A 144,179-nucleotide genomic window follows, 5' to 3' on the forward strand; every position below is an offset into this window, starting at 1 on the left:
CGGGATCCGAACCAGCGAACCCCGGGCCGCCTCAGCGGAGCACGCGCACCCAACCGCTTGCGCCACCGGGCTGGCCCCTAAATCAGGCTTTTTTATTTTATGTTTTGTTTTGCTTTGCTTTTTGAAAAGCAATTTGTTAAACACTTCCCAGTACACCACTGATTCTAGGTTTCAGCAAATAAATATACCAAGGATATTGGGAGCCAGGTTTCTCATGGCTGAAGAATGGATTTATAAAATAGGGAAAAGGAAGAATAACATATATCCTGTGATATTGGATTTGAATCGAAGGTATAAGAATAAACTCATGCTTTTAAATATATAGATACAGATAGAATTAAGAATGTGTGTGTGTGTGTGGTTTTCCAAGCTATGTCACTTAGTGGCCCTAGAAGTGATGGCACACCAGTAACAATAGCACACATTGTCCCCATATCTTGGTTTCTAAATATTATCCTTACTATGAACTAAAGACTTCTTAGAGAAATGATGATCCCAGGACTAATGTAGGGAAAGTACAAAGCCTGTAGTACCTCACTGGGCCAGAAATTTAAGAAAACACTCAAAGACACATGAAGACATATCAAAAGATCACAGGTACAGCTAGAAGGATTCTCCACTGATCAAATCTGGGACAATTTGAGTATCAAAATAAATAATGATGATAATATATTATAATCCACTAATAAAATAGAAAAATCCATGAGTTTACCAACACAAAAACAGGGGAACAAGGAAAGTATTTTCCCATATAGTAGAATCCAACTAATTAATATAGGGAGACTGACGGAGTTAGAAAATCTCATTGGATGCTAAAACTGGTAGGTAAAAGTGTGATGACTGCTATATATGCATATATTTTTAAAATATTTCACCAAAGTTACTTATTAATTACAAAGGGGAAATTTTTTAAGTAGAGAAACTTAGAAAACACCATTTATCCAAGTCATCAAAGGTAACACAGCCTATTTGGGAGCAAACTGACTTTATGTACCTCCTAATAAGATTCACTGAGGAGAACACACTATCGCTTCTGTAGTATTCTTGCCAAATAGGCATATCCTGAATCTAATCATAATGAAACATCAGACAAATCAAAACTGAGAGACATTCTACAAAGCAGATGTCTTAAAAAAATATCAAGGTCAAGAAGCACAAAGACTGAAGAACTGTTTCAAATTAGACACTAAAGAGATGTGACAACTAAATGTAATGCAAGATCCTGGATTTGATCCTGGACTGGGAATAATCAATCGCTTTTCAGGGCATTATTGGGATAATTGATAAAAAGGATGAGATGACAATATTGTATTAATATCAAATTTCCTGGTTTTTATACCTCTCATCTGGTTATGTAAGAGAATGTCCTTGTGCTTAGTATATGCACACTGATACATTTAACTATAAAGGGACATAATGTCTTGATCATACTCTCCAAAGTTTGTTCCAGGAAAAAAAAATATACAGAGAAAGAGAGCAAGAAAATGGGTAAAATATAAATAATTGGTGGAAATGAGTAAAAGGTATAAGAGAATACCTTATAATATTTTTGAAACTTCTCTGTATATTTGAAATTACATCAAAATATACTTTCATTTGAGCAAACATGAAGAAACAGAGACTGGATTCACTCTATCACCTGAAACAACTACAATAATGCACAAAATATATAAAACAATGGTTTTCAAGGCATAGGATATCAGGCAGTAGACGACAATTATCCATGAGAAAAGGGAAACAAATGAGGGGAGAACTACAGTTGTTCCACCTTACTGTCTGAAGAGAGCTTCCAAGATGCAGGGCAAGGGGGTGGGGGGACTAAGACCAAGCCCAGTAATTTCCTTGAGTTGAAGAGATACGGATGGGATACTGGGAAGGTCAATGTGACCAGAGTTCAAATGGCAATGGGATGGAGAGGAGAAATCTTCACTGAAAGAGAACTGCAGAGGGTCTGCCTCAAGTCTTCAGTTGAGTACTAATCAGAGTATACATGTAAAGAAATCACCCAAGACTGGGGAAAGAAATACCCAAAAGGAAAAAAGAGAAACATTAGACCTCACACATGGTCAGAAATAGTTCACGCTCCCACCACTAGAATAGAAAAACTCCATAATTCACAAGGGTATTGCTGTAGTAGTGGGGGAAAGTCACTCCTAGATAAAGGCTTCTCTGGTGCCACCTAACAAAGCTTAAAGGTATTCCTAAAAAAGACCAAATGGTTTTCAAGTAAGTTCACTGTGTCCTAGAACACAGCTCAAGGATACTTACAGAAATACAAAAATATCCAGCATTCCAACAAAGTAAAATGTAAATTGACTGTCATAATTTTATCTAACCAAAAATTATAAGACACGCAAAGAAGCTTAAAAAATAAAGCCCATAACGAGGATAAAAATCAATCAATGGAAAGAGATAAATAAATGACATGAAGATAGAATTAGTAGGCAAGGACATTAACAGTTATTACAACTATATTCCATTTGTTCAAGAAGGTAGAAGAAAGATTAGAAATGTTAAATAGAGGCCAGGAAGACATTAAAAAGACTCAAATTGTACTTCTAAGATAAAATTAAATGTGTGAGATGAAAAGCATACTGGATGGGATTGAAAGTTGATTAGATTCTACAGAAGAAAAGATTAGTAAAACTGAAGACATAGCAACAAAAACTAATCAAAGTTAAACACAGAAAGACAGAAGAAAAAGAAACAGCATTTATGACCTTCAATCATCTAGTTTACACGTAATTGGAGTTCCTGAAGAAGTGACACATGGTACAGAAAAAAATATCTGAACAACAGCCAAATTTTTTTTACATATTTAATGAGAAATATAAATTCACAGAGCCAAGAAGTTCAATAAACCTTAAGAAAGAAAAATTTATCAACAGAGAATTCTATACCCAGTGAAATTACCTGTCAAACTGAAGGCAAAACACTTTTCAGATATACAGAAGCTGAAATAATTCATTACAAGCAGACTTGCACTACAGAAACTGTTAATAATAGCCCTTAAGTGAGAAATAAAATACCAGATAGAAATCAGCATCCATACAAAGGAAAGAAGATCTCTGGAAATAGTAAATATATGAATAAGTATATAGGACTTTTTCTTAATTTTAAAATCTCCTTAAAAGATAATGGACTATTTAAAAGGCAAAAGTAAGAGTAGTGTGTTGTGGAGTTTATAACATAGGTAGAACTAAAATATTTGACAATAATAGCATAAAGGATGGCAGAGGGGAAATGGAAGTATAATATTGTAAAATTCTCATACTATACGAGAAGTGGAACAATATTATTTGACAGTAGAATATAGTCATTTAAAAATGCATACTCTAGGAGCTGGTCCGGTGGCGTAGTGGTTAAGTTCACGCAATCCACTTCAGCGGCCCGGGGTTTGAGGGTTCAGATCCCAGGTACAGACGTACATACCACTCATCAAGCCACGCTGTGGTGGCATCCCACATATAAAATAGATGAAGATTGGTATGGACGTTAGTTAGCTCAGGGACAATCTTCCTCGAGCAAAAAGAGGAAGATTGGCAACAGTGTTAGCCCAGGGCCAATCTTCCTCAACAACAACAACAAAACATGCATACTATAAACCCTAAAGCAACTACTATAAAAGAAAAGAGTTATATAGCTAATAAACCAAAAAAAGGAGATAAAATGGAATTGTAAATATTACTGAATCAATCTAAAAGAAAGCAGTAAGAGAAGAAAAAAGGAACAAGGAACAGATGGAACAAACAAATAGCAACACAGTAATTTAAACCCAATTGTATCAATTTTCATTAAATGTAAATTGTATAAACACTATAACTGTCAAATTGGATAAAAAAGCAAGACCCAATTATATGCTATCTACAAGAATTCCACTTTAAATATAAGGGTTCAAATAGGTTAAATATAAAAGGATGGCAAATTTATATCATGATAACACAAATCAAAATTATATCAAAATTTAAAATCACTAGACATGTAAATAAGCATGAAAACACGACTCTAATCTAGAAACAAAGCAGTCAATAAAAACAGATGCTAGAATTTATATACAAAGACCTTAAAACAGCTGTTGACATTATGCTCAATGATATTAAGAAAGAGATGGAAATAACATGTGAACCAACGGGGAAATCTCAGTATAGAAATAAAGACTAAAATAAAAACCAAATACAAAGTCTATAGTATAATGGAACAGTATAATATCTGAAACAAAAAAATTCATTGGGTGGGTGGCTGCCACATAAACTATAAAATCAAAATTGAAGTCACAAAAAAATAATAAACTAAAATCCAAAAAGTTACAAGTCCCTCAGAAAAGAAAAGGGACCCAGAGTTGCTTGCATTCTTGTTGAAGCAGCAGCAGGAGGAGGAAGCTGCTGTAGAAAGGGTAAGAAGAAAATGGTTGAACTTTCAACATATTTGTAAAGCTCAAGTGTGGGCTGGCATGGCAACTGATGATCCCTAGAAACCTCAGACCCAAGGGGAGTCTGTCACCCTCAACTCCTTCCTATGGGCCTCTCCTGAGTACTTTTGAAAAAGACTAGGGTCAGAGCAGGAGATAAGTCACCCTCTCAGGCACTGGTAAGAAGGGCCTGCTGAAGTCTCAGGGTACAGCAGAAGAATTGACGGAAACTTGATGATAGTTCCAAACCTTACATTGAATTCCAGGCAGTGACTATCTACAATGGGGATGCAGAAGGAAAGCTGAGAGACAACACCCGAGGTGCAGGCTTAAGGAGCTGCTGAAGTCTGAAGAAAATGCCAGAGAACTGAAAGAAATGTCATGAGCATTTTAGGCCTTACACTGAGAACAGGAAGTGGTCATCAGTTGCTAGGGCAAGGGCAGAAAATAATAAATAATAAACAAAAAAAAGGGAGATAAAATGGAATTATAAATATTACTGAATTAATCTAAAAGAAAGGAGTAAAAGAAGAAAAAAGGAACAAAGAACAGATGGAACAAACAAACAATAGCAATATAGTATATTTAAACTCCTGCGCAACAGTAGCTTGGGTCCCACAGAAGTCTGAAGACAGAGCATGAAAACTAAGAGGAACAAGACATGCCTTCCAGGCCATACACTGAGTACAAAGCAGTAGGCTTGCACTTGAAGGAGGGGCAAGCGACCTGAAAAAGAATCACTGAGGCACAGGTGAGCATGGCCTATTGAAGTCTAGTTGCAGGCAATAGAACAGATACAAACCCTCAGACCCAAAGTTTTGCTAAGGGAAAGATTCAGTGCCTGCCTTCAAATAATCTGAGGCCTTGATGAACTGAATCTAACAAAAGCAAAAACAGCCTAAACCAAGACCAACTCCAGACCAGAATGACTCCAACCTCTAAAAGCACTTTGACAGAAAAAGCAGTATGTCATTTTTTAGTATCAATGTTCCTTACTTTGTCTCTACTATTATTTTACACGTGATATCCAGCACACATGAAGAAGTAAGAATATATGGCCCACCATCAAGAGAAGAAACAAGCAATAGAAACAGACTCAGAGAAGACCCAGGTGAAATAATATATGTATACATTTCTAATGAAAAAGGTAAAAAAAAAAAAAATGTGTGCACTGATGGAGAATTTCAGCAAAGAGATGGGAACTATAAAAAATAAAGAACCAAGGAGTTGAGCTCAACCTCTTTTCCCTACTATAAACCACATTGTAGTAGTTTCCCTAAATAAATCTGCCTTACTACTGTCTTGAAAAAATAAAGAACCATATGGATGCCATATGTGAAAAATATAATATTTTAAACAAAAATTTTTTTCAATAGGATTATCATTGTAAACTGAATAAACTATATTCAGCAGATGAAAACATCAGTAAATGCTAACACAGGTCAATACATATTATCGGAAATGAAACAAAAATAGAAATTAAATAGAAATGACACAGAGCATCTAAGATAAGGAAATGCAGGGATATCAAATAATCTAACATATATGTAATTGCAGTTCTGGAAGAAAAAGAGAAAAAGAGAAGCAGAATAAATATTTTAACATATAATGACCAAGAATCTTCCAAAATTGAACAAAGACATCCCTCCACAGATCACAGAATCTCAGCAAAACCTACACAAGATAAATATCAAAAAAATTACAATTAGGCACATTATGGTCAACTTTGAAAAACCAAAGAGAATGTCTTGAAAGCAGATGGAAAAAAAAACTACCAAAAGGTCACAGCAATAACAATATTCACTGACTTGTCATTAAAAACACTGGAGCCAAAAAGACAACGGAACAACATGCTTAAAGTGTTGAAAGAACAATTCCTTTGATCTATAATTCTACATCCAGTGAAAATATCTTTCAAAAGGAAGAAAAATAGATAGATTCAGACATACAAATGCTGAAAGAATTGTTTTCCAACAGACATTCACTTTTAAAAACACTGAAAACTTTCCTTAGGTGGAAGAAAAATGATGCCAGAAATAAATCTGATTCGGCAGGAAAGAATGGACACCTAAAAGAGTAAAAATGCCAGCGAATAGTAAATATAAAAGATTATACACACACAAACACACACATGCAAAGCATAGGAGGTGGCAAATGGAAGCATATTATTGTAAGGTTTTTAAGTTGATCACAAAGTAATAAAATATATTTTAAAGCAGACTGTGATAAGTTAAAGACGCACATTGGAATCCCTAGGGTAATAACATACAGAAAACACAAACATAACTAAAATGTCAACAGAGGAGATAAAATAGAATACTGAAAAATACTTGAATGACCCCCCTCCAAAAAAAAGGAGTATAGAAAGATCACAGGAACACATAATACATGGGATACATATAAAACAAACACCAAGATGGTGATCTAATCCAAATATAGAAATAAATACATTAAATGTAAGTGGCTTCAACATGCCAACTAAAAAGCAAAGATTTTCATACGTGATAAGGAACACTTTCAATATGAAGGAAAAAAGGATAGAAAGTAAAAGGATAAAAAGAAAAACATGCTATGCAAACACTTAGCATAAGAAAGCTTATGAGACTTTTTAATATCAGACAAACTGAAGGAAAGACAGAGTATTACAAAAATTAAGAGGGGAATTTGAGAATGAGAAAAGGGATCATTCACCAAGACAAAATGATCTTAAATATATGGGCAGCTAATAACAAAGCTCTCAAATATGTGATGGAAAATGAGAAACAATGAAAAAAACAAATCCACATAGTTAAAGATGTTAACACCTTTCTCTAAGCAATAACACAAGAAGACAGATCAGTAAGAATATTTGAATAACACTGTCACAACTTGGGTAATTTAACATTTGGAAAACATTACACTATATGCAGCAGAATTTTTTCTTAACAGCACATGGAACATTCACCAAGATAGACTACGTACTGGGCTATAATGCAAGTTTCAATAAATTTAAAAGGATTGATACAATATTCTCAGACTAAAATAGAATTGCATTACAACTCAATAACAAAAAAATTTGGAAAATCTCTAAATGTTTGTAAATTAAAAAAAAATACGCTTCCATATAATTTCTGGGTCAATAAAGAAATCAAAATAAATTAGAATACAGCTTGAACTAAAGGAAAATGACAATGCAACTTATCAATATTTGTGCAATGCAGCTAAACCAAACCTTAGAGGGAAATTTATAATTTTAAATACTTATGGCTTCTTTTAAAAAAAAGGTGTAAAATCAATAATCACTGCTTCTATCTTAAATTAGAAAAAAAGGAGCAAAATAAACTCAAAATAAATACAAAAACAGGAACAATAAATTCAAGAGCAGAACTCAATGAAATAGAAGACTGACTACCAATAGAGAAAATCAACAAAGTCAAAATTTGGTCCTCTGAAAAATAAGAATAAAAATTGATAAACTCCTTAGAAGACTGATTCAGATTTAAAAATTAAAAAAAAAACAATATCCAGAATGAAAGATGAAATATCACTTCAGATCCTATAAACATTAAAAATAATAACACAGATATAATGTGAACAAAGCTATGTCAATGCATCCAACAAGTAAAAAGGAAAAATTTTATTTTAAAATGCACTTACCAAAACTGATACAACAGGGAATTGGAATATCTGAAAATGAATTCATTAAAGAAATTCAATTCATAATTTTAAAACTTTCCACAAGAGACCCATATAACTTCACTAGTGAAGTTTATCAAACATTTAGGGGAAAAAAATAATGCCAATATTGTCAATGTTTTCAGGAAACAGATAAGGAGAGAACATTTCCCAACTTATTTTATCAGACCAGAATCATCCTGATATCAAAACTTGGCCAAGAAATTACAGACCAATAAACCTTATGATCATAAACTCAAAAATATTCAACAAAATTTCATTAGATCAAATCCAGCAATACATACAAAGAATGAGACATCAAAACTATGATTCATCTAAAGAATATCATATTAGTTTATAATGCAAAAATGAATACACGTAATTCACAAAATCAAAATATTAAAGGAGGAAAATCAGATGGTAATTTCAATTGATGAAGAAAAAGAATCAGATAACATTCAATACTGATTTTTTTTAAAAGCACACAGCAAATTAGAAATAGAAACCCAAATTAATAAAGGGTATCTATTAAAAAAATGACAGCTAATATCATACTTAATGGTGATATAGTGAATTCTTTTCCCCTAAAATCAAGAAAAAGGCAAAAATGTGTTCTTGCACCATTCATATTTAACTTCAATGTCCAGTGCAATAAAGCAAGAAAAAGAAATAAAAGTGGCAATAAAGAATTAAAATTGTCTTTTTTGCAAATGACATGATTACATATTAAGAAAATCAATGAATCATTAAAAATGAATAGAATTAATAAGTGAATTTAACAATGTCATAAGATATAAAGTCTTTTTACAAAAATCAATTTATATATACTAGGAATGAACAATAGGAAAATAAATTTTAAAAAGCAATACCATTAGCAGTAGCATCCAAAAATATAAAATACTTAGGGAAAAATATAACAAAAGAGGTATAAGACCTCTACATTGAAAAACTAAAAAACATTGCTGAAAAAAAGACAACCCAAATAAAATAAAAGATACAGTGTGTTCATGAATTGAAAAACTTTATCTTTTTAAGAAGTCAATTCTCCCAAAGTTAATCTATATAGTCAATAAAGTTCAAAGAAAATATCTGCAAGTATTCTCATAGAAATTGGTAATTACTTCTTAAATTTTATATAAAAATGCAAAGGACATAGAATTGCCAAGACAATATTGAAAATGAAAAACTAAGTTTCATGATTTATTCTAGCTGACTCCAAGACTCACTACAAAGATACCACAATCAAGACTGTGGTGGTAATGTCAAAAGTATAACCAAATAGTTGAATGAAGCAGATAGTCAAGAAGTAGTCCCACACATAAACAATCAAATGATTTTCAACAAGGGTTCCAACGAGATTCAATTTTTAAAAGTGTTGAATATCCACTTGGAAAAATAAAGCAAACCCCTACCTCACACCATGCTCCCAAATTAACCTGAGATGAATACTATACTTAAATGTAAGAGCTAAAGCTATAAAGCTTCTAGAATAAAACATATGAGAATATTATAATGACTTTGTGGTAGGAAAAGATGTTTTTCCAGACTGGACACAGAAAAACCTAATCATAAAAGTAAGCAATTGAAAAATGAATTGGTAAGAAATACTACTTACAATAGCATTAAAATATCCTTGATATTACTCTGATACCAAAGTCAAAGACACCACAGAACACAAAACTACAGACCAGTATGCCTCAAAAACATAGATATAAAACTCCTCAACAAAAAAGTAGCAACATGAATTCAGCACACTTACAAAGGATTATATACCTTGACCAAGTGGATTTATTCCAAGAATGAAAGGTTGGTTTAACACCCAAAAATCATTTAATGTAATATACCACATATTAGCAATATTAATAGAATATACAATAAAAAGAATAGTGACAAATCATACAATACCATATTCATAGAATAAAGGATACAAAACCACATTATCACGTGCAGATAGGTCCAGAGAAAGCATTTGAGACATTCCAACTCTCATGTATGATAAAAACTCTCAAACTAGGAAAAAAAACTTTCTCAATTTGATTGTATTATATCTCTACTGCTGCCATAACAAATCACCACAAATTTAGTAGCTTAAAACAACACAAATTTATTATCTTACAGTTCTATAGATTAGAAGTTTGACATGGGTCTCACCAGGTGAACAAGGTGTCGGTATGTCTGCATTCCTTTTTGGGGGCTCTAGGGGAGAATTCATTCCAATGCCTTTTGCAGCTTCTAGAAGCTGCCATACTCCTTGACTCACAACTCCCTTCTTCCAACTTCAAAGCCACCTTTTTCCATCATCACATCTCTTTCTCAGACCATGGCCAAGAAACATTCTCTGCTTTTAAGGACAATTGTGATTAGAGCGGACCCTCCTCGATAATCCAGGATAATCTCACCATCTCTAGGTCCATAACATTAATCACTTCTGCAAAATTCCTTTTGATAGATAAGGTAACATATTTACAAGTTCTGAGGATTAGGATGTGGACATCTTTAAGGGGCCATTGTTCTGCCTATCACACTAATGAAAGGCATCTGAAAAACGCACAACCAACATCATAATTAATGGCTAAAGACTGAATGACTTTTCCCTCTAAAGTCAGGAACAAGCCAGGGATGTCTGCTTTGATACTCATATTCAGCATTGTACTGGAGGTTCTACCCAGAGCAAGCACTCAACTAAAAGAAATAAAAGACATCCAGAAGGGAAAGAAAGAATTAAATCTCTCTATTGTCAGATGATATGATCCTATATTCAAGGATTTCCCTGCTCCAACATGCATACAGACATACACAAACTGCTCGAGTTAATAAACAAGTTTATCAAGGTTGCAGGATACAAGATCGATCAACATATAAAAATCAACTGCATTTCTATATAGTAAGCAATCAACAAGTGGAAATTGAAATCAAGAAAATTTCATTACCAAAAAGAATAAAATTTTTAAAAGTAAAATTATCAAAAGTAATGCAAGTCCTATACACTGAAAACTACAAAATATTACTGTGAGAAAGCAAAGAAGATCTAAATAAATGGAAAAATATTTCTTGTTCATAGATTAGAAGACTAGAAACTAAAAAGGTGGCCCCTGTCTTCAAATTGACCTATAGAATCAGTGCAATCCCTACCAAAATCCCAGCAGGTTTTTTGCAGTAATTAACAAGCTGATGCTTGTATATGAACCTAGAATTCAAACGACATAGAAAAGCCAAAAACATTTTTAAAACAAAAAACAAAGTTAGAGGACTTATTCTACCTGATTTCAAAACTTACTATAAAGCCAAACTAATAAAAACAACATGATATTGGTTCAAGAATAAGCATATCAATCAATAGAACAGGATTGGGAGTCCAGAAATAAATCCTTATATTTATGGTCATTTGATTTCAAACAAAATTGCCAAAATAACTCCATGGAAGAAAGAACAGTCTTTCTAGAAAAATGGTTTGGGGGATAACTGGAAATCTAATTGCAAAATACAATAAACTTAAACCCTTACCTCACAATAAACACAGAAAATTAACTCAAATGGATCACAGACATGAATGTAAGAATTAAAACTATAGAACTTTTAGAAAAAAACAAAAGAGAAAAATTTTGTAACCAACGGTTGGGCAAAGTTGTTAGATATGACACTAAAGGTACAAGCCACAAAAGAAACAAGATAAATTAGACATCATCATAATTTAAAACTTTACCCTTCAAAAGACATCATTAAGAAAGTGAAAAAACAAGCTACAAACTGGGAAAAATATTTGGAAATCATCTATCTGACAAAGATCTTGTATTCAGAACATGTAAAGAACACATAGAACTCAAAAATAAGAAGACAAAAACCTAACGTTTAAAAATGGGCAAAAAAGAGCCAGGCCCAGTGGCATAGCAGTTAAGTTCGCGTGCTCCACTTCGGCAGCCTGGGATTCCTGGGTTCAGATCCCAGGCCCGGACCTACACACTGCTCATCAAGCCATGCTGTGGCAGCATCCCACATACAAAATAGAGGAAGAGGGGCACAGATGTTAGCTCAGGGCCAATCTTCCTCACCAAAAAAAAAAAAAAGACAAAAGATTTGAATAGACATTTCACCAAAGATATATGAATGGTTAATAAGCACGAAAAAGGCACTCAGCATCACTAGTCATTAGGGAAATGCAAATGAAATACCACTTACACTCCTGGTAGAAAGGCTATAATCAAAGACAGACAATACCATGTTATGGCAAGTATGTGAAGCAACCAGAACCTTGTATACTGCTGATGAAAAAGCAAAGAGTTCAACCACTTTGGAGAACAGTTGCAAGTTTCTCAAAAAGCTAAACACAAACTTACCATAGAACCCAGCAATTCAATTGCTGGGAATCTACCCCAAATGAAATGAAAATGTATGTCTACACAAAGACTTGTACACAAATGTTTATAGCAGCTTTATATATAATACCCAAAAACTGGAAAAGAAAATGTCCATCAACTAGTGAATGAATGAACAAATTGTGGTATATCTATACAATGGAATTCTATCCAGCAACTGAAAGGAACAAACCACCGATACTACAAGGATGAACCTCAGAAACATTACACTAATGGAAAAAGCCAGCTGCAAAAGATTACCTCGTATATGATTCATTTATATTAAATGTCTAGAAAAACAAATTTATAGAGATATAAAGTACATCAGCAGTTGCCTAGGGCTGGGAGGGTGAATGGGGATTAACTGTAAATAAATATGAGGGAAATTTTCTGAGTGATGGAAATGTTCTAAAACTGAACTGAGATGATGTTTACATCATCTATACATTTATCAAAAGCAGTGAATTGTACACTTGCAATGGACAACTTTCATATTATGTAAGTTACACCTCACTAAAGCTATTAAAAATATCTTTGGGGGAGCCGGGCTGGTGGTGTAGTGGTTAAGTTTGCACGCTCCGCTTGGGTTGCCCAGGGTTTGCGGGTTCGGATCCCAGGCATGGACCTACACACCACTTATCAAGCCATGCTGTGGCAGGCGTCCCACATATAAAATGGAGAAATATGGGCACGGGTGTTAGCCCAGGACCAATCTTCCTCAGCACAAAAAGGAAGATTGTCAACAGATGTTAGCTCAGGGCTAATCTTCCTCACCAAAAAAAAAAGAAAGAAAAATCTTTGGGAATAAATTTAACAAAAGTGGGCAAGATTTCCATACTGAAATCTACATAACATTGGTAAGAGACATTAAAGAAGACTAATGCAAGATCCAATACTGTTAAGACGTCAGATTTAGCATCATCCCAAACGACGTTTCAAACAGTCTCTCTTTGTAGGAAATGCCAAAATAACGCCAAAATGTTTCTGTAAATGCAAAGGGCCTAGATATACCAAGCAATCTGGAAAACGTAAAACAAAGTTTTACTGATTTTACAACAATTTATAAAGCTGTAGTAATCAAGACCGTGTGGTTTGGGGTTAAGAATAGACTTGAAAAAGATTTCAGACATATACCTAGATGATATTGGATCAATTGATTTTGACAAAGGTGCCAAGATAATTCGATAGGGAAAAGAAAAGTCTTTTCAGCAAACATGGCTGGACCAACTGAATAACATAAGGAAAACTAAAATTTCAACTCTGACCTCACACTATACACAAAAATATAATTCAACAAGGATTATATATATATAAATATAAAAGCTAAAAACCTTCTGAAGATAGGAGAATGTCTTCACAAACTTGGGGTTGCCAAAGATTTCTGAGAGAGGACAAAATAAAGCAGTAGGACTGGTAAGAATCACAAATAACAACTGTTTAGAAAATAAAAAGGCATGTCACAATCTAATAGAAAATATTTGCAATACATATATCTGACAAAGAATTTGTATCCAGAATATATAAAGAATCCTATAAACTAAAATAAAAAGACAAACAACCCACTTACATAGTAGACTGCAGACTTGAACAGCCATTTCACAAAAAAGATATGAGCACATACTATAACACATAAATAGCACCTAAGTACATAAATAGTTCAAAACCATTATTTACCAGGAAATTGAAAGTTAAAAGGACAATGAAATACCACTTATTATTTCAAACCAACTGAAAGAGCTAAAACTAAAAAGATAACACCAAATGTTGCTGAGCATGTGGAGCAACTGGAATTCTCATCCATCATTGCTGGTAGAAGACCAAAACAGTCAATCGCTTTAGAAAAGTGTTTGGCAGTTACTTACAAATTTAAATATACACCTAACGCATGTCCAATAATTCCATTCCTATATATGTAACCAAAGTAGATGAAAACACATGCCCACAAAAAGACTTGTACAAGAATGTCTATAGCAGTTTTATTCATAATAACCAAAAATTAGAAAAAATCTAAATATCCATAAGAAAATAAATACACGCATTGTAATTTATTCATATAATGGAATACTACTCATTAATAAAATAAAAAACTACTGAAATACACAATAACATGGATAAATCTTAAAACACTGCCTTGTGTAAAAAAAGACAGGCAGAAAAAAGTGCCCCTAGTGTATGATTTTCATTTTTTATATGATATTCAAGAGTGGGCAAGACTAAGCTATTGTATAGAAAGCAGATCACTGCTTGCCAGTTGGATGTGGGAATTGACTAGAATTGGCATCAGAGAACTTTCTGGGTGATGGAAACGTTCTACATCTTGATTGTGGTGTTGTATATATTTGTCAAAATTCAGTAAAATGAAGGCTTAAAATTTCTAAATCTTGCATTATGTAAATTTTGCTTCCCAAAAAGAGAGTGAAGCTATAGCTAGAAAAATTTTACACAGCAAATAATTCTTAAAAATTAACATTTCCTTGGAACAAGTTTTCATCCTAATATTTGTGTATCAGTGAATCATCTGAAAAATCATCATATACTTTGAATGAAATAATGAAGCCAGCCTTCCAAAAGAAAAAAACCGTATTGTGCTGAAACTGTACTGTACTGACAACCCCCTGCATCCAAAGGCATCCATACCACCAGATTATGCAGAAGTACAGTGTCTTTCTATTTCTATCCTCTTCTATTTCTACTTTTACCTCTTAATTGCTACTGCACAGATATTTGCAATGCAGGCTAACAGGTCATGTGACTGTGCCTGTATAATTCATCAAATGCCTGCTCCTGCTCCACAAGAGAGTAGTTTTGTTTTGTTTTGCTTTAAGTCTTACATGATTCTAAATGAGAAATAAATATTTTCTGGATTGCCTGGAAGACCTTCTCTCATTACTCAATAATGCCTAATTGTCTGTGGCTATTCCTGCCAAACATAGTAAATGTCCTCAGCTAAAGATTGAAGTTAAAAGTTGTTATGTGTGATAAAATTCAGTCTTATTTCACTTTATCGATGAATAACTAGGGCTTTGCTTTTTAACTCTTTAATGCCTATATACATGTATCACCCTTGGGCCTAATGGATGTCACCTCTCTCAGCAGAAAACACAGAAAGTGTAGCAATTACAAGGGTGGGAATCATTCCGTTTCTTTTCTTTTCTCTGACTTCACACCACAAAGAGTGAACCCCGACTTTCAATTAATGAAGCAAATAGAACTGGCACCACTCATTCTTCATTCAGCAACTTTTTAAGTTCTCCTTAAGTGTTTAGTAAATAAACTATTAAGATATTTCCACCAGAAGTTGTTTTCACCCTATAATTTGCCTGGATTTAAAATCGAGTGATCACAGGCTATTATCTAGAGTTATAGCTCCTTTGAATGTAGCGCCCACCACTGTGTGACCACAGATTCTGTGTGTCACTGTGTAGCATCAATCCCACCCAGCTCTCATGTCCTGCATCTGAGAGGCAGCCACACAAGCACTGAAGAAAACACAGGTGCGAGAGCTTGAACCCATGATGGAGGTGGGTGGCTATTTGGAATGACATACATTCTAGGAACAACTCTAACATTAAGAAAGGATAAAAATGAGAACAAGACTTGATGAATAAAAAGTAGGAAGACAGGAAGAGACTTAAGAAAATCTAGGCAGGGTTTATGAACAGGAAGGTGAATAAAAGAGGAACAGCCCCAGAAGGTGCAAGCAGAAACCAGAAATACGCTGATGTCAGTGCATAACGCAGGAAAGGTCTCAAAAAAAGCAATGTTACTAATGGACTTTCAAAAGAGCTAAAAATACTAGGGGTTACTGACTTCTGGCAAAAGAAAGTGACATGCAGATTAAATGTCCTCCTCCATTCAGGGAGGGAGGGACGAGTAAATAGCATTTTTTTTTTTTTCTGAACAAGATGAGAGGTAATATCACTCATTAGAATTGTATCTATCCGTGTCACAGTAAATCCCATTGAGTCAATTTCACTTGGAGAGGAAGATTTGAGTTATGTCAAGTTAATTTTATGAATCCAAAATGGAAACTCCTTGGGAAAATTTAGAAAATCTAATAATATTCCCATGTATTTCTTGGTTCTACAACTTAAGGTCAGAGGAAAACTTTTAAGAATATGCCATCACCAATGCTCACAGTTCTGACTTCACAATATTAGTCACCATCTACAGTGACAAGCCATGATCTCTCTGACATAGGGAGATGAGTCCCTTTCTCAAACCCAGTATGTAGCATTATTTCAGAACGTTTGATGTTCTTGATTTTGTCAACTAAAGAAAAACAAAGCATATGCTAGATAAATAAGTGGTTAAAAGGGGGTGAAAATTTCCTTCTCATTATGGAATTCATAAATTTCCTTAGTCACCTAATCTTCTAGGACCTGTCTCCCACGTATGGCGAGCACTTTCTCTTGAACATTGTCTTTATTCATATTTACTTTATGCAAACCCCAACAGTTTTGCTCTCCTTCTCCATCCCCATGTAACATCCTGTATGGGCAAAACCATGCCATATGGGATAGTTTTGATCCCCCATCAATAGGACAAACAACACTGAGAGTAGATTCACAAATAAATACTACTGTAATTGTCTCTCTGCTTTCAACCTTGCCTATCAATCCTCCACATTCCTAAATTCATCCACATTCCAAAATTGTAGATGTTTATGTCACTCTCCCATTTAAAACCTTCAGAGCATTTTAATATCTTCAAGATAAATTCAGACTTTGTACCATGGCACAGAGGACACTCATGATCTACTTCTTGCCCACCTTCCCAGCCTTATCTGTTGACTCTCCCTACAGTCACCCAGGTCACTCCATTCATGGTAAACTTGCTGCTCCCTGCTGTCACATACGTTACACTCCTCCTGTTGATCCCTCTACCTAGAGTACCAAGCCCAGCCCCACCTCCAACACCCCAGCCAGCCTGATATCTTCTCTGATTTAAGAATGCTCAAGCATCTCTTCTCCTTTGAAGAGCTTCCTAACGCTCTCTCCTCAATAATATGCCATGTCCCACTCCTTTCCCACCTCTTCCTCTTTGCCCCACACCACGAAGGTTATATTTACAAAGGTTTATATTTCTCCTCTGTACTTTTATAGCACGTCACACATGACTCTCTTATGGCACTCTCACACCACACTGGCATCTTTTATTTCTCACTTCTCTTTCCCCACTAGACCTCTTTGAAGCAAGGCCTATGTTACTTTATTTTTGGACCAACAGTGCCTAACAGTATAGTTTGTCCATATAAGATATTCAATAAATGTGGGTTAAATGGAAAAAAAAAAAAAAAGATTGAACTAAGTGCTATAAACTGAATGTTTGTGTCCCCCAAAATTCAACATGTTGAAGCCCTAACCCCAATGTGATGGGATTTGGAGATGCGGCCTTGGAGATAATTAAGGTCAGATGAGGTCATGAGGGTGGGGGCCTCCACGATGGGACCAGGCCCTTAGAAAAAAAGACATAGAGAGCTTGCTCTCTCTTGTCTCCACACGCACTGAAGAAAGGCCGTGCAAGCACACAGCAAGAAGGCAGCCGTCTGCGAGCCAGGAAGAGAATCCTCACCAGGAACTGAATCGGCCTGCACCCTGATCTTGGCCTTCCAGCCTCCAGAACTGTGAGAAAATAAATGTCTGTTGTTTAAGCCACCCAATTTATGGTATTTTGTTATGGAAGCCTGAGCTGACTAACACAGAAGGAGGGAATAAACAAATAAATGAATGAATGAATCAAAAAATAATGAGTGAGTGAACTAGTGGCTATGCCCCTTGTACACTTTGTAACCAGCGGCTCACTCCGCAGATGATTAGCCACATATAGAAATTCTGTTTGTTGTTCTTCTCTCTGTAGGAGTAATTGGCTCCCCTGGGGAGTCACATTATTGACCTTGCACTCATTAGTAACCCCACAATCTAATCAGAACTAACAGCACAGACAAAAGAGAGCCATTAAGCAGGTAATTGTCTTGGGTGAAGACCACAAAGATCTCTTCCATCCTTTACTTGAAAATGTCAACATCTCCTTTAGGAGACATAGGTGGGGACATTAGAAACATATGTGGGGTCTGTAATATTCATGAAATCCTAAATTATGAAGAATAATCATACTAAGAAAAACTCCTCAAAATTGAATTAAACAAAAAAAGGAAATACCACATTACAGAGTGGTATCTCAGCTTCCTTACTTGCTTCCCATCCTGCCTCCCCTTTCCTCAAAACTCCATTCTACCATTATTGAAGAGATTTTTCTAAAACTATCCTTCTTAAATATTTCAGTGACTCTTCACTGCCTTCCTGATTCAATCCAAACTTCCTGGAACCCATGGCTCATAAACTCGCCTTTACCATCTTAGCCAAAAAGAACACCAAGCCCTCTCTCACTCTTCACCTTTGTATACGCTTCTCTTTCTACCCAGCACACCTCTCCACCCCCACACCTATCCCGGAGTCATCCTCCAGATCTTAGCTTATATATCATTTTGCCCAGGAAGCTTTGTCTGACCTCCCAAAGCTAGGTCCTTACAATACACTCTCTATTTCCCTCCAGAAAATTGTAATCACGTGTAATTTATTTGCTCATTTCCCCTATAGCCAAGAAGTCTGCAGGGCAGGAACTATTGTATTATCTATGTCAGCCATGTGACTGGCAAATAGTAGGTGCTCATTAAATAATTTTTGTTAAATGAAGAAATTAATAGTAAGGATCTGGAACTCGTCAACAGTCATAAGTCTAATGACAACACTACACTTTTATGCTATTTTATGGTTGACTGAGTGCATTCACACCTTATTATCTCATTTAACTCCTATAACAACCCAGTGAAGCAGGGCAGGTACTAATCAAACACTGTTGATTGTCCACTCTATAGCCCTGTCATCTCTCTGCCATAGTGGCAGAGCCCTAGTTTTCTTCTGAAGTCCACTCCTCCCCCAAGTAACTAGACATAATCCTGATTGGTTTGAGGTAATTGTGGTGGTTGTGTCAGCCTGCTTCCCTAGAAAACAAGGTCTGAGGCAAAGCTTAAGTGTGAATGCTATTGAGAGGTGTGAGGACAGGGAGTAAAGAGTAAAGGAAGAAAGAAGTGAGGCAAGGGAGAATGGGAAGTAACTAAAAGTTGATGCATTTCCAAGTTGGCCACTGTTTCACAAAGAGACACAAAGTTATTGAGCCACTCAAGATATCTCCAGACAAGCTACAACAAAAACCTGTGTTTCAGAACAGGCCATCACACAGGAGAATAGAGAAGCAATTTATCTACAAGTCCCTTCCCATCTCTGTCTTCCATTGGTAAGAGTTTGCGCCCTAAGGAGTAACTGCTGGATGGGGCTTCACCTAAGTGCAGAGGTGGTGGCAGAAGCCAGAGACTTAACAATGGAGTGGGCTTGCATGGAACTGGCCCACAGTGCTGCAGCAGTAGCTGCAAAGATCCAAGGGCCCAGGAGACAAGAGAATAGGAAGACATACACAAGATAAGGCAGACAACAGTGGTACTTCAGGGATTGGTTTAAGGGCTGGCATGTGGGAAGTCTGCTGACAGAGAGGGAATGGTATGGTAAAAGTTTTTAGAGACATTCTTATTAAAGACACTAGGAAACTATATTGCATATTGCATTTCATTGATTAGATAACTCAGGATGCATTTGACAATAAATAGTTTGTCATTATTGGGAGTGCCATTTCTTTTGTGGTGGTATATAAAATAATGGTGCATCTTATAGCCAATGACATCTTAGAATCTGTAAAATACAGTAGGCCTCGTTTTTGCCTTTAGACACTGGTGCACAATTATGGGATGCTAGGAGCTGCAGCAGCCCTCTTGTAACCATGAGAGGAGCTAATCTGACAGTCTGAGGATAGCAGAGCAGAAATATGGAAAGAGCCTGAGTCTTTTTAGTGAGGTCTTCTCCCCATCTGACAGATTAACAAACTGAGAATAGAGAGCTGATGTGACTTTTTGAAGTCACGTGGGTGGCTAAACAATGGAGCTGAGACTAACCCATGTCCTTGGTGTTCTTTTCCATACAACTACAGCACAATATTCAATGTCCTTCACAACTGGCCTGTTTCAGCCCCATCTGCTAATCTCTTCCCACATCTTTCCTAGTCTCTAGTTGTCTGAAACTTGGGGTTTCCTAAAAGCAGCCTGTTTTTTCATGCTCCTCTAACTTCTAACATTTTAGAAAAGTTGGCAAAAAAACCTTTTTTTATCATGGAAATTTATTACGGAGAAAGTACAGAGATCTGGGTCTTTATCTCCAGCCCTTTTGTTAAAAAAAAATAAAAATTGTACATATTTAAGGTTTATATCTCCAGCCTCTTAAGTTTCAGTATATGGAGAGCAACATCATCTTTCCTTCAAAACACCTTGGTGCCACTGTCAAAACCAGAGCACTGAGCCACATGCAGATGTGACATTCAAGCAATGAAACAACCAGTTCATCGGGTAACTACCATCAGAAGAGGTTCAGTAGGGCCACGTCAGCCAGTGTGCGTCAGCTAAACACCATCCTCGACCCAGCTGCATATCCCCGGTCAGCCCCAAAGCTCACATCCTCAGCTACCCAGTGACCTTCCCCAAGTCCCTTTAAGATGTTTACATTGTCTGGTTGTGGCTCATATTACTTGCACTTGCAAGTATTTCAGCTCAGGTAAATTACTAAATGTTGGTAGAAGTTTGAAGAATCAGAAAGCAATGTCTCTATAACAATTCAGGCCCTGATTGTTCTGAGATGGGGAAAAGGATTTATCCCCAATTTTGCCAATATAGCCAAACATCAGAAAAAAAATCCAAATGATCCAGAGAAATCTACTGATGAAGCAATGTAATGACTTAGTAGATTACTGCCCAAAAGAAAGGATTTTAAAAAAAAACAAACCACTAGGGTCTAAAAATACTATACAGAAACAAAGCAGCTGGTTTCTGCATGTGGTGCCTCTAGCATTTGAGAATCTGCAGCTGGCTGTGGATATTCTGGTTGCCATTTCCCATCTTCACCAGAGGAGCCACATGGCTTGAGGTTCCCAAGTCACGGGAGTACCCTGTGGCAGCAAGTGCAATAAGACAATATGCCCAACGTGGCAGTCATCCCATATCAAGTTAGCGACCACTGTCTTTTTTTCTCTTTTCACCTAGCATCATTGACACTCCTCTGGTACTTGCCCTGATAGGAAGAGGAAAACTGCATATATGTAGGGATCCCCTTCCAATAAACAGCTCAGGATGGAAATTAAGCCAATGACTTTTTGTCTGAATAGTCCAAGAATGTAGAGAACTGATGTAGAGAACGTAGACCCTTCAACAGTTTTCTCTTTTCCTGTTGTCTCTCTCTCTTAATCAGAGACCTCGAGACAGGAGGTGGGAGAGGCACTCCCTCTATCTTACCTTCCTCCCAGCTCTCCAATGGCAGAGAATTAAGTAAATATTTGTGCATGTGTGCAAGGGGTGCTGTTGCAAGCCACCTGCTGGAAGGTTCATGAAATCTGGTCTTCTTAGAAGATAAATTGCAAGTGTTTAGTTCATTATGTTCTGAGCAGAACTGAGGGGGAAAGAGTGGGAATATGATAGTGATTCTAAGTGCACTTAGGGTCCTTTGCTGTGTGGGAGCTGCCAAGTAAAGAAATATATTAGTCTTGCTTTTCTACTAGCCTCTTCATGAAGTAATCATTTAAATGGGTTCTCAGAGATCTGGGGAATTGGGAGACCAGCAGTAATAAGAGAAATACCTTGAATTTTCTTCCACGGCACTCCAAGGGCTTCATGGACATTATTACATTTATCAGCCCTCCCAGGTCCCCACATTTCCACCCAAAAATGATGTCAGCCTCATGAGGGAGGAAATTTTCCCTTACAAACATGAAAAAAAGGAAAGCAGAGGATTTGAGATTTGCCAGATGTGGTTCCCGCAACTTCCGGAGCCCAGGATTCTGAAATCCCAGTCCATCCGTGAACATTTCAGTATTTTAGAGGACTCTTGTTAGGAATGTGAAAGGGAGACTGCAGTGTTGACCCCCAAACTCCCTCTCTGAAAGGAAGACATTTGGAGGTCAACCTAAACGCCAGCCTCCTCTTTTCCCATGCCTGCTCCCCACAGCTCTGCACACACACACATCCTTAGGTAGCTCAGAGCTATTTCAGGCTTCAACCTCATCTGCCTTTCACATTAGGCTCTGCGTTAATTATGACGCTTCAGTGAAAATGAGCCTTCTGACGGTCTCGGGCTTGGAGAATGGAAGGAGGAATAAAGGCAACTCCGATTACAGGCCGTTAGCCCTAATTAATGCCCACCTCCTGTGCTTGGTATTCTAGACACAATCACCCTACTACTGGGGGGAAGAACTCAATTCACTCCGTGGCACAGGCACCAACAATATTAAGTCAGTCACTTGTTGGTCCCCACAGAACACAATCTTTCAGGCAAAGAAGCAATTTATATGCAATAACCAGAAGGAACGCATAATCCTGTGTTTCTCCTTTTAAACTGTCTTTTGACATTCTTGTAGCACATCTTCTTTTAGGGGACAGAGAGTACAGAATTTTAGAAACCAAAAATCCTTTTCTTTCTTTGGTTCTAGACCACAAGCCAATCAAAAAATCCAAATACATATATTTATATACATATATATTAAGCACTCTAATAGGCTCTCTGAGAAATATCAAGGATATAAAATGGTTCCTCCTCTCAGAAATATGTCATAAGCACAAACCTCACTAAATCAGAATGTCTTCCGGGCAAGTGATACTTTCCTGCTGCTTTCTGAAGGACTTCAGCAATTAATTCTGCAGGGAGTCAATTCAAATGAAGAACAAAGCCGCCTTCCAGCCCCTGACCAGAGCCCTAGTTAAAGCATTAAGCTGCTCAAGTTTGCAGCAACTTCTGCCTCTCTGCCTGTCCTCCTGCTTTCTCTTTCCTATACGCAGCTCCATTCCACACATTCCACTCAGTGCAGTTCCACAGGTGGTCACTGAAGGCCGACCGACCACAAAGCAGCCCTGGGCCAGGAGCTGAGTAGAGACAAAGTGAGCCATAATCTGGCGTCCTTCATTCTGCTGTTCATTGGAATCCACTGTAATTTGACATCTCCATGTCACTCTCCACCACTAGATTGTAAATTCCTCAAGGGCAGGATTATGCCGTAATCATCTCTGGATCCTCAGAGCCAAGTTCAGAACCCCACACTCATGGGCTCAAGAAATGATAAGGAATTATTAAATGAATGAATAAATAAATTAGATAAAGCAATATTATTAGCAGGCTAAATGATTTCAGCCTCAGAAGCATCCTCCCAGACCACCTGTAGATAATGCCCAAGCCTTCTCCAGGTTGGAGAGATGATGACTCTCTTTTAAGTAGCCTCCTTCCCCCACTGGCCCTTCACTCATAATTTACCCATCAGTGCTTACCGTGATCAGAGGTTATCCTGCCTATTCACATGCTTATTTGATTATTGTCTGTCCTGTTAGAAGATAAGTTCCAAGAGGGCACAGACTCTTCTGGTTTGTCTCTGTATCCTTGGCACTTAGCATAGTGCTTAGTATAATGCAAAAACTTGTATTTGATGAATGAATGAATGAGTGAATAAGTGAATGGAGAATTAAATGTCTAATTAATGTGTAAAAATATCAGAGCTATGAGAAAAGTTAACACAGCTTAATATTTAACCAATCAACATTTGTTGATGTGGAGGACAGGGTACTGCTAAGAACCGTGGATACAAAGTATCCACATTGTCTTGAAGACATGGAAGAGTAAGACATTGTCTTGAACCTCAAAGAGTTTACAATTTAGTAGGAACAAAAAGACATGCACAAGCACGCACACAACACACACACACACAATTCCATTTTAAGGGTTCTTACAATAATGAAAATCAAGACACTGTAACAGTCACCGGGAGATATAAAATGGTCTAAATCTCAAGGGACTTATTACCTAGGAGAGAGATGGATCGCACACATGAAAAGATACCTAATAATATCGAATGCCATGTGAATCATAACCTCGTGGACCACAGAAGGGAATGGTTATCATCACCCCTTTAAATGGCTCAAAGACTTCCTTCTTCCTTCCCCACTGTTAAAGGGGCAGACTCAGCCTAGAACCAGGCAGAAGGCATCCTGATGACAGCTCTGTAAGATCAATGTGCAGGTAATCTCAGGAGTGGGGAAATCATTCATCCCACTCACCTATTCAAAGAAATCGTTTTTTACCTTTATGTTCTTCAGAGCACTTAACACATCACCAATTTGCAATAAATTACAATTAGTAATAACAGCATTGTTATTCTGGGTTTTATTATTAGAGACATTAATTTTTAACGTTTGCTGTACTCAGATATGTGTGGAAGACTTGAAATGTATTTAATAATGATAATTTCCACCTTCCGAGCTCTAGTGATGGTCTAGTGGGATATAACCAAACTGAAGCACATTTAATGCTCTCAGCAGAATAAGGCAGAGAGAAAGAACAGGAAAGTGAGGGGCAAGCTTTGAGCTGAGAAAGAATGTATGCTCTGTAGGACCTGAAGCCCATCAGGCCTTCGCCGCAGGTCAGTGGTGTGCTCTGCAGTGTAGAAGGTCTCTCTCTGACCCAGCCTGGGAAGGCAGACCCTAAGAATCCCCAAGGTAAACAGGCTCAGGAAGACTTACTCTACATTTGGAAATGGACCTTCTTAAAGGGAGCTGAGGAAGAAACTTTCTCAAGTGAGGAAGTAGGAGACAAAAAGAGCTCCCTTTTTATCACACCACATTCCTCCTCACAGCTCCAGGCTACTGTCCTTCTTGGGGCTCTGAAGGCTGGTGATTCCAACCAGTTCCATCTTAGGCTGCCAGATCAACACCCTCTGCTTTCTTCCCCAGGCCAGACTAGGCTAGATAGAGAGGCTTTCCCTTGCCCATACGGCAAGATGTTGGTGGGGGTCAGCAGCTTGTGTCCAGGTTCCACCTGACTCCCTGTGTGGTCTTGGATATCAGTTCCCTCAGTTTGAATTATGCTTTCTCAACCCTGCCCAAAGACGCTGGCCCTCAACTCTTGATGATAGTAATTCAACCTGGGCAAAAGCTGCAGTTGCATTTTTATAGATGAGATTGGGATGCAACAAAATTGGCCTTCAGCCTTGGTGCTTGGCCAAAATCTGCTATTCTGTTTGAACTGTGGCCACTGAAAGGCCAAATAACCAAAGACCCACTTCAACATTGTTCCTGGGACCCCTGATGTATGTGTGATCAATGATTATGTAATCGTCTAAGTCACTAGCTTTTGTAGTCAAGGTAATCCCATCAGTAAAAAAAAAAAAAAAAAAAGCCATGTCATCTGAATTTATTGTTAACATCTGAATATACTTTCAAATATAGGAAAGCACTGCACACAGATCTTGGAGTGAAAATGTCCTTATGTGCTTTATGCATTGAAATTCTACCACTTATGGTTTAAATATACATTTATTATTGCAAGAGTAAAATGCTACAAAAATTAATAGTGATTGTGAAAGCTGTTAATTTTAAGAACAGAACCAACTATTTAGAACTTTCAAATTGCTAAATAAATGGGAAAATTAGTGGGGAGTTAATATGAGTGTGTTTTCTAGACAACTTTAGAAAGAGCTCTGCATCTTTCTGCAAGCATCAATGTTTATTACAATGTAAATAACCATTCAAGGCAGAGTAACAGAGATTAGATAAAATCATATTTCTAATCTCTGCTGTTTTTTTAAAAGCTGGCATTTATAATGTTAAACCAAATAATCTTGAAGAAATGTATTGGCTACTTATTGACTTTCTTTTAGGCCATGCTTCCTACTCCTCCGCCCACTGGAGCAGAGCACGGGCATGGCTTTTGGATGGTAGTTGTATAACCCAGTGATCTCACAGCCAGTGGCTGGCAGAGCTGAGAGACTGTTGCTCCTGCACCATAATGTCCAACTTAAAATATGACTCCTAAAATTTCCCACAATAAAATTTTGGAAATAACTAAATTTTTAAAATAAAATGTGTTATTTACACTGGTAACCCAGAAGTTCATTCTCTAATGGTAATATCTGGCTTTAGCCAAATGTTGATTGTAACACATGACTATTCAACATTAGGCCACAATGTGTATTCCATGCACCCCTGAGGCTTCTCTCCCTGACCTCTCTTCTCAGCAAGAACAAGTAACCACTTCCCAAGGAAGTCTGTACAGAGAGCCTAAAACAATTACTAAAGATCTCCCCAGGGTCAGGTTCCCTAGGCTGCTTTCCTCCCTCAATAATAAGTTTCTGCCATCTTCTTAAGCTACACAGTTAGTTGTCTGCCCCCATCACGTCCTGCACACCCAGCCTATGTTTAGCCTTTGCAACATAGAGTGGGGGCCACACCCTGTGACATCAGAAACAGAAGGGATAGTGCCTTCTTCCTCAGGCTTCTGTCCAGAGGCTTCCAGGCCCTCCCTCCTTGCTCCCACCCAGTTCAGATGTCCAGGCTTCGCCCCACTGTTCTCTTCTCATCCCTCATGCAGGTCTCCTGCCCACACAACAGAGAGACTCACCCTTGTGGGGTGGCCTGAGGGGAAGATCCACAAACCTGTATTTGCCTTGGCTGTGACATGTTTTACATTTTCCCTGACCTCTAGGACTGAAAAAACTTTGAACTTGGAGAGCTCGGTGTCTTCGTTTCATTGAGTCAACATTAAAAGAAAAGCCACTTCTTCTACATCCTGAATCCACAGACCACCAGGAGGAAAAGCAGCAGGCCTTGACTCTGGCTCCCTCTGACAGGCTGTGGGGCTCCACAGAAACGCTAATGTGCCCCAACCCACCCGTGCCTCCCATGACGGCTATCTACTTCGACATGTTACAACTTGCCATAGCAAAGCATCGCCTGTGCAACCTAGAGCAGTAAACATGCCAGTGTAATTAATGTCTTAACAACTTATTACAATCCTCAGATAATTAATCACAAAAGCTAAACACGCTGTCTCACCCTCCTAATGTGCTAATGCTCTAATTATTATGCCTCAATTAAGAGGAAGTCAATGCTCCTTGCTTAGAAGTGCATGCTTAATAAGGGCTCACACGTGGCTCCAGCAAACAGTAGTATGTGGCAGGAAGGAGGAGGAGAGACCCTTTTAATGAAGCTTTATAGGCAGCTTCAGGCAAGAAACCTGACAGCCTTCTCTTCTTGAATTTCACCCTTGGATGAATGCTGAGTTCTGAGAATCTACTGGGGCTGAGGGATGTCTCCCGGAAGAGGGGAAACTGTTGCAAGTGAGGGTGTGCACATGCGCTGGTACATGTGTTTGTATTATCTGAGGTTGTAAGCTAGGGAGCTGTCATTCCTTTGAAGACATTCATGTCTGAGTGGGGCCCAGTGGCTGGCTACCTCCTGGAAACCCAGGACTCAGTGAGCTTGGCATTTGGGTAGGGGGCTCACGGAGAGAAGTGTCTCTCTCTAAATTAGATCTTACACTTGCCTCCAAATTATCTTGAATAGTGGTTTCTCTTTTGCGAAATATATTTTAAACTTATTTGAAATAGATTTTACATTGTTACCTAGGACATACACATCCATATTCATAAATACACACCTCTGAAACAATGTTTCCCAAAACAAAACCATCATTCATGAAGGCATTTTTGATATTTTCTAGTCTATTTTATTCCACTTTTTTAAAACGCAGGTTGCAACCCACTAAATTGATCTCATAACCTACTAATATATCTCAATCCAGAGGTTGAAAAACACTGGTCTAGAAGCTGAATAGCCCACAAGAAGGTTCACCTTTTTCTAAGTCTCTCAACTGACTTTGAGACTAGGATCTGACTTCCTAGTCTTGAGGGTCATTTATCAACTAATCAACGAATACTTAAGGAGCAGTCACAAGTCCTTCACCTCCTGGAACTTCATCCATCTGCCTCGTTATCTGGCTGTTTCGAACTGGTAGCAGGTCAAGAATGACCCATCAGTCTTGAAGCCTAACTACACACACACATACACACACAGGTCCCATAAGGTTTCAGCATAATAAATAGGAACCTCCCCACCCCCTCAAAAAATGGTTTGGGACCCAAAGTTTTAAGGGATCCTTTTAAGGAAAATAACTTTTGAACCACTCAGCATTAAAACTAAGACAAACTAAAAATCACTCCAGCCCTTGCTTGGAGCCATTTTGTGTTGTTTTATTTTTATATTTTTCCCTTCATTGACCATCGTTGGAAAGTTCTCTCTTTAATACCATGTGTACCACACCAGAGTGCATTCTGGTAGGAAGAGGCCTGGCCTCTCTGGGAAGCACACCTCCTCCTGTGAGAGACTGGTCTGGCCGTTATGCCTATACTACCCCAAGTCTACTCCACTAGTGTCTGGTCCCTGCATTCTTCACACACACACAGACACTCCCACCCTTGTGGCTGTGACAAGCCTCTGGGGTAGGACTACTAAGACTCCACAATCCTACACAAATTCCTAATTAGATGACCACTTTTATTCCTTTTGTGCTAGACACTATTTCTTGAACATTGGGAGATGCTGAGGAGTACCAGACACAGGTTCAGCTCTTGAACAGTTCACAGACTTCTTGGGAAGATGAAACATGGAAGCACTAAGAAGGAAAAGCTCTCAGTTCAGGGCAGTTTTTGAAAATGGCCCTTAAATGACATTCGTTTAGAAGAGAGACAGAGAGATTTCTGGAGCACTCAACAATGTCTTCCTAGAGCAGCTGGTCCTGGAGCCGGCCCTTGAAAGAGGACAGGTACCACTCTGCAGGTCTATAAATATTGGAGTTATCCCTGACTCTTTACTCTTCCACACTTCCATCCAAATCCTGTCAGCTCTACCTTCAAAATATACAGAGAATGTGACTACTTCTCCCTACCTCCTCCATCACTATTGCCTTGTCCAAATCCCCGTCATCTCCCACCTGGACCATTGCAGCTGCCTCTTAGTCTCTCTACTTTTCAGCTTGCCCCCCTACAGACTATGGTCCACACAGCAGTCAGGAAGGTCCAATTAGAACTTAAGTCAGATCATGTCATTCTTCTGGCTTCTCATCTCACTCCTTATAGTGCCCTACAAGGCTCAGACGATCTGGCCTTCCATTAATTCTCTGCCTTCATCTACTACGACTTTCCTCCAACCTCTCATTCACTGTTTCAACCACATCCTGAGCCTCTTAATATTCTCCAAACATACCTGGTACACTCTTGGAGTGTACCAGATATCTGCCTGGCTCATCCTTACCTCCTTCAGGTCATTGCTCAAAAGGCATCTTCTCCGTGAGGCCTTCCATACTACCTAATTAACACCTCAACCCCCCCGGGCCCAAGACTCTCTAATACTCGTCTGTATTATCTTTCTCTGTTAACTCTTATCACCATCTGATGCCATTGGTATATTACTTGTTTATAATCAGTCTCTATTCACTTAAATGCAAGCTGCATCAAGGGAGGAATTTTTGTCTATTTTATTTTTGCACAGTACCTAGAACAGTGCCTGGCATACAGTAGTAGGTACTCATTAATTGGGGTGGCTGGGAAAGGACACTGGGGCAGGAGAATGATGTGAAGAAAACCACAAAGGTGGGGAAAGCACTAGGTGTGGTGGGAGGGGCGGCAGTGAGGAGGTGCACCTGGCAGGAGCGGCAGTTTTGCCTCAGAGGAAAGTGGGAATTGAGGCTGAAAAGGTGAGGATGAGGGTGCTGTGCCTTCCAGGCTATGGAGATGCCCCCCCTCATCTAGCACCCTCTGCCATAGCCCCAGAGAGCTGACATCTAACTGTTAACATCTATTAAAAACGCCAGCGTTTTTGTGGAGGAACTACATTTTGTCTGAAGTCTTGGACAGATCACATTTTGTGAGCACAAATGAAAACAAGGGCTGCCCTGGACAACATGTGAGCCACTTCTTCCTTGGCAGGAAATTCAAAGATGGCTTTAATTTTCAGAGATGGAGGATCATGAAGTGGACAAACCAATGCGCCTTTCGCATCAGTTTCTTCCTGGAATTCAGCGTGCTCCCAAGGAGAGCTGTTTTGGGAAACAGATCTCTTTGGACTTTGATACGAGGTCTGTGGGATGGGTAACAGCAAAGGCCATGGAAGCTGAGAGAAAGCTTTCAATCAAGAATAAGGTGGGCTCTTCCTTGAGGTTGAGGCTGAGATGCCTTCTCCATCCCATCATTACCCCGACAGATTCATCTAAGCCGTAAGAGAAGAATAGGTTTTAGATCATCTATTGCGTGTGAGTGTGTGTGTGTGTGTGTGCGCGTGTGTGTGCATGTGTGTGTGCAGGTGTGGATTTACCAAGAGCCAATAAAATACATCAAGAATTAGTAATATAAATCAAGAGCTCTAGATTGACAAGGAAGATGCGGCTTCTGGGATCTCGTGAGAGCAAACTGTCTTCCCAAATGGCTGTCTCCGAGCTCTCTGACTGGCAAAGAAGGCAAAGTAGTAGACTCAAGAGAGCAGGAGACGTCATCAGAAGCTGATCCTTGCTGGCATTCTTGCTCTCCCATTTACTAGCTACATACCTTAGGGCAAGTCAGGAGACTTCTCTGAGCCTCTGTTTCCCTGAGAGGTAATAATTTCTATCTCACAAAATTGCTATGAGATTCACGTGAGGCAATGTCCACACAAGTGCTTTGTAAGATGCTACATCAGTTAGCTGTTGCCAAAAAAATATGCTGTATAACAAACCACCTCAAAACTCAGTGGCTTAAAGCGTTAGTTTATTCTCACTGATGTGTGGGTTGGCTGATCCAGGCTGGGCTCAATAGGGCTCGGCTGAACAACTTTCCTGATCTCAGCTGGCTTTACCCACGTCTGGTGGTCAGAGTGGAGTCAACTGATCAAGGCCGGGCTCAGTGAGGCAGATCATCTCTAGTCCACATGTTTCTCATCCTCCTGCTGAAATCAGCAGGTTAGCCCAGGCATGTTCTCATGACAATGGAAGAGGCATAAGACAGCAAGCCCAGCTGCACAAGAGCTCCTCAAGACTTTGCTCACATCATGCCTGCTAGCATTCCATTGGCCAAAACAAGTCACACTGGTGAACCTGAAGTAAAGGGATGAAGGATAAGATCTGCCTCTGTGGTGAGTAAAACTGGCAAATGGCACAGATGCAGAGAGGGGTAAACAGTGTTGTTAATACAATCTACTATAAGTATTTTAAAACTTCAAGACATAATTGCCAATGTGTTCTGGAGAACTGGGGAAGGAGCAGGAGTCTTTTCGGCTTCTCAATGTTGGACTCTTCCAGATTCTAATGCATCATCCTTTTCTGCCATTAGTCCCTATTCTCCAGTCAGTCAAGTCTAGGAAACCTATTCACTATCAGCCATCAAAGAATATAGGATACTCGACTGGTGAAGGGCACAAGCTTGGTGGTCAGATGGACCAGGATTTGAGTCCTTGATCTACCATTGCTATATAATCTTGGGTAAGTTATTGAACTGCCCTAAGTCCTAGTTCTCTTATTATTTATTACTTCTATTATTATTATTACTATTTCCTTTGTTATCTTATCCAGGCTCAGGCTTTAAACACCATCCGTATGCTGATGATGCTCAAGTTTATATTTCTAACGTGAACTTCTTCCCTGAACTCTATGTACATCTCCTATTCCACATCTATACTCGCATATCTCATCAGCATCTAAAACTGAACATGTCTAGAATGCAGCTCCTAATATTTTCCTCTAAATATGCTCCTTCCATCTCTTTCTGATCTCATTAACTGTTGTCTTCATTCTTCCAACTGATCAAACCCAAAGCCTTATCATCATCTTTCTGTTATAACCCATATCCAATGTGCAGGGAAATCCTGTTGGCTCTATCTTTAAAATATATCCTAAACTCAGCTTCTTTTCACCAAGTCCACTTCTAGAACCCTTGTCCAAGCCACCATCATCTCTTATGCAGACTATTGCATTAGTTTCCTAATTGTCTCTCTGCCCAGCACACCTTCAGTCAAGCCATTAAGCAGTGAGTCAGATTATGTCTTCTTTCTACTCAAACCCTCCAAGGGTTTCCCGTCTCACTGTAAATGCCGGAATCCTTACAGGAGCTTGCCTCCCAGTACTCTGCTCTCTGCTCTTTCCACTACTGCCACAGGGATCTCCATGCTGTTCTCCAGAGCTTTGTACTTTTAGCTTCCTCTCTCTGCAATATTCTTTTCCCCAAATACTTACATGGCCTACTACCTTCTCTCCTCCAGGTCTTTACTCAAAGTTCCCCTCTCTCTGAGGCCTTCTCGGCCATCCTGTCCTCCTTTCCTGCCCTATTTTTTTCCTTAAACCTATCACCATCTAACACACTGATTATTTTACTTATTTATTTTGCTTATTATCTATTTCAGCTATCAGAATATATGGTCCATATGAGATGAAATTTTTGTCCATAATATACATTGTTCTACTTCCTGGGCCTAGAACACGGCCAGGTACACAGTAAGTGCTCAATACATATTTGTTGAATGAATGAATGAGAAGAAAAGGAATATCACAGAGATTAAATGAGACAATACGTGTAAAAATTTAGCATAGTATCTGACGCATAGTAATTGCTCAAGAAACGATAGCTCAATAGAAACAGCAAATAGCTCCCAAAGCCCTGGGATTCTGAGGTTTAGCTCTGACTCTGAACATTGGAATCTTACTAATGCTCCCTGATGTGCCTTTTCAGTAAGGCCAAATTAGCTCTCTTTCCCTGGTACCTAGCACACAGCAGATGCTCAATATACTTTTATTCAATCAAAGTAAAAGCAGATGAGTCTGAAGTTGCAGGTGACAGGTCAGGTTGTTCCCTCTGGTGTTGATCAGAGTCTAAACACAGCTGCTGCTACAACAAGTAAGTGATCATCGAGATTGCACTGGGCCCTGACACAGAGTCAGCTGCAGGATTTAAAACCCAGTGGTCACTGAAGACACTGGCTGTAAGGCAGGTAGAGGGATGCCTGCCTACCCTACAAGCTCCCTCTTTCTCCAATCTCCAGTTGTCTCCAGAAAATCTTATTTCCCATGAGAGTGCAGACGTATTTATATTCATAGTTATCCCAAGAACAATTATAACAACCACCACAGAAAAAACTATGCCTGTAGAGTTCATTTCCTCTTAAACTCACAAAGTACACGAGTATGATTCATTCTCCCAAGAGGAGATGGACAACTGGGTGTTTCTAGATGTATCTGATGAGGCTCCAGCTTAATTCCCTGCCACTTCACTTACGAAAAAAAAAAAAAAAGAGTGCATCTGCGAACAGCACCACTCCTCTCAATGATGCAGACAAGTACCAACAGAGATCACTCCAACACCACATCCCAAATCTAAACTCTTACAAAGACAAGTGTGTTTTGAGGCATGTTTTCATTTCTTGCTACATAATTCAGCCTTTACCCCTAACTTGTCTGGCACACGTTCATCAATATAATATGCATTTATGGAGCATCTACTGTGTGCTTTGTACTAGGCCTCAGGTTGCAGAGCCCAGACATGACCACAGTAGAAGCTCAATAACAACCCTAGAATTAAACAACAGGAAACAAACCAAGAAATGTTACAATGTGGTGTGTGATTAAATGTCTGGTAATGCCATGTGGACATTAGCTCATTAGCAATAGACCATGTAGGCAGAAATCCCCAGGGAAGACTTCATGGAAGAGGTAGTACTTGAGTTAGAAGCTTAAGAAAGAAAGGATTTGAATAGACAGAGTATAAGAAGGAGAATCAGCGTAAACACATAGATAGGAGTGAGCAAAGCTTATGAGTTTGAGGCCCAAATTTTCCATGCATTTTACACAAAAAATTGTATCATTAATAAAATGTCAAATATAAAGTCTAGGTCCTATCACCAGTAATATCTCAAATGTAAATGTTATTGGTAGTAAAAATAAAAATTGTAAAAGATAGTTGGGCCTACATAATTTTTTAAAAGGTACATAACAATTAAAACTTTTTTCTAAGTTAAAGTCTCCTCCCAGGTTTTATAAGAACTACTTCTTGAGATTTTACTCCTAGTCCTGACTTTGAGGTTGCCTCGCCATTATAGCCGCACCCCCAACAAGGTGAGCCGACAGCTTCCCTTCCTTTAACTCCCATGATGACCCCAGATCATTGACACATCTTTTTTCCTCTTAATCTCCAAGGATCTTCTGGGCTTTCACCTGCTAAAGCCCAAAGCAGCTTTACATCACTGCTCTTCCCGCCAGATCCCTGCAGCCAAACAACTGCTCACCACATGTTCCCCATTCTCCAGGCCGATAACCTTCACTCTTTCTTCTACTGCTGCTTGTCCTGGGGCAGGGGCGCAAAGAGCTCAAGCCTCAGCTCCCTTTAAGCTGTACCTTTCATGGTAGACTAGAACATGCTTGATCCTCTCCAAGGGCTGGGGGATTTACAAACCAGGGTCCTGACATACTGTAATATACAAAATTAGGAAACCTATCAAATATACAAAAGAAGCATTTTATCAATCCATTTTCTTAGGATCAGTGAGTCTTATACCTGCTATATGTAGCAGAGATATATCATTTTTATTTTCTTGAGGACATATGAAAACTAAATTTTCCAGCCTCTCTTGCAACTGGGTCAGAGGCCATGTGACTAAGTTTGGCCAAGAAAGGCATATGGAAGAGATGTAGGGCCAATTCCAATCCTGGCCCTTAAAAGCATCCTGCCAGCACCTTCCGTCCCTTGCTTCTCTTTCCATTGACCATGAGTCCCAGCTGGCATAACTACATGATGGAAGAATCCCAGATCCCTGAGTCCCCTCCTGAAGGAGAGCCATGAAATCCATGTCAGAATATGACATGGGCAACGAGTAAATCTTTCTCATGTCAAGCCACACATATTTTGGAATTTGTTACTTTTACATAGTGTATCCTATACTGATTAATATACCCTAGGGAAAAGACGGCAAGGTGAAGTCAGATTATTGTTTTCGTTAATAATAACTGCTATTAAAGACCTTCTCTACGCCAGGCACTGTGCTCAGCACTATATATATATGAAAGCACTAAAAAAATATATACACATACACACACAACAACCTTGGCATTTTACATCCATTTTACAAATGGGAAAATTGACACAGAGAGGTTTACAAAAAGCTGCTCCAGGTCAGTTAGTGATGAAGATTTTCTGATGCCAGAGTTCATGCTATTTCAATGGCTTTATAATGTCTCTCTCATGGTCAAGATTCCCTCTTCCCACTTTTGGTAGGAAGAGATTATTCATTTTTCTTTATTAAAAGCCTGCTATTATTTCTACCAAATTCAAATTTTTCTGTATACTGCCTTATTACTTGGTCTACAGAGTCACTGAACACAATAGAATTTCCAGCACATTCTGTATTGTTAATCATTATAGAAGCCCAATGGGAATTGTCTATCACTTAGTCCTTATTCTGAACGTGAGAACCTGTCCTCTGATCCAATCAGAATTAAGGTGTTATAGGAAAAGTCACCTAGGTGTTTTGGTCTATTTCATTGCAGTTATTAAAATGTTAATTATACCCAAACCAATCTAGATAAATCTAGTCCACAAAAATGGATTGAGCCCCCTCTGTGTATAGAACTCATACAGGCAAAATGGTTTCATGATTTACATCTGAGCTCTGGGTCCTAGTGAGCCCCATCAGACATAGCCTCAGGCAACAAGCTTGGCTTCCAAATTATATACATTTTTCACATTAAAGGAAAAAAAAACATTTAGCCTTCATTTCTACTAATAAGATAAAATACATTGAGATCTTATTTTGATAGTGGATAACATGTATGTATACCCCAGTGCTTTCATATCTATAATTAAATTTTATAGTCATAGCCATCTTGTGAAACAGCTAAAATGGTTATAATTATCCCCATTTGCCTATGGTAATATTGAGGCTCAATGACTTGGTAAAACTCTCACAGTGGTAGAACTGAGAATGGAGCTAGATCTCTAGAACCTTCATGCTAAGCAATCTTATGCATTTCTTACAAAAGAGCACTTGGTATCGGGTATAATTTCAAAACCTTCCATTCTATCCTAATCATGCAGATCAGTAGAAGCAACCCTTTATCAGGAACCAATATATATGTAGGACAAGCTTCTAGTGTTTTTCAATGTTCCATCTACTCCACCTTTTCTTTTCTCACTTAAAAATAAGTCTGCTGAATCACATGAAGCTGATCCGCTATGTCTCTTCCTCTGATCTTTTTTTCATCAGTGAACACATTACTCATATCAAAACTTCATTATCTTATGTGCTCCCATAAGCTATGCATATAAAACCTACAATATATTGTGTCTCCATTCAAAGTAGAATATTCTGGCCCCATTTTTTTTTTTCAGAAGTAAGCTTCAATTTTCTATAATTAATTACTTCTGATGATATTTCCAGAGTGGGCCCCTTGATTGCCATGAAAGTATGGTCCAGGCAGGTTATAGACAAGGTGAACAGGTAGCTCATTTGCCAAATAATTTATTTGGAAACTGCAATATCTGGTGTTTCCATCAGAATCCCAATTGCAAATGCAATATGCCCTAAATGCATTGAAAATCAAATGAAGAGACCTGTGTGAAGGGATTAGCTACAGAGCAATCAACGAGAATACTGAGGTGCCCAGGGACTGGCAACTGATGAAAGCTGTTACACTTCCAGGACAGAAGAGACACGGGGAAGAATTGGTGTAACCAGAACCCGATGAAGGCTATAGGCACAGCAGGTACAGCCACTGCAGCAACACCACACAAAGGCAGGGAGAGAGCAAGAAAGAAATACCATAACCCCTCTCCCTCCCATACTCTGCTGGTGCCTCCCACTGCAAACCCAATCAGGGGCCAGTGGGCAAAGGGGCCCAGGTGGCGCCGTCCGTCTACAGTGGACCGCCTCCCAAGTGCAGAGCAGGGCAGGGAAGGTCAGAATATGGATCTGGGCTGGGGTGGGAGTCAGTGGGGGATGACAAACAGAGAATAACCAGTCATCTGATTACTCATGGCCTTCAGATGTATATTCTGTCTACAAGGGTGGGAGATGCTTTTCATAAGAATGAAGCCCTTTTCAACATTCCACCATCTGACACACACATAAAATACTGGTGTAAAAATGGCTCTGGTCTGAATACACAGTGATGTTTTTTAATGTGTTAGTAAATACAGTCGGCTGTTCCAGGAGAGAATTATGCATCATCAACTGACATAAAAGGGAGTATAATGTCATCTTCAATTGCTGTTAGAAGAAATAGGATGAAATTATGAGCAATTAGGAAAAGAAATATTGTATCCCTATGACAGCTCAAGTTTTACAGAAAATCCTGTTGGATTGGTTATGTGAGACACCACATAAACGTTTGGGGCCCACACCCAGGCAGGAGAAAGAGTTATAACCTAAGAGTATGTTTCCATGGTAAAGCTTCGAGGAATTCAATGCCCCGAAGTAGCCCAGAGCACATCAATGGCACAAGGTCAACGAAGAAACCTGTTCTAAATATGAGGAGTGTTTACAAGCATTCTGTAAATGTGATTTAGAAAACTCTTATCTCACAGATGCCAATATTTAAGATAACAAATGACTCATGAGAACAACAAGAGCAGTCCCCTCAAGAGAATCATGTGCTAAGAAAACATAGATCTGGATCTAAGGGAATGAAAACCAAGGCTGTGGCTTAGTTCTAAACGAACAGTATCTGTCTTCAGAAGTGGATTTTCAATTTTGGGTTGACCATACATGATGACTCTGTAATACAAAAGAATTAACTTTCTCCTTGAAAAAGGGTCACAGTTCTTCTAATACCCATTTGTTCTGAAATTGGGGAAGGCCTAGCATTGACCTCTGCGATATGGTTGAAAGAGAGCTTGAGATCTTTGAACTATGAAATCAAATACAATCTCTTCACCCTGGCATTCAAGGCTTTAATCCATCTCCTCAGGTTTACCTTCCAATGTTTCCCTACAAACCAGCCAAACTTAATCCTCTTTGTCACTGTGATTTTGTTGTTTCTCCTTTCACTAATCTCTACCATCTTTGCTGATCATAAATCTGCTCATTCTTCAAGATCACCTTCTCTATAGAACATTTCTTGACCTCTGCAAACATTCTAATTCCTCCATCTTTGGAACATAGCGTTCAATTTGTTAATGTAAATAGTACTTACTTTATTCCACCTTGCTTTATAGTCTTGTTTACTGTTCTCTAAGATGTTAGAATTTCCTGAAGGGAGGGTTCACTCCTTTTGTAAACCCTGTAGTACCTAATACAGTGACTTTCATATACTAGTGTCTTGGTCAGGGTGTTGAATTGAATTCACCTGAATGGTATTATTGAGGATGAAGGAATGAATCTGAGATTCCCTTTAAAGTTCATGAAAATAATCTCAAAATTTTCTATCTCACTGAGTCAGAGATTAAATGTATCTTTTCAGTATTATCAGAAAAGATGCTTCTAGACAAAGGGAACTCAATAACCTAGACTAACTTTATCAGTCTATGAGATGGTTAGAAAGGAATTTGCTAAGTCCTCTTAATGCTCTCCAAAAGTGACTTCATTCATACTCACATTACAGAAATCCCAAATGCTGATAATTGCTAAATATAAATTCCTAGATCCCACTCTCTCCAAAAATCCAGTCCTATATAACAACTTGTCTCCTGAATATATCCCCTTAGACGCCCCAAAAGCATGTTAAATTCAACACAATACATATGAAATTCACAATCTCCATCCACTTTCCCCTTGCTCCCATTCTCATAACTCCTCTTCATTCCAAATTTCATATCTCAAGTTAATAGCATCTTCATCAATCATGTTTCATCTGTCTAGGTGTCATCCTGTGCTTCCCTCTGCAAACACTTGCAAGGCTGCAGTGAAGAAGCAGACCTGGTCCATGCCCTTATGGAGACCTACCTCCAAATCTCTCCCTTCCTCTAAATGGAAGCCTAATCCTGTGACTCCCCGGCCTTAACACATTCTCTGGTTTCCATCACTTACAAAGCAAAATCGAATGCCAAGGTCCTTCATAACCTGGCCCCAACTCCCTTTCCAGTTACATCTCCCGTGAGTTCTTTCAGAACCCCACATTCCCCCTCTTCTTGCCCTTCTCCCCAAAATAAATTCCTATGCATTTTTAGAGACCCTGTTTAAACATCACCTTATCTGCAAAGCCTTTTTCTGATCCCCTTTCTCCACATATCTCCAAGGAAGTCTTACACATTCTCTTTTCTCTTTTCATGGTTTTATTCCTTCAGTCTCAAAATGCTTGGGGAAAGTGTTTAGGTGCTATGCATTGAGCTAGGCACTGGGGAGAGAGGGATGAACTAACAGACTTGCCCTTCAGACACACCTTATTAAGATGTATGTGCGTGAACGCTACACACGTTATGTAATAACATTTAGCGCGTGTCTACCTATCCTCCTCAATCCCCTCCCCCATCACTGATTATGAGTCTCTAAGACAAGACTGTGTCTTGGTTATTCCAGGATACCCAGCAACTACTTATTGTATTCTAGTTATTTCTTTTTGCCCTCATCCTACAGTACCTAATATTTTCCTAGGTGTTCAGTAGATATGTAATAAATACTGTTCATCAAAGTAAATGAATGGCTCATTGTGTAATTTCCTAACCTCTCAGACAGAAAGGTAACTTGATTTTACAAAGATTATCTGTTCCTTGCATTTACTGGTAAGACAGCTCTACTCAGTTGTCTTCTTGGTACCAAGCAGAGAAACCTGGCTGAGATGGAATCCATTTAGATGCTCTGTCTCTAAGATAAGGTCACACTTTCTTCATGACTCTTCATGAGAAAGACAAAGGCCCTGCAGCCTTAACCTATGGTGTCTCAGCAAGAGGAAGAAGAGGCAGAAGAGACGGAAATGACATTTATATGAAGCAAGAGACTGCAGGTCCTAGAAAATGAAAAAAAACCTCTTAGGCTAGCTCCATGATACAGTGGATTAGGAACTGAACTTAGATTCAAAAGAACCATATTCAAGTCCTAATTTTCTGTTTTCTAATTGGATTAGCTTAGGCACGTCACCTAACTTTCCTGGGCCTCTATTTTTCTTCATCTGTAAAATAGGGATAATAATAGTTACCTTATAGTATTGTTGAGGGGATCAAATTTGATTTTGATTATGAACTATAGTGTTGTGATTAAAAGATGGGCTTTGGAGTCTGGTTGATATGGGTATGCTTACTAATTGTGTGACCTTAAGCAGGCTACTCAAACTCTCTGAGCCTTGGTTCCTCATCTGTAAAATGGGCATAATAAGGAAGTGATTTATGATAAAATAAGATAATGAATACAAAGTGTTCAACACAGCCCCACCTGATACAAAGTAAACATACAATGAATAATTATTTAATAATTATTAATAAAATGTAAAATTCCATACGAATGCAGGGATAGATATCACCACCCAAGTGCTCTGCCCATAGAGTAAACCATTATTGAGGAAGAAATGTAAGAATCATATCCAGAAACAAAGCTAAATATCTGCCATTGAAACTTGGAAGTAGTTGATCAGAATTTCACGAAGATGGTATTTATAAAGGACAGAATTAAAGAAAGAGTGAACTATGAAAAAGAAAGGACCAAACACTACAAAAGTACAAGCAAGTGACATGGAGGGAGGCAGGTATTCAATCCATGAACAAGGAGAACAAAATGAGCCAGGTTTATATCCAGCCAAGGTCACTGCTAGCTCAGGAAACGACCCTTAAAGGAACAAAGCTGGGCTCCTGGAAGAAGTGCATGCAGGCAGAAGGAACAATATGAACAAAACTGGCGCAGCATAAAAGCATTAAGCATGGACCAAGGGAAGATGGAAACTCACCTTCCCCAGGGGTGAGCCTGAATTAGACGTTTCCCTGGCTTACTCACTCAGAATTGACGTCCAGGGAGACTCAGCAAGCTGTGCTCTGATTCTTTGGTCCTCCTTGAGCACAAAGAGAGAAGGGAACTGAAAACATGCATGTGCTTTTTATCCCCAAATCCTACCGTAGAACAGAGGTCTCAGAAGGATATTGTGAGCCACCTCTCTCTGCTACTGATGAAAACAAGTCACAAAGAAAATTCCAGCTTACTGCAGGGCCTCAGGGTGCAAATGGCCACCTGAAATACACTTTGGAGCAGCACTTGATGTCCCTGTTGATAGTAAAGCCATCTGCCGAGGGCTGCAGTTTGCTGATCCGCCATTTCAGGCCCCCAGCACTTACATCCTTGGGGTGCCCAAGCTTCTGGCAGCGGAATGTGCTCTGCGCTCAGCGCATTTCTGTCAAAAGTCTTCCTGAAGCAGGAAGGCTGAGGAAACCTCCCACCTGCTAGCTGGGATATGTCTAAGGCCTTTAAAGAGAAGTCTCTCTGAAGAAGTTTGGGTTGGGAGTCTCTTCTCTGCATTTTCTAACAGGAAGAGGTGTGGGCCATCATTCTTTCTCCTCTGGCTCCAAGTGATCAACAACTTTTTTCATATCCCCTTGGCCTCCACCCCAGAGAAAATATCCTTGGTAGCCACCACACACAAAGGCCCAAAGCTGGGGACGAAGCCTCATCCCCACCCATTAAATCTCGGGCCTAATGGATTTCCCATTGATCTTACTTCAGCCCAGGCGTAAAACCCACGGCTCCATGCAGCACAGTTACTTCTTAAAATATCCTTATAAATCTTGGCCATCGTATTCATTAATTACAGCCCAGCCAAGACTCTGGCTGTTAGTTCTGGGTGGCAACTTCATTTATTCCCACATTAAACGCATTATTTCCGTGGAGCTATTTCAGTCTCACTCCATTACTTAGCTCACCCACCATTAAACTTCCCCAGCCATGTCATCAAGCAATTTTTTTTTAAAAAGAGACCCACCCCATATTTAAAATATAAATTAGATAAAATATCCAAGTGATTCTAAAACTTTATAGTAAACAAGACCAATAGATAATAGCAGCTCAACATGTATTGAGTCTTACTATGTCCCAAATGCTGTACAAAGTGCTTTGAATACATAAGCCCGTTTAATCCACAAAACAATTCTATAAAATAAATACTATTATTATTGCCCTGGTTTTATAAATTGAGGATTAGAAAGATTAAGTAATTGGCCCAAAGCTAAGCGGGTAGGGTCACCACTGGAATTCAGGTTTGTCTGATTCCAAAGCTCAAACTCTTATCGACAGAACTATAGTGAGTAATTCTAAAATTCTAACTGCATGCCTTACTAAGCTATAGTATGGAGATATGAATTGAAAAACAAATACAGCATTTTGGAGTTAAAGAGACCTTTAAAATGTTTTAATCCAATCTCCATACTTAGCAGATGGGCTCTGGGTACCCTGGGGGTGACGCACTGTGCTCAGGGTCACAGAGCTGGAGGTGCAGCCAAGACTGGGACACAGTCCTCATTTTCAGCTACATGCTCTCCCCGCTGTAGTGTGCTGCTGTCCAAATGCTCTATTACACCGGAATTTGTTTTCCCCTGGGTATGGATGAGAGTAGAAGGATCTGTGGAGTGGCGTTAAGTGAACTGAATGTTCCTTCTGCAAATGAAAATGATAGGCTAATTAGATTCCATAATCACTCTCTGAGATTCAAGTTGCCCTCCCTCCACTACCAACTCCACACCTCTGATGTCTCTCAGTTGTGACTTGCAGTATCCCCTCCCATTGCCCCCCAGTCTAAATTTGTCTCCTTACACATCTGTCCTGATCACAAAGCCTGATTTATTTCATCCTCTAATAGCCAGAGACTGTACCTGACTGGATAGGGATTGGGGCCTGAAATCATGCTGCTTCTTACCGTTGAAAGTCAGCAGGTTCTTACTCTATGATGGTAAAGTTGTGACTCAGAGGGTTTAAACTAAAAATCTCACAGAGGCCAGGCAAGCAACTGAAACAGGAGAAGTCAGTACGTATTAGGATATACCAATATCTCAAATGAATGCTGGGAGCTATAGAGGTCGATAGGGGCCACATCCCTCCCTAAAAGGAGCAGTTCCTCCTCATCTCCAGTGGTTGCTGTGGATCCTGTCTCCCCAACAATAAGTTCCATGAGGGTGGGGATTTTGTTTCATACCCTGTTGCATTTTCAATGCCTGAAGGGGTCCTGGAACATAGTAGGCATTCAATGAATATTTCCTGAATGAATGAGACTTCCATTTTGGGAGTTCTACGTGTATTCTGTCCTCAGTGTTCATGTAGGTACAGTCCCTGATCTATTAAAGGAATGCAGTACATCTTATTGTTCTGAAATAAGGGAAACTACATAGGGTTGTTAATTTCAACCACAGGGCCACTGCCAGGAGAGAGTGATGGAGAGTGGTGCACACTCATCACCACCTTTATCACCAGTATCAGTGCCACCAGCTGGTCAACTTGCAAGCATAGAAAGTACCATGGGATGGTAGGAAGGTCTGACATCAGGGACTGAAAAGTTATGGAAACTTAAACAGATATGGCTCCCCTCTGACCCAGGTTCCTTCCCTTTAAAAGGAAGGGATTAGACCTAGAGCTTCTAGGTTCCCTTTGGCTTTAATACGTTTTGCCACCTGTTTTGCAAAAGGAACACACCTAGGAGTCTTGAAAGTCATTAACAAAGAGCCAAATGATGACACAGAAATACCCAAGAAACCACTATGAACAATTATATGTCAACAAATTGGACAACCTAGAAGAAATGGATAAATTCCTAAAAACGTACAACTTAACAAGACTGCATCATGAAGAAACAGAAAATCTGAACAGACGAATTACTAGTAAAGAGATTGAATCAGTAATCAAAAGCATCCCAACAAAGAAAATCCCAAGACTGGATGGCTTCACTGGTGAATTCTACCAAACATTTAAAGAAGAATTAATGCCAATCCTTCTTAAACTCTTCCAAAAAATTCAAAAGGAAGGAACACTTCCAAACTCATTTTAAGAGTTATCTTCATACTGAAGTGAGATAAGGGCACTATAAGAATAGAAAATTATAGGCCAATATCCCTGATGAACAATCTATGTTCATCAAAATCCTCAACAAAATACCAGCAAACTGAATTTAAGAGCACATTAAAAGGATCGTACACCATGACCAAGGTGGATTTATCCATGGGATGCAGGGATGGTTCAGCATATACAGATCAATAAATGTGATAAACCACATTAACAGAATGAAGGGTAAAAATCATATGATCACGTCAATAGATGCAGAAAAAGCATTTGACAAAATTCAACATCCTTTCATGATAAAATCTCTCAACAAGTTAGGTATAGAAGGAATGTACCTCAATGTAATCAAGGCCATATATGAAAAGCCAACAGCTAACATCATACTCAATGGTGAAAAGCAGAAGACTTATCCTCTAAGATCAGGAACAAGACAAGGATTTCCACTCTAACTACTTCTATTCAACATAGTACTGGAAATCCTAGCCAGAGCAATTAGGAAAGAAAAAGAAATAAAAGGCATCCGTATCAGAAATGAAAAGGTAAAATTGTCTGTTTGCAGATGACATAATCTTATACATAGAAAATCCTAAAGACCAAAAATCTGTTAAAAACAATAAACGAATTCAGTAAAGTTGCAAGATACAAAATCAACATACAGAAATCAGTTGCATCTCCATATACTAACCACGAACGATCCAAAAGAGAAATTAAGAAAACAATCCCATTTATGATAGCATCAACAAGAATAAAATGCTTAGGAATAAATTTGACCAAGGAGGTAAAATATCTGTGCACTGAAAACTGTAAGACATTAATGAAAGAAATTGAAGAAGACACAAATAAATGGAAAGATATCCCATGCTCATGGATTGGAAGAATTAATATTTTTAAAATGTTCAGGGTGGCTGGCCCTACAGCATAGCGGTTAAGTGCGCACGCTCTGCTTCGGTGGCCCAGGGTTCGCAGGTTCGGATCCCGGGCACACACCAATGTACCGCTTGTCAAGCCATGTTGTGGCGGAGTCCCATATAAAGTGGAGAAAGATGGTACGGTTGTTAGCCCAGGGCCACTCTTCCTCAGAAAAAAGAGGAACATTGGCATTGGATGTTAGCTCAGGGCTAATCTCCTCCCCCCCCCAAAAAAAAATGTTCATACTGCCCAAAGTGATCTACAAATTCAATGCAACTCCTATCAAAATTCCAGTAGTATTTTTCACAGAAATAGAAAAAAATTCCTAAAATGTGTAAGGAACCAAAAAGATCCCAAATCACCAAAGCATCTTGACAAAAAACAAAGCTGGAGGCATCACACTTCCTAATTTCAAACTATATTACAAACTATAACAGTCAAAATAGTATGGTACTGGCATAAAACCAGACATGTAGACCAACGGAACAGAATAAATCTATGTATATACAGTCAACTAATCTTTAACAAGGGTGCCAAGAAGACAGAATGGGGAAAGGATAGTCTCTTCAATTAATGGTGTTAGAGAAACTGGATATCCACATGCAAAAGAATAACACTGGACCCTTATCTTACACCACACACAAAATTAACTTAAAGTGGATTAAAGACTTAAATGTAATATATGAAACCATAAAACTCCTAGAAGAAAACATAGGGAAAAATCTCCTTGGCATTAGTCTTGGCAATGATATTTTGGAAATGAAACCAAAAGCAGAAATAAACAAGTAGGACTACATCAAACTAAAAAGCTTCTACACAGCAAAGGAAAAAAATCAATAAAATGAAAAGGCAATGTGTGAATGGGAGAAAACACTTGCAAACCATGTATCTGATAAGGGGTTAATATCCAAAATATAAAAAGAACTCATACAACTCAATAGCAAACAAACAAAAAAACCCCACCAACCAAAGAAACTCATTTTAAAATGGGCAAAGAACCTCAATAGACATTTTTCCAAAGAAGACATACAAAAGGCCAATAGATATATGAGAAGATGCTCAATAGCACTAATCATCAGGGAAATGCAAATCAAAACCACAATGAGATATCACCTCACGCCTGCTATAATGGCTATTATCAAAAAGTCAAAAGATAACAAATGTTGGCAAGAGCGTGGAGAAAAGGGCACCCTTGCACACTCTTAGTGGGAATGTAAATTGGTATAGTCATTATGGCAAATATTATGGAGGTTCCTCAAAAAGTTAAAAATAGAACTCCCGTATAATCCAGCAATCCCATTGCTGTATATATAGACCAGGGAAATGAAATCAGTATCTGGAAGAGATAACTGCACTCCCATGTTCATTGCAGCATTATTTACAATAGCTAAGATATTAAAAACCTAAGTGTCCACTGACAGACAAATGGATAAAAAAATGTGGTGTATGTATATATATATATATATATACACACACACAATGGAATATTATACACACACACACACAATGGAATATCATTCAGCCATAAAAAAGAAATCCTGCCGTTTTTGACAACATATATGGACCTTGAGGAATAAGCCAGACACAGACAGACAAGCACTATATGATCTCACTTATATGTGGAATATGAAAAAGTTGAACTACAGAAGCAGAGTGGAATGGTGGTTGCCAGGGGTTGGGCGGTGGGGGAAATGGGGAGATGTTGGTCAAAAGGTACAAACTTTCAGTTATAAGATGAGTAAGTTCTGGGGATCTAATGGGTGACTACAGTTAATACTGTATTGAATATTTGAAATTTGCTAAGAAAGTAGATCTTAAGTACTCTCTCACCAAAAAAAAAAGGTAAATATGTGAGGTGATGGATATGTTAATTAGCTTGATTGTAGTAATCATTCCACAATGTAAATGTGTATCAAATCATCATGTTGTATACCATAAGCATATACAAATTTTATCTGTCAATTATACCTCAATAAAGCTGAAAAAATAACTAAATAATAAACAAATAAAGAGCCAAATCCACCACCCACCTCACCTAGCTGCTGTTTGAGACACCATGGGTTCGTTCAGCAGCCAAGTGAAAGCTTGGAGCCTTTTGAAGCTCCAACATGTAATGCTACTTTGAACATTATTCCCATAGACAGCATGATTCCCTCAATCTTAATTTAAGTTCAGAGCAGCAAGAGCAATCTAGACCCACAGAGGAGTTGTAAAACAATATAAATGCATATGCATGTGTAAAGAGAGTGATTTGACTTATGTGTATGCATATAAACCTAGCCCAGCCAACGCTCATCATTCACGGATTTAATTCCTCATCTCTCCATTTCATACTCGTACTTTCCTTATTCCATTTTACCAAGACAGGCACTACTTACAGGAGATTCTGCCCTTGAGAAAGAGACCCAGTTCTGTCTTCTTCTCTCATTCTACTCCACATGTAATACATATACACGTGCACGCGCGCGTGCGTGTGTGTGTGTGTGTGTACCCGCACGCACAGGTGTGATTGTAAGTCACTTTGTAAAACGTCAAGTGTGATCTAGCCGCTCATTAATAACACCTAACTCTGCAGTTCTGGGTAAATAACTAAATTGCCACTTTTCTTGTGTCATCTCTTCCTGCCTGTGTTGTCACTTTTGTACTTCAAGAGATCAAAATGTGGAGACTCTTTTAGATCTTAAAAATCTTATCTTCAAAGGAAAAATTCTACAACTGACTTGAGTTGACATGAATGGCTCCATATCTCCATAATCTCCATTATTCTTTCTGACACAGGTTTCAAATTTTAAAATGCAATTTGGTGGGTTTTTTCTGATACTACATACAATAACTGGTTATAATTAGGAATAAATTGCTTCCAGGGATGAGTAAAGCATCTAATTGTGTTTTTTTAAAAAAGTGTGCCTTTAATGTCAAGGCAACTTAGTAATTTATATTAAGTCCAGAGACCCAAGTAAGGAACCCAGAAGTTTCCTTAGGTGAGGGCGGAAACCCATTTGCACTGGAGCTTCAAGGAGGGAAGGTGGAGCACAGGCCAAGGTAACTAAGAGGTCGGGTTCTGGGACTCATGCCACAACATGAGACCTAGATCAAACGAAATCCAGGGGGCCGGCCTGGGGGTGTAGTGGTTAAGTTCGTGTGCTCTGCTTCGGCGGCCTGGAGTTTGCAGATTCGGATCCCGGGCGCGCACCAATGCACTGCTTGTCAAGCCATGCTGTGGCGGAGTCCCATATGAACTAGAGGAAGATGGGCACAGATGTTAGCCCAGGGCCAATCTTCCTCAGCAAAAAGAGGAGGATTGGCATCGGATGTTAGCTCAGGGCTAATCTTCCTCACACACCAAAAAGAAAAAAAAAGAAATCCAATGTCTAGTTTTTTCTCTTAAAAAGTAGATTGAAATCAAAAGTCCTATCAAAGGAGGTGATTTATGACACAGAAAACTGCAGAAATATTTGAATGAGGCTAAAACTCTTTCTGCCTGGAAAGTAGGACTATTAAGCCACAGGTGTAAACAGACAGAGTGAATCGAAGCACGAGTGGGATTGTTTACTGTCACACACACTTGAGGAACAAAACATTCTGGGAGTCAAGGCTCAAGCTATGGGGCCTAAGAATGAGGATACATGAGAAGAGATAGGGCCGAGAGACAGACGACCCAGACATCCATGGTGATGTTGTGAGTGAAATATCAATGTTTCCTGCTGTGGTTCTGTGCTCCATAAATCCCTAGCTAATAAGGTACCTGTGACAGAGGTGCTCCTTAATAACTTCTAGGGTGTAATAATTAATGACACAGCCAGCTGGTTACTGCGATCAGATATAAATTAAATCATCTTTATTGTTTTAGGTTTCCTCTAATTCCCTACCCCCAACCTAGACCAACCACCTTTTCAGCCTCTCTTAACCAATCCTGGGAGAAAAATTTGTCTGCATCATATATCAAATGAGAAGAGCAGGAGGAAAAGAGAGGGAAGAGGATGAGAAACAAGTTCTAAATGGCTCTCAGTTCCTTGGACCAGAGATTAGTCTCTTGGTTTTGTTGTTTTTCAAATGCTGAACAAGTACTTCCTTCCTATACTTTCTGTGTTCGCCTGTACCAGGTCTAGCAATGGCTAAGCATCCTTTTATTTAAGAAGCATGGCTTGAGGGACTCTGGTAAGCCAGGCCCTGTGCTAGACACTGGGCACAAGAGGATTAAGACAAGGTCATTCCCTCAAGGAGTTCACTGTCAGGGCAGTGGGGAGGGAGGGGCGACAGACGCATACAGACTGTTCTGACAAGGTGTGACAGGTGCCACAATGCACATATAACTGAGAGGACAAAGGAGGGTGAGATAAATGCAACCCAAGTGGGGAAAATTCAGGGCAGGTTTATAGAAGCCAACAGAAGAGAGGTGACAAGGGACAGTGTCAGAGAAGGCCCAAGTCAAGCAAGGCTTGTTCTGCACTAACTCCCCTGCCTCTCGCACTTTCTCTGTGTCCTGAGACAAAGGGTCCACGCAGCAGTTCAGTGCCTTAAAGCAAAGAGACACCTGCGTGGTTTGTCCTGGCCGCCTCTCAGTCCTTTCCCAGTAGTCACTTTCTTTTGTTCACTAACTCGACAACTCTCGAGTGCCTGCTCGGTGCCAGACGTGTGCCCAGAGCCGAGGACAAAGAGATACGCAAGATATATACCCTGCCTTTCAGGTCACAGCCTAAATAGGAAATAGCCATGTGAACAGGTAAAGCCCACCACTGAAAGCAGATGTGATGAAGGCCCAGGTGCCGGCACCACACAGTCTAGGTCCAGAATCCTGGCTCTGCACTAACTGGTTAGAAGACCTTGAGCAAGTTACTGACCTTTCTGTGCCTCGGTTCCTCATCTGTATCATGGGGATAGCAATAGTGCTCACCTTGCAGGATTATTGGGAGGATTAGATGGGTCAATAAATGTTAATGTCTTAGAACAAAGCCTGGGACTTATAAGGAAGGGCTGTGCAAGCATTGCATAGGACATACTATTAATAACATGAACAGTATTATTAATTGAACTAGAAACACTGTGCTTTGCAAACACAGAGGAAGGAGCTCTGTGCCTTAGTGATAGGGAGGCTTCTCAGAGGAAGTGGTATGTAGACTAACAAAGAAGTCTTTGCATCCTTTGTTCATAGGCACCTACCCTGTAGCCAGCCAAATGTCACTACTGGGACACAGAAGACAGAGAAAGGGACTGAACAAAGAGAGAAGAGAGGTCAAGCTAAGGGTGATGCAGAGGCAGCTTATCCGAGCAGGAGATGTGTTCCTGAGCAGTCAACATGTGACAGAATCCTATCTTAAGGCACCAGGAAATCTTCCTATATAAAGAAGCTCTTTAGAATCTTGCCTAAGGTGAATTACTACCTAAAATTCCACTTTTATTTATACATACATATTTTAAATATTTATCTTTATTTGATTATAGACACTTTTGCCTAATTGCATGGCTTAGACATGGGGCAGGTTACTAGCCCTCTCAAAACCTCAGTTTTTTCATCAGTAATATGGAGATAATAACCATGCCTTTTTAAGGTGGTTGGGGTAGTTTAAAGAATCTATTCTCATAAAATACTTGCCAAAGTGACAAAATAATAAATATTCAATAACTTACGGTTATTGTATTAACCTAAGATGATGCCAGTGATGTGATGATGGTAGCGTTGATGGTGATGGCAGGAACACGAGAAAAAAGATCATCAATGGGTCATAAAATGCCCTCTTACTCATTTTAGCTTTTCCAAGCATTTTGCATCTGTAATATTTGTAATACCTCCATTCAGTTTAATATTCTCTGTAGGCTGGCAGTGCCTCTTTTCAAAGGAATGTAGTTTAGACTTTTGTTGATTACATAAAAAAGTCTAAAACGTGAAAATGGGAAGAAGAGAGAGACAGACACGCTTGTTCACTCTGAGTCCTTAAAATGTCTGGCTCTGGCTCCCCACATAGAGCCCAGCCCAGCAGACAAGGGCAAACAGCAGAGTGATTTGGCTGTGACCAGGTGGGACTGTCAATCATGATGAGGGTTTAAATTGAATCAAATGGGGGCACCTGTGCACACTATTTCACAACGCAAGCAACAGGGAAAACACAATCTTGTGAAATAAACCAAGTTGCCGGCCATTGGGCAACAATTCCTTCCACCCTCCCTCATGGCTTGAGCTGCTTCCCGGCTCCTAAGAGCCATTCAGAGGTTCACGCGAACATTTCACTGGATATCTTACTCTCCGCAGGTTTCTCAGGCAAAAAAAAAAAACCAGTGAACTGCTGTGCGGAAAGGTGATTTAGGAAAAGCAGGTAGAGCTGAGCTGGGGTAAGTGGGTGGCAGGGGCCAAGGGTGGCTCTCTCAGAAGGTGGCTGCCAACCATTCGGTAATAATTTTCAGGGTTCCAGGATGCTGAGAAGCTTCCTCAACAACCCCATACCCTCTCCTTTCTAACTTAATGACACACAAAATGGCAAAATGAAAGAGAAATTCTTGTATTTTCTGTCAAAAAGCAGAACCCCTCCCCACAAGAGGTAACCACCAGGCTTATGTTAACATGAGTAAATTTATCAGTTCCTGGGTGAGAGTTTTGATGGTTCATGGGGGTGGGGAGGGAGGCAGGTTCACTGTACCATACTAGATACTTAGAAATCAGGAATGCTGGGAGAGAGGCATGGTAGAAAGAAAGGAGGAAGAGATGGAAGAGGGCAACAGGGCTACGGAGAACACTTACCTATTTCATAGCATTATGTACAGCTGGCCTGGGCCAAGGCCCTGAGGAAAGCAGGGGATTGAGGGAAAAGTAATGGCAAGGAGAGACACGCACAATTCCAACTTGGAATCTGTCCAGAGGTTTCCTGCCCACTCCACCCCACCCCCATCAAACATATGCAAATGGCAGTGGGAATAAACTCAGATAATGATAGAGTCAGCATTTAAACTCACCACAGAATGCACAAATTACAGGGGAGGCTGTTACAGATGCAAAGGCTGGATGCTTTATTGCTGGGGAGAGGATATTCTGATTCGCAGGTGCTAAGTGGGTATCTCAGGCCAGGCAGGGAGTCCCACTCCTCCAGAATTCCTACAAGAAAATGAAGTCTGAGGCCAGCCTATGCTGCTGCTGGGCATGGAAGTTGCTCTAGTAGGTTCAGTGGTCTTTCTTCCAGCCAGACAAAGTGGCTCAGACTCCCCCTTTTCAACACACCTGCTTACTCACACCACTCCACCTTCACAGGCTGCTTTGCTCTTCCTGAAACCTGTCAAGCACACTCTTGCCTCTGCACTGTCTGTCTCCTCTGCCTGGATCCTTCTTCCTCCAGATAGGCAAGTGTTGCACTCCTTCACCTCCTTCAGGTCTTAGCACAAAGGTCCCTTTCACAATGAGGCTTACCCTAACAACCCTATTAATAATTACAACCCTCCATCCCCCTTACCCTTGTCCATAGAACTTATCATCTTCTAACATACTATATAATTTACTTTTTGCTATATATTTTACTTATTTATTGGGAATATTGTTTATCATCTGTCTCCCCCCACTAAAATATAAGCTTCTTGAAAGGAGGAAATTGTCTTTTTTGTCTCCCCTACACACACACACACACACACACAAACACACAAAGTATTCCAAGTGCCTAGAACAGGGCCTGGTACATAATAGGTATTTATTAATTAAATGTTTGCTAAATACCTTAAAATTTGCCTCCTTTTAGAAGAAGGAGAACTTTTTTCTCAATAGAGATAACTGAAATTTGCAAGATGCTTGTAACACTCCTGTCTCAGGCACTCTCTTCATTCCCAAACTTGTGATTTGTTACTGACTCAGGATGGAATACTCTTATTGATTAGCACAACACATATGGTTCAGAAGCATATCATCTCCCAAGAACAAAAGGGGACCAGAGAAGCCCGGAGGCCTGGGGAAAATATGCATCAGTTTGATTTCTCCTGTGCTCACATAAAGAACAACTTGGAGAGTCATTATATATTATGACTTTTAGAACTGAAATGAACTTGCATCCTGTCCAATCATCTTATTTGACAAATAAGGCATGAGGAGATTGAATGGCTTGCCCAGGTTCACATATCCAATTAATGGGAGCAGTGAGGTCAAACCCCATGTCTGTTAATTCTCTATCCAGTATGTGCCTCTTTTCCCCATGTTGTCTCTTGTGCAGTTGTATTACACAGGTTTTGCATCTAGGTGTTCCATGCATCACCAAGAATTCACTCTCTGAGCAATTCCTTTTTAAATGCTCCGTCAGGGATCCGTTTTTAACCGAACCAAGAGTATCCCTATTTCAGCACCTCTGCATATGGACAGCAGCCAATCTAGCTTATTCTAGCCAGTCTATGCTTTACTGAACATTTTATTTCTTTCATTTCTATTTATATGATTAGCCAGTGCTCATCCTTTGCCTTCAAAAATAAGTCTTTTCAGAGGGTTTGACGATCCATGGTCATTTCTCAATAACCTACATGTCTAGTGGTCTAGACAGATTTTTCAGCCTGTGGACACTATAGTAGCAATGCCAGCAAATTCTGAAAACTAGTAATTATTAGGAGGCTAAGAGAAACTTTGATATCAAATAAATAAGTATACATATATTTATATAAACAAATGTAAATAACTTTCCTTCAGTGCCTTTTAAAAAGTGCATTACAAATTTCTGAGAGAGGTGTGCAGTATGCATCATTTCTCAGCCTACACTGACCCATGAAGCCTTTTACTGTGCAGCATCTCATAGATCTGACGAGAACATGCTTGGGAAATGCTTCTCTACAGGGCCAAAATATCTAAGAGTAGGAGGGAAAAAGCTATGAGTAGCACTGGAGAAGTAAAGTAGGGGCTAAGATAAATGCAAAAACCTGGTAGGCATAGGAGTCCAAGAATAGTGGAGCCATGAAATCTTAAAAATATAAGGATGAATCAAAGAGTCACCAGATCTTTCAAGACAAGAGGCCTCTCTCCTAGATCTGGGAAGTGGAACTTCCCCCATAAGATGACTACTGCTCATTTGCAGGGCCCAAGCCTCTGAAGTTCTAAACACAAATCACCAAGGAGCTGAAATCCACCCCTAAGCCTCTGATTTTAGTGGCTTATGCCTTTCCAGAAGAATTACCTTGCCTACTGAAATGGCTCCTGCCCAGGGCTGGAAAAGTCTGAATAAAATGCATTTAGCTCCTATCTAAAGATCTTAAGTCATTGAGCTAAATGCAAGAGCCTTTTGTTAAAAATCACACTCAACTAGATATTGAGGTTTATTACATACTTTCTCCAATTTTCCTTCTCCTTTTATGTAATCTCAGCTGGGCTGATTTGCCTGCATTCTTTCCAGTCAAATCTTCTTATTACTCCCAAGACACAACAGAGAATCACCAACCCTGTACAGAGGGGCACATGGCTGCATCTGGATTAGAAAAACGGGGCTATTTATACCCAAATCAATAGGCAGATTTTAGCATAACACTTGCAGGCTTTCTGCAAAGAGAATGAAAGAAAAGAAAATGCAGTTCTTTTTCCATTCTTCTTTACTGTATTATTTGCCCCATAGTATGCTTGTCACATGGCCCAGAGCAGTGTGATCTAATAATGATAGGCCTGCATGGCAAAAGGGAGGGGAAAATCCAGCTGCACTGGGGGTTTCAGGGGATGTCTCAGACAGCTGGCCCAGCCTCACCCTCTGTGTTTCAGGGTAAACAAGCAGGCCTGTTGCTGATCTCACTTGCATGTAATTCCTCCCAGGTCTAAACCTGACTCTGGGTCAGGGCCATTCAGAGCCTCTTGCCTCTCTAACAACCAGAGGGCCAGAAAACCTTGGATAATGCCAAAAGTAAACCAACCTGAGGCCACAGAAGTCTTTGATTCCATTCCAGTTGGGAGGCCCTCCAAGTTTGTGCTCAAAGCGGCCTGACTGTGGCCTCCCAGCCCAGCTGTAAGGAAGAGCCAAAACAGCTTGCCTCTTTCTGCAGCTTTAAGTAACCCCTCTGCCTTGTCAAACCAGTGGGAAATGCTTCAAGATGAGAGATTCATGAGTCAAACTCTTGAAACTTCAAAACTTCTTAAATCTGAAGGAAGCAGGACAGAGCATGGACTTCCTCTGCACCAGGTCTAGGGAGCACTGGTCATTTTAGCTGCTCCAGGAAGACCCATCAAGACAAAATGCCAGGGCAGAGCAGAACCACTAGTCTTCTAAGTCTGTGCCAAGCTCTGCCAGTGGCCCCTGTCATTCTGAGGACAAATTCCCCTCTTTCATCTGTTTGCACCTGCTAAGTCCCAGTGCCAGGAACAGTAACCCATGCCTACTCAGTCAGTGCATAAAGGAATATAAGAAAATTCCTGGCTGCTGTCACCCAATCCATTCTCCCCTTTATCTTCCAGGACGCTCAGCCTGATGTGAGCAGTAACTACAGGAAGAGCTCTGAATGTCAGAAAAACAAAGTCAAATGGCCCTCCCATCTCAAAACAGCTAGTGAGGTTTCCAACTCCTCTTCCTCCCTACTTGCACTAACTTGTTAGCCTGGAATCTGATCAACTCAATGAAACCCTTTGTTTATATTACAGTGAGAGTCCACAATTGACTAATAGTCAGATTATCCTCTCCTGAAATTGTCATGATAAGCTACCGTTATATGGATAGAGAGATCTCTGCCACGGATCCACTGTGCTCTCACTTCAGAACTAAGAAGAAAGTGAGAAGAACATCATGTTTCATCAAAATCCTTGGAAAAGAACATTGCAGGGTTCAAAATAATAACTAGACCATGTATCAACTCTCAGGAAGAAATTAAATAAAAAAGAACTTTGGATACAGGAAAATATAGCAGACATAAAATATCTAGAAATTCTGGGGTTTTAAAAAAGCATTTTGTAAAATGTCTCAAGGGGAAGATAAGATGCATTCCTGCCCTTACATAGAAATGTTGTGGACTGCATAGGAATGTACTTCCTTAATTACTATACTAGGAAAACATCTCCCAGGCAATACACAAAAAAATAAAATAAAAACCTTAAAGAGGTACATGTCACTATATAAAGCCACATGTCAGAAGGCAACTTCATTCAAGGACTCAAAACTAGATGAGCATTAAAGACGATGGAAGGTCTTGATAAGCTTAGAATCATGCAGCATGAAACATCTAGTTCCACCAAAAAAAAATGGGACTAGGTCTTCAAAATAAATACCTAGATTATGTGAGTTAGGGTAATGCAGACAACTATAATAAACCAATTCCAGAATGTCAGCACCCTTACAAAAAAAAAAGTGTATTTCTCACTTAAACAGCATTCTAATGTAGGTGTTCCTGGTAGATAAGCTGCTTTTCTCTCTCCATTTGGTGACTGAAAGACCCAAGTTCCTTCAAACATCTTGTGACTTTGTTATTCCTCTAGAGCCTTGAAGCCATCTGTTCTACTCTGGTAGACGGAAAAATAGAAGGCAGAAAAGTCACACTTCTTCTTAATATCCTTGGCCTTGAAGTGGCATCATTATTTCTGTTTATATTCCATTGGCAAGAACTAGCCACACGGCCTCCCTAGATGCAGAAGAACTGGGAAATTTAATTCCTGGATACAAAGCTGCTTTACAGTGACAACTCAACAATACAGAAAGACAAGCAGGAATTTTGGTTTCAAGTTTGCCATCTCTGCCACAGAAATATATACCAAAGCAAATCATAAGGATCTGACTTAGCCAGGCTAAAAGTACACTGGTGAGACTGTTATCAATTATTTTGTGTTAGTGAAAAGGAGGTAAGTCACTCCAAGGAAGAAGTAAAACAGATATCAAAAACAATTCAACAACTTTTAATCCTTTGGCTTCTCCCATAGTTGTTACTCCCAAACTGGTTACTTCATTTTGATTAATTGTTAGGCTATTAAACATTATAAGGTAATTTGCATGTAAAGCTGGCAGAGTAAAGGCATTTCTACTCCACAAGCCTCCTTCTAAACTCACAAAAACAACAAAAGAGAATTTTTTAATACTTCAGTTGTCTGTGACAAAAGAAAAACAGCTATAAACAATGAGGCAGGGGGAGAAGTCAAGATGGCGGCGTAGGCAGACTCTGAACTCACCTCCTCCTGTGGACACAGCCAATTTACAACTACTCGGGGAAAAATTACCCCTGAGAAAGAACTGAAAACTGGATAAGAGGAACTCCTGCAACAAACGACAATCCTAATTGAGGGGGAAGAGGCAGAAACTCCCTTGTGGAGAGAAAAAACGCCACATTCACAAGCCGCAGCGCTTCACGGCCGCCCAGGAGCAGCCCACAGGTCCGCAGCCCTCCCTGGAGGAGCGGGACCGTGAGCCGGGGAGCACTACCACAGTGGGCATTTTGTGGACCCAGCACAATCGAGACAAGTGGCATAACATCTGACTTTGCCTGCTACTAAAACATTGGGGAGTACCCCCAGAAAAGCTGGTTCACAAAGAAATTAAAACCGGCTCTTCAAGGGCCCATGCGCAAACTCACCCGTTTCAGAAAGCAACTTAAAATCACCACAAAGAAAGGTGCACAGTGCTTTGGTGAAAAGAGACTCACCTGATAGGCTCTGAGTGCATTGCAGTGAGCGGTGAGACCTCTCCAGGGACTGGGACATTGGCAGCAGCGATTGTTGTGGCCTGGTGTGGGCATGCTGACACAGACGCCATTGGAGTTCTCCCTGGGGCCTGCTAGCTCAGGGTCTGCCTCACCCACTAGAGCACTGATTTAATCCAGCTCAGCCAGGGCAGGCAGCCCACCCCAGAGACGGGCCCCAACCAACAACAAGCCCTCAGGCAACTTGTGGGTCTGCACAGATTGGTGACTGGATTCTCTGCAGCCAGGCAACTGAGCCCACTTCACTGGGGCAGGGCATGCACAAGGAGCGGGTGGAGAGTGTGGGGCGGTGGTGGAGTGTGTGGGGCTCCTGCCGTGGAGAGACTGGGTCAACTTCAGGAGGTAGGAGCGCACACGCGGGGCAGGACTGTGTTGACTGTGTGTGTGGACCTGTGGGCGGCAGGGCTTGTCAGCTGCAGAAGACTTGTGCTTCTAAAAGACCCACATAGGGGGTTTGCCCCACCTTCTAAAGCCTGAAACAATTCAGTGCTCCCATGCCTGAGGTCAGACCCAGCCAGTGGCAATCCTCAGAGAACTGACAAGAGACCTAAAGGATGGAGGCTTATAGCATTTGTAAGCCCCTGAGTCTAACAACCTGCCACGCTGGGGGTCTACTCACTTAAAAGAAATACTGAAAAATAAATGTGGTATTAGAACTTGCAGCCAACTGTGCTGGGGCTCCCAACACCTGATAAAGAGACTGAAGGGCCCACAACAACTACAAGCAGCTGAGCATTACAACAGCTGGCCAGGAGCATAACTCAGCCTCCCTGGGCACCTACAGGGAGAGCAAACAGGCCACAACAGAAAGACACACGTAGCCCACATAGGGGTCACCCCTGGAACACTGAGAACTGAGGGAAGCACACTGCAGGCCTCCTAATTCATCACTTACATAAGGTCACCTATCCAAGAGCAGGAGACGTAGCTGACCTACCTAATATGTAGACACAAGCACAGGGACAGAGGCAAAATGAGGAGGCAAAGGAATACATTCCAAGTAAGGGAACAGGACAAAACCCCAGAAAAGGAACTAAGTGAAACAGAAAGGAGCAACCTACCTGACAGAGAGTTCAAACAAAGAGTGTTAAGGATGCTCACTGATCTGGGGACAAGAATAGATGAACTCAGTGAGAATGTCAACAAAGAAATGGAAGATATAAAAAACAACCAATCGGAAATGAAGAATACAATACTGGAAATGAAAAATTAACTAGAGGGACTCAAAAGCAGAGTAGAGGATACAGAAGAATGGATCTGCGAGCTGGAAGAAAGACTAGAAGAAATTACCCAAGCTGAACAGGTAAAAGAGAAAAGAATTAAAAAGAGTGAGGACAGTCTAAGGGACCTCTGGGACAACATCAAGTGCACTAACATCTGTGTTATAGATGTCCCAGAAGGAGAAGAGCGAGACAAAGGGGCAGAGCATCTATTTCAAGAAATAATAGATGAAAACTTCCCTAACCTAAGGAATGAAACAGACATCCAGGTACAGGAAGCACAGAGAGTGCCAAACAAGAGAATACCGAAGAGGCCCACACCAAGACACACCATAATCAAAATATCCAGAATTAAAGATAAAGAGAGAATCCTAAAAGCCGCAAGAGAAAGACAAGTTACATACAAAGGAAACCCCATAAGGCTATCAGCTGACTTCTCAGCAGAAACCTTCATGCTAAAAGAGAGTGGCACGATATACTTAAAGTGCTAAAAGGAAAAAACTTACAGCCAAGAATACCCTACCCAGCAAAGTTATCATTCAAAATGGAAGGAGAGATCAAAAGTTTCCCAGACAAGCAAAAATTAAAGGAGTTTGTCACCAAGAAACCAGTACTACAAGAAATGTTAAAGGAACTGATTTAAGGGGAAAAAAGAAGACCACAAATAGCAAAAATTATCTCGTTCCATGATAAGAGGGTAATGGATACAAATGCACAAAAAAGAGGTTAGATATGATATCAAAAACATAAAATGAGGGAGGAGGGGAGTTAAAGAGTAGAGCTTTCAGACAGAGGTCAAACTAAAGAGACCATCAATTCTGTATAGAAGGAGAAAGGAACAGAGAAGGACTACTAAAACACTGAGAAAAAAAGTTAAAAAATGGCAGTAAGCACATACTTATCAATAGCTACTTTAAACGTCAATGGACTAAATGCTCCAATTAAAAGGCATAGGGTGGCTGACTGGATAAAACAACAAGACCCATATATATGCTGCATACAAGAGACACACTTCAGACCTAAAGACACTCACAAACTGAAAGTGAAGGGACGGAAAAAGATACTCCACGCAAATGGCAATGAAAAGAAAGCTGGGGTAGCAGTACTCATATCAGACAAAATAGACTTTAAAACAAAAACTGTAAAAAGAGACAAAGAGGGGCATTACATAACGATCAAGGGAACAATCCAACAAGAGGATATAACACTTGTAAATATCTACACACCCAATGTAGGTGCACCTAAATATATAAAGCAATTATTAACAGACATAAAAAGAGAAATAGACAGTAACACAATAATAGTAGGGGACTTTAACACTCCACTTGCACCAACGGATAATCACCCAAACAGAAAATCAATAAGGAAATACTGGCCTTAAATGACAGACTAGAACAGATGGACCTAGATATGATATCAAAAACATAAAATGAGGGAGGAGGGGAGTTAAAGAGTAGAGCTTTCAGACAGAGGTCAAACTAAAGAGACCATCAATTCTGTATAGAAGGAGAAAGGAACAGAGAAGGACTAGTAGACCTAGTAGATATATACAGAGCATACCATCCAAAAACCGAAGAATACACCTTCTTTTCAAATGCACATGGAACATTCTCCGGGATTGATCACATATTAGGCCACAAAACAAGTCACCAAAAATTTAAGAAGACAGAAATAATACAAAGCTTCTTTTCTGACCACAACAGTATGAAACTAGAAATCAACTATAGGAAGAAAATCACAAAACCCACCAATACGTGGAGATTAAACAAAATGCGACTGAACAACGATTGGGTCAATGAAGAAATCAATGGAGAAATCAAAAAATACCTGGAGACAAATGAAAATGAAAACACGACATGCCAGAATTTATGGGATACAGCAAACACGGTTCTAAGAAGGAAGTTTATACCAATACACGCCTATCTCAACAAACAAGAAAAATTTCAAATAAACAATCTAACAATGCACCTAAAGGAACTGGAAAAAGAAGAACAAACAAAGCCCCAAATCAGTAGAAGAAGGGAAATAATAAAAATCAGAGCAGAAACAAATGAAATAGAGACTAAAAAACAACAGAAAAAATTAATAAAACCAAGAGCTGGTTCTTTGAAAAGATCAACAAAATTGACAAACCTTTAGCTAGACTCACCAAGAAAAAAAGAGAGAAGGCACAAATAAGTAAAATCAGAAATGAAAGAGGAGAAATTACAACACACACCTCAGAAATACAAAAGGTTATAAGAGAATACTATGAAAAGCTATATGCCAACCAATTAGACAATCTGGAAGATATGGATAAATTCTTAGAATCATACAACCTTCCAAAACTGGATCAAGAAGAAGTAGAGAATTTGAATAGACCAATCACCAGGAAGGAGATCGAAACAGTAATCAAAAACCTCCCCAAAAATAAAAGTCCAGGACCAGACGGCTTCCCTGGTGAATTCTACCAAACATTCAAAGAAGTCTTAATACCTATCCTTCTCAAACTCTTCCAAAAAATTGAGGAGGGGGGGAAGCTCCCTAACTCATTCTATGAAGCCGACATTACCCTGATACCAAAACCAGACTAGACAACACAAAAAAAGAAAATTACAGGCCAATATCATTGATGAACATCGATGCAAAAATCCTCAACAAAATACTAGCAAATCGCATACAACAATACGTTAAAAAGATTATACACCATGATCAAGTGGGATTTATTCCAGGTATGCAGGGATGGTTCAACATCTGCAAATCAATCAACGTAATACACACATTAATACAATGAAGAATAAAAATAACATGATCATCTCAATAGATTCAGAGAAAGCATTTGACAAGATACAGCATCCATTTATTATAAAAACTCTGAATAAAATGGGTATAGAAGGAAAGTACCTCAACATAACAAAGGCCATATATGACAAACCCACAGCTAGTATCATCCTCAATGGTGAAAAACTGAAAGCTATCCCTCTAAGAACAGGAACCAGACAAGGATGGCCACTCTCACCACTCCTATTTAATATAGTACTGGAAGTCCTAGCCAGAGCAATCAGGCAAGAAAAAGAAATAAAAGGGATCCAAATTGGAAAGGAAGAAGTGAAACTCTCACTATTTGCAGATGAGATGATTTTATATATAGAAAACCCTAAAGAATCCACCAGAAAACTTTTAAAAGTAATAAACGAATACGGTAAAGTTGCAGGATACAAAATCAACATGCAAAAATCAGTTGCATTTCTATACACTAATAACGAAGTAGCAGAAAGAGAAATTAAGAATACAATCCCATTTACAATTGCAATAAAAAGAATAAAATACCTAGGAATAAACTTAACCAAAGAGGTAAAAGATCTGTACACCGAAAACTATAAAATATTGCTGAAAGAAATTGAAGAAGGCACAAAGAAATGGAAAGAGATTCCACGCTCTTGGATTGGAAGAATTAACATAGTTAAGATGTCCATACTTCCTAAAGCCATCTGTGGATTCAATGCAATCCCTATCAAAGTTCCAACAACAGTTTTCACAGAAATAGAACAAAGAATCCTAAAATTTATATGGAACAACAAAAGACTCCGAATAGCTAAAGGAATCCTGAGAAAAAAGAACAAAGCTGGAGGTGTCACACTCCCCGATTTCAAAATATACTACAAAGCTATAGTAACCAAAACAGCATGGTACTGGCACAAAAATGGACACACAGATCAATGGAATAGAATCGAAAGCCCAGAAATAAACCCACACATCTATGGACAGCTAATCTTTGACAAAGGAGCCAAGAACATACAATGGAGCAAAGAAAGTCTCTTCAACAAATGGTGTTGGGATAACTGGATAGTCACATGCAAAAAAATGAAAGTAGACCCTTACCTTACACCATACACAAAAATTAACTCCAAATGGATTAAAGACTTGAATGTAAGACCTGAAACTATGAAACTTCTAGAAGTTAAAACATAGGCAGTACGCTCTTCGACATCGGTCTTAGCAACATCTTTTCAAGAACCATGTCTGTCCAGGCAAGAGAAATAATAGGAAAAATAAACAAATGGGACTACATCAAACTAAAAAGCTTCTGCACAGCAAAGGAAACCATCAACAAAACGAAAAGACAACCTCACAATTGGGAGAAGATATTTGCAAACCATACTTCTGATAAGGGCTTAATCTCCAAAATATACAAAGAACTCATGCATCTCAACAACAAAAAAACTAACAACTCAATTAAAAAATGGGCAAAAGACCTGAACAGACATTTCTCCAAAGATATACAGATGGCCAACAGGCACATGAAAAGATGTTCAACATCATTAACTATCAGGGAAATGCAAATCAAAACTACAATGAGATATCACCTCACACCTGTCAGAATGGCTATAATTAACAAGACAGGAAACAACATGTGTTGGAGAGGATGTGGAGAGGAGAGAACTCTCATACACTGCTGGTGGGAGTGCAAACTGGTGCAGCCACTATGGAAAACAGTATGGAGATTCCTCAAAAAATTGAGGATAGAACTACCATATGATCCAGCTATTCCACTGCTGGGTATTTATCCAAAGAACTTGAAAACACCAATGTGTAAAGATACATGCACCCCTGTGTTCATTGCAGCCTTATTCACAATAGCTGTGACAACATGGATGGACTTTAAGGGTATTATGCAAAGTGAAATAAGTAAGAGGGAGAAGGTCAAATACCATATGATCTCACTCATTAAGTCAAGATAATAACAACAACAAACAAACACATAGAGACAGAGATTGGATTGGTGGTTACCAGAGGGGAAGGGGGGAGGGAAGAGGGCGAAAGGGATAATTCGGCACATGTGTGTGGTGATGGGTTGTAATTAATATTTGGGTGGTAAACATGATGTAATCTATGCAGAAATAGAAGTATAACGATGTACACCTAAAATTTATACAATGTTATAAACCAATGTTACTGCAATAAACAAAAAATTTAAAAAAAAAGGTAGATTTGGGTATATTTATAGGTCTTTCTGAGACTCTTGAATCCAACTTACCCCTCAGAGTCATTCTTAAGATAATTTATAATAATGATATTGTTAACAAAAGTACTTGACTTAACCCTAATCCAGTTCTGGATCAATAGACATAGCAAGACAACTTGACACTGACGTTCTTTGGGGAAATGATCACTTGTGGTTCCTCTATTCAGGGCAATTGACTCCTTCACATTGATCTCAGTGTTCTAATCCCACAGCTGTTTTTACTCTGTAGATGTTTTGACCTTGTATACACGAATATACTCATTTCAGTCAGGCTTACACAGATATTGATGCCCTTCCATCAATAAAATAGTTTTTGGAATAAACTCTATTAAGCAAAAAAAAAAATAAAAAAAAAATACAATGAGGCATATGTGCCAAATACTGAGAAATCTGGACTAAGATGAAGGAGGATTCTAGGAGCTGGCACAGCTCCTCAGTTGTTCAATAAGATCCTTAAAAGCAATTCTCCAGGAAAGGCTGGGGTAATAAACCACTAGTCAAAAATGTTTGGGAGAAGCAAATGAGCACTATAGTACTCAGGGGAGGAGAAATTTAAGAAGAAACAATGCTGACATCCCACTGTTATCATCTCTGGCCTGAAGCCCTAGCCAAGGGAGACCCTGGGCGAAACAAGGTGAGGAAGACACGTGACTGTGATCACCAGATCACATGGCAGAAGGCCTGTAATTCCTGAGACCTCACTTGAAGCTGAACCAACATCTTAAAAGCTGACAATTGTGGCAGCTACGACTCCCAGAGCAAAATAAAGAATTGAGTAAAGGAATATGAACAAAAACATGTGAAGATTATATTATACATTCAAAGAGGAATCACCAAAAGAGAAGAAATGTTATTTTAAATAAACATTATTCTCCTTATCTTCAAATACTTATACATAACTGATCTCTCTCTTGCTAAATAATAATCTTTAAAAATTGATACATACATTCAAAGGAGAAAAATAAGAGTTCAAAGAAAATATTATAAAACAGTAAAAGCTAACACAAAATGTTCCAGGGGGAAAAAAGGCCCTTCAATTCAGGCCTCATAAACCAACCAGAGAGTATGTTCCAATACATATGAGTTCACAAAAGAAGTCACAAAACTCAGGGTTAAAAAGCCACCATTGGTGAAAATCAGCTAGGAACAACAGTGACAACAATAAAACAGACTCCAGATACTGGAATTATCAAATAGAGGATTATGAAATAACTATTTTAATATGTCTTAAGGAACAAACACGACCAGGCAGATTTGAAAAACAACCAAATATTACTTCCTGAAATTAACAATGAAATAACTGAAAAGTTCGATGGAAATAACTGGAAAGAGGCCCCAAGAAACTTTCTGGGCTAACAGTTATGTTTTCTATTTTGTTATGTGTGGCTGTTATATGGCTATATACAATTGTCTAAGTTCATCAAACTAAATACACAGGAACTGTGCACTTTATTGTATGTTAATTATACCTCACTTAAAAAAAAAAGCTCAATGGAAGAATTAAACAGAATAAGTACATCCAAGAGAGAATAGAGAATAACAAAAATGTAAAATGCTGCTCAGAAATACAAAAAATAGAAAATATTAAAGAGAAATTAATAAACAAGAGTACAGAGTCAGAAGGTCAAACATAGATTTAATCAGAGTTCCAGAAGGACACTAAAACTAGAAGGTAAAAGAAAGACAATATTCAAAAGCCAATGGGTGAGAATTCTCCAGAACTGTTCAAAGACTCGAAATCTCATTTTAGGAATCTCAACAATTCCAAGATTCATCGAGTAAAACTACAGGACACCAAAGATAAATTGAAGACCTCAAAAGCAATCAGAGATTAAAAAAAAAAAAAAGATTACTTGTGTAGTCATAATAATTAATTGACAGCTAACATCTCAACAGCAGCAAAGTAGTCAGAAGACAGTATAATATTGAAGTCTTCCCGAAGTAACAATCAAAAATAAGTACAGTAAAATCCCATGGAGTAACGCATTTCTTCATGAAGTGAATACATATATAATACTATTGAAGATAGGCTCCTTCTCTGGCTCAAGCTCTAATCTTGTATAGATCAAAGGGTAAAGAGGTGGGGAGAGTGGGAAAAAAAGATAAATCCCAATCTCCCCAACCAGCTAGGAGATCCTTAGAATCACTATTACTCTCCTGGAAATCTCAGCCAGTCACGGGACTCCGAATTGTCTCCCTCAATATTTAAACTGAAGTACATAACGGCCACCAGATTGTGCTTAACTAATGCTGGGACCTAGAGAGATTTGGCTCATACAGCTAGAACTTGGGAACTCCCAGCCAGCTACGTTCAACCAAGTCATTTCAACCTTTAAATAATGAGATCCTGCATTTTATAAAAATGAATATTTGGGCTATGTCAGGGTTTTACTTTATTGACCTAAAATTGTACACTAATATGGGCTATATCTCAGGAAGAGATGAAATAAAGATATTTTCAGCTATAAAAACCTGAGTTTACCACTATTAGACCTTTACTAAAGAAAATTTTAAAGTATGTATCTCAAGAAGAAAGAACATAGCAGAAAGAAGCTCTGACATACAGGAAGAAATATGAGTGAAATAAAAAGCAAATATATAGATAAATTTAAATAAAAGCTGACTCTATAAAACAATAATAAAGTGTCTAATTTATGATCTAATAAAAAAGAGTTAAAAGGGTGGACATCAAGAGACACTGTTAGGGGTGACTAGAATTAAACCATTCTAAGGTCTCACATTTTGACAGAAGAAGGTAAAATATTAACTTTATATTGTGTTACATATACATTTTAAAAATTTCAAAGGTAGCCACTGAAAGAATGGAAATAAAATTAATATCTTCAAAACCAGTAGAGAGGAAAAAAAAACTTAAATCAATTCAAATAAAGGCAAGAAAGAAAAAAGAACACAGCAAAAGCAAAACAAAGAGGAAGCAGAAGCTAAAATAGAAGAAATAAAGCTAAATATGTCAGTAATTATCATAAATAAAAATAGACTCTCTGGTTAAAAGGCAGAGATTGTCAGAGAGGTTTTTTTAAAAAGCTGTCTGGTATTTATGAGACATATACCTAAAACATAAAGACACAGAAAGGTTGAAAGTAAAAATATGGAAAAATTATATGATACAAACATTAACCAAAAGAAAAATAGTACAGCTGTGTTCACATCAGGCAAAAATAGACTTTAAAGGAATGGCATTACTAGAGATAAAGAGAATCATTTCACAATGGTAAAAATGTTCACTTCTCCAGAAAGATATAATTTTACATTTGAAAATACCCAATAAAATAGCTTAAAATGCATAAAGCAAAAAATGGAAGAACTATAGAGAGAAAGAACATCTACAATGTTATTGGCAAATTTTAACACACCTCTCTCAGAAATTGATAGTAAGGGTATGAGATATCTGGATAACATAGTAAACAAACTTGAGTTATATGAGATATTTATAGAATATGCAACCAACATTTGGTAACATTTTTCTACGAACACACAGAGAACATTTATAAAAATTGATCACATACTAAGCTATAAAGCAAATTTCAACTGCTTTCAAGAATTACTATCACAAAGATTTTTCTGACCACAATGCAATTAAAAAAAAAAAACTCATATGAATGGAAAACAAGGGTGTGCGTATGCATATGCACACATGCATACATTTCTAAATAATTCATGGGTAAAGAAGGAAGAACCCCTAACAAAAATTACAGAATATTTAGAACTGAATAGCACTCAAACTACGAGTCATCAAATCCTGTAGGACATAGGCAAGGTGATGCTTAGAGAAAATTTTATATGTTTAAATATTTAGAACAGAAAAGTAGAAAGGGTAAGTAAACCTAATAAGGTAAGCAAACAATCTAGGAAGTTAAAAAAAAAAACAAGAAAATAACCCAAATAAGGTATAAAGAAGTAATTAATAAAGAAAAGTGAAGTTAGTGAAATAGAAACAAAGTTATTAACAAGGGGGTCCCCCAACAGACAGCTCACACAGTTTGGCCCATAGTGATGCTCAAAACTGACAACTCCACCCACCTGCTCAGAGCTTCCAAATAAAGTTTTAGGCTCTAGCTCTTAACTATTAACATACAACCAAGGATTACCAGATACACATGGAAAGCCTCTAACATGAAAGGCAAATAAAATTGATCAAATGGTGGGGGGTGGGGAGTGGGGAAGCAACTTGGATAAAGCAGAGATTACTCAGAAATGAAAAAAAAAAAAAGCCCTTTAAGAAACTTATCATTTATATCTTCAGAGATGTAAGGAAAGACAAGGCTTTAAAGAAGCAATAACAGAACACCAGAATAAAAGGAATATACAGGGAACAAAACCGCAAGTATGATAGCAGAAATTAAAAAATCAAGAAGTGGGATAAATGTAAGAAACTTTACCATAAAGTAAAAAGATAATTTACCACCGTAGAAAAAAAGATAATCAAATTAGAGAAGCATTTCAATATGCCCAGCATCTAAAAGGAGAGAACAGATAAAATAAAGGAGAATATCATCAATAAAGTAATTCAAGGAGATTTATCAGGAACGAAAGACAAGATTTTCTAGATTGAAAAGGTACAGCACAATGGAGGAAAATAAGCCCACTCTGAGGCATATTACTGTAAAATTTCAGACCCCTGAGAACAAAAAGAAGTTCCTAAAACTTCCAGAAGGGAAAACACAGGTGACATTGATAAGATCAAGAATCACAATGGCTTCAGATATTTCTACACCAATATGGAAAACTAGCAGACAATTAAGCAATGACTTCAAAATTCTGAAGCAAAATATTTTCTAAATTAGATTTCTATACCAACCCAATACCAATTAAATGGAGGGGGGGAAGTAGAGATATTTTCAGAAATGGATAATCTAAAACTTTTTCCTGCTACGTTCTCTTTCTCAGAAAGCTACACCAAAGAATGGGTCCCATCAAAGATAGGAAGTAAAGCAAGAAATAGAAATAAATGACATACAAGATATGAAAGTTCAATGCAAAAGAAAGATGAAAGGTATCCCCAAGATGACATTGAATGGGGAGGTGTAAGATGGCAAACTAACTAAATTAGATCACGTTTAAAACGTTTGGACAAGGAAAGTTCAGAATCCCATAAAAATTGTCACCATTCCAAGATATACAAATGGGCATAATAAAAGTCAACAGAGAGGCATTATTTGTCCTATTGAGGTCCAAAGGATGCTAGTGTTAAGGCCAAGTATGAAAACTGAGACAACAAATATGTTCCTAAAATAAGCGGATTCACTAACCCTGGTGATTCTTTTTTAGCCAACAAATTAGTAAAAATTTTCTGATGCCCACAGACAAACACAATTTGAAACATAAGAGTATTTATCTTATATATGCATGTATATTTATATATGCATAGAATATCTCTGGAAAAATATATCTGATTGCCTCTGGGAAGAGGAACTTGGTGAAAAGGATATGAGGAAGACTTTTATTTTTCACCATTTACCCCTTTGTTTCTTTTGAATTTTATAACATGTTCAAATAGCCTACCCAAAATGAATAAAATAAAATATATTCCCTATACCCTTGGATCCAATAAGTTTGTTTCTAGGAATTTATCCTAAGATACATCTGCACATGGACAAAATGATGTATGTACAAAGTTAATTATTGCAATGTCATTCTTAGTAGCAAAAGATTTGATAAAATTCTATGTCCTTTGATTAAAAATTGGTAAAATAAATTATATATATCCATACAGAATTATACTACGCATCCATAAAAGAGAATGAAAAAACTCATTATTTCCTGATACAGAAAAATTTTCAACATATACTATTAACTGCAAAAGGTTAGGAGAACAGAAGCATGCTACCATTTAAGAAAATGTAAAACTATTTACTTATATATATTTATGTTTACTTATATATTGTGTATCCTTATCTAGAACGATATACAAGAAATTGATATCATTAGTTATTAAAGGGCAACTTAATCGTAGGAAAACAGAATGAGAGAGATACTTTCTACTTATATTATTCTCTACCTTCTGAATTTTAACCATGTAAATATATTACCTATGCAAAAAAAATGCACAAAATAAAAATCAAGACAAAGACATAAAAAGAAAAATTAATAATATTTAAAATAAAAAGGCCACAGCTATTGATACAGCAAAGAGGTAAACAATATAGATTATTATCACTAATTTTATACCAATATATGTTAAAATGTAGAGAAAATTCACAAATTCCTGGATAAATATAACTTACCAAAACTGGCTCAAAAAAGAATAGAGAAACAATTACCATAAAGACATCGAGGCCAGTAATTTTTAAATGTTCTACCAAGAAAACACTGGTCTCAAACTGTTTTACAGGTAAATTCTACCAATATTCAAGGAAAAATAAAAGGTACATAAGGGCAGGGATTTTTATCTGTTTTGTTCTGTGCTATATCTCCAATCTCCAGAGCACATTCTAGCACGTAGTAGACTTTCAATTCATTTTATGGGATGAGTATGAACTTAATTCTGAAAAAAGATATAAACAGTATATGCATATAATATTTTCCTAAACCTAGTAAATAGCATCTCACCAGAAACTTGGAAGAAATATCACCTCACTAGAGAATTGTTAGAATTATTTTCTGTAGAGTCAGTAACAGTATAAGGTTTCCTAATAAAAGAACTCCTATTCAGCACTGAAGGAGAGCCTAGCCAGTAGAATAGTATTAAAGAAAATAAAAGGTATAAAGATTGGAATGATAGAAACAAAACTGTCATTATTCACAGATGGTATGATTACCTACCTTGAAAACTCAAATGATTTTGCAGACCAATTACTAGAATTAATAAGAAAATTTGTCAGTGGCTAGACTAAAATCCATAAACAAATATTGTACTTCTGTATAACAGCAATAAGTAGAAAATATTTTTAAAAGTATCATTTTAAGTACCACAAAAATATATAAGGTACCTAGACATAAACATGTATATCAAAATATAGGCAATGTTTTCATGGAGAAAGTATAAACCAAAAGTGAAAGACAATAATGAGAACTACATAAATGGAAATTTATACCATATTCACAGGTAAGGATATTCTCTATCATGAAAATTTCAAATTGCCCTATATTTTATATATAGATTCATGCAATCTCAATTAAAACATCATCAGTCTTTCAAGGGATGTTATAAATGACTCCAAAATTCACATGGAAATGCAAAAGAAAATACAGAAGAGACCCAAAGGAGCCCAGAAAAAATCAAAAGTCAAGGAAGACTTGAACTATACTATCAACCAACTTGACCTAATTGATATATAGAGAACATTCCACCTTACAACAAGAAACAGAGGACAAATTTAAAAAAATATAATAATAAAAGGGCAGACTTAAATCTACTATATAATTACTCTAAGTATAAATGGTCCAAATACACTAATCACAAGACAGAAATGGGCAGAGTGGATTAAAAAAAATTACCCAACTATATTCTGTACAAGAAACTCATGTCAAACATAACAACATAGGTAGGTTGAGAGTAAGAAAATAGAAAAAAATATATCATGCTAACGTTAATCAAAAAGTAAACTGGGTTAACTGAGTTAAAAGTAAAACAATGAAAAAAGATATGCATCCCTCAGAATAAAATATATAAAGTAGCTATGTTAATACCAGAAAAGGGGACTTCAGAACAACGACTAACATCATGAATTAAGAGGGACTTTTTTTAATGGTAATAACTTCTTCAAGAAGAGAGAACAATCCTAAATGTGTATGCACCTAGTAACAGAGCTTCAAAGTTCATGAAATAACAACTGACAGAATTGAAAGGAGAAACAGACAAACCCAAAATTAGAGTTGGAAACTTCAACACTCTACAATTAAGTTTTAAATAGTTTCTAAATATAAATAAAGAAACTAAGAGAAAAGTGAATAGAAATCTTTTATAAAAATGATTCAAGAAAAGCTGATAGATATGGAAGATAAAGGAGATCCAACACATACATAATTTAGTGTTTATGGGATGGAATACACCAAATGGTCCAGAAAAAATGCTTTTTAAAATCCTCATGAATGAGAAATTCTTAAACCTGCAGACTGGCATTATATAAAGAGAAAAATATTGACTTATCTACAAGGGGATTAGAAACCCACATTATCTTGAATGGTTTCACAGCAATAGTCAGTGCCAGAAGACAACGAAGGATGACTCATGGCTTTTTACTTTGTATTAGTCTCTGAAGCTTGAACTAAAAAATAAAAGTATATATCTTATTTACGGCTTTATGGAGAAATAGAATGAAGTATAGAGAATGTGAACTATGCTGGGTATTAGAATTCTGGGGTCCAGGTCCCAGATTTCTCATTTATTCTCTGTATCTTTGAGCAAGCTACTTGACCTGTCCTAATTCAAGGTGAAAATTATGTGGAAATCACAACCTCAAAGGTATGGTGATGGCCTGGCTGCCAAGACTGGCCCTGAGGAGCAGGTCAATGGTTCCATACCCAGTATTCAAAAGGAGTGGTGAGATCAGGAATGATCCAGGAGAATGCTCTTACTGGGAAGATCTAATCTGGTGAGCAAAGAAAATGCTCCAGGTGAGGTGGGCAGGTATGGGCTGTGACTGAATGGCAATGTAAAGTGGTTAAGAGCATGGACTTTGGGGTCACACCTTTGTGGATTTGAATCTGAAGTCTGCCACTGTACTCTGTGACCTTGGGTAAATCACATAACTACTCTAAGCCTCATTTGTAAAATAAAGATAATAATCCCACTCTAATAAAACTGTTTCATATTGTTTGCAAAACACCCATAATAGTGCTTGGTACAGAGTTGGCACTTAATAAATTGTAGTTGTCATTATTTAAAAAATTCTAGGCCTACCCAGATGTGGGTCAAAGACTGCTGCTAAGTGTCCTGCCCTAGTTTGTACTGGCTTAGAAATGAACAGGGTTGGAACCTATAGGAGAAAGGCATTCCTTATGCCCCTGTAAGGAGCTAGCTAAGACAGGAGCAGACATAGTGCCTCTTAGCTTCAATTTTGTCATCTCTACAATGAAAGGATTTGACCAGAAAATCTCTAAGGACCTCATAGCTCATAGCTCTAAAACTCATTGATCTGTGAACCAAATCTAATGTGTATTCTATGTTTAGAATTGATATATTGTTAGATCAGCTGGGAATTGCTAAAATCACATCATCTATTGATTTATATAAAGGGTTATGGTAAATGACCTTGGATAAAGAATATAATCTAAAATGGTATTTGTAACATCAAATGGAGTGTAAAGATTTAACGGCTTGCCCTTTGGACTGAGGACCTCTTAGACTCATATATTCTTACAGTTTAAAGGGATCTTAGAAGCCAACTTTTCAAACCTTCCAGCTATTGGAGAAACCACTTCTACTGCATACCCACAATGCTCACAACCTGGCTTGAATATATCTCATGACAGGGACCTCACTGCCTCAGACATGTCTTTTCCATTTTTGGAATTCTATTATTAAAGCACTCTTTTATGTTTGAAACCAAAATTTTTTTGAGCCCAAAACTTTCCCTTCTTGAACATAATGGTCCTCCATATTTGAAGCAATTATCAAGCTTCCCGTCAATCTCTCTTCCAAGCTATACCTCCTTAATCCCTTCAGTCATTCTCCATATAAGTCTCCAGACCCCACAGCATCCTGCCTTCCTTCCTCTTTGTAGCCAGCTAAAATGTAGTCCCTGAATTAAGTACAGTACTCCAAATGTGGTGCAAGGGGAAACACTCATCCCCAGTAAGTGGGACACAATGCCCTTCTTAATGCTGTCAAAGACTTGAATAGATAATTCTCCAAAGACGACATACAAATGACCAACAGGTATATGAAAAAAATGCTCATTGCCACTAATCATCAGGGTAATGCACGTCAAAACCACAATAAGATATTACGTCACACCTGTCAGGATGGTTATCATCAAAAAACAAAGGACAGCAAGAGTTGGCAAGGATGTGGAGAAATGGGAACCTTCGTGCACTGCTGGAAATGCAAAATGGTGCAGCTGCTTTGGTAAACCGTATGAGGTTTCTCAAAAAATTAAAAGTAGAACTACCATATGCTCCAGCAATCCCAATTCCGGGTATTCAAAAGAATTGAAACCAGGATCTCAAAGAGATAACAGCACTCCTATGTTCACTGCAGCATCATCTGCACTCCCAAGATTTGGAAACAACCTAAATGTCCATTGACAGATGAATGGATAAAGAAAATGTGGTATACACATATAGTAGAATACCATTCAGCCTTAAAAAAGATGGAAACTCTTGTTGCCGGCCCCGTGGCCTAGTGGTTAAGTTCAGCACACTCTGCTTCTGCAGCCCGGGTTCAGTTCCTGGGTGCAGACCTACAGCACTCATCGGCAGCCATGCCGTGGCGGCGACCCACATACAAAATAGAGGAAGATTGGCACGGATGTTAGCTCAGGGTGATTCTTCCTCAGCAAAAAAAAAAAAAAGAAGGAAATTCTGCAAGATGTAACAAAATGAATGAACCTTGAGGACATTTTGCTAAGTAAAATAAGCCAGTCACAGAAAGACAAAGACTACATGATTCTAGTTATATGAGGTATCTAAAATAGTCAAATTCATAGACTCAAAGAGTGGAATGGCGGTTACCAGGGGCTGAGTGGCGGGGAAATGGGGAGTTACTAATCAACAGGCATAAAGTTTCAGTTAAGCAAGATCTAAAGATCTGCTATATAACACTGTACCTATCATCAACAATAATATACTGTATACTTAAAAATTTGTTAAAAGGATAGATCTCATTTTAAGTGTTCCTTCCACAATAAAATAACTTTTTTTTACAACAATGGAATCACACAGTAGGAAAAAAAATAGGTTTTATGTTCAGGAAGCCCTATATCACTGTTGGCTCATGTAACCCTCATTAGTTTGGCCATGTCGCCCTCATCTACAAAACAAGAGCTCAGGCTATAAGATCAACGGTTTCACTTTTTTTTTTTAAGTTGTGTGAACTTTCTTCCAATTAAACCATGTGTGGATCATCAACAAGGAAACAGAACCACAGAACTGTGCTGGTTTGCCTGCCCCATTTGATCCCTGCCTACTCAGTGCCCCACCCCGTTGCTTGCTGAGGGGGTATATAAGGCATTGCCCAGAAAGCCCTATGAATCCATGGACAGCCTGATCTCTCTGTTTCTTTCAAGCTTGAATATTCTAAAATTCTCACAAAGAAAAACAACTTTTCATATGAACTACTGCATGGAGTATACAGCATAGTAGTTACCAATATCAGTTCAAATCCCAGCGCTACCATTTTATGGATATATGATGTTGGGGAAATTTTGGTGCCTATTTCCTCATCTGTAGAATGGGGAGAACAATTGCCCTTAACTCATAGGGACGTTGTGAGGATTAAATGGTTTAACTCACACAGAGCCCTTAGACTAGTACATGGTACTTACTTAGCTTCAGATCAGCTCCCAGGTCAAGCTTCCCTAATCTTGATTCACATAATTAAATTTTTGAACCTAAACTTAGGACATTAAGCTTTTCTACATTTATTTTTTTTCTTCTTGCTATGGACTTCGCATTTAGGATTCAGGCACAAGATAATTTTGAATCTTGATTCCCTCATCTTTTCCTTAGCTCTCTCTCCCAGGACTCTGCACTGCATTTTTGATAAGCAAACCTGTGCTTTCACCCAGGTCACCAGTCTCTTCCTAAAGATCGAATTTGACTTTATTGAGCGGCTACGGCTAGAAAGATAAGATGGCAATATTTAGCCAGTGTTATGTGGATATCATAAAGGTAAGGTTTGGGTAAAACTTAGTAAATTCCAATTTGGACTTCCAGAGGTCAGATATTCTGAAAATAAGGTATAAAAGAACATATTATTTATCAAAATGAATTAGAAGTATATAAGATTACAGAGACTAGTAATTACCTAAACTTTGAAGTAGCCCAATCAACCAATTTTTTGAATTGCTTAGAAATTGAGGAAAATTTGAGAACCACAACTGATTAGCCACAAAGTGTTAAGAAAATTTCTAAGAGAAGAAATGAGCTTTTCTTCTTCACCAGTCTCCAGGGCTCCATTCAATTCAAAAACCTCTCTTAGCACTGACAGAATAAATCTCAGCTCCCTAACACGGCTCACAGCATTTTTCACAACTCTGACTCACCTGCCTCTCTCACCAATATTCCAGTCACAGAGAATTTGCTCTCCTTTCCATGAACACACCATACACTTTTATACTTGTGCCATCTGATATGCTATTCCTTCTGCCTATTAATAATTCCCCCCTTTTCTCTCTGTGGTAAACTTTTACTCATTCTTACAGACTCAGGTCAAATGTCACTTCTTCTGTGAAATTAACTCCAATTCCAAAACCATTGTTCCTTCTTCTGAGTTTCCCACTGGATTCTATAATTCCTCTTTCATAGCCCTCACAATGTTATACTGTGATCAATCACTTCCAAGTGTGTCTCACTGGCAACAGCTAGCAGGCAGACATTGTATGATACCTCAACTAATGCCCTCAGTTTGGGGCATACTGCATAACTTAGATGTTGAGCAAATGTTACAAGACTTACCAACCGTGAATAGCATTGTTTCTGTGGGAAAATGTGAACAGTGTTATAAATAGCAGAACTTCAAATTAACTTTGGGAACACAATCCTATCATTGATTCATTCTTTCATTCAACAAATGTTTCCTGAGCACCTGCTATATGTTAGGCATTGTTTGAGCCACAAGAGATACAACAATAAGCAAATCAGTCAAATATCTTGCCCTCATGGAGTTTATATTCCATTGGGGAAGATAAAGTGAACAAGATAAAATAAGTTTCAATATGGTATGTTAGAAAGTGATAATGGTAAGGGGGGAAATAGAGCATGGTAGAGGGATAGAAAATATCAGGGGAAATGGTTACAATTTTAGATAAAGTGATCAGGGAAGGCCTCACAGAGATGGTGCACTAGAGTAAAAATAGGAAGGAAGTGAATAAGTGAGCCATGCGAATAGCTGGGAAAATAGCATGCCAGGCAGAGGAAACAGCAAGGTCCAGGGCTGAAGGGGAAGACTACCCAGTATGCTCAAGGACAGCAGTGAGGCAATGAGGCTGAAGTTGGAAGAACAAGGGTGAGAAGAGAAACAACCAGGAGCCAAGTCACACCAAGCCCCATAGGTGAGCATAAGGACTTCGAGTTTTGGCGGATGAGATGGGAATCCAATGAGAGCAACAAGCAGAAGAGCGATATGATGTGATTTATATTTTCATAGGGTCCCTCTAGCTGCTTTGATAAACACAGGTTTGGGGGAGGCAGGGAGGACAAAGACAGAAGTTAAGACACCAGTTAGGAAGTTACTGCAATAACGGGTGAGAGTGGGAGTGGTGAGAAATGGTCACATTTTAGAAAAAATTGTTAGGATTTTCTGACGGATCAGATGAAGGTTGGGAGAGAAAGGGAAGAGTTAAGGCTAATTATCAAGATTTTTTTATTGTAGCAATTTAAAGACTAAAGTTACATTAACTGAAATGGAGAAAAGTGTAAGAGAAGCTGGTTTGGAGAAAGATCTAGAGTGTAGCTTTGAAGATGTTAAATTTGCAATCCCTCTTAGACATCCAAGAGGAAATGTCAAGTAGGCTGTAGGATATATGGGTCTGGATCAGGAAGGACATCTGGGCTAAAGATAAGAATCTGGATGGTATCAGCAGAGATGCAATTTAAAGCCATGAATCTGGACCAGATCACCTATGGGGTGACTACAGAAAGAAAAAAAGAAGAGGTCCATATGACTCTGAAATGTCAGACATGCAAGAAGGAAACAGTCTGGGGTACTCCAATATTTAGAAGATGAGAAAATGAGGAGAAACAAACAAACAAAAAAGACTGAGGAGCATTTATAAAGGTAGGAGGAAAACCAGTCAAGTGTGGTATCTTGGAAGCCAAGAAGAAAAAGAGTTTCACAGAGAAGAGAGTGAACAGCTGTGTGTCAAGTGCTGTTGAGATTTTAAGTAAGATGAAGACTGAGAATAACCATTAGATTTAGCAACACGGAAATCAAGGATAACCTTGACAAGTACAGTTTCAGGAGCATAGTAGTGAAGGCCTGATTGGGGTAGATTCAGGTGAGAATAGGAGAAGAGAAATTAAAGTAATTAAAGAAATTTAAGACAATTTGAAGTAATGAGAAGGAGATAATAGAGAGTTAACTAGAATGGGAATGCAGGTCAAGAGAGATTTTCTTTCTTTCTTTTAGGATGGAAGAAACAATGGATTGGTTGCATGCAGTGGACAGGGGAATATTCAGTGGAGAATATTCAGTAGAGAGGGGAAAATTGATCATGGAGGGAGAGATGGGGAGAACTGCCAGAGTGATGTCCTTGAGCAGGCTTTAGAGAATACAGTAGCACAAGCTATGTGGGAGCAGTGACATGGGCAGAATATGGACAATGGTCAGATACTGGAAAGGCCACATAAGCAAGTTACCAATCAAGGATGTAGAATGAAGGCGAGGATCAGGGTGAACGTTGAGGTTGGAGACTAAGTCAGGAACATGCAGGCCAGGCACAAGTAAACAGGAGGACCAGAGTCAGAGGAGCAATCTGAGACTACAGTCAGGAGGTTACTATGAAGTCAAGGCAAAGGAAACAAAAACGCACACACTGTAGAACAAATGACATTGCACAGAGAGCATTTTGTTGTGCCAAGACTCCGTTTGAGAGCCTGTAATCCTTTCCCATGGATTTTCTTCCTCTGGTTCCTAAAGCTGATAGCCAATGTATCCTTTTTAAGAGATTGCCTTTATCATTATTTTAATGAAGAGTTACATTTGTAAACAAAAAGTATTAGTGAATGTGTAATGTACTAAGAGCTCTGAAAATCACTTGGCTATTCCAGAAATTCTCATCAATGCTTCCAAAACCCACAGAAGCAATCACACAGCGATAAATACCAGCATGGCAGACTGTGGTCACCAAACCATTTTCATCTTCCTGGACGCTCACCTTACTATCGTTTCTGCCTCCATGCATCTATCTGTGGTCATATGACATTGAAATGTCGGACATGCAAGAAGGAAACAGTCTGAGTCTCTGAGACAATAAGTCCCTGGAAGACAATAGCACAGGAGGGCCATCTAACCTGCGTCAGATTCTGATGAAAACAAGAAATATATCTTTGTTGTATTAAGTCACTGCCACTTGTTTTTTCCCACAGCATAGCCTTACATGACCCTGACTTCAACATAGACATACCATCTTAGCAGAGGTAACCAGTTGGCCTATAAATGCTAATCCTTTAAGTCATAGCAAGCATCACAGATGCTTAAATAACAAGTTCCCTTAGGATATAAAACATAATTTGATCCACAACAATTTGGTTTTCACACAGCACATCTGGTTTTCAGGAATACATCTATGTAAATTGAGTTACCTCTATAATGATATTGTATTTGCATCTGAGGAACTGGAAAGACAGGACTGACTGCAGGTTAAATAAAAAACGCCTAGGTTTATCTTGATTTGCTCTCCAAGCTCCTGTGATAACATATGTAAACACCCTGTAGGTAATTAGATTCTAAATTCTTCTTCACTGTAATGATCCAGGTGTCACTGGAAAGATGGTTTAAAAAAATGCATTTTTCCTACATAAGGTACAGAATTTTTTTTTCTTTTTTAATTAAACCTCTGCACAGTGAATAATGCACCTGATTTAGACATTCAAATCTTTCCAGAACCTTCCAACTCAGCTAAGAGAGCCAGTCTAGCTGATTCAGGCAACTGTGTTGCCTTATAAAATACTGTCCCAAAAGAATCCTTTATAGCCACTCAGAGCCAGCATCGAGTCAATTATTAAGGTTTCTACCTGTATTGCTCCGTCTGCACTTTCCACCTTAGCACTGTCCCTAATAATCTGCTCAGGAACCAATTGCTATTTTTGATGCTGGGGTAGGAACCGCTGAGGTGTCCCTTTGGATTTTTTTGGTTGCATAACAGTGGAGGAGGAGAACAGAAATGGTAGCAGCAGGCTGATGTTTGGGTTTAGACCATGCCACCTGGGCCAGAAGTTGAAGAGAGGGTCACTGGAATGTGTCCTGCATCATGAACCACACATTCAAAGTACTTTCCACTCCATTGATAAAATGACAGGATTTATTAACCAGAATTTGTCTACACTGGTTCTTTTATCACCAGCAGTAAGTTTCCATAACAGCATCACTGTCCCAAATATTTGCTAAAGGCTTAAACAGTATCAAATACGTGCTCCTTTATTTAATTTACAGCTGTTTCTGAAAATGCACCATTCAGTGTTAGATGAAAACAGCTTATGCCTCTTGTCATATTTCACATTTTGTTTTATGCTTTGGTAGATTTCATGGTGATCTCTTTTTAACCAATAAAATCTGTTTTAGCGAAGAAGATACATTTTTTTAAAAATAGTCAGGCTACAGAAAGAGTCCTATATCATGAAATCTTTTCACGGGCCTACATATCAACAGTGGATCCTGCAGACCTTTAGAAAATATTTGTGCCTCTTAATTCTCATAGAGGTTGGCTGCATTCTCTCATGACCTCATTTCACAAAAGCAATTGTGGTATAGTGGGAGGCATGCTGGACCTGGACTCAGTTTACCTGGGTCTAAATCCTGACTCTGCTACTTGCAAACTCTATAACTTTGGACAAATCATTTGACTTCTCTGAGCCTTATCATCCCCATCTGTGAAATGGGGCTAAGAATATCTGTCCACAGGGTTATTCTAAGAAGTCAATACAGTACCCATGTAAAAGTGCCTACCACTGAGCCTGGCACAAAATAGGCAATGAAGATTCATTATTAGAATCTCCAGGGCACACACAATCCATCTGGCATGAGATCACACTAGTCAATTAGTTACATGGAGTCCCCTAAGGTGAAGTGATGTGGAGAACTCCAAGCAATTTAAGATGTTCTGGCCATTTAAGATTTACCTGATTTATACCCAACCTCCTGCACTTATCCCTCAGTAATACAGGTCCTCAAGTTCAACTTGCTACTATTTTGTTTTTAAACTTTTTATTTTCACCCTCCCCACCAAGGATCGGTCCTGTGGATCCCCACCAGAGTTCTGGTTTCCTGTCTCTCCCTATCACCTCTTCCTCACTCAGTGCCAACAGAGCACAAGAGGTACCCAGCAAGACCTTGCTTTTAACTCAGAGATGCAAGTATTTGGGCCTGAGGTAATGATGGCACTAATCTAGTGCCTAAGACACTTTGCTTGGAGGAATCCATGTCTGGAGTACAAGAGAGTCTCCTCCAAATGATCCCTATAAGAACCCACTTGCTCCCAAGCTCGGGGGCTGGAAGGTACCTCTCAGGTTCAGGGCCAACAGGGACACTGAGCCCGCAGAAAGTCTCAGAAAAAGTCCCATATCATTGCGCCCTCCCCATTTCAATCTACAGGCAAGCGCTTCTAGGGCAGAAAGCACTTTGAAATAGCAAACACGAGCCTTTCGTCCAACCTGTACCTAGCTGACACACAATCCCCTAACCCAGGTAGTGCCTGTGGGCAGCAGGGGACTTCATCTAAATCTGCTTGAATAACTCTTCTCTTCTCTCTGTCTCACCATTTTTGGCCTTCTAGGTAAGTGGCTTTCAAACTTGGTTGACTGTAACCCATATTTAAGAAATACATTTTACTTTGCAACCAGTATTCACACACACATGCACGCACACACACACACAACTAAAAATGTTGTGCAACAATTCTTGCCCTTACTGCATACGATGTACTTTATTTTCCACTCTACTATATTTTATTTCATTTTTTTAATGCTAGTCATGACCTATCAAATTAATTTAATGACTCTCTAATGAGTCACAGCCTATAGTTTTAAAAACACTGATCCAGGTATTTAATAAGGAGCTATTAGTCTGGAAAGTGGGTAAAAGAGGATAACACTTTAAAGTATATGGAAGGTTTAAGTTTTGTTAAAAGTATACAAACAATTCTGGTCACACAGACAAGATATACTTTACCCTATTCCCCCCACTAAGTACAACTAAAAGCTCTAGGAATTATATATAAAATAAACATAAGAAGATTCTGAAAGGTGGCGAGAAGAAGCCAGACTGGCTAGGGACTATGGGACCCAAGGAATGACACACTGCTGAACTGGGTTATCTTCTTGCCTCGTATATCTCAGAATTAGAGCTCGCAACCTGGAAATGCCAATAAGTGCAGACAAAAGTCATCTCTTGCTAAACAAAGGACCAAGAAAAGGGAAGCCTACAAAGACAGAAAACTTGCAGACAATAACCACTCTATGCCAAACACAACAGGTAGAACTGTGGCCCCATCTCCACCCATGCCAGCAAAGGCCAAATGGAAAGCCTAGATGAGGCTATAATGAGGCACCCTAACCCAACCAATGTGGTGATGTCAGAGAAGCCTGAGCAGGGAGCTGGAACTTCCATTCCTATTGGACAGTAATGAGTTCCTCTCACCTCTGTCTACAGTGGCATCAGAGACACTGTGAGGAGGCTGGGCTTCCACCTCCACCCAGCAGTACCAAGGCATTCCTACCCTCCCCCACTGAAGTAGCATCAGAAGAGGCCTCGTGGAGAGTAAGGACTTTCACCACTGCTCAGAGTTAAAAAAAAACACCCCCAACATGGTATCAGTAGGGATCATGTGAGGAGCAGGAACAAGGAACTTATACTTCGCACAGCCAGAGAGGTATCAGAGGGAAGCCAGAACTTCCACCCCAGCCCAGCATTAACAAGGAGCCTCCCCCTCAGCTGTCAATGGAGGTTGAGTGGGGAACTTGAACTTCTACCACCATATGACAGTAATGAGTTGGTGAACCTCCTTCTCCTTCCAGAGGAATTTCATAAGAAACCAAGTAAAACCAAGAGTTTTAATAAGATATAGAATCTCATAAGATAATACCCAAAAGATCCAGTTTTAAGTTGAAAATCACTCATCATATGAGGAAAAAGGAAGATATCAAACTGAATGGAAAAAAAATAATTAATATGTGCCATCATTAAGGTGACAGAGATGTTAAAATGATTTGACAAATATTTTAAAGCAGCCATCATAAATATGCTTCAATTATCAATTACAAACAGGTTTGAAACAAATGAAAAAATATAAAATCTAGACAAAGAAATACAAAGTACCAGCAAATAAACAGAAGAGATAAAGAACCAAATGAAAATTTTAGAACTGAAAAATACAATAATCAAATTTAAAAATTCAACAGCAGAATGAACAAGGTAGAAGAAAGAATCAGTGAACTGGGAGAGAGAAAAATAGAAATTACATAATCTGAACAGAGAGAAAATAGACTGAAAGAAAAACAACAGAGACTTAGGGACTTGTGGGGCTATAAAAAAAAAAATATCCAGTATTAATGTAATTGGAGTCTCAGGAAAGAAGGAAGAGAGTAGCACTGAAAAAATACTCAGAGAAATAATGGCTGAAAACCTCACCAATTAGGCAAAGTATATAAGCCTGCAGATTCAAGAAGTTAACTAATATACCATGACTTAGCTAAGTCACAAGTGTGATTTATCCCAGAAATGCAAGGGTGGTTCAACATAAGAAAATCAACCAATGTAATACACCACATTAATGGAATAAAGAGAAAAAAAATAGATAATCATCTCAATTGATGCAGAAAAAGTATTTGACAAAATCCAACATCCTCTCATGATAAAAATGCTCAGAAAACTATAAACAAAAAGGAAGATTCTCAACATGATAAAGGGCTTTATGAAAAACCTGCAACTAACATCATACTCAGTGGTGAAAGGCTGAAAGATTTCTCCCTAAGATCAGGACCAAGACAAGGATGCCCACTTTCACTACCGCTATTTTACATTGTACTAGAGGTTCTAGCCAGAGCAATTGGGTAAGAAAAAGAAATAAAAGGCATCTAAATTGGAAAGAAAGAGGTAAAATTATCGATATTTTCAGATGACATAATCTTATATATAGAAAATCCCTAAGAATCCACAAGAAGGCTACTAGAACCAATAAATGATTTCAACAAAATTTCAGGGTACAAGATCAAAACACAAAAATCAGTTGTTTCCATACACCAGCAATAAACAATGCAAAAAGGAAATCAAGAAAACAATTCTATTACAATTGTATCCAAAATAATAAAATATCTATAAATAAATTTAACCAAGGAAATGAAAGATTATTTTTCACACTGAAAAGTACAAAACACTGCTGAAAAAAATTTAAAAAGACCTAAATAAATGGAAAGACATCCCATGTTCATGAATTGGAAAATTTAATGTTGTTAAGAAGTCAATCCTACCCAAAGCAATCTACAGATTCAACACAATTCCTTTCAAACTTCCAACAGCTTTTTTGTTTTTTGCAGAAATGGAAAAATCTATCCTTAAATTCATATGGAATTGCAAAGGGCCCTGAACAGCCCATCTTGAAAAAGCAAAAGAAAGTTACAATACTCATATTTCTCAATTTCAAAATTTACTACAAAGCTACAGTAATCAAACAGTGTGGTACTGGCATAATGATAGACACACAGACCAATTGAGAGTCCAGAAATAAACCCACACATCTAAGGCCAAGTGATTTTTGACAAGGGTGCCAAAACCATCCCATGGGGAAAAAGTATCTTCAACAAATGATGCTGGGGCAACTGGATGTCCAGATGCCAAAGAAAGAAGTTTGACTCCCAACCTCACACCACATAAAAAAATTGACTCAAAATGAATGAACAATCCAAATATAAGAAGTAAAACCATAAAACTCTTAGAAGAAAAGAGAAGGGTAAATCTTTATGACATTGGATTTGGCAATGGATTCTTATTTATGACACGAAAGCATGAGCAATAAAAGAAAAAATAGATAAATTGGTCTTCATCAAAATTAAAAATTTTGTGCATCAAAGGACATCATCAAGAAAGTTATAAAAGCAAAAATATGCTTGACTTCTGGTTTCTGGCCCAGCATGCAATAAGCTTGTATGTTTCCATTGCATCCTAAGAACAAGTAAAAATGCTGAATAAACTGGAAAATCAACAACTCTTCTTAGATCCATAAAAGAAACGAGGTCACAGGACAAACCACTGCCCCAAAAACTGCAGAGAGTAATGAGTGGAGACAGAATTACAACTTACCTGAGCAGAAATCCACGAGCTTAAACCTCCAGAGGAACCAGTGCTTGAGTCGGAAAACCTGAACTGTAACTGACAACTGCTAGAGGTTCACTGTGCACAACCTGAGAGTTAAAACCTCCAGGAGGACACATTAATGGGGGGGGCCCACACATTTGTGAGTTTTACCTCCAGGAGCTTGACTTGGTTCTCACAGTGAATATCAAAGAAAAATCCCCTTGTGCTTCCAGTAGAAGGGAAAAGGAACCATTGTGAAAAATGCCAGAGCATTCTGTTCTTAACCAGGTCTGCCCTCAGGAGAAATTATTTAACCAGAGCCTAACCTGTGGTTGTTTTATCAGAGCCTAATTGATCTGGGGAAAGAGAAATATTAAAAACAATGAAGTCTAGCCTTCCACATAGAGAAAGGGAAATACTCAACACCAAACCCCTCTAACCTTCCTCATGAGAGATGGTAAGTATCAAACTCCAATACATTCTAACCATCCTGTCTCACCTAAGGACAGTGGGGGGGGGGGGGTGATGAGAAACACATGTGGTATTCATAGTCCAGAGGAACTAGAATTCACTAAAAGGCTGAAACCTAACCATAAAACTAGAGAACACTTCCCTTCCCCCAACACCACGTTACTAAAAGCCTGTTTTCAGCACCCTCTTTTACACAGTACATCGTATCTGGCTATCAAGAAAAAATTCCAAGACATACTAAAAGGCAAAAAACACAGCTTTAAGAGACAGAAAAAGCATCAGAACCAGATTTAGATACGGCAGGGACATGGGAATTATCAGACTAGGAATTTTAAAAAACCTTGATTAATATGCTAAGGGCTCTAACAGAGAGAGATAACAGCATGCAAGAACAGAAGGGCAATGTAAGCAGAGAGATGGAAATTCTACGATAGAACCAAAAAGAGATGCTAGAGATCAAAAACACTGTAATAGAAATGAAGAATACCTTTGATGGGCTTATTAGTAGACTGGACACAGCTGAGGAAAGAAACATGAAGCCTGAGAATATCTTAACAGAAACCTCCAAAACAAAAAAGCCAACAGGAAAAAAAAAAGACTAAAAAAAGCAGGACAGAATATCCAAGAAATTTGGGAAAACTACAAAAAGCGTAACATATATGTAATGGGAATACCAGAAGACAAAGAAAGAGAGAAAGAACAGAAGAAATACTTGAAACAAAAGTGACTGAGAATTTCCTCAAATTAATGTCAGACATCAAACCACAGAACCAGGAATCTCAGAGAACAACAAGCAAGATAAATACAAAAAAAAAAAAAAAAAAAAAAAAAACCTGCACCTAAGCATATCATTTTAAAACAACAGAAAATCAAAAAATAAAGAAAAACTCTGAAAAAAGAGGAAAAAAACACCTTACCTATAGAAAAGCAAAGATAAGAATTACATCAGACTTCTCCTCAGAAACTACGCAAGCAAGACGAGAGTGACGTAATATTTACACTGTTGAGAGAAAAAATACATCCCAACTTAGAATTCTACACCCTGTGAAATTATCCTTCAAAAGTGAAGGATAAATAAAGACTTTCTCAGATGAACAAAAATGAGGGAATTTGTTGTCAACAGACCTGCCTTGCAGGAAATATTAAAAGAAGTTCTTTAAAGAGAAGGAAAATGATAAACTTCAGAACTCAACTCTACATAAAGAAAAGAAGGGCATCAAAGAGGAAAAAGTGAAGATAAAATAAAAAATTTTTTTTATTCTTAATTGATGTAACAGATAACAGTTTGTTCAAAATAATAATAGCTACAATGTATTTGATTACATATGCTTTATATATAGTATATTTATTATTATATATACTACATATATAGTTATGTATTCTTATGTATAAGTGAAATAAATGACAGCAAAGATACAGGGAATAGAAAGGGGTAATTAGGGTTATTTTTTTATTATAAAGTACTTGCACTACTTGTGAAGGGGTACAGTATTATTTGAAAGTGGACTTGGATTAGTTGTAAATGTATATTGCAAACTCTAGGACAACTACTAAAAAAAGTTCAAAAAAATATAACTAATATGCTAAGAAAGGAAAGAAAATGGAATCATAAAATGCTCAGTTAAAACCACAAGAGGAAGAAAAAGAATGGAAGACAAAAATAGGAACAAAGAACAAGGACAACAAATAGAAAAGTTAACAAATATGGCAGATATTAATCCAACCACATCAATAATCACTTTGAGTGTTAATGATCTAGAGGCATCAATTAAAAGAAAGAGATTGTCAGAGATAAGACCCAACTATATGTTGTCTAAAAGAAATTCACTTTAAATATACAGACACACATAGATTAAAAATAAATAGATAGAGAACTATATACCATGCTAACACTAATCAAAAGAAAGCAGGAGTAGCTACTTCAATTTCACACAGACCAGATTTCATAGCAAGGAAAGCTATCAGGGTTAATGGGGGCATTACATAATGATAAAGGGGTCTATTCTCCAAGAAGACATAACAATCCTTAATGTGTACGGACCTAAGAACAGAGCATCAAAATACATGAGGCAAAAACTGATAAAACTGCAAGAAGAAATAGATAAATTCACTATTATAAGTTGGAGACTTCAATACCCTTCTAGCAGAAGTAGACAAGGGCAGAAAATCATAAGGACATAGTTGAACTCAACAGCATCATTAATCAACTGAATATAAGGAATACCTATAGACTGTTTCATCCAACGACAGCAGAATACACATTCTTCTTAAGCTCATATGCAACATTTAGCAAGATAGACCACATTCTAGGTCATAAAACACACTTTAACAAGTTTAATAGAAACTATACATTGTCTGCTCTTAAACCACAATGTAATTATCTTAACAAATTTAAAAGAATAGAAATCATATAACATCTGCTGTCAGACTACAATGGAATTAAACTAGAAATCAATAACAGAAAGATAGCTGGAAAATCCCAAACTATTTGGAGATAAAACAGCACACTTCTAAATAACATATGGGTCAAAAAAAGAAATCTCAAAGGAAGTTTAAAAATATTTTTAATTAAATGAAAATGAAAACACCTTTTCAAAACTGTGGGATGCAACAACAGCAGTGCTTAGAGGGAAATTACAGCACTGAATGTATATGTTAGAAAAGAAGAAGGATCTAAAATCATTCATCCAAGCTTCCATCTTAGGAAACTAGAAAAAGAAGAGCAAATTAAATCCAAAGTCAGTAGAAGAAAAAATAATAAAAATTAGAGCAGAAATTAATGAAATTGAAAATGGGAAATCAATACAGAAAATCAATGAAACCAAAAGCTGATTCGTTGAAAATGGAAATAAAATTGATAAGCTTCTAGCCAAGCTAACTAAGAAAAAGAGAAAAAGGACACAAATCACTAATATCAGAAATGAAAGATGGGACATCACTATAGATCCCACGGACATTAAACAAATAATCAAGGAATACTATGAGTAATTCTATGCCCACAAATTGATAACCTAGAGGTAATGGACCAATTCCTTGAAAGACATAAGCTGCCAAAACTCACACAAAAAGAAATAGAAAATTTGAATAGGCCTGTATCTATTAAAGATATTGAATCAACAATTAACAACTTTCTAAAACAAAAAGCACCAGGCCTAGACAGGTTCACTGATAAATTCTACTAAACATTTAAGGAATAAATTATACCAATTCTCTACAATCTCTTTCAGAAGATAGCAGAGAGAATACCTCCTAACTCATTCTATGAGGCCAGCATTACCGTAATACCACAAGAAACTACAAGAAAACTACAAAACAATCTCTCTCATGAACAGAGATAAAAATCCTCAACAAAACATTAGCAAATTGAATCCAACAATCTAGAAAAAGAATTATACACCACAACCAAGTGAGATATATCCCAGGTATGCAAACGTGGTTCAACATTTGAAAATCAATTAATGCAATCCATCACATCAAAAGCCTATAGAAGAAAAAATCACAAGACCATTTCAATACGTGCAGAAAAAGCATTTGACAAAATCCAACACTGATTCATGATAAAAACTCTCAGTAAACTAAGACTAGAGAGGAACTTCCTCAACTTGATAAAGAATATCTACCAAAAACCTCAAATAACATTATTCTTAATGGTGAGAAACTGAAAGTTTTCCCACTAAGTACAAGGCAAGGACGTCCCCTCTCACCATTGCTTTTCAATATCATACTGGAAGTCCTAGTGAATGCAATAAAACAAGAAAAGTAAATAAAAAGTAAACAGATTGGGAAAGAAGCAATAAAACTGTCTGAAGATGACATGATCATCTATGTAGAAAATTCGAAAGAATCAACAAAATTTCTGAAACTAATAAGCGATTATAGCAAGGATGCAGGATACAAGGTTAATATACAAGTTATCTACTTTCATATATATCATCAAGGAACAAGTGGAATTTGACATTTAAAACACAATACTGTCTACATTAGCACCCCCATAAAAGAAATACTTAGATATAAATCTAAAAATATATATATAAGATCCGTATGACAAAAACTACAATGATGAAAGAAATCAAACAAGAACTAAATAAATAGAGATAAATGTACATGGATAGGAAGACTTGATATTGTCAAGACACCAGTTCTTCCCAAGTTGATCTATAGATTCAATGCAACCCAAATCAAAATCCTGGCAAGTTATTTTGTGGATGTTGACAAACTCATTCCAAAGTTTACATAGAGAGGCAAAAGACCCAAAATAGCCAACACAATACTGAAAGACAAGAACAAAGTTGGAGGACTGACACTACCCCACTACAAAACTTACTAAAAGCGGGGCCGGACCAGTGGCGCAAGCGGTTAAGTGTGTGCGCCCCACTGCGGCGGCCCAGAGTTCGCTGGTGGATCCCGGGTGTGCACCGAAGCACTGCTTGGCAAGCCACGCTGTGGTGGCATCCCATATAAAGTGGAGGAAGATGGGCACAGATGTTAGCCCAGGGCCAGTCTTCCTCAGCAAAAAAAGAGGAGGATTGGCAGATGTTAGCACAGGGCTGATCTCCTCACAAAAAAAAACTTACTAAAAGCTACAGTGATCAAGACAGTGAGGTCCTGGTGAAAGAACAGACAAATAGGAAGAAGAGAGAACCCAGAAATAGACCCACATAAATATAGTCAACCTATTCTTTGACAAAGGAGCAAAGCAGTACAATGGAGAAAAGATAGTTTTTCTATAAATGATGCTGGAATGACTGGATATTCACATACAAAAAAATAAATAAATAAATCTAGACACAGATCTTACATCCTTCACAAAAATTAACTCAAAATGGATCACAGACCTAAATGTAAAAAGCAAAATTATAATACTCCTAGAAGATAACATAGGAGAAAATATAGATGACCTTGGTTTGGTGATGACTTTTTTGGGTACAACATCAAAGGCATGATACATGAAATAAAGAATTGGTAAGCTGGACTTAAAATCAAAAATGTCTGCTCTGCAAAAGCACTGTCAAGAGAGTGAAAAGACAAGCCACAGACTGAGAGAAAATCTTTGCAAAAGACATATCTGATAAAGCACTGCTACCCAAAATATACAAAGAACTCTTAAAACTAAACAATAAGAAAACAAACAACCTGATTAAAAAATGGGCAAAAGACCTTAACAGATACCTCACCAAAGAAGGTATGCAGATGGCAAATTATACGTATACAAAAGGTGTTCCACATCATATGTCATCAGGGAAATGAAAATTAAAACAATAATGAGCTATCACTAAAGATCTATTAGAATGGCCCAAATCCAGTACACTGACAACACTAAATGCTGGTGAGGATGTGGAGCAACAGGAACTCTCATTCATTGCTGGTGGGAATGTAAAACGATACAACTGCTTTGGAAGACAGGTTAGAAGTTTCTTACAAAACTAAACATAGTCTTTACCATACAACCCAGCAATCATGTTCCTTGGTATTTACCCAAAGGAGTTGAAAACTTATGTCCACACAACAACCAACACAGGGATATTTATATCAGCTTTATTCATAATTGCCAAAACTTAGAAGCAATCAAGCTGTCCTTCAGTAGGTGAATAGATAAATGAACTATGGTACATCTAATCAATGGAATACTATTCAGTGCTAAAAATAAATGAGCTTTCAAGCCTTGAAAAGACATGGAGGAAACTTAAATGCATATTACTAAGTTAAGGAAGCCAATCTGAAAAGGCTACATACTGTATCATTCCAACTACATAACATTCTGAAAAAGACAAAATTATAGAGACAGTAAAAGATCAATGGTTCCCAGGGGCTGGGAGGGAGGAAGGGATGAATAGGCAGAGCACAGAGGACTTTTAGGGCGGTGAAACTATTTTGTTAGCTACTATAATGGTGGATACATTTCATTATACATTTGTCCAAACCCATAGAATGTATAACACTAAGAGTGAACCCTAATGTAAACTATAAACTCTGGGTGATAATGATGTGTCAATGTAGGTTAATCAATTGTAAATAATGTACCACTCTGGTGGAGGATGTTGATAACGGGGTAGGCTATGCATGTGTGGGGACAATAGGTATATGGGAAATCTCTGTGTCTTCCTCTCAATTTTGCTATGAATCTAAAGCTGCTCTAAAAATAAAGTCTATTAAAATCTTAAAAAAAGAACTTTTTAACAGAATGGGAGAAAATATTGGCAAATCATATATCTGATAAAAGTTTAATATCCAAACTATACAAACAACTCCTAAAACTCAACAACAAAAAGACAATCAATCTAATTTTTAAAATAGGCAAAGTATTTCAATACTGTCAAGATTGAATACTGTCAAGAGAGTGAAAAGACAAGCCACAGACTGAGAGAAAATATTTGCAAAAGACATATATGACAAAGGACTGCTATCCAAAATATACAAAGAACTCAAACTCTGTGACTTGTCTTTTCACTCTCTTAACAAATATTTCTCCAAAGAAGATGTACAAATGGCCAATAAGTACATTAAAAGATGCTTAACATAATTAGTCATTAGGGAAACACAAGTCAAAACCACAATGATATACTATTTCATACCTACTAGGATGGCTATAATAAAAATAAAATTAAAAATAACAAGTGTTGATGAGGAGGTAGAGAAATTGGAACCCTCATATATTGCCTACGAGAATGTAAAACGGTGCACTCACTGTGGAATATAGTTTGGCGGCTCTTGAAAAAGTTAAACATAGAATTACCATATGACCCAGCAATTCCACTCCTAGGTATATACCCAAAAGAATTGATAGCAGGGACTCAAATAGATATCTGTACACCAATGTTCATAGCAACATTATTCATAATAGACAAAAGATAGAAACCCAAGAGTCCATCAACTGATGAATGGATGAGCAAAATGCGGAATATTCATACAATGAAATATTATTCAACCAAAAAAATGAAGTTCTGATACATGCTACAACACGGATAAACTTTGAAAATATTGTGCTAAGTGAACTAAATGACATAAAATGACCAATATTGTATGATTCCGCTTACATTAAAAATCTAAAATAGACAAATTCAAAGAGACCAAAAGTAGATTAGAGGCTACCAGGGGCTGGGAGCAGAGAGAAAGAGGGAGTTTTTGCTTAATGAATACACAGTTTTTATTTGGGGTGATGAAAAAGTTTTGGAAATAGATAGTGATTGCAGTTGTACAACATTGTGAATATAATTAATGCCAGTGAATTGCATATTTAAAAGTGATTAAAATGGCAAACTTAATGTTATATATATTTCACCACAATAAAAAAAGAATCTAAGGAAATTCCGAAAAGGAAAAACCTAAAGAAATCTACACCAAGACATACCATAGTCAAATTCCAAAAACTAAAGACTAAGAAATAATCTTGAGAGCATTCAGAGAATAATGACACCTCGCCTATAGGCAGAAAAACAATTTGAATGATAGCATATATCTCTTCAAAAGCCATGGAGTCGAGAAGGAAGTGGCACAACATTTTTCAAGTGTTGAAAGACATCCACTGAAAATATCCTTCAGGAATAAAGAGAAAATCGTGGGATTTTCAGATGAAAGAAAAATTAAAGATTCGTCACCAGCATGTCTATCCTAAAAATAATGCCTAAAGAAGTTCTCTAAACACAAAAGAAATGATAAGAAAGGAATCTTGGAACATCAGGAAGGAAGAACACAGTAAGCAAAAGTATGGTATTACACAGATTGGTATTTTAATATTGAACCAACTTTACATCCCTGGAATAAACTCCATTTGGTCATAGTGTATGATTTTTTTTGTGTGTATGTGAGGAAGATCAGCCCTGAGCTAACATCTGATGCCAATCCTCCTCTTTTTTGCTGAGGAAGATTGGCCCTGGGCTAACATCTGTGCCCATCTTCCTCTACGTTATATGGGACACTGCCACAGCATGGCTTGACAAGTGGTGCGTCAGTGCACACCCGAGATCCGAACCTGCGAACCCTAGGCTGCCGCAGCGGAGCACGCGCACTTAAGTGCTGCACCACAGGGCCGGCCCCTAATTTTTTTTAAGATATTGTTAAATTCTATGTGCTAATATCTTGTTAAGGATATTTGCATGAAGGATATTTGTCTGCAGTTTTCTTTTTTGTACTGTCTTTGTCTAGTTTGGGTATCAAGGTAATACTAGCTTTATAAAATGAATTGACAAGTATTTCTTCCTTTTCTATTTCTGGGAGAGTTTGTTTAGAATTGTTTCATTCTTGATGTTGATAATTTGCATCTTTTCTGTTTTTATTCCTGTTGTCAATACTGCTAGAGGTATGTCAATTTTGTTGATCTTTTGAAATAACCAGCTTTTTGTTTATTTTCTCTATTGTTTTTCTGTTTTTCATTTCATTGATTTCTGCTTTTATCTTTATTATTTCTTTCCTTTTGTTTGCTTCGGGTTTATGTGCTCTTCTTTTTCTAGATTCTTGAGGAGAGAATTTACATGATTGATTTGAGACTCCTCATTTCTAATGTATGCATTTAGTACTATAAATTTCCCTCTCAGCAGTGCTTTAGCTGTGTCCTACAAATTTTGACTATCATCACTCTCATTCAACATAGTTCAAGAAGTTCTATCCAGTGCAGTAAGGCAAGAAAAGGAAGTTAAACATGCACTTATTGAAGGAAGAAATGGAACAGTCCCTAATTTTTCGGTGATGTAATTGTCTTCATAGAAAATCCCAAGGAATAAACCAAATAAGTGACTTCAGTAAGGTTGGAAGATATAAGTATACAAAAATCATTACCTTTCTATATACTAGCAATGAATACATAGACACCAAAACTAAAAACACAATACCATTTACAATAACAACAACAAAAAAAAAACTACCAAATATGCACAGAATTTGTATGGTAAAACTACAAAATGCTGATGAAAGAAATCAAAAAAGATCTAAATAAATGGAGAGATACTGTGTTCATGGGTTGGAAGACTCAACATAGTAAAGATGCCAATTTTTCCCAAATTGATATACAAAGTTTAATGAATTTTCTACCAAAATCCCAAAAAATATTTTGTAGATATGGACAAGATTATTATAACATTTATATGAAAAAGTAAAGGAACTAGAATAGCTAAAAACACTTTTGAATAAGAATAAAGTGGGAGGAATTGTTCTACCTGATTCTAAGACTTAGTATATAACTACAGTATCAAGACTGTGTGGTATTGGTAGAGGAATCAATGATAAATCAATGAAACAGAATAGAAGACCCCTATAAATATGCCCAAATTATTTTTGACAAAACTATAAAAGTAATTCAATGAAGGAAAGATAATCTTTTCAACAACTAGTAGTGGACCAATTGCATATCCACTAGCATAATCCAAAACAAAAAGAAAAAAGAACTTTGACCTAGGTCTAAGTCTTACCCCTTTTACAAAAATTAACTCAAAATAGATCACAGACTTAAATGTAAAATATAAAACTATAAAGTTTTTAAAAAATAACATAGTAACATCTTCAGAATCTAGGGTTAGGCAAAGAGTTCTTAGAGTTGACACCAAAAACACGATCATAAGAGGAAAAATTGATAAATTGGACTTTATCAAAATTTAAAAATTATGCTCTGCAAAAGACATTGTTAAGAGGATGACAAGAAAAGCTACAGACTGGGAGGAAATATGTGCAAACCACATACATATCCAATAAAGAACTAGTATCTAGAATATATAAGAAACTCTCAACAGTAAAAAACAAAAAAAAGAGAGAATGGGGGCCAGCTCGGTGGTGTAGTGGTTAAGTTCACACACTCCACTTCAGCGGCCCAGGTTTGTGGGTTCAGATCTTGGGCACAGACCTACACACCACACATCAAGCCATGCTGTGGCGGCGTCCCACATATAAAATAGAGGAAGATGGGGACAGATGTTAGCTCAGGGCCAATCTTCCTCACCAAAAAAAAAAAAAAAGACAGAGAGAGAGAATGCAATTAGATAATGCATAAAAGACATAAAGAGACATTTCATTAAAGCAGATATATAGATGGCAAATAAGCACATGAAAAGATGTTCAACATCATTAGTCATTAGAGAAATGCACATTAAAATCACAAGATTATTACACATCTACTAGAATGACTCAAATCAAAAATGGTGACAACACCAATGGCTGGTGAGGATACCGAAAAACAGAATCACTCATGCAATGCTGATAGGAATGTAAAATGGTACATCAACTCTGGAAAACAGTTTGGCACTTCCTTACAAAACTAAACATGGAACTACCATACAACTCAGAAATTACACTCCTGGGCATTTATCCTAGAGAAATGAAAACTTATATCCACACAAAAACCTACATGAATGTTTATAGCAGTTTTATTTGTGATATCCCAAACTAGAAACAACCCAGATGTCCTTCAATGGACGAATGGCTAAACGAACTGGGGTGGCACATCCACACCATGGAATCCTACTCAGCAATGAAAAGGAACAAACTATTGATACATACAGCAACGTGGATGAATCCTCAGAGAATTATGCTAGTGAAAAAGCCATCCCAAAAGGTTGCATACTATATGCTTTTGTTTATATAACATTCATGAAATGACAAAATTATATAAATGGAAAGCAAATTAGTGGTTGTCAGGATTGAGGAGGAAGTAGGGACAAGAAATAAGTAGGATCCTGTAGTGATGGAAGTGTTCTGTATCTTGACTGAATCAATGTCAATATCCTGGCTGTGATATTGTACTATAGTTTTGAAGATTTTACCATTGAAGAAAACTGTGTAAAGGGTACAACAGATCTCTATACTATTTCTTACAAGCGCATACGAATCTACATTTATTTCTAAATAAAAAAAGTTAATTTTTTAAAAAAGTATACAGACAGCGTGAGCTTAAGACGTAAATTCTTTAACTTTCACCCGTGGACCTTAGGCAAGTCACTTCACCTCCCTGGGCTTCAGTTTAACTATCTGTAGAGCAGAATGGCAAAAGCTAGCTCCAAGTTCACTTGATTTTGATGTGAGGCATAAATATAGAAAGCGAAAGTTGGATGAAGGAAGTGTGCCTACAGTGATAATAAATATTACCAGCTTCGCTGACCTCACAGGGCTGTTTTGAAAATCATATGAGATAGAATATATGGAAGTCCTCTGAACACTGCAAAGCATCATACCGGTGTTAATTATTATTACATTCTTTTTAGGGAAACAAAGGGGAAGGGGTTCTGGATACATCCTGAAGGACACAAAAGTCAATAAAATAATTGGGTTACATTGCCTTGCATTATCCTCTGGGAAGAATAACATCTGATATGGCTTTACTGCCTGTTGTCTCTGCCCTTGTACCTCCTGCTACTGCTACTATCACCTACAGCTTCCCGAGGCTGGACAGAGACCCTCTAGACCAAGGCTGTAAGGTCTGGGAGTCTTCCACATCCACACCGTAGGGAAGAGGACCAGAGCTGTACCCAAGAAAGCATTCTACTCAAGGTAGACCACAAAGCCAGAAAAAATTTTTGGCTTTTCTTTGCCAAAAATAACAGACCGAGATAACAGAAATAACAGAGAAATAACAAAGACAGAGAAATAAAGGGAGAAAGGAAAAGGCAAGGTAACTTAGGAGCACCAAAGTCTGAGAGAATTACAGGCTCTTTCTGAGACCTGGCTTGTGGGGAAAAGGATAGTCCAACACCACCAGATAAGAAATTAATTCGCAATCCGTCATAAAAACACAGCAGTAGCTGCATAGAGGTACATTTATAACCCCTTAATTTCAGAGACAGATGCAGCAGGAGACAGCAAGTCCACTCTGTCAAAGAGAGGGAAGATGGAGAGTCTTCTTTCATTTTCTCGAGGGCACCTGAAGCAAAAAGAGGAAGAGAAAAGAGGCCTTGGGACACTTAAGAGACAGAAATGACGGAAAAGCCACTGACCTTCGTTGAAGAAGAAGTGAGGTTTTCCTGAGCCCAGGGCCTTAATACCTCTAGACAACTAAGGATAGGGCTTCATGCAAAAAGAAAAGAACCGGGGCAAGCTGGTAGATAACTGGGTGCAAGACAAATCCCTTTACCTCAGTTGGTTGTGGATATTAATTATTCAAATAATTTCCACAGTTCCTCCTTTACTAACACTTACAAGTAATGATGTAGCCAATCTGGTAGGTCTTCAGAACTTTTAGAATTTTATAGAGGCACCTTACAAAAAGGAAATGCAATACTTTTCTAAGAAAAAGTTAGGATTTGTCAGCAAAGGGCGTTATTTAACAAATGGCCTATTCCAGGATGCAAGAGAGTATTCCAAACATCTTGAAAAGAGACATGCAATTCACAGAAAAAGAAATTTACTTCCAGTTGGAAGATTGCTCTTTCTTGTTTTTTCCAGCTTTATCGAGGTATATTGACCGCCCTAAGCCTTCTAATTCACATAAAATTAGGTCAATATAACATTGTATAAGTTTAAGGTGTACAATGTGATGATTTGGTATACTTATATATTGTGAAATGATTACAATAGAGTTTGTTAACACATCCACATCTCACATAGTTACCATTTCTTTTCTTGTGGCGAGAACATTTCAGATCTACTCTTTTAGCAACTTTCAGGTATCTAGTACAGTATTGTTAACTGTAGTCACCATGTGGTACATTAGATCCCCAGAACTCATCTTATAACTGGAAGTTTGTACCCTTTGACCAACATCTCCCCATTTCCCCCACTCCCCAGTCCCTGGCAACCATGAGTCTACTCTCTATTTCTATGAGTTTGGCTTTTTTAGATGGAAGGTTGTTCTTAATTAAGTTTAATTCCATTCCAAGTCACATATTGCTAGCACTACACCAGAAGTACATAAAAGAGGGAAAACTAATATTTAAAACTGTGTCTAAACGCAACAAGTTTATAATCAAGAACCAAAGAGCTCTATTATAGTGTATAGATAATGACTAAACCTACAGATTTCAATTTATTAAAGATAGCTCATAAATTACATAGATATATTTCCATAGAATATTTGAAAATGGGATTTTCCTCTTGGTTCCAAATCTATTCATTCAATAAATTTACATGAAACCCTGCTACAGGGTCACCAGTGTGCTGGGCACAGGGTTGCAAAGACGACCATGATATATAGTCAAAGATGGAAGAGAGATGGGTATTTATAATTACAAAATAGTGACCTCTTTTGGAATGATAGTAAGAACAAGACAGAGTTACTGAAAAAATTCTCTGGCTGATGGAGAAGATGCAGTGGAAAGACGGAGTGGTGGTGGAAGCATGGGGGAGGCAGTCAAAAAAAGTCAATGGCCACTCTTTGGTCATGACATAAAACTGGCTTGAAATGGGAGGAGGACTTATACAGGCTGGAACAAGGTGAGTGACTGGTTCTTGCTGAACAAATTCCCAAATAATGATTATCATTATTTCCCTGGTATTCCCTGGCTGTATTTGATTTACTTCCCCAAAACATAAGAGCAGCATTAGACTGGCTTTTTCCATGGGACTTGCTTTACTGAGTTTGATGATACTTGTGGTGAATTTTTCACTGGAAAATTATGTTAGCTTTTCCTAACATAGTGTTTATCCGAGAGTAATTGCAAGAAAAGATGTAATCATCTTGACTCAAGCCATAATACTCCTGATTTCCTGACCTTTTATCTCTTTCTTAAACTTTGGTACTGACCACAAATACCAGTGACTCTGAAGCAAACATAGATGGAGATGGTTGTTGGACATGCTCTTCTTGAAAGATCTAAACTGTACTTCCTATTTCTTGCATGAAACATGATTCTAGCTCTGTTTGCTTTCTCTGTGGTATTTCCCAAGACAACTGAGACAGGTTACCCAAGTTTGATTTTAGAGCAAACTGCATGAGACCATTTACAATGGGGATTTCTTATTAGTAACAAGGGGAATCTATCCATAGCCAGAAGCCCACTTAGTTTAGAGGGAGGCAAGGGTAAAACCAAAGCTACTGGCCAAAAACCCCAAGCCCACCCACTGTCTCCTTTATTCACATTTTCTGTTATGCACTTGGGAGACATGCCCGTGCACTGATGAACAACTGTACTCTGCATTTTGCATTCTGCTTTGTTTGCGGAGACCTGGAGAGATTTGTGGACACTGGGATAAATTATGTGAGGTGATGTGACTATTCTTTACCATTCCGGCTGATGAGAGCTGGAAGCCCGTGCACATGTAGAGAAATTATTTTCAGAAAATGAGCAGTGGTGGTGAATCATGTGATGAACTCTGGGAACAGAAATAAATTATGGTCTGAAACGGCTTTGACATTCGTTATTCCTGATGGAGCTGGGCCCTCATTTGGGTTGGGACATTGTTGTGATGTATGTACCTCAAGCAGAAAATTCCTCAGCGCTTTGTTACAAAATGAATTCAGGAACAGAAGGTAAAGTATAAGCCACTGATCATCCCAATTTGAGAGAAGTTGTTTTCCTTGCTGTTGTTTCCATATGTACAGTACATTGAAGAAGGGTCCTGAAAATTAACCCCTTTGTCAATACATTAAGCCATAGGAAACTCTTTTTCAGACTGGGTTACCTGAATTTGAAAGTCCTTCCTCTAAATTCACAAAGCCAGTTAGATGCAAAAATTTCTCAAGGATAATTTGAAGGGCTTTTATTTTAAGAGACATAATAGGAACAACAGATCTCATTTTTCACTGGATAAAACCATTAAAAATTGAGCATTTCATTTGGGGCCACTGTAGATGCATAATGAATTAATTAGAAGATGCCCTGTCTTGATTACATGATGAAAGTCTAGGTAATCCTCTGATGTTGACTTTTCATGAATCGTGGCTTCCATCTCAGAATAAGCAATTCAAAATAACCAACATGGAAAGTTTCAGTTTGCTGGCAAAGAATAGCACCTCTTTCTTCCTTCCTTTCCTGATAACAACTGTCTCAGAGCATAGCACATTTTATTTCCATCAATTTGGATCTCACTTCTGGCCTCATGCCCATTGGGCATGGTTATATCCAAGGGCATTTGGGGAATGTGTCAGGTGTAATCGTCTGCACTTTTACACATCTGAGCCTGGGTGGAGAGGGATCCCAAGTGTCAACCCTCTGCGTCCTTGGCCCAGGGTTATGGCAGGGCAGGATGTGACTGCCTTGCTCAATAAAGGTCACCTAGCTCTGGGTGTGTATCTCATCTTTGTGTTAGAAGATTACAAAAAGCTAATTCTGATTCAAGAACTCAGCTTTAGGAAACCAGTTGATTTTGTTTTCCACTGTTCTGCCAAAGCTGCCATCCTGAGTCTCCGATGATATTTTAGAGCAGTGCATAGTGGTCAGCAGAAGGGCCACTGTTAGCACCCAACTGCTGTCCCTTGTAGGGAAAGCAGGACACTTTCTGTCTATGGAATCTGTGCAGCTTGGGAAGCTGGCCCAACTGCTTCTCCTGGAGACCCCAACTCCTCCAACTCAAATATGTACCTTAAGAACCAAAAAGAACAATAAATAAGCAAATCCTCTGCTAGGGCTGAGTGACAGCCCTCATAAAGAAAAAGATGATATGGGCCTTGTACAGAAAACCTCACTCTGAGCTGGCCTGCTGACCCAGGCATATGGGGTGTGTCCTCTCTAGAAGCATCTTCCCCTGGCTTATCTGGGAGCACAGATGACCTGGGATGCCTGTGGCTGGCTTATCAATCAACTCTACTGTGACCTCACAGAGATCATTGACAGCTAATGCTCAAGTACCCAGGTGGTACCCACAGGCACTTTGGCCTCAGTAGCCAAGGACTCAACTGAGTGGTAGGATTCACTACCTAAACTTACGGCAATGGGTTTAGGGAGCAGCTAAAATGGCAGGGAGCATGCACAACAGAGTAGGGAAGAGCTTTAGGGTGAGGTGCACAGGACTGGGTTTTGACTATAGCATTTACCATCTGGGTAACCTAAGGCAAATTACTTAACCTTTCTAGTTCTTGATTTTCTCATCCATCAACTCATTTGGCAAATGCATACTGAGCAACTGCTACGTGTGAGGTGCTGTTCTACGGGCTGCGAAGCGATGAACAAAGTCGCATGGAGCCTGCGGTCTAACTAGGGGAGACAACGAACAAAATAAATAAGTAAAATAAAAAGTATATGAGATGGTGAAAAGGGTCATGAAAAAAGCAGCACCTACTTCTTAGAATTGTTGTACAGATTAAATAAAATAATATCTGGTCCTAAACAAGTTCCCAATACTGCTATTGGCACTCTTATTAGGAAAGTACTAACAGGAAACAGAAATTGTTTTTGCTGGGAGTCCATCTTCGCCAACAAGCTTATAATTTACTAAATTGGGGAAAGCAGGAGCTCAAAGGGACCAAACAGATCACACAAAATACGACCTGTGAAGAATCACTACCCTGTCCTAGGCTTCCCACAACCTTCCCCTTTCTCTCTTTCCATAAACTTGAAGATTTGGGTCCTCCCAAGATCTGCCATGACCCACCCAGGACAAGACAAAGGTTTATGTTTTCCAGTACTGACTTCACGGTAGAAAGTGGTCCCTTCCCAGCTCCTCCTACGACATGATGCAAAACCAGCTTTACGCCCTTTTCATTGAATCCGTTTTTCTGCTGTCTCCATAGGACAGCAGTCATTTAACCATAAATTACAAACGGGGGGAAATTACAAAGGCTCCAGCAGCACTATCCCCAGTCTGTGCTTGACTTCAGAGCTACTCAGAGACCAAACATCCCCAATCCTATTCTCTTTTCTTAAGACATTACGCTCAGTCTCCTGTCTTTTTCTAAGTCCTCTAGGCCTTTGCTACTCGTACTGTGGTCCATAGACCAGCAACACCAGCATCATCTGAGAGCTTGTGAAAAATTCAGAAGCTCAGACCTTCTGAACAAAAATCATCATTTTAATAAGACCCTTCGGAGATCTGTATGCACATTAAAATTTAAGGAGTACTGTTCTAGGTCCCCTTCTCTCGCAGAGTGAAGACAGGATAACAGATGTTAAAGGATGATAATGATGATAATAAAATAACAATGGCATTATTACTTCTACTACCAATAATGATACATAGGATTTATTGAGAGTGTACTACTTGAAAGGACCATAGTAAGGGCTTTCCATTCATTAGCTCCTTTAACTATGCCTATTCTAGCACCCCTCTGTCTCTATGAATTTCAGGATCTCCCATCCGAGGATATCCCTCATTCCATGCTTCACATGGGAAGAGTCACCTCAAGGCATAAACTCACAGGAAACCCAGGCTTCAGAGAAACCAGAAGTCTAGCAGGGCACAATATCCACACAAACAGTAAAGAGGATTGCTGCTAGAGCTGTCAGAGTGGGCCAGACAGTCAGCCAAGAGGAGAGTCACAGAAATCGGAATCGAGGGACCAGGGCAGGAAGGAGAACAGAGAAGGCTAGGCACTGGGAACAAGGAAAGGACTGCTGGCGAGGCAGCCTGGTCCAGGTCCACTGCCATTACCATCCCTCACCCTCTTGAGTCCAGAGAGAGCTCAGCCTTCGACTTGCAGGTAAAGGTAATAATGTCTAGAAACACACACACACACACACACACACACACACACACACACACACACACCAACTTGATTGAAAGTGTGTAGGCAGAGTTGAGGGAGGGCAGGAAACAAACAGCTCACTGTGGCTGAGATGAAACTAGAATCCAGGTCTTCGAACTCCGACGACTCTCCACTCCACTCTGACACCTTCTTATCTGTGTTTATACATTCTGCAGCCCCTCAAATTAGAAGGACAAAAACCTGAGGAATGGCAGGATGCTGCAGGAGACTCTGGTTTGGCAAATGGCTGGGCCTCAAACAAACAAAGCCAAGGTTGTGTGTTCAATCCCCATATAGGTCACATCCCATGTGGTGTCCAAGTCCAAGACAGACCCCCTAGAGCTGTTTCACTGTTCTGCAACCAAGAGTAAGTGGCCACAGAAGAACTGAGTGGAAAAAGCCACAGATGAGCACAAATGCTCCCCGATACTGGAGAGGTCCTACCCTTGAGAGCCAGTAGTATTGTCTTCATGCATGAAAGGCCACAGTATTAGACTATGCTCTCCTTGAAGTCAGAGAGTGAATATTCTTTAATCTAAGCAGGATCCAGTACAGTTACTAACACATTATGGGAAAGGAGTGCCTGATCATTAAAGAACAGAAACAAACAGTCATTTCTGGACTTAGTTGGTGAAAGGGTTAACTTTGCTATTCCTCAACCTAAATCTCTTTTTATTCAGACTTGTCCCATTATTCAAATAAAGAAAAATGAAGGCCAAATAGATAGGATATTATCGCTCCCTCTCTAGATCTTGGAAGTTTTTTCTACTGCTGTTTCAGCCCTAGCCCAACTGACACAAGTATGTTGTATATGTATACACAAATATGTGTATATGTTGTATATGACCAGCTTAAACCTAGAGGCCACCTATGATAAACTCCACTCTAGGCTACACCTCTTCTCAAGATGCTGTCTTCCTAGGTCATTGATCTCTGCTCATGGATATGAATGGGTTTCAGCAGCTCCTAATATCAGAAGTGATGCTGACAGCCGAAACCTATGCTCATTTAGGATGTCAATTACTTGCTCATATGCTTAACCTAAACAATGTATTGATTCTGATTGCCTGGAAATGCACCTGAAAAGGGCTAGGTGACATTTCCAAGGAGAGACAAGATACTTTCAAGTCTATTAGAAGCATCAGAGGATGCAGTGCTCAGGGGAAGAACTCACCTCAAAGGAGCAGCCGATGGGAATGTGAAGTGAATTAAGCCCCCTCTGATACACCAAATCCTCTAATAACCTCCAACATCTAAGAGACATGGTTGCTTGCCCCATCATACGTGCCACAGTCAAGGTGCCACGGCTTTTGCACCAGACGTATAAAACACAAAGTGGTTGTGATTGTCAGAAGGACAAATGCAGAAAATATTGACTCACTTGGAATCCCAAACTAAGTACCTAAAATCTCAGGTTGGAACATGGTTCCTTTGACTTTATAAATAAAACATAATCCCTTCTGTTTGCAAAGCACTCTGTACTTTTCAGACGACTTTAACCTCATTTAATCCCAATGGTAGCCACCATAACCCTGTAAGAGAGAGTCGGCTATCATAATTATGCTCAGACGAGAGATAAGGAAATTGCGGTCTAAAAAGATACAGTGATATATTAGGTAGCGTCTGACTTTCAAATACAATCAAGTTATGCCAGGGATCTTCCCATTAAATCTCACAAGCTTTAACCCTGAATTTAAAAAAAAAAAAACAGCCTTAGCAAAGGCAAGATACTCCAGGGGATTTTAGTTCTGTACATGAGAGTTTAAACAAGTGATTGGGAGGGTTCATTCACTGGATCTGCCTGTAGCTTAAACACCAGATTTAGAGTCAGGCAGACAGAGTCTTGCCATAGAAAGTAGGAGAGCTACCAGGAGCACAGATTCCCAAAGACAAGTCAAACACTCAGAGGCAGATTCAGGATTTACCAGCCCAAAGCTTATACAATTTGGGAATTCATCTTTTAGAAAAGTATACAAGATGACAAATTCAAAATTAAATGTAGGGGCCAGCCCCAAGGCCTAAGTTTGGTGTGCTCTGCTTTGGTGGCTTTGGTTCAGTTCACAGGCACGGACCTACACCACTCATTGGTGGCCATGCTGTGGCAGCGACCCACATACAAAATAGAGGAAGACTGGCACAGATGTTAGCTCAGGGTGAATTTTCCCCAGCAAAAAAAAAAAAAAATTAAGTGGAAAAGTGAATATTTGTTCAGAATGAGAAAATAAATCACAATAAATTACATATTTTAAAAAGCTTGCAAATACCACAAATATCAAAAATTTTTTAATATTTTAAAAAACCTAATACTCTTATTAACTGCCTGACACACCTCTATATTGCTTCCTTTTTTCACATACTACTAAGGGTAAAATTACCTCTTCATATGTCAGTTATAATAGTTTCTACAGAAAAAATAGATAATTCAGTCTTTCCTCTACATAATTGATAAGCATTTCTTTTTTATTACTGATAATTTAGAGAAGTTTCAGCTTCACAATCTGTAATTAGAAATGTTATGTAAATTTTAGGATTTTTGACAATTTTGGGAAAACTTCTGTCAAGTTTCTTTTATATGTGAGCTGCAAGATTTAAAAGAATTTTCCACAGGCTAGCTTCAAACTCTGTACATTTCAAACCTTGTTTCTCCTCTCCTAACCACATACATCCAGTACCAGGCATCACAGCACACCTTCACACCATGACATGACGTCCAGCCCCACAACTTTGGAGGCTAGTGAGTTGGCACAGCAGGTGGCAGAAAAATTCCTGGAAGCCATTCTTATACTGAGGCAGCTGGCAATAACATAACTACGCAAGCAAGTGACAGTGACCTATATCAACATATCCACTAAACCCGAAGTCTATGTCTCACCTCAGCTTCTCGTTAGCTGGATTCCCAAATGCCCATGGACATCCCAATGCCTCCTTGCCCAAGGAGAAGTGAGATGGAGAGGAACTCTGAACTGAAAGAGACAGCGATCTTAACCAATTGTTTAAAAATTTTACTATCTGGCCTGGTGGCGTAGTGGTTAAGTTCGTGTGCTCAGCTTCAGCAGCCCAGGGTTCATGGGTTCGGATCCCAGGTGTGGAGCTACGCACCGCCCATCAAGCTATGCTGTAGCAGCATCCCATATACAAAAAAGAAGAAGATGGGCACAGATGTTGGCTTGGGGCTAATCTTCCTCAGCAAAAAAGAGGAAGATTCATAAGGGATGTCAGCTCAGGGCTGATCTTCCTCAAAAAAAAAAAAATTTACTATCCAAAACGTATAATCAGATGACTATATATGAATATGTGTCTCTCCCAGGGCCTTAGGAAGGACTCATGCTAATGAGGAACTCTGCAAATGTCCCTTTTGCCCAATTGGTGGGTTTGCCCATCAATAAAATGAAGTTACTAATCATTTTTACTCTAAGAGGACATAGGATGGACCTGGATTAGAGATAAATTCACGAGGACTAAACAAGGGTTCTTGGATCCTGATCCAAAATGCCTGGCATCTGCCACACTCATTCTCAGCTCGAGATTGGGGATAAAACACAGGATCAATTGAATGCTGTATTGGGTACAGAAAGCACTTTGAGCTTCTTGGAGAAAGAACAAATAAACACAAGTGAAACAGAAAAAATACAAAATGTTGTTTTGTAGACTCCCTGGGGTCTGCTATAAAGCCTGCTTCATTCTGGTACTGAAAGGCTGGTCAATTAATCCCCCTGCACCCTGGCATTCTGGCTTCCGTGTCCCTCCAGTGCCCAGGCCTTAATGCAGGTCTCTCCTCCCTCAACCGGGCCAGGCAGCCTCGTCTCACTTTACTCCAACAAATCTCCTACAGCCCCGTTAACTGCTGCCACTCACTGCTTCTTTAAGCGTCTTAACAAAGCTCCCTTAATCCTCCTGGCATGGAATCCAGCTGCAGCAGGGCAGGTTTTATGGTGTGTGTAATCACAGGATGTTGTGCCCATCGTTACACAGCTCCAGCTTCCTTAGCGTGACATGCACTACCCACCACTGCCCTGCTCACTGCAGTGTCGTCTGTAGCACTGCCTCCCCGCGCAGACTGAGTTGTGTGTTATGCTGTGCAGAGTGCAGAAGCGGGAGGGGAGAAGGGAAGGGAACTGAAACAGGAAGGGGAGACAGATGTAGGAAAGAGAAAAGACAGAGGCAGAGAGAGGGTAAAGAGAAGAAAAAGCTAGAGAAAACTGTATCAAGTCCCTAGGGAAATCAGATGGAGATGTTCTTTAAACTCAGCCAAAGGAAAGAGCGAGCTTGTGTTTTTAAGCCTGCAGGCTGTTGGCAAGGAAAAGAAACCTCTTAACAGACCCTGAATCCAATGGCAGCAAGGAGGAACGGATGGGAAAGTGAGGAAAGGCGAGTGGGGGGAGTTGGGGAAATGACTGGATTTTCCCTAAAGGATACTAGGTTCTCCTTTGAACGCAGAGTGCTGTTTTACTCAACAGTACATCACTGCTGACAGACATCAGTCACTGATTTTTCCACAAAGATCAGTGAATTACACCAGCGTTTACATTAATGTAGAGATTAAATGGATGAATCCTGAGTGTATCCTGGGCTGGGAGGTCACATGGGAACTTCATGGCATGTCTGACCCAATGGTTATTACTGTCACCATTATCGTCATCATCAACACCATCACTTTCCTCATTATTGATCTTTTAGATGGGAAAATCCTTCAAGAATAGGCTCCTGTACTTGCAACTTCCCTCCCCACCCTAAGTCTTCTGCATTACCAGACCCCAGGGCACAGCAGCACAGAGATCTTTCCCAGTAGCTCTTTTCTCTCTCCCCTCCCCTCTTCAAAGGTCTTCCATGTATGCGATTGTGTGGATTCCTGTGTGAAGCCAAATTCATAGAGATGTGGGCAGGAAACAGAAGAGGACAAAGAGGGAAAGACGAAGGAAGAAGCAACAAAATTCAAACTCGGAATTGCCTGAAAAGCAGAGCACTGTTTGTCTAGGTACTCAGAAACCACATGCGATCACACGCAAATGAACCCGTGGCCCTCTTAACTAATTTGATACACCTGGATGTGGCTCTAAGGAAAAGCCTAATGGAGACACCTGCTATGAACACTGAAGGAATAGTCCCCTTAGTGGTATTTCACCCCTCCTGTTTCTGCTACCAATTCTAACTAGAGGAAGTAATGAGCTGGGGCAAAACAATAACTAAGAGTTGAAAAAAAAAATAGTAACCATTGAATTTCATTCAAGCTGCCATTATTTTGTGCTGAAAAATTACCAGGAGGCATCAACCTACCCATCAAACCACAAAATGCAAAACACACTCTACATCCTATGACAAGGGACTTAGGGCAAATTAGTCAGTGGTAGCAGTGTTTCCAGCCTGTCTCTTGTGGTGGGAGTAGGAGAGGCCCCGTTTCTGCTGCCTGGGATGGGAGAAGGGAGTGTCAGCCGTCAGCTCCCAGTTAGCTCCTGGCATCAGCAGGGGGCCAGGGGAAACAGCTGGACCAAGCTGGCTTCTTGTTGGGAACTTTCTCTGATCTTGGACTGAGCGACAGGTCCGTGATGCTGCAATAAGAGAAAGCAAATTATGTTCCCTCCTTCATCTGTCTGGCCCGCACTGGAGGGGCTGCTATCGGGGTCTGCCACACTGACTTCCCAGCTGTGCTCTTTCCTTGAAGTCGCCCACCCACTCAGCTCCTACAGAGAAGTTGGTCTATTAGGCTTAGGACAATTCAGGACCAGACAGTCTCAAATTTCCCAAAGACTCAAGTGCAGAAGGGGGAGCAGGGATGAGAAGGAGGAAAATACGTACAGGAGGAGGGACAACTGAAAGGTAGCTGGAAGAGGCCTTTGCAATATTAACACATTTACCTACACAGCAAACATGACTTCCTGTATGTGTGGAATATGTAAGGGATGGGGACCATTTTCTAGAAAACGGGAAAACACGTTTGAGTGTGCCCAGTCATTAGCACACTATCCTCAAGTCCCCAGGCAGCATTCCAAGGGGATTCAGCCTTAGAGAATTCACAGGGTTCACTTCTCTATTTCAATCTGTATCAGTCAGGGTTCAGTCAAATTGAATTCATGACTCACAAGATGAGCACATCCAAAAGGGGATGATGATGCTTGGGGTGGGGAAGGGTGGCTAATTCCTGACATTCCTCTCAGTGAGACAGGCCTCAGAAATGCCTCCTTTCCCTGCAAGCCCCGTGGGAACATCAGCTATTCAATCCTAAAGCGGCCTGTTTCAGCACAACAGACACACGCCCCAGTGCCGATGCTCAATCTAACTTACCAGATGGCATTGAAAAGTCACAGCTTCCGTTTTTCTTATCCCGACAAGGTTTTAGAAGGGTTGAAATGAAACACTTCTTCCAAGTGAAATAGTGTCTGTTCTGGCACTGGGGAGGCTTCATTCCAACACGGGAGTGCGGAGGCCTCCATATGTACATATGCACGTGCCTGTGCGCCTGTGTGAACAGGAGGCTGGGGCAGGGATGGGAGGTGGTATGATTCCCAAAACTCTCCTCTCCTCTCGCGTCCTTGCAACCTCTAATGCTGAAAAATGGATAACTTGGGTCACAGAACAGGCACAGAGCACAGTCACTACATGCAGCAGGTAAAAGCAAATTAAATGTACAAGTACTGAACTCAAAATCAGTCTTCACAGTCTAGAATATCAACAGCATCCTCTTAATTGGGGGCGTCAAGAAAGTCAAGCAGCTGGATCAACGATGGTCCCAGGTTGGAGCTGTGTTCTCACTGATATGGCACCTTCTATCAGCAAGCCAAGCTACACGGTTGTCAATTATGGGTTGCCCTGCAAAGCAGTCCAGGGCAGCTGGTCAAGATCACCAGGGATGCCAGGGCAAAGAGTAAGCTAAGATGAGGAGAAGCTAAGAAATTGGTGAACTGTGGCAAAGTAGGCAGCGAGAAGTTCACAAGGCAAAACTGGCTTAGTCCCAACTCTGCTACTTCCAGGCGATGACCAGGGCAGATCCTGAGCCTCAGTTTCCTCACCTGTAATAAGAAGATAACTATATCTGTAGCACAGGGATTTTTCCCAAATAAGTGAGATGAAGTATGCATAAACATGTACATCTGACAAAAAATAAAGCTAATATTAGAGACTTTCCAAATATTAATACTTGCTACTATTTATTATATTCATTGGCTATTTGATCCTTCAAATGCTCTATTTTATACAGGAGGAAATTAAATCTCAAGAGGTCAAGAATCTTGTCCAAAGTCACATAGATAATACATAGAATGGCTAAGATTTCAACTCAGGTTGTTGACTTCCAAGCCCACCTGTTCATCTTCATTCCATTCTGCCTGACCTTCAGTGCCACGACTGGCCACAGTCAGCCAAAAGCAGGCACTTCCCCATTCACACCTCTGGGTTCAGGTTTTCTCGGATCTGGGACTTTGCAGAAATATTGAGTAAGTTTGATATTCAAATCACAATGTTGTAGAGGCTGCATCTTTGTTGCAGCTCACTTGAGCCTGGATCTCAAAACTTTGGCCTGCCCTGACCTGCTCTTTAACCTTCAGTTCTGGACCTTATATGCATCTCTTGGAAGAACAGTTTAATTCTTTTCTTGGATATCTGGGACCTCTTAGACCTTCTTCCAGGGCCAGTCTCTAGTCACAGTGGCCCCATAACTCTTCGTGAGACTTAGCCTCGCCTCTTAGGATAGCTAACATCCTGTTTCTTCCAACAACAGATAAATGCATTCTGGGTCCTACTTTTTTCGTGTCTGGCCCAGCAAAATCATTAGAGCCTTTGCACCTGGGTACAAGAAATATTATTCCTTCTTCTTGATAATCCATGTGAATTGGTGGATACAGTATCCAACAAGGACCAAGCTCCACTGTGAGGAAAGCTGATTCTGCACTGATCAGAGCAGGAGGAGAATGTAGCCAAATTTTGGCATCATTAAACTGGTCAACCAGCTGCAAGACATTACCAGCTGCCGTGTTAATCATTAATGAGGCAGACAGTGCCTGTTGCCTGCGTAGTGAACCAAACATTATGACTTGGGTTTTCATTTCATTTAAAATTAACTCACTGAATGAAGGATCAGCCTCCAGCTTGTGACAGACAGAGCTGTTGGCACAAAGAGGGGACTGGCAGGCCAGAAGCACAAAAGGAACATAAAGTCCCTCACGGATATGCTCCAACTGTTTGTATGTAGGCCATGTCTTTTAATTCAATTCGATCTCAGCTCCTCAAAGCTGCCACTCAAAACATTTCTGTGTTCCCAAGCAGAGCCTCCACGTGTCACAGCTCCTTCCTGCTGTGGCATGTGCTGATGCCTCTCCAAATTACTTTTATTGTGTCTTAAAATCTAGGCAAAGTGGAAGGGCAGTCCTACTCTTTATTTTTGGATTGTATTTTCTTATTCAAGAAGGGAAAATGCAATTTCTTAAACTTGTTATTGTGTTTTAAAACACAAAAAGGTAGAGAGAATAATATATGAACCCACCATTCTCCTTCACGAATCAATTGCTGAAAATCATTTTTACCAATCTTGTTTCATCCATCTCCCTAAATTTGTTGTTTTTGTTTTTCCCAGAATATTTTAAAACAAAACCATGACATCATGTCATTCTACTCCAGAACTCTTTAGTATGGATTTCTAAGAACGTTACATATCTATCAATGCATATAAAACCACTATGCCATTATTAAACGTAACAAAAAGTAACAAGTGTTTATTATCACCATCAAATAATGAGAACATATTCAAATTTCCCTGATTGTCTCAAAGATATGTTTGCAATTGGTTGTTCTATTCAGGATCTAAACAAGGTCCACAAATTGCATTTTGTTGTTAGGTTTTATTTTTATTTATTTTTTTAATTTTTTGTTTTTTGCAGTAACATTGGTTTATAACATTATATAAGTTTCAGGTGTACATCATTATACTTCTATTTCTGCATAGATTACATCATGTTTACCACCCAAATACTAACTACAACCCATCACCACACACTTGTGCTGAATTATCCCTTTCGCCCTCCTCCCTACCCACTTCCCCTCTGATAACCACCAATCCAATCTCTGTCGCTATGTGTTTGTTTATTGTTGTTATTATCTACTACTTAATGAAGAAAATCATACGGTATTTGACCTTCTCCCTCTGACTTATTTCACTTTGTATAATACCCTCAATGTCCATCCATGTTGTCACAAATGGCTGGATTTCATCCTTTCTTATGGCTGAGTAGTATTCCATTGTGTATATATACCACATCTTCTTTATCCATTCATCCCTTGATGGGCACTTAGGTTGCTTCCAAGTCTTGGCTATTGTGCATAACGCTGCAAGGAACACAGGGGTGCATGTATCTTTACACATTGGTGTTTTCAAGTTCTTTGGATAAATACCCAGCAGTGGAATAGCTGGATCATATGGTAGTTCTATTCTCAATTTTTTGAGGAATCTCCATACTGTTTTCCATAGTGGCTGCACCAGTTTGCACTCCCACCAGCAGCGTGTGAGAGTTCCCTTCTCTCCACATCCTCTCCAACACGTGTTGTTTCCTGTCTTGTTAATTATAGCCATTCTGACGGGCGTGAGGTGATATCTCATTGTAGTTTTGATTTGCATTTCCCTGACAGTTAATGATGTTGAACATCTTTTCATGTGCCCGTTGGCCATCTGTATATCTTTGGAGAAATGTCTGTTCAGGTCTTTTGCCCATTTTTTAATTGAGTTGTTAGTTTTTTTGTTGTTGAGATGCATGAGTTCTTTATATATTTTGGAGATTAAGCCCTTATCAGAAGTATGGTTTGCAAATATCTTCTCCCAATTGTTAGGTTGTCTTTTCTTTTTGTTGATGGTTTCCTTTGCTGTGCAGAAGCTTTTTAGTTTGATGTAGTCCCATTTGTTTATTTTTCCTATTGTTTCTCTTGCCCAGTCAGACACGGTGCTTGAAAAGATGTTGCTAAGACTGATGTCGAAGAGCATACTGCCTATGTTTTCTTCTAAAAGTTTCATAGTTTCAGGTCTTACATTCAAGTCTTTAATCCATTTTGAGTTAATTTTTGTGTATGGTGTAAGGTAAGGGTCTACTTTCATTTTTTTGCATGTGACTATCCAGTTTTCCCAACACCATTTGTTGAAGAGACTTTCTTTGCTCCATTGTATGTTCTTGGTTCCTTTGTCAAAGATTAGCTGTCCATAGATGTGTGGGTTTATTTCTGGGCTTTCGATTCTATTCCATTGATCTGTGTGTCCGTTTTTGTGCCAGTACCATGCTGTTTTGGTTACTATAGGTTTGTAGTATATTTTGAAATCAGGGAGTGTGATACCTCCAGCTTTGTTCTTTTTTCTCAGGATTCCTTTAGCTATTCGGGGTCTTTTGTTGTTCCATATAAATTTTAGGATTCTTTACTCTATTTCTGTGAAAACTGTTGTTGGAACTTTGATAGGGATTGCATTGAATCTATAGATTGCTTTAGGAAGTATGGACATCTTAACTATGTTAATTCTTCCAATCCAAGAGCACGGAATATCTTTCCATTTCTTTGTGTCTTCTTCAATTTCTTTCAGCAATGTTTTATAGTTTTCGGTGTACAGATCTTCCACCTCTTTGGTTAAGTTTATTCCTAGGTATTTTATTCTTTTTGTTGCAATTGTAAGTGGGATTGTATTCTTAATTTCTCTTTCTGCTACTTCATTGTTAGTGTATAGAAATGCAACTGATTTTTGTATGTTGATTTTGTATTGTTGTTAGGTTTTATTTTATAACACTCCTCCCTTCCTTTCCTCACAATCATCTTTTTTCCCCCGAACAGTTAATCAAACTGGGTCATTTGTTCTCTAAACTATCTTATATTCTGAATTTGGCTGATTGCTCCTTCATGGTGTTGTTTAACTTGTTCTTCTATCCTCTATATTTCCTGTAAACTGGAGGTTAAAGCTGGAAGTTTGATTAGATTCAAGTTCAGTTTTTTTTTTAAGTAAAAATCATTCATAGATAGTGCTGTATACTTCTTACTGCATCACATCATAAGGCACATGATGTTTGGGGTCCCATTATTAGTGATGCTAAGATTGATCAATGAGATCAATAGATCCCTCAATTATAGCACTCTTCATTAATCTTTCACCTAAAAATTGTGCGTCACTTGATCAACTGATGATCCATTATCTAATTAGGGGTTGCAAATTAAATTTCCAAATCCTCTACTAGCCTTGCATCCAATAACTGGAATTCTGTAAAGAAAGACCTCTCCTTATCAGTCATTGATTTCCCTGAATATTGTTTCTACGGGAAAGGCGAGATAAATGCTTAATTCTTTCCCATTATTTACCAATCTTCAGATTAATGAGTTGTGCCTTAGAAAGGCCCAATGGTGACAATTTTTTTTTTAGTATCAATTTGAAGTCATAGGTTTTTATATGTTTCATGTGTTTCAACTAAATATAGTTATTCTTTTTAATGATCAACTTGTCCAATGTAAGCCAGTTGGAAGTCCCTTCAAGTTAGCTACATTGCTCTTTTGACATGACCATAGTTTTTAAAAAATGTCTTATTGTGGAAAAATATATATAACATAAAACTTGCTATTTTAACCATTTTTAAAGGTACAATTCAGTGGCATTAATTACATTTGCCGTGTTGTGCAACCATCACCACTATCTATTTCCTAAACTTTTTCATTACTCCAAACAGAAACTCTGTATCCAATAAACAATAATTTCCATTCCCATCCCAGCCTCTGGTAACTACTAATATACTTTATGTCTCTATGAATTTGTCAATTCTAGATATTTCAAAGTGGAATCATACCATATTGGTTCTTTTGTGTCTGGTTTAGTTCACTCACTGTTTTCAAGATTCTTCTACATTGTAGCAAGTATCATCTATGTTCACTCCTTTTTATGGCTGAACAATATTCCATCATGTGTATATACCACATTTTGTTTATCTATTCATCTGTCAATGGACACTTGAGTTGTTTCCACCTTTTGGCTATTATGAGTAATGCTACAATGAACATTGGCATACATGTATCTGTTTGAGTCCCTGTTTTCAACTCTTTTAGATAATATACCCAGGAGTGAAACACTGGGTCATATGGTAATTCTATGTTTATCCTTTTGAGGAACTGCCAAACTGTTTTTCACAGCAGTTGAACCACTTTACATTCCCACCAGCAGTGTACAACAGTTTCAATTTCTCCACATTCTTGCCAACACAACCCATTAGTCTTTGATAGCTTACCAGTTTTCTGGCACAACATGACGCTCAAAATCATCTTATACATTTATTGCCCTACACTTGGCATCAGCCATTTCTCCAAGGAGTCCTGGTTGAGATACTATTTAGAGGACACAGACTGGGTACTATGGGTGCTCATAGATACTGGCCTATTGTTGCTTCTGAATCACTTCAGTGAACAGAGATATTTACCCTACTGGTACTCTTCTAATTCCCAGATTTTCCAGCTGGCAAAGGTTCTTTAGGTAAGAATAGTCTCAGGGCAAAGACCAAATCCAGGGCACTGCCAGTACAATGTAGCCTCAAGATAAAGATCAAATTAAGGGTATGGCTATAAGATCTCTTGCGAAGACTTCAGAAAGATTTATGGCAGCGTTTCATAAATACCCTCAGCTAAACAACAACAGAAAAAGCTTCTAAGGACATTTCAGGCATTGTACTGAAGCACCCCAACTTGCAGCACAAAGTGGAGGAGGCTTGCCTCAAAGAGATTTGTAGGTGTGGCTTTGCATAATTCAGTGAACCCCTGGTAAAATTCATAAAAAACAAAGTTTTTTAAGATGATTTTACTAATAAAAGCACCACAAGTTTGGACTAAAATGCACAGAAAGAGTACATAAAACTTCTATGAACATAAAGAAGGCTAAGAAAGCTATTCAGCTGAAAAATCAGACCATTTCCTAAATAAAAAGAAGTATACCTCAGAGATCATAGCCCAGACCCCAGAGGACAGAGCCAAAAGCTGCAGAGAATCAATCTCAAAGACCGGAACTGGGTCTTGGGCCCATGGAATGTTCCTTGCTCCCCAGAGCAGGGGTCCTGTGGAATATGCCCAGCTGGATTTTAGAATTGCTATGGACCATTGGCTGTTATGTGCCTTCCATTCCTCTCTCTTTTTAAATAGGGGTGTCTATTGCAGTTATTCTATCACTGTCTCATTATTTTATGTTGGGGGGGTGACTTTTCCTCCAAATTGAGAAGAGATGTACTTGAGAAGCCTCATCCACATTTGGACTTGAGGCAGAGCATGAGATGATGGAGTTGGGCCTAATGCCATAGTTGGAAGAGACTTTGGTGACCTTGCAAGGGAGTGTGGTGTAGTTTTCACATGGGAGTGATGTGAATTGTCATGGCCAGAGGGAAAAGTGAGACAGTCTCCAAAGATGGCCACCATCGATTCTTCCTCTCCTGTACACACATGCTATTCCACATACTAAATGGTGAAATCTAGGCTGGACTTGTCACGTTCTTTGAACAATAGACTGCATCAGAAATTACATTTTAGGACTTATAAGTCCAGTTCTTAGGAGAATTTACAGCTTTGCTCCTTCCCTCTTGGAAATCAGGCACCTTATATCAAAAACCCAACTACCATGAGGAAGCCAAGGTTAGCAACTTGGAGAGGCCCCACAGAATGACAGAAAGATGACCAGCAGCCTCCAACTCTTCTGGCAAACTACCATGGTGAAAGCACTGCAATTTGGGGCACCAAATATGTGAATAAAAAAGCCATCTTGGACATTTGAGGCCCAGCAGACACCACATGAAAAAGAATTGCCCAACTGAGCCCAGCCCAGATTCACTTAAGGAAAGTGCACTGTAGCACAGCCACCAGCTTTTGTTCTTGTTCTTTGAACAAGAGACTGCATCAGAAATTACATTTTAGGACTTATAAGTCCAGTTCTTAGGAGAATTTACAGCTTTGCTCCTTCCCTCTTGGAAATCAGGCACCTTATATCAAAAACCCAACTACCATGAGGAAGCCAAGGTTAGCAACTTGGAGAGGCCCCACAGAATGACAGAAAGATGACCAGCAGCCTCCAACTCTTCTGGCAAACTACCATGGTGAAAGCACTGCAATTTGGGGCACCAAATATGTGAATAAAAAAGCCATCTTGGACATTTGAGGCCCAGCAGACACCACATGAAAAAGAATTGCCCAACTGAGCCCAGCCCAGATAACGGGACAATGAGAAAAAAATAAGTTGTTATTCTCTAAAACCCCTGCTTGTGGTATCTTGTTATGCAGCAATAGATAACTGAAAGGCTGATTGAACGAACTCTTCATTTCTTGTATTTTATTTTTTTATTTCTAGCATGTCCACTTGGTTCTTGTTTACAGATTCCACTGCTTCCTGAAATTCCCCATATATTCATGCATGTTGTTCACCTTTTCACTAGATCCTTTAATATTATAGTCATTTAAAAGTCCTTTGTCTGATAATTTCAACATTTGGGTCATCTGAGGGCCTGTTTCTGTTGACTCTTTTTCTCTTGATTAAGTGTCACGTTTTTGCTTCTTCCATTATTCCATATTTTTGTAATATGCCAGATTGTATGTAAAAAAAATGAGATTGAAAAGTAAGTATTTACTCCCAGAAAATAGTGCAACCCTTCTTCTGTCAGGCCACTATCTAAGGGTCTGTTTCCATCTAATCTATACTAAACTGGGCTTCATGGCAGCTTTAATTAAATTCAGTTCAAAATTGGATTTAAATATTTTGAGGACAGGATTAGAACCTTTCATATAGCATAACTTGGGATCTGAGCACCAGGGAGACTCGAGATTCTTTTATGCTTTGCATCCTAGTCACCAACTTTCTGAACCATGAGCAATCTCTGCACTGTAGCACAGCCACCAGCTTTTGAGTCATTAAGGAGTCCTCTTTTCTCTCTAGTCCCACTTCTAACTTTCTGTCCCTCAGAGATCTCTCTTCACCCTGATGCCCTGTCTCCAGTTTTTGGAGAGCTGCAGGTAAAGACCTCAAGGGTCTAGAAGGGATTTTGCTTCACCTTTGCTGCTCTTCCCCCAGCCTTCAAGGAGCATCTTCAGTGCATTTGGTGAAGAACCAGTGTGCCTTAGAGGGATTTATATAAATCCTCCTGCCCTGATGCCAGCCTTCAGTGGAATATTGCACTCAGGAAAGGCCCATGCATCCAGGTGAGGGATTTGTCCAGCTCATCTGCCCTTCCTCAGCCTTCATCAGGCCACTACATTGCACTTGGAGAAGGTCCCTGCCTTTCACTTAAGGAAGACCCTATGTTTCTCAGGGGAATTTCTCTCAGCTCTCTTGCCTGATCTCCACCTTTGACATCCTTTCCCTGTGTCCTTAGTGAAGACCCAACGTGCACTTGGCATGTGGCTACTGACATGCTCTGTGACTGAAGATACCATCACATCAGCTCCCATGTGGTCATGAAAGTTCATGGACAGTTAGCTTGGTTTCTCTTTACCTGTCTATGGTGGACTCCTCCCTTTCCCACTGTTCTTCCAGTGATGAACAGAGCCATGTGTCTTCTTTCTCCTCAAATATAACTCATAAAACTCAGGTTTCTTTGTATCTTCAGCTCTTTGATGGATTTTTTTTTAAATATGATTTTATATCTTTCCTAGTTTGTTCTTGTTGCTAAGGTGGCCAATTAAAAAGCAGTCTGCCTCAAGAACTGATGATATTTTCAGATTTGCTATTGACTTAGTAAGTTTTAATTCTACAAAACTCACTTTCTCTATTGTAAAACAGCTGCCACCTACCACTCAAAAGTCTGTAAGGATTAAGTAGTAAATAGTAGTAAAATACTTGAAAATGGGGAAGGGGGTGAAATGTCTGTTTTGATTTAGACACAACCTACCTACTTGTTTGCTTCATCTCCCTCTTCTCTATACACCGTGGCTCCAATTTTCTTTCACTCAGGTCCTCAAAAGTATCATGCCCTCTAACCTCTGTGCACACTGTTCCCTTTGCGAGGAACACTTGCTTCCTCTTCCCTCCCTTTGCCTTACGCTTATCTTACATATTATTTCTTCCAGGAAATCTTTCCTGACCCTCACCCCTCCAGTTAAGTGCTTCCCCATCAGAGCACTTATCATTCTATATTATACTTGTGTATTTAAATGTGTGCATTCCCCACTGGACTGTAAGTTCTCTGAAAGCAGGAACTATGCATGTCTTGTGAGTTGCTACATCACAGCATATAACAGAATCTGTCTATACTGGGCACATAAGAAGCATCTGTCCATAAATGAATAAGTGACTGAAGGAATACTTCACTCTGAATAGTGCCACTTCTTCATTTAGAAAATATTTATTATATATCTATTAGTGCACAGCATGATGTCAGATGCTCTTGGAACAACAATGTATGTCTATCTATCTATAACATACAGCTCCCAGCCTCAGGGAGCTTACATCTAGCCAGCAAGAAGAGAGAAACACGTGGAAAAAGCTAAATAGCATTCAAACATTCAATAAAAATAAGACGATCATATAGAAACAAAAATAATTTCAGTCAGGAAATATCTGATCAACTATTTTAACAGTATCAGTGTTGCTGATAGGACAAAGGACATAAAATCTGAGAATAAGCCCTTATGCTTGGCAGTTAGGAGGTTAACAGTGAACTTCGAGAGAAGAACTTCAGAATTTGGTGACAATAGAAGCCAGATTGCAGGGCATTTGGAGTGAAATAGTAGTGAGGAAGCCCAGTCCGTGGGTGGAGCCCACATATTCAAGAAGCTTGGCAAGGAGAGAACAGACGACCATTCTTTTGGAGGCAATAGATCAAGCTGGTTTAAAGGCAGATGGGAAGAATCCTACAGAGAGGAAGAGACATTGAAAATGCCCAGAAAAAGCAGAACACCTGATAGAACATCATCCTGAAAGAAGCGCTAGGGACGAGTACCACCAATGAGGGCCAGGAGTGAGCCTAGGAAACAGGGACTCCTCCTCCTCCAAGATAGAAAGAGAATGAAGGCAGAGACTTTGAGGAAGCAGGTGGAGAAGAAGAAACTGCCAGATGGCTTCCATAGTCTCAGAAAAGCACAAAGCAAGACCATTTGCTTTGAGGTCAAGAGGACTGCTAATGTGGGAAACTTAAGAAGAGCGGATAAGGTTTAGAAGAGCTAATATACACAAGTGTCCTCTCTTGGAACATGGTCTATGTCAGATGTCCTTGTTGTATTCCACAAACAGGGCAGATATATGAGGGACACGTGACATAAAACCTTCCACTGTGATGGGGCTGGTTTCTTCCAGACAGGCTGATGAAGAACACTTACAGGGAAGGCAAAGGCATATTTAAGTGCACCCAATGGTAGAGTAGAGGAGAAAAGAAGGGAAATGCAACCCAGAGGAGTGTTGCATCAAATCACAGAGGTACCTCAGAGAAATGCTCAGCACCTAATCCAAAAGGTAAAGACCAAGCTGAGTAGTGAAGACTGGAACAGGAGCTCAGAAGCAAACACAGAAAGGGAATTAGGTATTAGAGTTCTAACCAGTGCAGTTCAGTGAACCCTGCTATTTCACAACATCCAAGGCTGTTTGGCTATATTCTTAAAACCTGTCCAGCATTGCAGCCACTTTCCTCTTAGAGCATTTTAAAGGTGTGCTCGGCCTTTGGCATCAACAAACAAGCAGGTGGCACCAGAGAAATGTGTCATGGCCAGTAGGGCTCAATGTCCATGTCAGGACTCTAGCACAAGACAAGTTTACAGTTCTGGAAGGACTAAACCACTAAGGCGTTATCAAAGCAGGACTGGCACAAAGGGAACAAGTCAAAAGCTCTACACTAGAATTGAGATTCAGTCTGAAGATTGGCTCTTGAGGAAAAGGTAGAGTAGGCCATTTATTAGAATTTGGGACAGGGAGGTGACTGGGACTTAAAAATATGACAAATCTTGGGCCTCTCTTCTAACTAGCCAAAAAAGTTATATTACATTAATTGCTCCCACAACCATGAACATGAGTTCTAAAAACTCCAAAAGGATTGAACCAGCAGTGACAGTGTACAGGCTCAGGACATGGTACAGATGGATTTGGATACAGAATTCCAGGAGACCTGGTTGGCCAGAGCAAAGCCGCATAAGACTCATGAACTAGACCTAGAACCACACTGTGGAAATAATCACCACCAGAGCATGCAGAAGTGAAGACTACTGATCAGAAGTAGGTAGACACCAAGGCATTCCTGAAAAGAGAAGTGTAGGCTATAGCAATGAGAGAAAGGAAAATCAGCAAATTTTAAAAACTGAAAGAGTGAGAGGGAGTAGAAAGGAGGCAAATGCATTACATGGCCAAGGATCCAGAACACTGGAGCAGGCTTAGAAAGACATCTCAGAGGAGTGAGCTGGGGAGGTATACTTGCCTAGAGCCAAGACATCATGCCGTAAATAATATGGGATAATTGTAACTGTCCATGAGGCACTTTCTGCCCCTGATTTTTCAGGCCTGTGCCCAGTGCTGGGAACCAGGCAGGCCACCATAGGGGTGTAGAGTGTGGAAATCAAAAGGACACAAAGGATTCAGCACAAGGAAGCTTCTTCAGTGGGATCACATGGTATATTAGTGGACCTGGGCTGTATTCTGAGATACTTTCTGATCTTGGGAAATTGGGATTGGGAAATTACAGATTTAACAATTGAAATGTGCAGTAGACAAATGTAATTTTTTTGCTGTCAAGCATTCATCTTCTTTCCTTGTAAGGAAATATCCTTCCATCTGTGTGTATATGGTCTGAACATGGCTGGTTGATTCACAGTGCCATCCGCTACCATCTTTCATTACAGAAGCTGAAAGGAGCCAGATTCTGGTTCCTCCCATACTTTGCTATCCTAGGAAGTGGCACTGGGCCCTACGCCCAGCCAATCAGATGGATTTTGAATCCTGAACACACAAGACAAGGAGGTGGGCATTGGTGGAGGCTGCAGTGGGGGTAATAGGATCCTTGGCTCCTTCTCATTTTCTAAGCTTGGTCTTGATCTCATCAATAGTCTGAGCCCTTCATATCCTTCCAGTGTATATCCTTTCTATTTAAAATTATCAGAAAGAGTTTCTATCACTTGCGATCAAAACCCCTGACTGATACACACAGTATGGTAGATGGTCAGAAGGGTAAGAGCAAATCTAGTTGTCAGCAAGGGCAATATTGATGTAACTGACCTTGAAATAGAGATTAGACTAGAAGTCAAGAACACAGGGAGATGTTACTAATTGAGGAGAAACTGAAGAGTCAAACGGTGAGAAAGTTGTGGGTATCAACAGTTTTTGGAGAAAGGGAAACCACACAAGTTAGTGGTAGCTTTGGAAAGAATGAGGGGCTGATGGATACAGAGAGCTTACTGTCTAGCAAAGAAAAGAAAATTACATGAACAATTACCATAACACATGATAAATGTCATAGTTAGGAATATGAGCTTTGGAGTAAAAATATCTACATTTAAATCCCACCCCTTATGAGCTGTATGGTCTCTGTACCTAAGTTCCTTTATTTGTAAAATAGGTCATAACATATACATGGAAAACAATTCAAATAGTGCAGGAAACCTGGTACATACTCAAAAAAGTGTTCTTTTTTCTCATAGGGAACGTAGGGTGTTCTATGGAAGCATCAAGCCATTCACCTGACCTAGTCTTGGAATAGGGGCAGAAGTTAGTGGTAACAAATAAAGTGATATTTAAACTAAGACCTGAAAGAATAATTACTAATATTTATTGAGCTTTTTCCATGTGCCAGGAATATTATCTCCTTTATTCCTCACAAGAGCCCTACGAGCTAGGCACCAATATTACCCCTATTTTGTCGATGAAAGAACGTGCTGCTCAGAAAAGTTAAGTGCCTAGACCAAAATCACTACGTTAACTAAGCAAGAGGAAAAATGAGAGAGGCAGATGGATCACCATATACGAAACCACTCAAAATAAGCTTCTGATCTGGAGTCATGTGAAATCCCTCATCGCCCAGACTCTGCCTTCACCCCTATAGATTAGAGGTATTTTTCTGCCCATAAACATCCTCGCTTTTATAACATAAGACATTCGGAGGACACAATTCCTTACATGAAATTTTGTTTTCCACCCTCTTTTCAAGAGCATGTATTTCTCATAATCAAAGAATAACTGGTGTGGTTATTGATCATGATGAAATTACTATATTTTTTCTTAATTTGATTCATATCAAGCACCTCTCAAAGCTGGCTCTCAAAGAACCTGCTCAGGTTACTCCTGCTTCTGATGTGAGTGAGGAGAAAACATGCTAAATGCCCTCTCTCCCGTTCAAAGAGAGGCCACATTTGTCCTGCACACTAATCAAAGAAATGTGCCGGCATCTTGCCCAATTTGAGCCCTGACTTCATTACTAAAATGCGGTGTCTGCTGAGGTGGGTGACTGGGGCAGCTGTTCAACATATGCCTAGCAACACTGAACAGCCCCGCTAATCCAGGAAGTGAGGGACGCTCTATCCCTTCACAGCTGAAGGGGAAATTGTAAGTAAGCATAAAGTAATTACCCACTTGGAACGTGTCCAGGCCATGTTCACTGCAATTGAAAGCTTTTGTCCTTGATGCCAACCTTCCCCAGCTTAGGGAGGTCAGAGAACTTGGAATATTTTCACCACTCTGTGCTGTGGAGACCTCATCTGCTTTGAAGATCTGTCTGAAATTCACTGAGGTCGCTGAGGGGAGGGATTACCGCCTTTCCAGCCAAGGAACATCCTGTCTCCTGAGAGTTAATATCATTTCAAATGCTCTTTGGTTCATGTTAAATATTGCTGCTTTCTCTCTACCTGTGTGTAGTGGTGTACAGAGTACCTTCCATAGATATTATCCTGTTGAGCAGCACAACAACCATGTGAGGGAAACAGGGCATACATTCTGATTTCCAATTTACAGGCAAGGAAACTTGATGATAGAGAAGGTAATTGATTGAATGATGATGGAGTCATGGTCTTCTGAGTCTCATCATCTGGGCAGTGGGTCTCTCTTCTTCTTTAACCAACTTCACCTCTAAGTACCATGATTCTCCACTGTGATGGTTAATTTTATGTGTCAACCGGATTGGGCCAAGGGGTGCCCAGATTAAACATTATTCCTAGGTGTGTTTGCAGGGTGTTTCCAGATGAGATTAGCATTTGAATCTGCAGACTGAGCAAAGTACATTGCTCTCCCCAGTGTGAGTGGGCATTATCCAATCCGTTGAGGGCCTGAACAGAACAAAAAGGTGGAGGAAGGAGGAATTCACCCCTTTTGCTTCCTGCTTCCCTGCTTGAGTTGAGAAATGGGTCTTCTCCTGCCCCTGCATGGGGATTTGCACCGTTGGCTCCCCCAATTCTCAGGCTATCAGGCTCAGACTGGAATTACTCCACCAGCTTTCCTGGGTCTCTAGCTTCCAAACAGCAGATAGTGGGACCTTTCAGCCTTCATAATCACATGAGCCAATTTCTCATAATAAATCTCTTCCTATATATATATATACTATTGGTTCTGTTTCTCTGAAGAACCCTGACTAACACACCAAACCTCGTTTAGGGACATCTGAGTTCTCTTTTAATTACCTTAAAGGTCTTCAGGAAATAGCCAAAAATATATACATTTTTTTCAAAGTAAAAGTCACATAAAGTAATATTTTTAAAGATATACGTTGAGATTTCCAGATCTTATGAAGATGATGACCTAGTACCTGCTGACTCCTTCTTCAAATTCAACCCTGGAGGAGATGAAGAAGCAGGAGAGAAATATGAATGTTTGGAGCTAATTAAAAAAGCATGTGAATCCCACAGGAGACTGAAAGATGCTTTGAACTGGTAGGTGGGGACTGTACCGCATTCTGAGACAAAAGGCTGTGAGAGGTAGCAGTGAGAAGGAGAAAAGCTTTTCACTGTGGCTCTTGGCTTTCCCTCTCATTGTTTAGAGAAAATCACCTGCCTCTTCCCTGCAGAAGTCCTTTTACATTTCAAATAATTGGTGTTGGCAGTAAAATCAAGGCAGTGCAGATGCATGCTGGGGTGAGGAGATGCTGAAAGCAGGGGCAGCTGACCGGGCACTCTTGGAAGGCCGCTGCTAGAACATTTGGTGACACTGTGTGCATTAGGAAAAGGCACCCCTGCCTCCAGATAGGCAGAGCCTCACACCAGGGTACACAGCTTGGGAGTAAAGGTAGATTGCAGTGCCTGCTCCCCCTTTCCTATGAGTAGGAGCCACCTACACAATTATGAGCAGCAGTCCTAGCCTTTCAGTACCCTGATCCCTACTCAGTCCTCCAAACTCCCATGCCTGAGAGAACTACAATCTGTGGAGACTGACTCATCCCAGTGCTGCTTCTCCCCGATAATTCAATTTAAAGGAGAAACCGTGCCTAGGGAAGAAGCAGTAAAAGGGAATGACACAAAGTGCTTTTATGGTGTCTGTGGTGCCATACCCTGGGACTCAACACCTCCCATTTTTTTAAACATGTCTAAATAGGTAGAGACTAGAGCCTGATGTTTGTCCTTCCCCAACAAACGTTACCAGGCAGGGTAGCTGATATCCACAGTAGCGCATGAGCTTACAAACCCAAATAACTAGAGCCTAGTAAAGAAAGACAAAAACAGAACACCATACACTATCTGAAGGAGAACCATTTGAAGAAATGGAAGAAGAGTATAACATTAGTATAACAACTATGCTTAAGGAGATGTGGGAAGATATTAGTAAAGCAAAGCAAGAATAAAAGTCTTAAAAAGAACCAAGTGAAATATTAGATGCAAAAAAATATGTAGTGGAAATGGAATAAATAATAGAATGGAATAGAGCTAAAGAAAGAATTAGTGAATTGGAGGATCAGAATGAGAAATTCTTCCTAAAAGCAACAGGAAAGAATAGAGAGACAGAAAATATAATTAGAGAAAACTTCAAAAGCTAAGAAATGCGGAAGATAGAAGTAGAAGTACTGGCATCCAGACAATAGGATACCAGAAGGAATGGGGTGGAGAAATGGGAAGGAGAAAATATTTAAAGAAATAACGAAGACAAATGTTCAAGGATTAATGAATGATAGAATCAGGACCAAACAGGACAGATAAGGAAAAATCCACACCTATTCACATTATAATAAAATTAAAGAATATTAAAGCAAAAAAAAAATACGTAAACCTTCCACAAAATGGAAGGAAAAAGGTCCCCTGTGAAGTCACAAGAGTTAGGCTAACACTAGAATTTTCAAGAACACTGAAAGCAAGATAATAATGGAATTAAAAAAAAAAAAGATAATACAATTTTCAAGCATTAAAGGAAAAATAATTCCAAACCTAAAATGTTCTTCTCATTCAAATATGAGGGCATAATAAAAACATTTTCAACTATATAAGACCTCAGGATTTTTGACATACAAAAATCCCCACATAAAACACTCTTGCAAAATATATTCAAATAAGAAAAAAAGGAGAAATGTTCCAAGAGATGGGCAAAGCAAATGTAGTTAAATATCATGGTAATGTTTATTGTTCATTGTTTAACCTGGTTCTTTGAACAGATCAACAAGAGAGAGAGACCTCTGATAAAACTGATAAAAGAAATATACAAATAAATAAAATACGGGGGAAAAGAGCAAACAACTATAAATACAACAGAGATTCAAATGATAATATTGTGAACAACTACCTATTAATAACTTTGCAACCTAGAAGAAATAGAAAATATGAAGTGCCAACATTAGTGCAAGAAGAAATAGAGGACATGAATAGGCAAATAAATATTTTTAAAAGATAAACTGTATGTTAAGACCTCCTCTTTGAAAAAAATTATAATCCCCATGTTCAGATCGTTTTACAGGTGAATTCTACCAAAATTCTAAAGATTCACTATTTCCCATATTATACAAATTTTTCATTAGAAAAGAAAAAGCAAAAACTACCAGGCTAATTTCATGAGGCAACAATAATCAATCTTTCCTTTAAAACCAAATAAAAATAATATAAGAAATTAAAGTAATCATGTTAAATGTAGATAAAAATATCTAAATAAAATTTTAGCTAAATGATTAAACATAAATGCATAATAATGATATAGTGATTATGTGGTTTTAAAGATCTTTTCTTTGAAAGATACATGCTAAAGCATTTTTTGATGAAATAATAAAATATCCGGGATTTGCTTCAAATGATCCAGTCTAGGGGATGTGAAGAAGGGGCAACAGATGAAACAAGATGGGCCATGAGTTGATAATTACTAAAGTTAGATGGTGGGTATATAGAAGATTGTTATGCTATTCTCTGTACTCTTTATTTTTAATTTTGCATAAGAAAAATAAAGGAAATGATTATGTGTAGGTTATTCCAGTATTGAAACAATGGTTTCAAAAATCAGAGAAATCTATGAATGTAATTCACAAGAGTAATATACTTAAGAATAAAACTCATTTTCTTAGTTGATGCAGAAACAGTATTTGACAAGGTTCAGCACCTCCATTTATGATGACATTTTTAAAAACATATTCTTATCAAATGAGGAATCCAGTCAATTTCCTTAACTTTTTAAAGATAATATCACAACAACTTACAGCAACATTACATATAATGGAGAATTTTAGGTGCTTTCCCTATAAAATTGGGAGCAAGAAAAGGAAGTCATCATTAGCACTACTACTTTTTAACATAGTACTGGAGGTCCCAGCCAACACTATGAGAAAAGAAAAGAAGAAATAAGAGAAATAAGATATTCCAAGAAAGAGATAAAACTGTCTTTATTTGTAGATAGAGGAAAAAGAGAATTCAGCAAGTTTGGAGGGTACAAGATCAATTTATAAAAATCAGTAAGAATTTAATATCATAAAGATGTCAGTTCTCCCCCAAACTAATCTACAAATTCAATACAATCTCATTCAAAATACCAGGTGGAATTTTGAGAAACTCAATAAACTCATTTGAAATCTTACATGGAAAGTTAAAGATCCACAAATATTTAAGTCAACCTTGAAAAAAGAAGTTTAAAGGATAGAAGCAGGAAGTTGTTCTATCAGATATTAAAAATAGTAATAAAGGCATAGTAATGAAAACAAGATGACACTGGCAAGAGAGCCAAAATACGGACAATGCAACAGCACTGTTCATTGAGAACAACGGTAGCTCAGAGAGAGAGCCACGTATGCGTGATCACTTAATGTACGATAAAGATGGCACCACAAATCAAAGTGGAAAGAATGGCTGCTTAGTGAATAAGGTTGGGGACACTAGATCATTACATGGAGAAAAAACTGGATCTCTACTTAATATCTCATACAAAGTTGGAAAGTGAATGGATTAAAAATCTAAATGTAAACAGTATTTTTCATAAAGTTAATCAGAAAAAACTATAGGAGAATATCTATGTGGCCTAGGTGTGAAGAAGGACTTCTTAAACAAAACTTCCAAAGCACAAGTCACAAAGAACAAAACAAAAAAAAAGGTTTCCATCAAAATTAAATATTTTTCTATTCAACAAAGGGCATCACAAAGTTAATAAAGAGAAAACAGATTAGGAGAATATATTTACAATGTCTCAAATTTTAAAAAATCCATCTGGAATATACAAGGAACTCTTACAAGTCAACATTTTAAAAAGTATATACAGGAACATCAATTTGCAAATGAGCAAAGGATAGGAACATACAATTCAGACAGGAAACCTAAATGGCTAGGAAATATGAAGGCATGCTCAAAATTACTAGTAATCAGAAGACCAAAGTAAAGCAACAATGAGATGTCACTTTACACCAATTAAAGTGGCAAGAATTAGAAAGCTGGTTAACGTCAGCGTTAGTGAAGGTGTGGGATTATAAAAACGCCTCAGCACAGTGCAAGGATATTCACTGAAGCATGGATTGAGATGGTAAGCAGTTGGAGATCATCCGAGTGCCCGTTAATGGGAGAGTGGATAGGGAAACTGTGCTATGATATCCATCAAGGAGCTAATATCATTAGTATGATGTTCTTTGCCTAGATGAATGCACTTCATGGAATAAGTTAGAAGCAATAAAGTATATGTACATATAGTAACATGGATAGATCTGAAAACACAGCGCTGCTATATATATAACAACTTCTGTAAATTGAAAATACACACACAAAAAAATAATTTACATTTTAAGATAATACATCCAAACAAAAGGATGCACATTAGACATCAGAATGGTTGCCTCTGGGTACAGGGAAGGAAATGGGGTAAAAGGGAATGCATGAATGAATAAAGGAATGAATAACTAACCTTACATAGACCAATGACAATGTATCACGAACTAAGGGGTATGACTAACTTAACATTCATCAACAGATTTCATAAATAAATAAATAAGAATTCCTAAGTACCTGTGTCAGATGGCATTCTTTTTCTTTTTCTTTTTTTTTTTTTGCAGGGGAAGAGTCACCCTAAGCTAATGTCTGCTGCCAATCTTCCTCCTTTTTTCTTCCTTTTTCCCCCCTAAAGCCCCAAGTACATAACTGTGTATAGTTGTAAGTTCTTCTGGTCTTTCCATTCAAGCCACCACCATAGCATGGCCACTGCCAGATGAGTGGCGTGGCTCCACACCCAGGAACCGAACCCGGGCTGCCGAAGCAGAGCGCGCCAAACTTTAACCCCTAGGCCATCAGGGCCGGCTCTCAGACGGCATTCTTAAGACAGAGAAACAGTGAAGAGATGAGGCAGGCCAGTTAAGCATACAAGGCAAAATAACTACATTTGGCAAATAATCAAAGTTTGCAAACCCTTGCTTTGGTTTATGGTTCACATACTTGTTTGGTCTCCAGACCACATTCTTCATCAAGGCTAGAGACCCTGAGAAGCACCAACTCTACCCATTCCTGCTTGTTCTCATCTCTCTAAATCCTTTCTAAGAGCCTGGGAAGATGAACGGCTTTTTATGAGAGGCTGATGAAGACTGACACAAGCAAATGATGATTCATACCAGGAACATTACACGGTTCCAAAACATTTCTCACCTTAACCCTAAATTATAAAACAAAGCTTTGGAATCCTAAAGTCTAAAGGGAAAGTAAAAAGGTAAAATCTTTAATTAATGGTGAAATTTGTGGCACCAATGACTACTGCAATATCAAAAAAGCCTTACCCTTCGGTTTGGACTCCAATTTTCCCAAGACTTGTTTCTTTTTCTCCTTCCCTTCTGCCCTGCCCTGACACATTCAGAAAACCAGTCAGGAAGCACAAATTATATAACCTGTTTTTGCCTAAGAAGAGCTTCCAGTGGACCTGTGCATTGCCAGGCTTTTACAGCAGCCTGAAGAGGTGTCATCTTCACTGCTATGATGGCTGAGATCCTGGCACTGACCTTTTCTTCCAGCTGTCTCCTCCCCATAAAGGAAGCCTTTCTGCCCCTGCTGTCCCCATGCAGATCCACTCTTAATAATGCTCCACACGGCTCTGTTGCCCACAAGTCTATGTAGACAACATCCATGGGTCCTCTTATCCTCTGGCATCCAGTTGAGTTTGGCCAGTTAGGAGCAATGGCAGGAGAGCAGAGGGAGCGAGGAATTCCCCCATTTCCCCTCCCGAAGTGTTGCTGTAGGCTGGCTGTGTTTCCAGAGATCTCAGCTATAGTCAAATGATGCTCTCCAGAAGGCCTGTTTGTCCCAGGGTTCCAGGAACCACTTGGTCTCCCCACTCCTTCAGACCGAGGGGTGGTACTGGAGCCCACTTTTGCTAGCTCCAGGGTACTGTGCTATCGCTTATGGTTTTCCTACACACTTACCTTTGAAAATGGTTCCTTTAGTAAAAATCGCCTAAAATTATTCTAATGTAATCATGACATCTGTTTCCTACTGCAACCATGATTGATGGACCCAACCTGCTCCATATTTGGGAAAGGGATTAGAAATAAGTTCATCTTTCTTTGAGAATCCTTTTTAGGCCCTCTGTAAACACTCAGAATTTTTTATGTTGATTAGAAGCCGTGAACAAAAGTGATAAACAATATTGGTTCTGGGCCCTGGTCTGGGATCATCCAAAATATGCTGAGAGGATCTCTGAGAACGACTAACCAAAGCTTTTCTCAATTTGTTCTCAGAAGTATCATCATCCCCCTCTGCAACATTTTACCCAAGACTACCCTCTGTGCTTTTTTATAGGTTTCATTACAATTGTAACAGTTTTATGTTTCACCGTTAAGAGTTGAATAAAACTTTACCCATACAAAGTAAATCATTGCAGGGCCGGCCCCGTGGCTTAGCGCGCTCCGCTGCTTGCAGCCCGGGTTCGGATCCCGGGCGCGCACCGACGCACCGCTTCTCCAGCCATGCTGAGGCTGCGTCCCACATACAGCGACTACAAGGATGTGCAGCTATGACATACAACTATCTACTGGGGCTTTATCTACTGGGGCTTTGGGGGAAATAAATAAATAAATAAAATTATGAAAAAACAAAAAGAAGTAAATCATTGCAGAACCCTAGACAAATGGAATGGCCTTAGCATCACAATGTTAATTTATATGGTGTGTGTGGCATAACTTTCATCTGTAGAGCATCTCGGATTAAAATGACTTATAGGGTTAAAGAATAGTTGGGGCAGGCTGAGAAGGAGCTAGTCTAGAAGACAAATGTACCAAATGGATATCGATAAGCTGACACAGGGATCACTTCGCCACACCACTGGGCACCAAACAACTCAGAGGTGAAATGCCACAGCTGTTAACTGCTGGAGCAGAGAGTCTCAATTTAAGAAAGAGAATAAAGAAAAATAGCCTGCCCACAAGTACTGCACAAGAGGAGTGTAGAAGGCACAATACAATGAATACAATTAGAATCACTCAGGAGAGCCATGGAGTTTCAGCTCATGCAACTTAGCCCAGTCCCCTAACTACACTATTACTTAAAGGCAAGGTGCTGGTGTTACTTTTTAATGTACCTTCTTCTCAGTGCATACACAACTCAGAGACACACATTCATGGGACAGATACACGAGGCAGTGTTCAAGAGCACCTACCAGCCATTCATTCAGCAAATGTGTCCTGCTACATTCCTGGCACTGTCTGAGCTCTGAGAAACAAAAAGAAAATAAAACAGAGTCTCTGCTCTCGTGATGCTTATATTTCAGTTGTCTAAGTTGTTGGGTGGGGTGGGGGAGAGACAGACAGTAAATAATAAATACATGAAATGTCAGGTAGTATAAAGGATTAAGAAAAAACAAATGAGCCAACTGAGAGTAATAGAGGATGCTATTTTACAAAGTTTGGATAAGGAAGCCAGTAGCTAGGAAAGATAGACAAATCAGATAAGGTCCTCTCTGCCAAGGAAAGTATTCACATTTCTTAATACAGTGGTACAATGGGTGTACTTAGCACAGAGTGGGGCTAATTAAATAATGCAGACTGGGTGACCACAAGTTGACCAGACTGCAGCCTCTCCTAAAATGCCTCCTGCTGCTGCACAAGGCAGCCCAGCACCCGTAATGTCCTGAAGAAAACAATGCGTTGCCAGCACCATCCCCCAGGAGCCTGATTTGATACACACTTTTGATCCTGAGATGCAATGAGAGATAAAGCTCTGTAGGAAGGGATCAAGAGGAAGGTAAGTGACAGGAACCAAGTGAGTCCCACAGGCTATAAACCTGTCACAAGGAAAATAAGGATGATAAGAGTTTGTATCTGGAAAGCTCTAGCCTCCAAGGAAATCATGGGACTCTTTTCAGACTGACTTTTAAGTAATTAAACATCAAGACATCCCTTAGTGATACAGGGAAGCCGTCCTTGGCTTCATTTCATAGATGGTAAAACTGAGGCCCTGAGACATTCATTCACTGCCCTATCTAAGGTTAACTATGACTAGCACAGACCACACATAGAGTTGGGGCAATTGGGCACATTATTAGAAGGAAAGCGCACACACACACACACACACACACACACACACACACACACACCAGGACTACTGCAGGGAAACTGGGGGACTTCTGCCTGAACTGTATACAGTGATTACATGTACCTAATAATTGTTTCCCTCACCTCTTCACTATGCTTATAAGGTCTTGCCAGAGATCATGAACACAGTTTGAGAGATGGTATGTCGGGGCTGAAAGAGCATAGGCTATTCCAAGGAACACACGTTTTACAAGAACACAGAAACTATATATATACATACAGATCTGAGTAGTTTCCTAAGGGGGTGGCTGGGCCTGAGTAATAGAGATAAAAGGGAATAAATAAATAAATAAAACCAGTTAAAAAAAACTCGGTTTGGACTGATGCTAATGTATACAATGAACTCAACCCTTTGTGCCTGAGCTAAAAAACAGACATACACCCTATGTATGAGTCAAACAGACCTACCTTGAATGTTGACCCAGTGGCTCACTGGCAAGTCCTTAACTTTTCTGAATCTCGGTTTCCTACTGTGAAAAACAGGGGTAATAATTTAGACAGCCCATATCTTTGGTTTTCACAATTACAGCACATGGGAAGAACGCTGTGGTAGACAGCACCAGTGTTCGCCAATATGCAGTTATCTTATCCTTCCTGGGCACGTGGAAGATTATGAAATTTAGCCACCTTGAAGTTTGCAAAATCATATGAAGTGATGCAGGCAAAAAGTCTCAGTGAGATTCTCCAGCTTCCCTCTTTCCCTTTGGTGGAGAGTTTGGAGGCCATAGGTTGAGATGATAGGGCCAAAAGATTGAAGCAGCCTGGATGCATGGATGCATGGATGCATGGATGCATGGATGGATGGATGGATGGATGGAGATGGCTTCCTGGATAGTTGTTGAGAACCACAGTGGATTTTGCAGGAGCAAGAAATAAACTTTTGTTGTTAAACTACTGAGATCTTGGGTCTGTTTGTTACTGCAGCACAGTTTAATCTAACCTGATTTATATACATGTGGTAACCATTAGTGTCCTTTCTCATATAGCCAGGAACATCTGACCCCAGTTCCTGTAGGACATGAATGCTAGGAGGAAATCAAGCATTGATCTACTGGCCTTTTGAACTTCTGGTTGGGGCTGGGCATGAAGACCTAGGAAGGGGAAACAAGCCATGATCTACCAGAATTCAGACAGCTCAGTTCATGTGCAGAGATCACTGTAAATCTGACTGGCCTGCCTCTGGGAGGGAGCTTACTCTAATCCATGACACTCTCCCTGAGATCATCCAGCCCCCTGTGTATTTTTTCCCCAGGAGCCACTAAAGCCCAGAACAAATCCCCTTATGTGAAGATGTTACAGTAGCCCTTCCCCTGCCTCAGAGTAACAGGAGTTGTCTGTTATCTGTAGCTAGAAAATAAAAGTTTTACTTGGCCAAAGCCAAAAGGTAATACAATTCTATAACCTTGTGGTTTCATCTGTTTATTACCTACTGTTTGGGGAGAAGACAATAAATAAAATATCTGTGCATGTAATCTCCCCTTTTCCCTCCAGGGACTCATAGTTTCCAAATTTCTAAATAACCTCAGTGTAAAACAATGTTTGCAAACAGTCTACCAGCTTCTTTATGACTCTCTCATTAACCTTTTCAACCTTCCAATTCCTGTTTCTTGGGTCCAGTCAGTTCTATTTAATAATATTGGTACGAACTATTGCATAGACTAAAATAACAGAACAGGCACATCCTCACACATACTCAAACAGTGTGTCAGCCCCTTTGTTATTATGGGACCATAAAACATCAAGAGTGGACCATAAAATAAAGAGGGGGCTATATGGATGACAACATAAGTCAAAGAAAAACTGATCTTGGTTGTTATATCGAGCAGCTGGTTCCATACCCCAACACCTCTACATTCACTCCCTCCCAGTTGTCTTCAGCAGAAAATGCAGAAGCCAAGAACTGTGCCGAGAAGAAGGACCAAAAAGAAGGAGAGCCAGATCCTCACAACCTGCCACCTCCAGGTGCCCTGGAAAGAGTAAAGAGATCCTGAGGATACTGGGAGGCCCGGGGGGGACAACTGTTTGTTGTTAGGAAGTGTAGCCTGTCACCTGCCATTTCCACCTCTCCTCACCTGTTGCTCTGGCTTGGGCTTGCCACATCATTTCTATAATTTGAACTAGAGGGACACCAGGCCTCAGACATTTTCATTTCTTAAAGAATCATGAAAAGTCATTAAGATTCCAGGGTAACAGTCGCCTGACGTGGTTCTTTCCAACGCAGCCTGCCCAGTTTGGATCTCTTGGTCCTTCTGCCTTCTCATTGCTTCCCTCAAAACAGAAGAGGATTCCATAACCTTAAGTCTTTTATAATTTGACAAAAACACCTTCATAATAATGCATTAGTTCCCCTAGGTAATTTTAAGCCTCTTATCTCTAATTGTAGAATTAAGGATTTTATCTCCCATGAAAGGAATTTCACGCATCAACTAAACAATGTGCAGGGTAAAGGTGGAAGGGAACCTCCTAGGGCTCCTAAAAACCACACTAAGTCTTAAAGGACCCAGAGCTGACGCTGCTTGAGGAATGTGAGGGATGGAGGTCAGAGGAGATGGCATGAGTCAGAGAGAAGGGACTCTCTGTGATTGCTGTGTTCTCTCGCCCACTTGGCTGTCCTCAGGTGCACAAATCCGGGCTGCTCCCTGAGAAGCTCTTTTCTGCAGTGGTTGCAAGGGGAAACGTCTGGAATTGCTGGTTTCTTGCACTGCAGGCCCTGAGCCTGGAGCCAGAGGTATCTGAGCCCTCTTCCCCCCTATTCATCTTCCAGGATCCTCTCTCATCCCTAGACCCTGGGACTAAACAGTCCTTCTGTCCCTTCCTCTCCCCTCCCGAACCACCATCACTGACCGGTTTGTGCCTCTTCACCAAATGCCACCCACACTACTGCCACTGTCCCTCTAGAAAGACTGTCCACTCCCTCAATGCACAGAGTTCTCTACAGCAAAGGGACACCTGGGAGTGTGGGAGGAGAGAAGGAGCTGGAAACTTCCTTATTCAATAAATATCAATAAATATCAGCTCCAGAGGTAGGAGAGCCTAGGTGATCACAGAGGGAGCTTCAGTCATGGGGGGGGGGGGGGCGGTACGTGGTAGAGACAGCAGAGATATGGAAATCTGATCTAGGACATTTACCACTTTCCCTGCATGTGCGAGTCCTCACACGTGTGTGTGAACATGAGAGTGTTGAGGGGAAATTGACATCTTTGACAACAATTATAGTTACTAAGAAACTTTAAAAGTGAGAAAAATAACTGAAACTTTGGCTAGCTAAAAGTAATACTAATTACAGCCTTTATGCAAATTAAGTCTAATTATCATGCAACACAATAATATGTCTATCACTATAATGTGTCAGATTAACTTTCTTGTAATTTTCCATAACAATTCTGAGCTTTCTTCATGTATAAAAGTTGTGCAAATAAAAAGACTATAAATGAACAGGACTACATTGCCTTTTCGAGTCCTGTGTCCATATTTCTATATGGTTATCTTTTTCCTTAATGATTTTTAAATGGTCTTTATGCATTGCAGAGAGAATTCTTTTATCTATTACATGTGCTGCCAATATCTTTTCCAGTTTGGAATTTGTCTTTTAGTTTTGATGGTGTATTAGAGTACAGAGAAGAAATTGGTCTGATTGAGTTCTTTTATAATCACACTCACTTTCCATGCAGCATACTCGCCAGCTCACAATTTTTTAAAAATATAGAAAAAGTACCCATTATATCCATCTGCTGGAGCCTGAAATTCCTTTGAACAGGATATAATCTTTCATTCCACAATTAGAGATAAAAGGTTTACAAATGCATAGAGCCTTAGAGATAATACATTAGTGTGTTTCAGGTAAATGAGTATGATGATAACAGAGTCTGGCCTATGTTCATGGGAGGGGGTTTCATTTAGAAAGCAGGAGAGATTTCAGTGCCAGAACGGGTGAGAGAGTGAGGCCGCCAAGAGGAATTCCAGAGACCAAGACAGATCATCTACTAGAACCTTCCCCGACCCTCGAAGTCAGTTAGGTACCTCTTGCCTGCGGTCCCATAGCACCCATGTATACCCGTCATAGCCCACTGATCCCATTATAACACAACTGCTGTTTACGTCTCTGTCTTGCTTTTTTCACTATAAGATGCTTAGAGGGCAGGGATTGCATCTAACTAGTTCACCATGATATCCAGAGCACCATACCTTATAGGTTTTTAATAAGCATTCCCTGAATGAATGAGTAATCAATAAATCAATAAACCAGTGTTATGATTTTCCTCGGGGCTTACATGACTGATCATTACTTCTGTTGTACAAAGATAGGAAGGGACTGGATATTGAAGAAGACTCAAGCTGGGAAGATGAGTCCCTACAGAATGACCACCACCCTTCCAGGATCTAGCCAAAAGGCCCCAGAAATAAATAGCCCAACAGAACTCCACTCAAAGACCATGCCCTCCCTCAGAATTCAGATTCCAGTATATCAAGGTTAATGGGGGGAATGCCTCCCCTCTCCTTCCCCAAGAGACACAGAGCTTCCCTAACTGGCTGAGACCCTCTAGTGCCTCTGAGCTAAATCCTGAGGAAGGGACAACTGGGATTTTAGGAGCTGTCCAGAAAAAAAGACCTCACTCAGCAGGAGACCTTGTCCAAGCCAGGGCTCCTTTAGCGCTCTCCTGGGTATTTTATGATTCATCTGCCTTGAACCTCTTTACCTTCTTGGAAATTTGCCGAGCTTTCAAGCCTCCATCAGCAGACCTCAGATAACATCACATCCTGCTCTCTGTACCTGTGACCCTCTGCAAGGGTCTCAGAGTCCTATCTACACTGTCTAGGCCCTGCCCAGCCCACCACCAGGGCTGACCTCTTCTGGCCTTCCTGGCAAGTTCAGCCTGACTGCCCTGGGTTCTGCCTAGTTCTGGTACCTTGTGCAAACATGCACTTCCCCATCCCCTGCCCCACACTCTAAATATACTCAGCCCTGCCCAAAGACCCTAGACTGCTCGTGTCTGAACCTGCCCTGGACACTGTCAGCTCTTCTGGCCAGGTCTGTGCATGCATATCGCACACCAGGGGGTTGTGTGCTGTTCTAGTTCCTTCTTACCCCCAGTGCTGTGTGTGTATCCCCACCTGTTTACGTCGGTTTTCAAACTCCTGTAGCCCATGTGCTTTAACCTGGGTTTCTAGACTCCTACTATGCTAGCATTACCATGAGTTCTGCCTTCTGGTTACTCAGTGATAGTTTTTCCCTGGAACCCTCAGGCTGCTTCTCAGAACTGAGGACTGATCCCTGCTCTAATAGCTGATATCTGCAGGCACCTTCAAATGGAGCCTGAGCACCCTCCTCACGGCACACTCTGTGCTTCGATTCCAGTGGGCACCCTCCCAGCACTGTTCACCTGGTTCACCCTTGTCTCCACCTGCAAAGGGGACGTAAGTACTTGCGCCACATAAAATAAAATCAGATTTCTTTTGAGAAGCTCGTTGGCAAAGCAGCAGAGTGCACAGGTTCCCATTCTTTTGCCACCCTGGGGAATGAGGCTTCTGGATGGAGCACAGCTGGGTACACCATGGAAAGAGCTCCAGTAGAAAGAACGTATCCCAGAATGTTCTAAAAATTTATAGGAGAAGAGGAACACCTAGTTGATTGCATGACAATGGGAGCTTTAGGACTGGAGAGATCAGCTGCTGATATCAATCTGTTCTTCCAATCAGCTACCTCAGACAGCTGATCCAGCTTCTGGCTAAGCTACCAAAAGCAGGGAGGAAGTGAGCCTCCAGGCTATCTAGATATGTCTCCCCTCAAGCCCCTTTTCACGTCTGGTTCACCGTCAGCCCCTATCCCCAACCTGTGTCCCCAGTCTTGCCTATACTCAGCTCTTACACAGATATCCATAGCCTGCTTCCTCCCCAGGCCCCAGCAGGATAAAAGGTTTACAAATGCATAGAACCTTAGCGATAATACATTAGTGTGTTTCAGGTAAATGTGTATGATAATCAAGTCTTTTCTATGTTTATGGGAGGGGATTTCATTTAGAAAGCCCTAGAGAATTCAGTGCCAGAAGGGGTGAGGGAGCGAGGCCACCACGAGGAGCCCTTGAGCTGCTCTGGAATTCCCAGTCTTTCCCACTGCAGGGACTCTGCCCCAGCCTCTTAAGTCACTTTCTCAATCTGCTCCCCACCTCCCATCAAAATGCACCCATCATGAAAAGATGTTCAGAATCACTAACTATCAGGGAAATGCAAATCAAAACTACAATGAGATATCACCTCATGCCCGTCAGAATGGCTATAATTAACAAGACAGGAAACAATATGTGTTGGAGAGGATGTGGAGAGAAGGGAACTCTCATACACTGCTGGTGGGAGTGCAAACTGGTGCAGCCACTATGGAAAACAGTATGGAGATTCCTCAAAAAATCAAGGATAGAACTACCATATGATCCAGCTATTCCACTGTTGGGTATTTATCCAAAGAACTTGAAAACACCAATTTGCAAAGGTACATGCACCCCTGTGTTCATTGCAGCGTTATTCACAATAGCCAAGACTTGGAAGCAACCTAAGTGCCCATCAAGGGACGAATGGATGAAGAAGATGTGGTATATATACACAATGGAATACTACTCAGCCATAAGAAATGATGAAATCCAGGCATTTGTGACAACATGGATGGACATTGAGGGTATAATGCAAAGTGAAATAAGTCAGAGGGAGAAGGTCAAATACCGTATGATTTCCTTCATTAAGTAGTAGATAATAACAACAATAAACAAACACATAGGGACAGAGATTGGATTGGTGGTTACCAGAGGGGAAGGGGGGAGGGAGGAGGGTGAAAGGGATAATTCGGTACATGTGTGGTGATGGGTTGTAATTAGTATTTTGGTGGTGAACATGATGTAGTCCATGCAGAAATTGAAGTACAATGATGTACACCTGAAATTTTTACAATGTTATAAACCAATGTAACTGCAATAAACAAAAAATTAAAAAAATAAAAAATAAATAAATAAATAAATAAGTGAAAAAAAAAACCAATAAAACAAAATGCACCCATCTTCTAATTTATTCTCCTAGGACCCTGCTCTCTAATGGAATTGTAGAATCTCAGAATTTTAAGTACACATGATCTAACTGTAAAATGGGAACATAAAGATCTCTACCTCCATGTAGGAAAGTCAGAGGATGCTTTGGAACCCCTCCTTGGCAGGTCCCATCTCCTCTCTATAGCACCCCGTCCACTGCCTCCTTCTGAATATCAGCTCTACTCTTCATCAGCTATTTGATCCTGGGCAACTGTTTAAACCTCTTTGTGCCTTTGTTTTCTCATCAGCAAAATGGAATTATATTGTACCTTTTTCAAAGGATTAGCCAGAGGATTAATGAGATAATCTTATGTGAATCACTTAGCATGGTACCTGGCACTCAATAAATGGTAGCTCTTATTATTTCTTTAAGCCTTTATATGTCTTAGTTATTCTTTAAGAAAATCAATCCAAATCAATCCCTCCATTAAACGGTATTTAAGGGCAATGTATCTGACCCCTCCCAGGTAATATAATTGCATTTAGCCTGAAGGGATGTCTTCATCCAATGAAGGGCTGTACCTGGAGAATTCAAAGCTTCCTGGCAGATGGAAAAGGAAAGTGCTTTGGGGTAGGTGGGAGTCATAGATCCCTGATATCAAGCGAAGTAGGCAGGTGCCTGCTGCCCTAACGTGGAGAAAGACTTGGGTGTTGCCCAAATTCCTGAAAGCCTGAAGCCTGGAAAATGACAATTAAGACATACTTGCACAGCTCTATTAGAAAAGGAGGTTATGACAGATCATTTTATTTCTCCTGTTCATACCATATAATTCATTTCTTTCTAATTTTGCTTAAAAAGTTAAAGCATGACCTAACAATTTAAATACCTAAATACTTGGGTTATTTAACAACTAGAGCAATGTTTATCCTTCATATATTTATAGATTTTTTCTATGTCCAAATCAATTCCACCATTCTGCTAAACACTGACATCAGTTTGGGCAGACATTTCTTACAAAGGTGCTTCTAGCTTTTCCAAAGACTGATAATTTTCCTGGTTTATTTCCTAGTTTATTTAAATTCTACAGAAACACCAAAAACCCTCCTAAGGCGAGCCCTATCCTGAACTGCCTTCCAGTTTTGATTAGCAGGGCTATTTCTTAATGGAAAGCCAAAGTTGTAACATGTTTCTTTCCCTGCTTTTTATCAAATGCTCCCTTGGAGGAGTCCTCATTGCCTTTTAATTGCCGAAGTTTATTCTCTCATTTCTCTTATTAAAGCAGAGTTGGCAGAAAGGGCAAGAGGGAATGCAGCTGAACCTCAGCAACCTTCAAAGTCATCTTTAATCTTATAATCATCTTCATCCAACAGCCAGCCTCCCTTTTCCCCTGCCTCCGTTTTTTTCTTGGTTATTCAAAAAAGCCTTTCTCATTCTCATTTGCTCACATTAATTCACCCTGCTCTTTGGCTGCCCTACCTTGAGTTGCATATTCTCATTTGATTCCCTCCTGTCCCTTTCCTTTCCAAGTCAGATTTTTCTCTGCTCATAGGTTTTTAAGCCACCCTTTGCAAATCCACTTTGCAAAGAGCAAGCAATCTCCAATCTTCTTTTCCAGAGCAATTGTAATCCACTACGCTTTAATTACAGTATCTATTCAGATGTTCAAAATTCCATCCAGTTATAGAATTTAATACTTCTTCCCTCTGCACCATATTTATTAGGTTGATTAATTCCCCAAATGTGCTTTTTTGAAGTTTAATACCCTAGGTCTTTTAAGCCACTGCTTAAAGAATTCAAGAAGATCATGATTGCTGGTAACAAGGCAGCTGCCTGGGATTTAACTGCATAATTCAGCTGTTGCTGTTCCCAGTAGCTCCAGTGCTGTTCCACTCTTAGCTTGATTTCCCAGCATCTTAATCAAAACACTGTACTTTCCTTATACTGGGACACACAGTGACAGATGTAGTTTTGCCTATAACCCATGGAGTTCTGCACTTGGGAAGTTTCATAGAAAGATAAACAAGTAAGGATTGGCTTCTTTCTCTATTATTGTTCACTCTCATCTTGGATGGTTGGTAATAAACTGGAGTAACTCACATTATTTACCTGGACCTTCATTTCCACCTAAGTGGGGAAACGAGGAAGGAAGCCCAGGCGGCTTCTACGATACCTTCTAGTTCTTGTACATGCCCCGCTTCCATGATTCTAGTTATTCTCCAAACTTGTGAAGCTGTACTTCTGGACATTAATATGAACTATGGAACCTTTATTGTTTAAAAACTAATATTTTATTTTAGATATGTTGAATAGTTAAACCCATCTTGTATTTTTTAACAACTTTATTGAGGTAAAATTGACATACAATACACACACATTACAAGTGTACAATTTGAGAAGCTTTGTCATATGTATAGACTCATTAAACCACCACGACAATCAAGATAACATTCATATCCATCACCCCTACTTTGGGATTAGCTGAGTATCCCTTATGGTTCCATATTATCTACCTTGTTAGATTTTCAGCTAGAATTCTTGTAGTTTTATTTCAGTGGTGGCTCTGAGGTTTTTCATAATACACATCTCTAACTTATTACAATCTACCTTCAAGTGATACTATCCCACTTCATACGTAATACAAGTACCTAACAACCATGTAATTTCATTTCTCTTCTCCTGGCCTTCGTAGTACTATTGTCACACATTTTGCATTTTGCTTCTATATATGTTATAGATTCCAGTATATATTGTTATTATTTTTGCTTTAAACAATCATTTTCTTTTAAAGAAATTAAAATAATTGTTTAAAGTCTTCTATTTACCTACATAGTTATTATGTCCCAAGTTCCTCATTCCTTTGTGTAGATCTGTATTTCCACCATATCATTTTCCTTCTGCCTTGGAAGGTAGAAAGGAAAATGCCCTGGAAAATGATTTCCTTTTTTGTAGCGAGAGTATGTTGGTAACAAGTTTTTTCAGTTTTTGTATATCTGAAAAATCTTTATTTAACATTAGCTTTTGAAACATATTTTCACTGGGTATAAAATTCTAAGTTGACAGTTGTTTTCCATCAGTACTTTAAATGTCACTCCACTCCCTTCTCCTGCATTGTCTCTGATGAGAAACCTATTGTCCTCTTTAATTTTATTCCTCTATACATAATGTATCTTTTTTCTCTGGCTGGACTTTTAGCATTTTTCTCTTTATCATCAGGTGTTAAACAATTTGATTATGATGTGCTTTGGTGTTGTTTTCTTCGTGTTTCTTGGGCATTTGTTGAGCCTTGGTATTATGGGTTTACAGTTTTCATCAAATTTGTAAAATGTTTGGCCATTATGCTTTCAAATATTGTTTTCACGCTCTGCCCTCCTCATTCTGGGTACTCCAATTATATGTATCTTAGGCCACTGGAAGTATACCACAGTTAACAGATGCTGTGCTCATTTTTTTCCCAGTCTTTTTTCTGTGTTTCATTTTTAATAGTTTCTACTGTTTTCATGTTCAATAACCTTTTCTTCTAAATTGTCTAATCTGACATTAATCCTACCTAGTGTATTTTTCATCTCAGAAATTGTAGTTTTTATTTCTAGGTTTTTTTAATATATTTTCCAGAATATGATCCTTAATATGCTCAATCTTTCCCTAGTTTCTTGAGCATATGGAAAGTCTTTGTCTAATAATTTGTCATCTATGCCATTTCTGCATTGGTTTTGATTGATAGACTCTTCTGATTATGGTTCATATATTTTCGTGCTTCTTTGCATGCCTGGTAATTTTTTATTGGATGCCAGACATAGTGAATTTTATCTTATTAGATGCTGTATATTTCTGTATTTCTATTAATATTCTTGAGTTTTGTTCTGCTTCACCATTAATTTACTTGAAAACAGTTTGATCCTTTCTGACCATATTCTTAAGCTTTGCTAGGCAGGACCAGAGTGATGCTTAGTCTACAGCTAATTTCAACCCACTACTGAAGCAGGACCCTTCTGACTACTCTACCTGATGTCCCATGAGTTATGGGGTCTCCACTCTAATGACTACAGAAGATATTCCCAATTTTGTGTGACCTTTGGAGATCATTCCTTCTAATCTTCTTAAATTATTTTTTCCTCAGCCTCAAATAGTCTC

The sequence above is a fragment of the Ceratotherium simum genome, chromosome 2, assembly GCF_057802395.1.
Source record: "Ceratotherium simum simum isolate JZ-2026a chromosome 2, ASM5780239v1, whole genome shotgun sequence".
Taxonomy (NCBI): Eukaryota; Metazoa; Chordata; class Mammalia; order Perissodactyla; family Rhinocerotidae; genus Ceratotherium; species Ceratotherium simum.